This window comes from Trachypithecus francoisi, unplaced genomic scaffold, assembly GCF_009764315.1.
Source record: "Trachypithecus francoisi isolate TF-2019V2 unplaced genomic scaffold, Tfra_2.0 Lachesis_group5, whole genome shotgun sequence".
Classification (NCBI taxonomy): Eukaryota; Metazoa; Chordata; class Mammalia; order Primates; family Cercopithecidae; genus Trachypithecus; species Trachypithecus francoisi.
This window is the reverse complement of record NW_022681470.1, coordinates 102,409,731-102,553,909: the sequence shown is the minus strand read 5'-3', so window position 1 is coordinate 102,553,909 and position 144,179 is coordinate 102,409,731. Positions and strand designations below refer to the sequence as shown.

The 144,179-nt window shown below is 42.2% G+C and overlaps 2 protein-coding genes and 4 pseudogenes across 7 annotated transcripts; 4 read left to right on the top strand and 2 right to left on the bottom strand.

Annotated features, from left to right (window-relative positions):
• The first annotated feature begins 42,105 nt into the window (after nt 1–42,105).
• On the top strand, nt 42,106–68,538 carry HAO2 (hydroxyacid oxidase 2). 5 transcript variants are annotated; one of them, XM_033197645.1, is made up of 8 exons: nt 42,106–42,227; nt 54,431–54,569; nt 56,268–56,419; nt 58,113–58,390; nt 59,963–60,172; nt 66,174–66,332; nt 66,684–66,753; nt 68,241–68,538. In XM_033197645.1, the coding sequence occupies exons 1-8, from the start codon at nt 42,215–42,217 to the stop codon at nt 68,483–68,485; spliced, it is 1,266 nt and encodes a 421-aa protein (XP_033053536.1). In that variant the 5' UTR covers nt 42,106–42,214; the 3' UTR covers nt 68,486–68,538. The 5 variants fall into 5 exon arrangements, with proteins under 5 accessions (XP_033053536.1, XP_033053539.1, XP_033053535.1 ...); XM_033197648.1 differs by having other exon boundaries at nt 68,192–68,538; XM_033197644.1 differs by lacking the exon at nt 42,106–42,227 and adding an exon at nt 53,864–54,075.
• Nucleotides 68,539–86,147: 17,609 nt separating this feature from the next.
• On the top strand, nt 86,148–94,045 carry LOC117074256 (3 beta-hydroxysteroid dehydrogenase/Delta 5-->4-isomerase type 1). Its single transcript, XM_033195498.1, has 4 exons — nt 86,148–86,266; nt 86,395–86,625; nt 90,585–90,749; nt 92,815–94,045. Exons 2-4 carry the CDS (start codon nt 86,481–86,483, stop codon nt 93,624–93,626), a joined length of 1,122 nt encoding a protein of 373 aa, XP_033051389.1. The 5' UTR covers nt 86,148–86,266; nt 86,395–86,480; the 3' UTR covers nt 93,627–94,045.
• A 6,283-nt stretch (nt 94,046–100,328) lies between these two features.
• LOC117074255 lies at nt 100,329–120,552 on the top strand (annotated as a pseudogene). The gene is made up of 5 exons (XR_004433536.1): nt 100,329–100,356; nt 104,895–105,160; nt 110,967–111,197; nt 115,019–115,183; nt 119,339–120,552. The product of XR_004433536.1 is annotated as a 3 beta-hydroxysteroid dehydrogenase/Delta 5-->4-isomerase type 1-like (transcript).
• Nucleotides 106,475–107,109, bottom strand: LOC117074148 (annotated as a pseudogene).
• Nucleotides 120,553–133,802: 13,250 nt separating the features above from the next.
• On the bottom strand, nt 133,803–134,794 carry LOC117074254 (annotated as a pseudogene).
• Nucleotides 134,795–138,996: 4,202 nt separating this feature from the next.
• Nucleotides 138,997–144,179, top strand: part of LOC117074253 — an 11,928-nt pseudogene continuing 6,745 nt past the window's right edge.

The window sequence follows — 144,179 nt, the reverse complement described above, 5'->3', positions numbered from 1 at the left end:
ATACAGAGTTGTAGAGGCAGGCAACTCATGCCTTGGTATGAATGGTTTTAGAGACTTGGGGAATATCAGGATGAAATGAGACTTTAAGGATTATCTGTTCAAGAGCCCAAGATTGGAATCAAGTTCACTGAATTCACACCCAGCTCTGTCACTTGCTATGGAATCTTGAGAAAGGCATTTAACTTATCTGTGCTTGAATTTTATCACCTATAATATGTCTGACAGTAGTTACTACACAGAGTTGTTGTGACAGCAGATGAGATCATTCATTTACAGCACTCAGTTAATGAATGCTAGCCATTAGCACTAACATTATAGTGTAATTATTACAATCTATGATTATATATTAGTGATAATAGTGTGGAAACCTGAGGTAGCTCCCTTTTCTGCAAGAAGTTTCTAAATCATAATGGAAGGGCATCGAAGAGTTAGCAGGGGAAAATATCTATAGACAGTAGATAGCAGGGGAGAGGGGGTTTCAAAATGAAGTCCAAGGCTGGCCCTGCTGAGGTCATCCAAGGAGATGGATGGGGCAGAAGAGGGTAGAAATAGGGCAGGCTTTGAATTCCTCTTACAAGCTATTAAACTTGGCAAGAGCCCTTGACATCTGGCTGGCTGGACTGATCATTGCCTGACAGGTTGTATTAATCAGGGTTCTCGGCCGGGCGCGGTGGCTCAAGCCTGTAATCCCAGCACTTTGGGAGGCCGAGACGGGCGGATCACGAGGTCAGGAGATCGAGACCATCCTGGCTAACACGGTGAAACCCCGTCTCTACTAAAAAAAAAATACAAAAAATTAGCCGGGCGAGATGGCGGGCGCCTGTAGTCCCAGCTCCTCGGGAGGCTGAGGCGAGAGAATGGCGCAAACCGGAGGCGGAGCTTGCAGTGAGCTGAGATCGGCCACTGCACTCCAGCCTGGGCGACAGAGCGAGACTCCGTCTCAACAAAAAAAAAAAAAAAAAAAAAAAAAAAAAAAAAAAAAAAAAAAAATCAGGGTTCTCCATAGAAACATATATATATACACACACACACATACACGCACAGAGAGAGAGAGAGAGAGAGATTTATTATAAGTAATTGGCTCATGCAACTATGGAGGCTGAGGAGTCCCAGGATCTGCAGTCAGTAAGCTGGAGACCCAGGACAGCCAACAGCATAGTTCAGTCTGAAGGCTCAAGACCCAAGAAAACTCCAAGTTAGTCCAAAGTTAGGAAAAAGCCAGTGTCCCAGCTCAAGAGCTCAGGCAGGAGGAGTTCGCCCTTGCTCACATGAGGGTAAGCCTTTTTGTTCTTTCCAGCCTTCAACTGATTCGACGAGGCCCACCCACGTTAGGAAATGCAATCTACTTAATCAACATATTCGGGTGAATTCAAGAGGTTTTTAACATAGTATTTGATATTCAACCCATGAGAGTAGATGAGAGTGCAGAGGAATATGCTCTGATTTGCAGATGTCACCTGTGCCACATAATGCTCTCCTCCTGTCTTGAACAGAGAAACATGGAAAGTTCCTAGGACAGGGGCTGACTAGCACATACCAGGTATGCAACAAACATTAGTTCCCTTTATTCCCCATGAAGACAGAAGGAGCAGCTTATTAGCAAGTCACAACTGATAAGATTATTTATAAATTCATTGCCCTTTAAAAATTTAGGGGACCTAACAGATGACCTGGACCCACCCTCACACTTTATAGACAAGGAACCCAAGATCCAGAGAGCTCTAGTAATGTACTCAGCTTGGAAAAGCAGAGACTGGAACCCAAGTCCTTGAAACTTTATCTGGGACCTTTTGCCATATGTATCATCCATGAAGTCTGTAGGAAGGTAATTCAGTCATTCAACAATTATTTATGGCTAGCCCTGAAAGGTACACTGTGGGGGATCACAGATATTTATAATCTAATTGGATCGACAAGTGTTAAGTAACAGCAGCATTCAAACCAGCATTTCATTGGTAGAACAATTAGTGTGAGGCCATCAGTGAAATGCATAAAACACACAGGAAAAGAAATGGTCCCATTATTTAAGTAATTTAATGATTAACAAACATTTTATTGAGCTCTTAATTGCATGAGGCATTTTGCTAGACTTGAGAGATACATGGCCTCTATCCTTAAGGATCTTAAGTTTACATGGGATGATATGTGTGTAAATAAATAATTGCAACACATTATTTTTTAAAAATATCCGCAAGAAAGGTATTTGCAAAGACTGTGTAAGCTCAGATGACTTTAGGAGCACGAAGGAGATTATTTCTAAGTCTGTTTCGGGAAGCCAAGTTCAGGGAAATAACACTGGAACTGGGTTCTGAAGTATAATTAAGAGCCCACTGGTGGGTAATGGAAGAAGCCGCTTCTAGGGAGGAGAAGAAAAAGGCTTTGCAAAGGCCTACTAGACAAAAAGCATGGCTTGTTATTTAGGGAACTGGAACATGGTTGTGTAGATGGAGTTTGAGCTGATGGAGTTTGAGTGATATTAAGTCATGCAGAGCCAGAATAGTCAGGAAAGGCCATATCTCAGGGCCATGATCACTTGGTCTCGAAGCTTGGATTTCTTTGGTGTAGGAAATGAGAACTTTGCAATTTTTTTTTTCTGTATTCCTATGGGAATTTTCTGTAATATTCCTGTGGGAATATTTCTGTAATGAATGTAGATGACTACACACATCAAAGGAAGCATGGTATTTTAAAAGAAAGCAAAATCTGCCTGGTGTCTGTATGGAGGGTAGAGGACATTCAATATCAGGAATAGAAACAGGAAGCCAAGTTAGGAGAATTGCAAATTGTTGAGAAAGTGGACCAAAATTGGAGATGCAGAGAAGAGAATATATCTGAGAGGATGTGAAAAGGAGAGGGGAGTAAGGGACTGAGTGGATGTGGGTAGCAGGAGAGGAAGCAGTTCAGTGAGACTCCCAGAGGGTGCTGACATGACATGCAAGTCAACTGTCAAGCAGCTGCCTCTTGTGACTTCTGTATTCTCAGCTAGACTGAAAATACCCTTGGAATAGAGACTTCTGTGTTCTGGAGGTCTCCGATCATGTCTCATACAGAGCCCTGCTCCTCTCTTGCTCTCTGTCTGAGGGGCAGAGCGAGGCTGGAGAGCACTGGAATATGAGTTATGATTAGAGTTGTCAGATAAAATACAGGACACCCAATTAAATTTGAATTTCTATTAGAAATGAATAATTTTTAATATAAGTATGTTCCATGCAATATTTGAGATATACTAAAAATTTTATTGTTTATATGAACTTCAATTTTAACTGGGAATCTTTTATTTTTATTTGGTAAATCTGGCAACCTTGGTTCTAGGGGTGTGTGTGTGTGTGTGTGTGTGTGTGTGTTTGTTTAGAGTAGACAGTAGGAACAAAGAGTTGTGTGCAAGTAATGGGATATACAAAAGATTTAAATGAACTTAAGAAGCCTTCATTTTCACAGAGGAAGTGGAGAAGGCACAAGAGACCAAAAAGTGAGAGTCACACTAAGGGAGGCAATTGAGCAGAGTGGCTTAGAGTCTTTCTCTGCTGGGTGTCCAGCTACATAGGAGGCTGAGGTGGGAGGATCACTTAAGGCCAGGAATTTAAGACCAGCCTAGACTGTAGGGAGACCCCCTGAAACTATTGCTATGGAATAAAAGATGAAATGCCTCTGATAATTGTAAATACAAAATTGCATGAAGGATTGTGTAAAGACAATGCCAGGTTGGACTGCCAGAATAAGCCAACAGTGCGCGATGTGCTTCCCCCTGCCAGAGAGCCTATGAATGGACGTGCAGTCAGGGAGGTTTCACATCACCAAGATTCCTATCCCAGAAAAGCAGATGTTCATAGCTCTGGGAATGGAATGCGACCCTCGGGGAGAGCCTATAAACGGGCACATGGGGGATGTCTGTCCATATGGATAAGATAGGGCTATAAATACCCTCATCTTGCCACAGCTCTTCTAGGCCTCTTCAGGGTTCATACTCCCTTCTGAGAATTTCTGGTCTAACTGGTTGTCTAACTTCACGTCCTGTTTCTATGGATTGTTTGTAACCAGCTTTTGCTACAACTGTTACTGCTGATTAATATCTTGCTAATCATAGGTTATGGAAAGACTGTGTTTCTGTTTTAAGGCTCTGTTAGAAATTACTGATGCACACACTATATTGTAAATTCTTACCTCTGTATACTGTACTTCTGCACACAGACGTTATGTTAAAGAATTACTTCATCCCCATGTGACCATCTCACTTCATAATCAAATGACCCTAAATCCCTCACTAACCTACCCCTGCCCTCACTAAACTTAATAATAAATGCTGGCATATCCAATGCATTGTTGGTACCGCGGGACCAGAAGGCGGTGACCCCCCTGGACCCAGCTTTCACTATCTTGTGTGTGTCTATTATTTCTCGACCTGCCGATCCGCCTGAGAGCAAAGAGAGACCCCGTTGCGTTGCAGACTGCTGGCCAGTTCCCGCAATACTAGACAATGTAGTGACACTCCCTCTCTTAAAAAATAAAAAATAAATTAGCCAGGCATACAGTGGTGCATATCTGTAGTCCCAGCTACTTGGGAGGCTGAGGCAGGAGGGTCACTTGAGGCGAGGAGTTGGAGGCTGCAGTAAACTATGATCATACCACTGCACCCTAGCCTAGGCAACAGAGTGAGACTCACCTCCCTTCAAAAATGAGAGCCCTTCTTCAGATCACTACCACCCCTGGATGGAATGCACTGATAAGCAACAATCTAACAGCTTCCTACGTAACTCGTTTATAGACAGAAAATGCTCTGATCTGGGGAGAAGCCCTTTCTGACCCACGTGAACAAGAAACAGAGGACACTATTTAGCACACAGGTTTTTGTGGTCAGACTGTCTGAATTCAAATTCTAGCTTCATAGCCTTGGGTAAATAATTTACCCTTTTAATCTGTTTTCTTTTTTCTAAATAAAGAAAATCAATTTAAAGGGTGTTGTAATTATTTGTTAAAATTTAAGGGTAATTATTTTTGCACAATTAAAAATTATTTTGCAAAAAAATTTTGCATAATAATGATGGTAACTTACCTTCAGAGACTACTTTAATGTTTTCACATCGACTTTTTTTTTCTTGTAATCATATCTTCACAACAGCTGTGTAACATAGACAGTATGGGACAAGTTTGATCATTCCCACGGTACAGATATTTAAAAGAAGAAGAAGGTTAAAGAGCTTAGCCAAAAGTCACAACAGGGGTAATTGGTTAGTACCTGAACCAGGATTCCTCAACTGAAAAATATTAAAACTAGAAAGTAAACAAGACCATCCAGCGGTTCCCAACTCAAGGGTTTTGGAAATGTGAGGACCATTTTGATTGTCACAATGCCTGGGGGATCTGCTGGCATTTAATGTCTGAAGCTCCAAACGCTAAAGATTCTCCAATGTGCACGACAGTCCTGGCCCCAGATTCTAATACCCCCCAGTTGAAAAACACTGGTATTCCTGCCCCCTCATTTTACAACTGAAGAAACTGAAGACAGAGAGGTGAGATGACAGGTGGCTTTCACATAGTAGATTATAAAAAACTGTTTCCTGAGTGAGAGATATTGAAAAAGAGAAATGCAGCCCATTAAGGGAACTTTCCGCTTTTGCTCCTCTACATGGTGAATGTAGTATCTATGTCAGAGGCACTGGAACCAGAGTGACTCCATCTTGAATAGGAGCACGGTAAAATGAGGCCGAGACCTGCTGGACTACATCCCCAGGTGGTTGGGCATTCTTAGTCACAGGATGAGGTAGAAGTTTGACACAAGATACAGGTCACAAAGACCCCACTGATAAAACAGAATGCAGTAAAGAGACCAGTTCAAACCCACCAAATCCAAGATGGCAAAAATGACCTCTGATCCTTCTCACTGCACATTATACGCTAATAATAGTGCGTTAGCATGCGAAAGAAGACACTCCTGAGAGCGTCAAGACAGTTTACAAATGCCATGGCAATGTCCAGAAGCTACACTATACGGTTGAAAAGGAAGAGAAAACTTCAGTTCCAGGAATTCCCCTTCCCTTTCCCAGAAAATTCATGAATAATCCACCCCTGGTTTAGCATATAGCTGCCCTTGGGGCTGCTCTGCCTATGGAGTAGCCATCCTTCTGTTTCTTCTCTAATAAACTTGCTTTCACTTTACTCTGTAGACTCTCCCAGAATTCCTTCTTGCGTGAGATCCAAGAACCTTCTCTTGGGGTCTGGATGGGGAGCCCTTTCCAGTAACACCTGTATATGTTGGTGTGGCTGCAGAATGGGAAAAGGCCACTGAGTTCCAGTCCCAGGTGCACAGCTGACCATGTGATCAAGAGCCCTTCCCTTGTTATCTTTGAAGACTCAGGTTCTCACTGTGAAACATGGGGTCTCCTATTCAGTGACCTGTAGTGTTTCTCATGCAGATGTGACCAGGATATAGAAAGAGGCTCCCCAAATGGCTCCAAAGAAAGGCACTCATCAAAAGCAGAGCCAGACCCCGATGACCTGTGATGCTCAGGAGCCTCATGGTAAATGGCAGCATGAGGTCAGGCCTTCCTGGCAGAGTGGGAACCCTGCAACGGTAGCACCCAGTGCCCAAGCTGCACTATTGGCTCAGGGCGAGCAGCTGAAAGCTAGAATGGCCTTAGTCCTAAACCAACATTTCACAGATCAGGAAAATAATTAAAATGCAACTATCTCCTTTCCATGATTTTACTACACGTAATGCAGTGCTGAGCAATTGCTACATATTGCCGCATTTAATTCCCACACTAATTCTGTGAACTAGAGGCTTGTATTCTCATTTAGACATGGAAAGTGAAGAGTATAAGTAAATGTACTAAAGTCCAAAAGGTGAACGTAGCAGTGGTGGGATTCAAACCAAGGTCCCTCGGATTCCACAGATACTATACTGCTATCTGGAAGACACTGAGGACTGAAAAGGGAGTTACCCAAGAGGACCCTTCTGCCTAGAAGGACTGGCACCTAAGTCCCCAGTCGTGTTTCAACTACTTGGTCACCCATGGCGACTGGAGACAGGGCAGTGTGGTCTGAAGCCGCCCACCCCACCTTGTGTTGTGGGGAGGTCACCCAAACGTCCTTTGTAGCTTTCATTCTTCCCAAAGTACCCGCAAAGAGGACGTGATGTGAATATTAAAAACCCCAGGCTGGAGGACTTGCCTCCCCAAACCCAGTGCGAGCCACAGAACTTCAAAGCGAAAGGAAGCGCAAGCAGGAGGGGGAGGAGGTGTAAATTTCCCCCGCGGTCCCTCGGAGCTGTGAACATTCGCAGATTCCCGAGCCCTCCCGCCAGCTCCCTGCCAGGTGTCCGAGGCCCGACCGCGCCCCACCCCCACGCGCGCCCCTCCCCGCACCCCGCCCCTCCTGCTCCCGGCTTTCATGTGGATCAAGGCTGGAGGATGACAAGCTCCTGACTGATAGATACACGGAGACTTCGCTGGTGATTTATTGGCTTTCTGCACCTGACGAGAACCACTAGGCCTATCTGAGGAGGGAAATATATGGGCTTTCCTGACTCCAAGTGGCAGCCCCGGGGTGAGCATGTGATGTCAAGCTGGGCAGGGGAAAGCGGAGCTGTGCACCGGCCTGTGTACTGTAAGCCGGCCTGGGTCGTAAAAGTGTCAGCACGCGATATATTTCTTGCGGGGGATCCTCTGTGGCTCTTGCCAGCGCCTCTCCCCGGTGACTGGCAATCGCCCTAGCCGGGCCTGCAAGCAGTGGATGCCCCAGGTCGCTATCCCTCCGCCCTGTCCTGGAGCACAGGGCCCTCACGTTCTCGCTCCAGCCTGGGGTCTCTCACGTGGCACCTGGCCCTGGGGACGCTGCAGCGCAGGAGTTAATTGCTGTCACTCCTGACTTCAGCGAAAGAGGTGGATTGTGGGGTGAGATATTGAAGCTGGGGATTGACCTGTGGACCAAGAGTTTGATGGAGCAACTCAACAGCAAACTCAGTGTTCCCAGAGATGAACCAAGTAGTAATCAGAGTTATTTATTCAGAAAATAAAGTGCTGTTCGTGTGCCAGGCTCTGAGCCCCCTACCCGCAGGCCTCACCATGGCCTCCGGCCTGAGTTGGTCTCATTTCTCCTCCCTCTACCTCCAGGCTTCTTCCTCGGGGTTGGCAGGGGGCCTGGAGTGGATGTTTAGTCTACCGGTCAGACTCCAGGTCTTATATCTTGAAACTGTAAGTCCCTGAATTCACAAGACAATTCAGAGTAAAGATGGAGGCAAAGAAGAGGACCTTGGGTTTACTCTTCATGAGGTAGGGGTGCAAGGGCTTGAAAAAACAGAGATATAAACTGCATTTGTACCCCATGTCGATGAGAGTTTTATGATTTTGACCAATTTGATGAATTGGAGCGCGTCTGTCACTAATTGTTCTGTCTTTAATTAGAGTGCAAGCTTATTCTTGGACCCACAATATTCGAAATATGTGCTTGTTACTCTTTCCTAAAACTCCATTCTGTCATGATCTTTGGAAATCGGCTAATTCTACATTTTGTTTGTAACAATTTTTTAAATGTTCCAAATTGAGACATTGGTATGCTTTTTAAATTAGGAGATATTTAATTAAATTAGGATTAATTAAATTATGAGCCAAATTAGGAGATACATTTGATTTAAAGCATCGATATGCTCTTGTCTCTCATCTTCCCCCTTTTTTCATCTCCTGCCCTGGTCTTGGAAAAAACATCTGCTGGGTAAACGTCCTGCTAGATGACCTCATAAAGGTGTTCAATGATGAAGAAGAGTGGCTGAAGAGGTAAGGAGAACACTGAAAGTAACAACAGCAAAACCTACAGTATGAAGGGGGTAATCATAAGGTCAGTCCATAACCCTGCCAGCATCATCCAGGTCGAAGTGGATCTGCTATCCCTCCCCACCCTGACTTCACTACCTGCACACCCACAAGCAGGGCAGCATTAGTCCCCAGTGCTCTTCTGTGCATATTAGAAAGAGTCTTCCCTGGAGAGCTCAGTACTTTGCTGGGGCTCATGGCATGGGGAGCAGAACCCAGGCTGAGTTTCAGTCCCTACAAGGTTTTAGTACAGGGGTCAGCCTGCACAACCGAATGGGAGGCCCGGCCCTCACCTGCCCTTCTGTAACTTGTCTTTCCCTGCCAGGCCTCCCTCAGAGCTCACTGTAGAAACCTGGCATCCAGAGCTGTGGATTCCCTGCTCTGCCATTTGCAAACTGTACGATTAGGGCTTATCAGTTCATCTCTCTGAGTTACTTTATTTTGTAAAATGGAGGTAGGGCTACTTCTCTCACATGGCTTTATGAGGGTGAAGTGGTTTCCACTGAGCACTCATCTGGATATTCTAGGCCCATCCGCTCACATAGCTAATGACAATCCCTCTTTACAAGATGAAGGATTAGGAGATGATTCTAAATCTTTGAGCTGTAAGGGCCTTTAAGAGATACCTGTGTCTGTCTTGGGCCTTAGAGTGAGTAAAGGGGCAGCAGGTGGTCAGGCCCTGCCAAGAGCAGGATATTTTCTGCAGGTGCCCAACGCCAGCCCTGGAGTTGCCTCAGATCCTCCCACTGCAGGCTTCATTGCTGTATCTGCCACCTCATCCCTGGCAGGGATAGGCCAAGGTCCTAGATACCCTGGCACCCAACACTCCATACAGGCTTGTCTCTGAGCAGACTCTCGGTGAAGTCTATTGTGCTGGGCTGAGCAGAACAGGAGATGCAGGGATTGCAGCTGCTCCTTCACTGCACTGTCAGTTTGGAAATTTTCCCAGAAGACTTAGTTGGTGCCTCTTCTTTGATATTCATGAGTGCGTGAACGCAACGACCCTCCTCATCTTTGTCGAACACATTCCTCTTGGACCACACCACGTATAGTCCAAAAAGAAGGTGATCTAGAAGTGTGAAGGCACCCTCAGTTCTGGCAAATTCTTGGGTATCCTGCAATGCTCACTCAGCAGCATCCCAACAAAACCAGAAAAAAGACCCAGGGCCGGGAGATGAGCCAAGAAAATAGCTTCGTGTTTGGCTTGAGGGTACAGGCATCTGCAGAAGCCAGCCTGTAAGACTCTTTATGAGCCCAGCTGCAAGGGGCATCCTAAAGCCAGTTCGTGAGTCCAACTTTACAGAGGCACCAAGCTTCCCCTCCCCTAGAAAGCAAGGCTATAGAGCAAGCAGAATGTTTAAGACACGGGCTTTCAAGAGAGGCTGACTTGGGTTAGCGGAACTGAGGATGACATGGGCCTGTGTAAGGAACTTAGTATCTCTGGGCTTCATTCTTTATCTATTTACCTACCCCAAAGTCCTGAAAGTACCACAAAAATATCTGTTTTTATTCAGAGGATAATAAAACGGAATATTTACATATTGTTTCATCTTCCCCCAGGTTATTTTTAGATTATCACAATATCCTAAGGGTTTGTTTATGCATGCTTTATAGACCTGTATCTGTGGTTTAAAAAATACATAAATACTTTAAAATTTTATAATACAAGAGTATAAGTTACCTGATTTTTTAATGTGTTCCACAGATGGCTATCTAGAGTCAACATGAACCTACCCCAAAGTTTGACCTTTGCCTTAAGTCAGTAACCGAGGAGGGCCACGGTCCTGAGTTCAGACCAGGCCCCAAGAAGATTCAGAGCCTGCAGTTGTCCTCTGGTTTCTAAAGTATGTTATTGGGCTAAAGATTTCAAGACATGTATCCTTCTTTGCTTTCTATTGCAGCCATTAAATATTTCAGATATTTTCTGCCAGAAGGCAGGAATCACGAAGATTACAAATATTAAAGACAAAACAAAATAACTTTTTAATGAGAAGGTCAGTCTGTGGTTTGGGTCTTTGGAAAGCAATCAAGAAATCTGACTATACTTTCTATTTGACCATTGATTCTCTAGTGGAAATGGGCAAATCTTTTATACCAGGGCAAATTTTTCAGTAAAGGGCCAGACAGCAAATATTTTAGGAATTGTGGGCCATTTAGTCTCTCTCCCAGCTACTTAACTCTTTCAGCATAGCATAAAAGCAGTCATAAACAATACTAGAACAAGTATGGCTGCGTTCCAATAAAACTTTATTTACAAAAATAGGCAGCAGGCCAGATTTGGCCCACAAGCTATAGCCTTCCGACCCCCGCTTTGTCAAACTCAATAACAACCAGAGAGGGAGACTCTTCAAAAAAAAAAAAAAATGATATTCATCTTGGAGTAGCATTGCAATAGGAATATGTATGCTGTAGCAAATTATGAGCGTTTTCAAAGAGATTGGGGCAGGGGGAAGTTTATAAAGGCAAAACGAAGAGGATTACAGTTGTTCGAATCAATTATCCTTGGCTACAAGGGTGGCACAAGTCCAAGCTTGGACAGGCAGCTGCTAGACAAACATCCTTACAGAATTTGTACTTTCTGTCTAAGGTTGCAGTGGCCTTTTTGCAAAGCTATAGTAAATCACAGGGGTCAGTACAAACGTACTACAATAGATAAGCCTCGCCTTCAGAAGATCTTCGTGATCATGGTAAATCTGTATTGTGGTAAATCTGCCAAATAAGTATTGTGACAGTTCTTATCAGGCATTCATGTGTGAGAACCCTCCCTTGATGGCCATCCCTGGCTCCATTTGCCAAGGTTTTAACATAAATGACTCCATTTTGATTCTGACAACTTTCATAGCTGCTTACCATCTGTGCCTCTGTGTATAAAAATGGACATACTAAAATTTTTCCTTAGGGCTACAACTAAACATCCAGCCTAGCCCTTAGCCAGCACCAAGGAAGAGGCCTGGGAGATGGAGGAACAAATAATGAGACCAAGTCAGGCCACCCCCCATGGGGTGAGGCCTGCAATGGGCCCAGTGTGGTGCACCTCTAGCACAGTGCCTGGCACACAATTGCAGTTCATTTGCTGAATAAATAACCCTTGAATCGATTGGTTGCTCTCTGGGAATGTGACTTTGCTGTTGAGTTGTGCAGAGTACTCTCTGTCTCCAGGCCAATCCCCAGCTTCAGTATCTCACCCCACAATCCACGTTTCCCAGTGTCTGGAGTAACAACAATGACCTGGGGCTGGACTCTCAGCAAGTCAAACCCTGCCTCAACAAACCCAAACTGCTTTGGGGACCAATATGACACAAATGTGTACTGAATCCCCTGAACTCCCCCTGGTGATCCTGTCTTGTAACAGGCCCTCCCCATGCCCTCAGGCCAGTGCATTCAGGAAATCAGTGACCACAGGATGATTTCTCAGCTGGAGGGAAGGTCAGCCTGCGTCTGAGCATCTTAGAACATGCTGTTATTTTGTTCCCACTGGTCAATCCTGTCCAAGCTGTACACATAGTGCCTCAGCCAGGTTTGTTACTGCAGGTCTGTCTTCGGAAAGGTCACTGAACAGAAGGAGGAGGCACCTTATTCTCTTTTGTTACCCCTCCACCACTTTTGTCTAAAGGGAAGTTTAGCTGGAGGGCTGGGCATGCAGACAGGTTTCTGACTGTGCCACCTAGATCCCACCTTGCTTCTCTGCCATGCCTTATCATCTGTGACTTGACATGTTTTGCACACACGGGCATGTTGTACACATTGAGCCATGCTTCCTGCATTCAAAGATTTTCCCATATTGAGGGCATTTTCCTGATGTAGAAGTGAAGACTGAATTGAAGCATTCAGACTGACCTCAGCATCTACGGGTCTGGAGGAGGTTTGGGACGTTTTCTTTTCTTCTCTTCCGGGACCCGCTCCTGTTGTAAAGAGCAGCAGCATTTATAATGAGAGTCCAGGAAATGCGGGGGACGGGGGAGAGCCTGCTGTCTCTGCAGTGGGTGACTGTTGTCTCCCTGATCAACAGTGGATCATATCTCAGCCTAAGCCTGCCTTTCTCCTTCCCCTTCCACATGGGGAGGGGCTGTGGGCTCAGAGTTCACCTGTAATGCCTCCGGTTGCTGAAGGGCTGGATGGAGACTCTGAGACAACCTGATGGATCATCTCATAAACAGAGCCCACAGGAAGGAGAAGAAAATTATGCCAGCATAATGCACTTACGAGAAATAGATACGTGCGGTGCAGGGAGAAATGCTTTGATATTAAAATTTTTGTAACTTAAAAAGGCATGAAAAATGATACCGACCACTAACTAATCAACATTCCTTTGCGAATGCAGCTTCAGTTCCTAACCAAAAACACATCCCTGCTATTGTCTTGTCTGGATCCAGATGCAAACATGATTAATTAAGTTTCTGGTGAGGAGTGGGAGGAGGGCAGTGGGAATGGATGGCTTGCTGAGGATCCTTTTCATACACAGGCCTGGGGAGAATCCCTTAATCTGGGTGCCTATTTCCCTGCACATGTCAGGGCTTACCCCGTGCACTGACAGCCACAGGGTGCAGTGAGTAGGCTGCAGGCAGGGCCATGGAGTGAGGCAGTGAGAAGCTGAAAGGAGAGGCTCTACAGACAGTACAGAGAGGCTCTTGGTACCTCCCGTTGCCACTGCCCAGCACAGTACGGCAGAGTAGCAAATGAACATGACATGTCTTGTTGGGAGACCTGGGCCCTGTTCCAGACTGCTACCAAGTAGTTTGGGACCTTGGATGAGCTGCCTAACTTTCTCCATTTGTGAAATGAGAGGTTGGATTAAATGTTCCTCAAAGTCTTCCATTTCTGGCTTTTTATTCTAGTGCCCGAAGTCCTTCACACAAAGCAGGTGTCTAACAATTGATTGCCAGGCATGGCCACTATTGTTGGCCTTGGGCCAAGGAGTCTGGTGGGACAGGGCTGAGAAGTATGCTAGGTGAGTGTCTCTGGCACAAGTGGCTGAACTGCAGAGCCCCAAGCAGCATGGCAGGGACCAGCAGACCAGATTCCTGATCCCTGCTCTGCCACAGTTAAGCCTAGTGACTATGAGTGAGACACACAACTGCTCTGCACCTCAATGTCCCCATTAGGAAACAGAAACATCAGGCCCAACCTACCCCAGTGTGTCAGGATACTGAGCACTGCTCTGGTCTCATGCTGGGACAGTGGCACAGTGCACCGAGTGGTATCTTCTCCCGAAGTCTGCTCCTGTGGTAGGAGTCATAGGTCATTGAAGTACTCTGTAATTGAGTGTTTAACGGGATGGGATCCAAAGTCAGGCTGCCTGCATTCAGATCACCCGGCATCCTAACCATTAGGCAAGTTACAAAACTCCTTTGGGCCTTGACTTTATCTGTAAAATGGGAATAATAATCACAGAGCCTACCTCATGGGATTATTGTGAAGATTAAACAAGGTGAAAACTCCTGGCACGTTCAGCAGCTACTACATAGGTGTTAGTTTTGTTACTGTGAAACTCTCTCATGCTTTGGGTGCCCACCAGACGTCCCTTTAGTGTGCACGGACTTGTGTCTTCTTCCAGGAGAGGGTAAGGAAAACTGCCCAAACTTTCAGTTGCATGGAACAAGTACCTTCATTCGTTCATTTATTTCCCGGACAGATATCTACGAGTTCCCACAAGGTACCAGACCCTATGCTTTGGAGAGTCAACGTGACATTCCGCCTTGGCTACCACCTGCATTCACCAGGAGAGCACACAGTGGGTGCCTTCCCTGCATGGTGAATAGGAGTAGCCGAGTGTACAAATGAAAGAGCTTTATAAGGCCAGCTGGACCCCAGGGTGGTGCTGTGCCAGGTATAACGCCAGAAGCTTCCCATCATACTTTAAGACTCTAGTGAGGGGATTTGAGCCAGAGCCAAGACTGGGATTTAGTGAGCTATTTTATTGGAGGTTTTACTGCCTCCTTCTAAAGCCCACTGATTCCCCTAGTGTTTACCCTTTCTCAACATCAGCTGTGACTGGCTGATTTTTTAAGATCACTATTCACACCCTCTCAAACATGAGAACAATGAATTGCCCAGTTCAAGTTCTAGATTTTCTCAATTACAGAGGAAAGAAAACGACTACTACCTGTGTGTGATTTTGTCCCTGGGAGCAGCTATGAAATATGCAGCATTCTCCTTCTAGCTGGGAAATCACTTTAAAAATATTATCTCTAATTCAACTTCATGTTTTCAACAGGGAGTTTGTTATTCCCATTTCCCAGATTGAGTAACTGAGAGCAGAGTTGGGAGACAGCTTGCTCAGGGACCAAGAATGACAGAATGATTTGGTGGTGGGGCCAAGATTGAGTTCTTATTTCCTGCCTCTCAATCCATTGCAACCCAGGAATGACCTTTCTGGGCAATGTTAGAAACATGACCATATGAAATGGAGAATTCAGATTACAATTCCCTGGACGGTATCCAGGACACTAAAATGAGTGTGTTGCTCTTGTGAAATGCATTCTAAGAATTATTTACTGTTCTGAATGTAATTTAGGATGAAACAGATCTCCTACAGAGGCTCCAGGCTAATCCTAGCTTCCTTCCCCACCCAAGCCCTCTGGACAATGACTTGCAATCCATGTCAACAAAGATTTAACCCCTACAGTGTGCAGGGGACTGCTGTCCTGGATGTTTATAAACAAACCGGGTTGAGAAGGAACCACCCTTGAAAGAACGGCATGAGGATGAATACAAAGATGAAATGTCAGGCCCCAGCCTGTACATAAACAGCCTTGTATATGTGAGTGGCATATCCCATTCTCCAGCTGACCTATCGGGAAGCCTAGGGATAGTAGCGACACTTTTAGCAGCAGTGGCAGGCCTCCTGTCTGCATTCCAGAGTGGCTCCTACTCCCCTCCAATTTCAAATGACTCCTTATTTTAGGCTGCTTCTCTTGCCCTGGGACTTGGCCTTGATGTTTGCACTTTGGTTTTCCCTGCATTTTGTTCTCAAGGCCTCGGGTTTGGACTCATCTCTCTGGCACACCCTCCTCCCAACTCCTCCATTTTTCTAAGCCCAAACTGATCTGAGGTCCCCTTTTAAAAAATGTGGTACAATGTAGCAGGTATGTGTTGAGTGTCCAAGAGATACAAGGTTGCTACACTAGAATTTGCATATCACTCAATAACAAGAATGATACTGTTTTCAAGGAATTTATAATTTAATAAAGAGGATGAGAAAAGAACTCATTAGGTTTCTTTCAAAAAAAATGGAGGAAAAAATACCTCTTGGCCACGTGCATATTTGAACAAAGGCAGAAGCTTGCCCAAATTCTTTCTAGAAATAACTGTATTGGTTGAAGGTGGGTGCAAAAGAGGATAAAAGCATGGTAAACATTGGATGAATTTTAGTTCCATGGTGGACTGAATGAAAACGTTTACAGATGTTGATATGTGTTTGCTTGCTTTTTCAATTACACTGAAGCAAAGTTCTATCAACAGATGTTGCCCAGGGCCAATGGGAGAGAACCAACCACAGAGGAAGAGAGCATTAAGATTATTGTATTAGTCAGTTTGGGCTGCCATAAAAAATACTAGCCTCGGTGGATTAAACAACATAAATTTATTTTCTCACGGCGTTGGAAACTGGAAGTCCAAGATCAAAGTGTCAGCATGGTTGGTTTCTGGTGAGGGCTGTCTTCCTGGCTTGTAGACAGCACCAACATGCTGCAACCTCACATCACAGGGAGAGAGAGAGTGCAAGAGAGAGCAAGCACTCTGGTGTCTCTTCTCATAAGGGTACCAATCCCACCATGAAGCCCCCACCCTCAGGACTTCATCTAACACTAATTACCTCCCAGAGGCTCCACTTCCAAAAACCATCATATCATGGGCTAGGACTTTAGCATGTTAATTTTGGGTGGACAAAATTCAGTCCATGGCAGACATATAAATTATTTTGTCAAATTTCAAATCAAAGCTAAATTTTCTCCAAGATTATACTGCTCAGCATGGAATTAAATGAAATAATAGATCTGAAATACTCAGAAGAGTGTCAAGTCCATAATACAGACTACATCACGATTTGCCAGTATTTTTGAAATCCTATTTGAGATAACTTTAAACACCAGAAATCTGTAGAACTATTCTTGTAAATTACTTACTTATGTTGGCATCATTATCACCTTAGTATTCTTACCAAAATGTCTGGGAGAACAGTTAACTTTTCACTTCCCATTTTATATGTGCAACCTTCAATAGTAAGATAATTAAGTTGTATGGGAGATTTAGAAAAACTGTACTTGCAATTTTAATGGGCTTTACTTAATTTTTTAACAACATTGAAAGAAAGGTATTATTATGACCCTTGCCCTAATTTAAAATGAGAAAACCTGGGCTCAAAGGGATTAAATGTTCAAGGTCACCTAGCAATGTAGCAATGAAGAGGCAGTATATGTACTCCACTCAGGTCACCTCCTACCATGGTCAATGCTCTTCTTCATCCGTAGATGCCTTTTTAGAAAATAAAACCCCTCCTCTTGAGGATCACTGGACAGAGCGCTACCTACTGGAACAAAGACCAACCAGATGCTTCGGCAGTGATAGCAAACCAGGTATGGACTAATATGTAGTATTAATGAACACGTTCCCCACACATATTCTCACATACATCATTCACCTGTGCCCTGAATAGCTGCCCATAATCCAAATACTGCTGAAACAGGGAGCAGGAAGACCAAATTCCTTGACTTCAGAAGACATTATCCAGAAATAAGACAGAAAACATCTGAATAGAGCTATAAGCTGGCAGCGTTCATTTTTTCCTGCCCTCCCTTCATCTGCATCCTCCCCCACTTCCAAGCCCAATAGATAATGCTCTGTAAGCTGGGTAGAGAGAAGAGAGTTGAAGAGGAAATATGAGGATCAGATGCCTACCTTTGTCTGTGTTTTGTGAATGAATAGTTGCTATATTAGCTGTTGTTTTATGCCAAGTACTTTATACATATCATCTCATCTAATCATAATGATTTTATGATGTATTCATTACTGTCCCCACTATGTGAGATGGAAGAGACTCAGTATCTACCACTGGTCAGTTTTAATAATCAACAAAGCCAGGATTTGTATCTGCATCTATATGAATCCAAAACATGCATTCCTGGGATTGGAGGGGAGAGATTATCCAATACACCATTTGTACCTTTGTCTTTTAAGCTACTTCCTACTTGGCCCTTTAAAAATGCAAATATAGCCTTTTTCCTCCCCTTCACCAGACACTCCCTACAAGGCAAGTTTATCTTTGTGCTTAGAAACTCCAGAAAGGAACTCACACCCACCAGGAGAAAGCCTCAAGAGAAAACGGTTGATTTACAACCCAAAGTCCCGCTACAAAAACTCTCTCCCACCTGGGGAGTTTTTGGCCTGGTCCTGTCCACAAAGGCACCAGCAGTCACCAGCTCTACAGCTCAGTAGATAAAGCACCAGAGCTAGCACTTTGATGCCCCCCTACCTGCTGACTTCCTCCCCTGTGTGCCTTCCCCTTTAAAAGTACCCAGTTTCTGCCCCATAAGCAAAGTGGTCCCCTTAGGCAGGAATCCTGTACTTTTTCCCCTAAATTGACTTTGGAATAAATCACTTTCTTTACACCAGACCTCACTCTTGTTAATTGTACTCTGCAAGCCACGTCTACCTATCCTCTCTACACAAAAGCATATTGATATTCCCAAAGCACTGAATTCCGTCCCCCTCCTTCTTTACAGGTGTGCATAAAAGCACTAACTCCTGATAACTAGACTTCCACTTTCAAAGCTGTCCTTGCCTTTAATAGGCATGAGCAGGTAGGGTAGGCTCAGAGGGCTTCACAGGCCCTGGAGAGCAAACAAGATATTGAACTTGTGGGGGCAAGCCCTTTAAAAGGTCTGTGAGACCAGCAGTTCTTTCTTTACTCATTAAACATGGTTGCTCATGACCTATGTGACTTCAGACTTTGGACAGCGTGAGAGTGTGGAAGAGATATGCTGGCTGTCCTCACATGTCTGGGGAAGGGGGAGCACTGTACATAGCAGAATATCTCTTGTTCTCAAATCGTCCTCCTCTAAACACATAGCCAACTGCAACCACACAATGTGTTCACCTTGCCTGCCACCTAGACAGAACCGATTTATCAAGACAGGGGAATTGCAATGGAGAAAGAGTAATTCATGCAGAGCTGGCTCTGTGGGAGACCAGAGTTTTATTATTACTCAAATCAGTCACCCGAAGCATTTGGGGATCAGAGTTTTTAAAGAATTTTGTGGGTAGGGGCTTGGAAGTGGGGAGTGCTGGTTGGTCAGGTTGGAGATGGAATCATAGTGGGTTGAAGTTAAGTTTCCTTAATGTCTTCTGTTCCTGGGTATAATGGCAGAACTAGTTGGGCCAGATTACAGGTCTGGGTGGTGTCAGCTGATTCATCGAATGCAGGGTCTGCAAAATATCTCAAGTGCCGAATTTAGGTTTTACAATAGTGATGGTACCCCCAGGAGCGATTTGGGGAGGTTCGGACTCTTGGAGCCAGAGGCTGCATGAGCCCTAAATTGTAATTTCTAATCTTGTAGCTGATTTGTTAATCCTGCAAAGGCAGACTGGGCCTCAGACAAGAAGGGGGTCTTTTTAGGAAAGCACTCTTATCAATTTTGTTTCAGAGTCAAACCATGAACTGAACTCCTTCCCAAAGTTAGTTCCACCTATGCCCAGGAATTAATGACAGCTTAAGGGTTGGAAGCAAGATAGAGTCAGTCAAGTCTGATTTATTTCACTGTTATAATTTCCTCAGTTATAATTTTGCAAAGGCGGTTTCACAACCAGCACCACTGTTTTCCTATCAGATTGCCCATAGTGCTATAAGAAAAAGGGATTCCTTACCTGAACAAGAGACAAAAATCAGAAAATCATTGTCCTGATTGGATGCAGCCTTGGGGGTTACATTTTCATTTCATACCTAATCTTTGGAAATGAGAGAGAAAGGATAATTCCAAAACTGATTTTGAGGACAGAGAGAAGCAGAATGATACTTCAAATCCCTCTCATTCACAATATCGACAATATTCCAAGTAGGAATTATGAACCCAGAAAATCTGAGACAGGTCTTAGTTAATTTAGAAAGTTTATTTGCCAAAGTTGAGGATGCACCTGTGACACAGCCTCAGGAAGTCCTGACAACACATGCCCAAGGTGGCCGGGGCACAGCTTGGTTTTATACATTTTAGGGAAACATGAGACATCAATCAATATATGTAAGAAGTACATTCGTTCCATCCAAAAAAGTAGGGACAACTCAAAGCAAGCCCCCTTTACCCTATGGGCTTCCAGGTCGCAGGTAGGTGAGAGACAAATGGTTGCATTCTTTTGAATTTCTGATAAGTCTTTCCAAAGAAGGCAATCAGAATATACATCTATCTCTGAGCAGAGAAATGACTTCGAATAGAATGAGAGACAGATTTGTCCTGAGCAGTTCCCAGCTTGAAGGGGCTCAATATATTTTCCTTTCACATTTCTCCTCTTTTGTTTTTAAAAATCTTTTGGAGAAATCATTTTAGAAGAAAATGAGTCTCTGGCCTCAGGTTTCATCTGATGTCTCAAGGCTAGGACTGTTTATTCCTAGACAGGTAGGTCCCAAAGGCTTATTTTTAGCAGGCTGTGAAGTCTCATGTCCTATGAAGAGAAAATTGGGGAAAGAAGGGAGAAAAACAAAAATAAACAAAAGAACAATCCTGGAAAAATGTATATAGGTCACATTACTCTGAAGTCCATACATTAGTAGGCAGGTATGCAAGTGGCTTATGTATGTAAATAGGTTGCTGTTATTTTCTTCTGAAGTTTAAGTTGTCTGGCTTCAGTTCACAGGGTTTTAAGAAAGCAAAACTTACTTTTCAGTGATTTCAAATTAGGAAAAACTTGAAAAAAAGAAGGAAAAAAATTGAAAACATTATTTTGAAGACTTGTAGCCAAGAACAATTAGAATTCAGTTCAAACAGTAGAAAATAATAAAACTTGAAAAAAACATCAGACAAGACTACAGTCTAACAACAGGGGTACTGTAATTTTGAAACATAATTTTTCTCTCTCCAGCTTCCCATTTGTACTGAAGACAAATTATGGCAGTACTGGTTTGCTTTATTATACTTGGCCTAATTATTTGTATACAGTGTGGCAATTATATATATGTGTGTGTGTATATATATATATATTTTTTTTTCTTTTACATAGGTTTTTAAATTGGCTTTGATGGAACTTGTTTCATAAGAAGAATCTCAGATGAGACTTTTTAAAGCCAAACCAGGCATGGATTTGTGTCATCAAATATCTATGAGTTGGGTGAATTTCCTCTCCTCTTGAGGTTTTAAGATAAACCTGGGGCTTCTGGGCCTGTCGGAAAGTGACATTCATTATTTACCACAAGTCAGAAGCCCTGTATGCAAACTGTGTACACAAAATTTGAGGCCAGTTTTTCCAAGGGTTTTATTGGCTCCATAAGTCAAGTTTGATTCCTTAAAAGAAAGCACACCATTCCAGTCAAAACCTTGGTGAAATAACCACTTTCTCCAATTGTTTCCTGTTACAAATGAAAACAGATTCTTATGGCACTTATACAAATAACTGTATTGCCATAAGTTAAAAATACTCACAAATAGTTTCCAAATTCTGAAGAAATCAGGTAGAGAGAAATAAATATGCTCCTAATTTTGTTCATACGAGCATTCTGAGTTGTTAAAAGCTGTCAATAGCATAAAAGAAAAGTTTTAAGACTCTGAAAAACAAAACAAAGGATGAGCAAACATTTTAAGCAAAAAAGTCAAAAAGATTAGTTCAGTCCATGTAGGATATTCCTGTTCTTCTTGATATTCATGAACATTTTAGCTCTCCATGAATCCTGAAAGTTTTTCCTCTATTCTGATGTCACAGTCTCCAGAGTTATCAGAAACCTGCATTCAAGAGCACCTGTTAGAATTTTATAGCTGATTATAAAACCACCTTGTAAAGAGGACCAAAATAAGACAACAATTGTCCGTGGATGACAAAAAGTTTTAGGGCAGCCTTAGTCAAAGACACAATCGACAAGGAAATTTGTTACCTCTGTAGCACACAATTTTACCATAACAGTTATGATTATTACTGATAATGTACACTAAGTTATATCAGAATTATGGGAGTTTCCCATAATTTTGGAACACATAACAATAACCTATTTATACAAATATAGCCCAAAGGAAACCAAACACCATTGCATATTGCTGTATAATTTTTGTACCAAATAAGCCAAATTATGTGGCATTTTTTGGACATTAGGGAACCTAATATCTTAAAGAATTAATTAGGTTATAAAAAGACATAATTTATAATTTGATTTTGGAAAGTTTGTCAAACATCAAAGGTTTTAAACACTTGATATCACAAAATAGGATCACAGGTCATAGTAAAATAAGTCATTCATTTAACCAAAGTGATAACTCAAATATTAAAAAAAAAACAAAAAAACAAAAAACAAAAAACAGGCAAACGCCTTTATTCTTTGAGAGAGAAGGCTTAATTTTCCAAACAATAAACCCTAATAAAAACAGCATGTAATCCCAGTGCTTTGGGAGCCTGAGGCAGGCAGATCACGAGGTCACGAGATCGAGACCATCTTGGCTAACATGGTGAAACCTCATCTCTACTAAAATTACAAAAAATTAGCTGGGTATGGTTGTGGGTGCCTGTAGTCTCAGCTACTTAAAAGGCTGAGGCAGGAGAATGGCATGAACCCAGGAGGCGAAGCTTGCAGTGAACCGAGATTGTGCCACTGCACTCCAGCCTGAGTGACAGAGTGAGACTCCATCTGAAAAAAAAAAAAAAAAACCCGACATGAAGTCAATTAATTTTTTTTCAAAATTTTATAAACAATCTCTAAAATTTTAATCCTGACTGTAAGATATAGCTTCCATAAGCCTTTTATAATCTTTATAACCTTTATATAGGAGCTGGTTAATGCTTCAAGAAAACCTTATTAATCTGACACAGGGGCCCATATGCTGGTCTTGCCTCGGTGTGCCTTTAACATTAATGATTAACTTATAGAGAAACAGAACTTATTTTATCTTTCAAAATTGACCCATACAATCTTATGTGTCCACCTCTCCCTCAGTAGTGCCTGGGCCTTGAGGAGTTGAATAGCTTTAATTTATTGCCCCATGTGTCAGGAATGCAGTTTATTTTGATTAGCCTCTTCTATCAGGCCTGAAGATGAGGCTTTAATTGCTGTCAGTGTTTAAGATTTAGCTGGACTTGGTGTCCTTTTTAGACCCAGGAGTCAAAACCCTGTAACTCAATGTCACAAGGACTTTAAAAGCATGTACAGGAAGATACATTGATGTAATAACCTTAATTATTAAAAAAAATTTGTCTCAGTTTTTTTTTTCCCCTAAGCAAGCCAAAACTTGATGACAATATGACAACTGGATCATATTAAAGTTTTTTATTTTAATATAAATCGTCTTATTGTGACTTATGCAGACTGTTCATGACATGCTTGGACTTTCTGGTTTGTCCTGGACATCTCTCTTTCTTAAACAACCAGTCTTTTAATTATTTAATTTTAAAACTGCATTTACCATAAAAGATTCTTTCTCTTATAAAATTATTTCTCTTTCAGTTTTCTTATCACAAAATGAACCTGTTTATTGTTATGATTTTCTTTACATCTTGTTTTATTCTCTGGTTCCTTTTACCTTGTTTTATACATAACCTTTAAATAAGCTTTGAATTAGACAAAACTTGTACAACTTTCTTTTAAAAAAGGGACACCCCCTTTTTTTTAGCAAGAATGTTTTCCTACAATATATGTTTATTGGAAAATACCCAAATAATAAAATATCTGTTATTTAATTTAATATAACTTTATATTCTAAATTATGACCAGTTTGTCTACAGGTGTTTATCCCATTACATTTACCTAATTATTTTATTTTAATTGTTTACCCAGATTACTTATGGAAACTGTGATAGTCATGATTTAAAGTGATAAAACCACCATTTCAAAATTATAACAAAGATGGTAAAAAAAAATTTGACATAATTGACTCCATCTTGTTGTTAACCTCCAAGCTACCCTTGTTCATTCCTAGGCATAGGCCAAACTAACTTTAGGAGGAACTTAGTTTATAGTTTAGCTTTGAAACAAACAGTCCTTTCCCAAAACAAACATCCTTATTGCCTCTGGACTAGACTGCCTAAAGTCAAAAGATTAGAATTCATAGTAATCTTACTAAATTTAAGATGCAGCTATTTTCATTAAACCAATATCAATGTCTTATTTATTAAAAATTACAAAAGCAAAGATCATTCTGTTTGGGGCTGGGTTTATAATTTTGTAACCCTTGTGCCAAATTTTGACACCTTATAGTATTTGGCAGGGATAAGAATGAAATTGCTTGACTAATAAATGCAAATAAAAATGTATGCTGGTAATTCTTAAGACATTTCTCATATTACTTTACCAATAATTTTAAAGCTAGCTTATTTATTAAAGATTTTACTTAAGATACATAAACTTGAAAAAGCATTTGACTAGTCTTTGCTTTTTTAGTATCTGATTTAGGCACTTTTTTTAAAGCCAATTAATTAGAGCTCTTTTATATTTTTTTTAGCAGTGAAACTTTGTGTATACACACATAAATACAGAGACATATTAGGCATGCTGATAAAAGTATATTTTATAGATTCATAAAATTTTTTTTTCCTATCTTAGACCTTCAGATTCCTGACAACCTGTTTTATCACCCTAGGCAGTTGTCAACTAAATAGCCTTAAATTTGCTTATTAAAGAAGCAGCTCATGTGAAAATTACATTGTAAGATGCAGAGAGAAAAAGGTTGGGTTATATAAATTATAAAGAACTTTTAAATAGATAAATACACATGTACACACACACATACATGAAGTTCCTACGGTTTTTACTTCAGAACTTTTAGCCATGAGATAAATACAAATTTACCAGCTTGCAGAAAGAACTTCTTGGGTCTAAACAGTGGTTTTTATCTTAATGGAAATATAACAGCACATTCAGAGCAGGAAGAAAAGAAAAACAGAGAAAAACAGGACTTAGGAACTCTATAGTTTGCAGGTCGACCTTAGGGCTCTTTTTTCTTAATGTAAATGTGCACAAAGGCTATATTATTTCCATTTTATGTAAACTTTGGCAAGTAGAGGTGACATAAAACCTATGGAGTTCTCAAAAGGGGGTCATTCTCCTTGTTTTCTCCTCATTCTTAGATTGTTTCCTGCCTTTTTTTTTTTTTTTTTTTAATGGAGGAACGGAGTTACGGTCTAGGGCTTTTGTGTGGTGGATCAATATGTGCTGCTTGTGGGCAGGACTCCACAGTGTGTCACCACTGAGTCATCTCCACCCTTTTACATGTCTCAGTTTCTCTCTCCAAAGGTCTATGACCTCATAGAGGGCTCAAAACCCTGGGTGATCCATCCTTATATGCGTTTCCTGGATGAGCCATTTTTAAAATTAATTTTTGTTGGGGATTTCCCTGTGGGGCTGCTTCACATCATGGAGGGGGTCAACCCCCAGACACTCCCATGACGTCTTGGTCACCCAGGGACATCTTTCGGCTGGGAGGAACAAAATGCCCTTTCCTTCAGAGCTGAGAAAGCTCAGTCTCTTATTATGAAAGCAATGGTTCACTTCCTCATGCAAATGCACACAGACAAACCAAATTAAGATTAAATTTGGGAGAAAAAGCAATAGAGAAGACCCTTTAGAATGTATCTCCAGACTACAGTTAGGATCCTTAAACAACAACTTCAGACAGGAACAAACAACAACAAAAACCCCAACAATATGATCACTGAGCCCTCTAATGGTAAGCAGAAATTAAGACCAGTTTGTTGTTAATCTTAACTTTAGCCAAGACAAGCTCCAATTCAGTTACTTACCTAGAGATGGGTCTCAGGCTGAAGACTGCTCTCTAGCATCCTAGAAGAAGGGAAAAAAACAAAACAAAACAAAACAAAAAACCTCATTTTCCTTGTTGGAAGTCAGCTCAAACTCCATGAAGAAGTTACCTGCCTTCCATCGTCACAGAAGCAAGAAATACTTGCCTTCCTTATGCTGGAAGCAAGTAAAACTCCGAAAAACAAAGAGGAGCTGTACAGCAAAATAAACTTTAAATCTCAACCAAATTTGGGGAGATCTGGGATTCTCTGGAGAGGGTACCCACTCAGACCTCAGCAAATTGTCCTATTGGTTTGAGTCATAAAGTCAGTTTGTGCCGGTACCAAGCACCGACAGGAGGTTTATGAAAGATCAGGGGCATCTCCACTCAGAATCCCCCCATGGTTACCAAAATGTGAACCCAGAAAATCTGAGACAAGTCTCAGTTAATTTAGAAAGTTTATTTTGCCAAGGTTGAGGATGCGCCAGTGACACAGCTTCGGGAAGTCCTGATGACATGTGCCTAAGGTGATCGGGGCACAGCTTGGTTTTATACATATTAGGGTGACATGAGACATCGGCCAATATATGTGAGAAGTATATTAGTTCCATCCAGCAAGGCCCTCCCCCGTTCAACTTTGGGGGCTTACAGGTCACGAGTAGGTGAGAGACAAATGGTTGCATTCTTTTGAGTTCCTAATAAGTCTTTCCAAAGGAGGCAATAAGAATATACATCTATCTCTGTGAGCAGAGGGGTGACTTTGAATAGAATGGGAGACAGACTTGTCCTGAGTAGTGCCCAGCTTGAAGGGGCCTAAGACATTTCCTTTACAGAATCATGACACCTTCTTTATTATCTGTAACTGTAAACTTTGGAAAATCAGAAAGAAAAAGGAGAATGAAAGGAAAAAGAGGAGAGTGGCAGCGATAGATGAGGTGGATTCATTTGTGAGTGGTTTTTATTTGTACACAAAATTGTATCACTAATTCAGGGTCCATATTTAACTATCTATTAAATTTTCCATTTAACCCTGATAAAAGAAAAACCTCAGCTGAATTAAATTTAAAGGAGTTTAATTGAGAAGTGAATGATTCCCAAATCAGGCAGCCTCCTGAGCCAGAATAGGCTTTGAGACTCCAGTGCAGCACATGGTGGAAGAAGATTTATGGACAGAAAAAAAGGAAGGTGATATACAGAAAACAGAAATGAGGCACAAAAATAGCTGGATTGGTTATAGCTCAGTGTTTGCCTTACTTGAACCAACAGAGTTGGCCAACAGAGTTCAAATAGTTGGCCACATTTGATTGGCCAAAACTCAGTGACTGGCACAAGTGTAGGCTACGGTCTGTTTATACCTTCATTTATTAGAGTTCACGATGTATAGAGAAACCTTTAGGTTGAACTTAAAATATGTAAGGAGGCAGCTTTAGGCTAAACTTGTTTCAACAACCCATATCTTATGCATGTATTATCAGGAAATCCAGAATCTTATTTTTGAATTCTCTTCCCCCGTATCTCAATATCCTCAGATTGTACAAGAGTTCCAAGAACTTACACATTATCTTCTGGTGAGAGAATTGAACGTTTGCCAGATCCACTAATCACTGTAGGCCCTGCAGGAGTTGACAGCTACCCTTGGCTTCTGATGTTAAGATGGCCTTGCTTAGGTCACTATAGTTCTCCATGAAAAGATTACAACCCTTTTAAGCTCACATTTCCTTACTCAGCCATCATTCTCCAGAGCACTGTTAAAGCAAACTAGATATGACCTGAGAAAGACTCTGTATTTGAGTCCTTGTGGATGCACTGTAACCTAGCTTAACAGGCAGACAAGACTGAAAACTTAGGAGTGTGCACCTGCAACAATAGCTGAGTCTTGACCAATCCCAGTCGTCATACTTCAACCCCTCATAGACTGATAAGTGTTCAAACTGTGCTCAAGTAAGGCAAATGCCAACCTGTAATGAATGCAGCTGTTTCTATACCTCACTTCTGATTTCTATACAACACTTTCCTTTTTTGTCTATAAATTTGTTCTGACCACGAGGCGTCCCTGTAGTCTCTCTGAATCTGCTGTGATTCTAGGGGCTGCCCAGTTCACGAATTGTTCATTGCTCAATTAAACTCCTTTACATTTAAATCAGCTGAAGTTTTTCTTTTAAAGGCACAAACATTGGTGCCTCGGTGCTTGTGTCTGGAGGACCTCTCACTATGAACCTTATGATGTGTACCCAAAACTACCCTCCTCTACTCTGACAGATTGCATCGTTAGTCAGTTCTCCATCCCTCCTTATATTCATGTCCTTTGCCACATAACTTTGAAGTTTCTCTACTAAATGGGCAGAGTGGCTAGGTGTAGTGGCTCATGCCTGTAATCCTAACACTTCAAGAGGACAAGGCGAGAGGATTGCTTGAGCCCGGGAGTTTGAGACCAGACTGGGCAACATAGTGAAACCTCATCTCTACAGAAAATACAAAAATTAGCCAGGCATCGTGGTATGCACCTGTAGTCCCAGCTACTCAGGAGGCTAAGGTGGGAAGATCAATTGAGCCTAGGAGGTCAAGGCTGCAGTTAGCTGTAACCATCAACTGCACTCCAGCCTGGGTGATAAGAGTGAGACCCTGTCTCATAACAAGGATAGCAGGGAGGGGCAGAATATATTTTCCCACTCTTAAATTTGGACTTGGCCATGTGACTTGCCTTGGCCAATAGAAAAAGTTGAAAACAATGTGTTAGTTCTATGGCTGAGCCTTAAGAAGCCTCATGTATATTTGACTGCAGAACTCAGCTGAGCCACTGCAGTCAAGGACAGCCTAGATTGACTGAGCTCCAGCAAACCCACACACATTTGAATGAGCCTATTGGAAATCATCAGGGCCTTGCTCCTGAGCCTAGCAAATATCAGCCAACCCTTAGTCAACTAAAAGACTCCTTAGCAAAATAGTGTTTATTGGTTTTTCCACTGATATTTTGTGGTTGTTTGTTTTACAGCATTAGTGTGGTCACTGTTAATTGGTCCATGGACTATCACTCCATGTTGAGCCCAGGCCATCATGATTCCCCCTTTCTTCAAGATAATTTAGTTTTCAGGGAGTTTATTGGTCTTCCCCATCCCTGGCCTTGGTTGGGGGCTCCCTTAGCCTGTGGGTCATTATAACTTTGGTCCTTGGAACACGGGGTTGAGATCTCAGCTCCTGTTTTCCCAGAAACCCTTGTGATCCTTTTGCAAAAATGTCATAGCTCTTTACCAGAGCTTCCCTTCCCAAGGAGATAGGCAAGTTTGTGAAGGCTCAAATATCAGAAAGTCTATTTATCTCTTTCTCCCAGAGATGATAATCTGATTAGCCAATTCTTATGTAACTAACAGGTATTTTTCAGGCTATGCCTCTGTAGAGCCTTGACAGCTTCTCTGTCTAGAAAAAAGTCTCTAACAGTACACTGTATTATATACATGTGTCATGGTGTGGTACTCCACTACACATACAGTAGTCCCCCCTTATTTGCAGTCTACTGTTTCAGCTACCTGTGGTCAACTACAGTCTGAAAATAGTAAATGGAAAATTTCAGAAATGAACAATTCCTAAGTTTTAGACTGCATGTCATTCTGAATAAGATGATTAAATCTCATGCCACCTAGTTCGTCCTGCCCATGATGTGAATCATGCCTTTGTTCAGCATATCCATCCTGTACATGCTACCCACCTGTTAGTCACTTAGCAGCTGTCTCAGTTACCAAATGGAAAAACACAGTATATATAGGGTTTGGTACTATCTGCAGTTTTAGGCATCCACTGGGGGTCTTAATATATATTCTCTACAGATAAAGGGAAACTGCTGTATAATTGTAGGGTAGTGATTTTATGAACTAGTTTTACATTTAAGAAAAATGAAGCAGAGAAATGTTATATGTCTCCCCAAAATTCCAACACCTAAGGAAAGACAGAACTAGGATCAGAACTAAAATTTTCAAGTTCTCCATTCAGTTTGCTTGATGCTTAAACCATGTTAGGGTGTCTAAGGAATCTCAATAAATAGCTCTCCTCTTTGCCAATGTTCTGTACAAATTGAAAAAGGACTGGCAAATGGAAAACGAAAATATCCTTTGTTTCTGGTAGAGGCCAGGTTGGAGGATGTGGCAATCTGTTAGCCAAGTTGGTCTGCCTGTACTGAACCCCAGTAAGGAAAAACCCTCCCCTAGAAGAGCAAAATAAAATGCTTTCTCTCTGTGAGCAACTCACTCCCAATAGGGAGGAACATAGAGCTGAGCATGGCCAGAGGTATCCATCAGGTAACATACTCCATCCACCCCGGAAGGGTGAGCAATGGAGACAGGAGGACAGGAGTAACACTAAATGAGCTCCCTTTAACAAAAGGAAACATCATGAGTTAGGTAAAAATATTCTTACAATACGCCAAATTTATTTAATGTCAATCTAAGTGAGGCCTCATTTGAAAAGTCCATATCTCAACCATCCAACTTCCATTAAGCCAGATAGATATGTCCTCTGCCTCTCTGTTAACAAACACAATAGCAGTTTTTCAAGCCTTAAACTCTGAAGTACTGTGAGGTAGAGTGGAATGGAGTGTATACTAAACCATCCTGAAATCACACCACCATATTCAACTATTAGTTCTGCCTCTGTATAAAATTGACCTAACTGACCCTGACACAAGAAAAACCTCTGCGTTTCGTCAATTTGTCAACTAATAAGAAACTACCTCAATCATAATACAGTTGTCATTTCTCATTCCATTCCCACCTTCAGATGTAGTATTCTTTTTTTTTTTTTTTTTTTTTTTTTTTAGACAGAGTCTCTCTCTGTTGCCTAGGCTGGTGTGTAGTGGTGCAAACTTAGCTCACTGCAACCTCCGCCTCCTGGGTTCAAGCAATTTTCCTGCGTCAGTCTCCAGAGTAGCTAGGATTACAGGTGCATGCCACCATGCCCGGCTAATTTTTGTATTTTTAGTAGAGATGAGGTTTCTCCATGTTGGCCAGGCTGGTCTCAAACTCCTGACCTCAGTGATCTGCCCACCTCTGCCTCCCAAAGTGCTGGGATTACAGGCTTGAGCCACCACACCTGGCCGACAGTAGTATTCTTTTAAGTCCAAATAGATTTATCTTCTAGAAAAATTATCTGTTAGAAGAATCTGGATTTTAAATAGGTTGCCATCTTAGCATATTCCCAATTCATTATCAAATCCAGTTGCTTATTAGCTTCTTATAGCCAATGCACAATGCACAGTGTACATTTATAGAATAAGAATTCATAGACGGATTCCTCAAATCAAGGCAGCAAAGATTACTAATGGTCAAAGCCTTTTATAAAATAGGTGGAGAGCAGGAATGGTTCTCATCATATCCTGTCTCTGCCATCTTGATTCATCTACAGTAAAAAGGGGGAAGGGTGTGGGTGTAGAAATACGTGTAGATGTGTGTGTTGATGTGTGTGTGTGTGTGTGTGTGCGTGTGTTTCAAATTGCATTTTTTGGCTACATCTCCAGTGAGATGATTAAAGAACTTTAGCTCTTTGCAACCAGCCCAGCCAAAAGTTTGACTAGGCTTCACTTTCCCAATATGGTTCTCATTTACTTTCAGCCTTACTCATTTATTATTTGTCTTACAGAGAAAAAGGCAGCAAGAAAAATCAACCTTGGGGTTCGTTAATTAGGCCTGCATTCTTGTTGATATATTTCAGGAAAACAATTGGTAACTTTTGCCCTGCTCTCTGGAGAACCTTATAATGTGGTTCTATTCATTCATCAGGGCTCAGTGAAGCTTTGGGGCCCACCCCCGTTTGGTGATCCTTAAATCCTTTTACATATGGAATTGTGGACACCACATCAGTTTTTAAAACAAATCTTTCTCCCTGCAGAGCTTCAGCAAGCAACCACTAGGGTAATGTCAAAGATCTTCAGGGGTAAGAAGACAAGGAGCAAAGATTTTTATCTTACTTTGTGATTTTCATAATTAAAAAAAAGAAAGAAAGAAAGAAAGAAAGAAAGAAAAGGTAAGCACTAGCTCTCTCACTGCCCTCACTCCCAAACACCAAGCATTCTAGTTCTGATTTCCTGTTTTCTTGGTATGTGAGATCCTGACCCATCTTAAACTTAGTTTCATTTTTCATGATAAACAAAAATAAAGGCAGGAAACTGTGGGGATGTTTTCCCAAATGTGGAACCAGATAGAGTCAGGAAAAGAAGCCATATATGTGCCTTCTCAGCTCTTTCCTCTTCACATTTATGCCTCTGGAAAAAAGACTGATGTGGTTCAGTCATTTTATCCAAGCCCCTTTTGTCATTTTCACCAAAATAAAATATTCAGGCTGGGATTCCCTAAGTAAGAATAGATCCTTAAATAAAAAGTTCTCTATTAACTATTTAATTATTCTGCTCAAGGAAATAGTCTGGGTGTTGTAGGAACTCAGAGATGAGTTCTACATTTGGTTTTCCAAAGGCTTTGCCACAGCCAGAGGAACTAAGTACCATAGAAGAATTCTGCATATGAGAGAGCTTTGTACATGTGATCTGTGATGGAAAAATGGCCCCTATTTTCAGAGATGTTTGAGTGCGTGACTTAGGGAGGGATTCCAGGAAGCACTGAGGAGTGGCCATGCAGGCAGCCAACGGTGCCAAACCAGCCAGAACTGTGCATGCAGGGACATGTGTGGCAGCCCCTACAGGCAAGCCAGGGCTAGATGTTGAAGAATCCTAAATGTCAAGTTAGCGAGTTTGAAATTCCCAGGAGGTACTGAGGAATCACTGAGCGCTATAGTGCCAAGAGTGTAGATGATACCTGCAACAGTGCCTGGCACACAAGAGGCACTCAGTATGTGCTCATTGAATGAATAGCTCACCTTAAGATGCTCCAGGTTCTTCTGCTTCAACATAAACAACAAGGCTGTTAGCACCCTCCTCTTTGAAGCAGAAGGCTATTACACTGATGGTAGCTCTGCTCCCGTTAGGTAGAGACCACCGCTGAATCTTTTGTATTAGGGTATAAGACTGCTAAAAGTTGTTATATTATTATTATCATCGTCACTATTATTTGACAAGTAGCCATCCTGCAGAATGGTGCCTGGAAAGTGCTAGGGCCCTAACTCAGAGACTGATGGCTTGAAACCATCCTCTGCTCCTAACGTTTAAAACCTCATGGTGGGAGAACTAGTTATTGTATAAAAATTAAGGTATTCAAGGATTTATATAAAACAATGCATATTATAATCTCAGTTTTATTATCTTCTTTCCCAATCATTTGTCTGTTGAGGCACTAGAAACAAGAGTATGAGAATGTTTAGAATATGTTTAATTTCGTTGAATTTGTACACTAGACCAAAAGTGCTAGAATCCCAGTGAGAACTGAGGTTGGCACCTTCCTGGCTGCGTGATGTTGAGTGAGCTTCTTATCCATTCTGGGCTTCTGCTTCCTCAGCTGTAAAACCCATAGCACCTACCACAAGATATTGTTCTGGAGGTCAAATGGCACGATGCATGTGATGTTTGAATGAGGTGATCCTACTCTGACCATGCTGACAGGTTCTCTCCCTGAGCACCTTGTATATTTTTTGGAATAAGTGTGGTCCAGCTGCCTTGCTTATTCTCTAATAGTAGCTATTTTATAATAAAGGGTTGAATGTCTCATGTAATTTATTGAATACTGTACTGAAAGTGAAAAACAGAATGATCACATGGGTATGCAAAGCATAGTTTCAGTTGAGTGCATATGGCACAAAGAGAAGCCATAGGAATGTAAAGCTGTTTCTTCAGTTCACCCATACAACACCCTTCACGCTGGTTCCCGACACCATCAGACCAATGGTTCTTTTTATAATACAGGTGTAATTGTTGCCCCTTTACCATCCTAAGATTAAATTCATAGTTTAACCTACCTCTGCACATTATTATAAAAATCAATAGGCCAGGCATGGTGGCTCACGCCTGTAATCCCAACACTTTGGGAGGCCAAGGGGGGCAGATCACGAGATCAGGAGATCAAGACCATCCTGGCCAACATGGTAAAACCCCGTCCCTACTAAAAATACAAAAATTAGCTGGGTGTGGTGGCGCACGCCTGTAATCTCAGCTACTCAAGAGGCTGAGGCAGGAGAATCCCTCGTACCCGGGAGACAGAGATTGCAGTGAGCCAAGATCACGCCACTGCACTCCACCCTGGTGACAGAGTGAGACTCTGTCTCAAAAAGCAGACAATATACTGTCCTAACTGTAATAGAAAGGTGAAAACATAGTATTCTGTGATAAAAATATGCAACTCAATATGTATATATTCACACATAAACAGACCAGAGGACATAATTGGGTCACATGCTTGCACCTACTTAAAATGATAGTTTGAATTAAACAAACAAACAAAAAAACACCATGCCTGTAATCCCAGAACTTCAGGAGCCTGAGGCAGGAGGACCACTTGAGCCTAGGAGTTTGAGACAAGGCTGGACAACAAAGTGGGGCCCCATCTCTACGAAAAAAAAATAAAATTACCCGGATGTGGTGGTGCGCACCTGTAGTCCCAGCTACTCAGGAAGCTAAAGTGGGAGGCCTGAGAGGTCAAGGCTGCAGTAAGCTGAAATGGTGCCTCTGTACTCCAGCCTGGGTGATGGAGTAAAACCCTGTCTGAAAATAATAATGATGATAATAATAATAATATCAGAAGACACTCCATACAAGAAGTGCAGGAAAACAAAAGAGCAGAAATACTGCACACTAGAATAAAACTTTGATTTCGATAAATAACGATAGACCAGGTTGGTTATTTGTATGTGATAAGAGATAAAAGGAAATAATCTTAATTAATGAGGAGAGGAAATATGTTTTACATTTGGGTCAGTGGAGAATGAAAAAAAAGAAAGCAGCTACAGGAGGCAAGACATAAATGGAAATCAAGAATTCAGCAGAAGCTGGAACTTATGAAGTATCTGGAAAAAGTGTCCATCCTCTGAGAATTCATAGAAATATGGAAAGGGAGGAATAGGAATTCCAAATTCAATGTGATATGGGAGTTAGAGCCAGTTTGCTTTTCAATATTGAAGAGAAGGTGGCTCCATATGACAAGAGGACCAGAAACATTTAGGAAGCTGAAACTTGGGTTACAAATCACAGCCCAGGTAGTGTTGCTGTCACTGTGTGAGATTTATCAACAGAATAAACCATGTACCTCTTTCAAAGCAGGAACTTAACAAAGGCTGGTTGTCAGCTGAGTGAATATGCATTTGGTAAATGGTGCCCTTGTATAACTCAGACAACGAGCCTACTTAATATTGAGGCTTTTGTTTGTTGTGCACCCACTGTAATGGTGCTTTATCTACACTACCTAATTCCTATAACAACTCTGTAAGGCATATACTATTATCTTTATTTCATGAGGATGAAAACCCAGATTTGGAAAGTTTTTGGTAGGATGTGAATGCAACTGTTTCATATTTGACTCTCACCCCCATCCTAGGCAGTAGGTCGGTAGAAACAGGAATTACTGTTCTCACTTTGGCTTTGAGTCCCCTGACGCCAGCAGCAGGGATGCAACTTGCTGGATGCTGTACAGCTGGTGTGCAGCATCCCTTTTCTGCCTGGAAAGTCCCTGTCTTCTCAGCATTTACATAATATCTTGTGATATGTGCATCAAATTTGTTTTCGGGATCTTAGAAATCAGCTGCAATCTTAGGCAAATTAAAATTAAACCCTACTACCCAAATATGAGCATGGTAACTTTCATATCAGAGAGCAGAAATTTAAATGCCACTCAGTTAAGATCATTTAGTTAAGATCTGTGCTCAGTATGGGAACAATTAGCTAACAGATTGCAAATAAATTCTCTGATTACTTTCAGGGATGGAATAGTGACTTGTTAAAAGCCATTCCTGGATACGATGGTGATGTGCCTCTATCATCTGCATCAAATTGCTTGTTGGTTTTGACCCTGTATGGTAGAATGAGCTGTTCTGCCTTCTGTGCTCATTGCTCCTTGAACAGTCTTCCCAAATGTGCATGCTGGGCTGAAGGTCCCAGTGAGTGGAAACCCCTTCTCCTATCAGGATCATTCCAGGGTGAAGATCTCCTGAGAGGCAGAAGAGCCTGTGAAATCGGTTTGTAGAAACCAGTATTATGGTTGTATGTTCTCTCTAATTAGCGACTATGTGCTATTAGAATGAAGCCTAAGTGGAATAAAATAACTAGATCTTGTGTACTTTAAAGGTAGAAATGTAAAATGGGACTATTTTTTCTTATAGTTAAAAATACACTTGCCTTGTTACTCACCAACTTTACTATGAAGCATTTATCTCAGAGAAATAAAATATAGTCCCAAAAAATTGTGTAAGAATATTCACAGTGGTTTCATTCATAATAGCCCCCCAAACTGGAAACCATTCGAATGCCCACCAACAAGTGAATGGATAAAACAAATGTGTATTATATTCATACAATAGAACAGTGCTGAGCAATGGAAAAACAGTGAAATACTCATGCAAGCAAAACACAGTTGACTCTCAAAAGCATGTTGAGCAAAAGGAGTCATAAATTAATTAATTAATTAATTAATATTTAATTGATCCCAATAATTAGAAACTCCAGAGCAACAATTTGAAATTCTATGTGATGATGAGAGAAGTCAGAACAGTGACTACCTCTGTGGGTGAAACAGCATTGACTGGGAAAAACAAGGAAACTTTCTGTAATGATGAAAATGTTCCATTATCTTGAATGTGGTGGTATCTTGATGCCTGTCTTGCTGAAACTTGAAGAGCTGTACACTTAAAATGATGTGTTTTATGGTGTGTAAATTATATTCTAATTTGAAAAAATGAAACCTAAGATGATTTCAGCTACCGGATGATCATAACTCTGTTCTGTTTCCACTCCCGCCTTCTCTTCTACTTCTTTCTTTTATGCTTCAAGCCTTTCTTTTGTGCTTAAATGCCACACCTGCAGCAAACATTTGCCTGGGCATCCAGGCATTTCCACACATCTGATATCTATGCAGAGGTTTCCAGACCTCAATTCTTGACTTCTGTGCACCTGCAGGCTCAACACGACACAGAAACTGCCAAGGCTTGGGGCTTCCTTCCACCGTCTGAAGCCACAGCCTGAGCTGTACTTCGGCCCCTTTCAGCCACAGCTGGAGCAGCTGCAACACAGGGCACCAAGTCCCCAGGCTGTACACAGTCTGTGTTGGGAGGGGCTGCCCTGAAGGTCTCTGACATGGCCTGGAGACATTTTCCTGTGGTCTTGGGGATTAACATTAGACTTCTTGATACTTATGCAAATTTCTGCAGCAGGCTTGAATTTCTCCTCAAAAATTTTTTTTCTTTTTCTACTGCATCATCAGGCTGCAAGTTTTCTGAATGTTTACGCTGTTTCCATTTTAAAATGGAATGCTTTTAACAACACCCAAGTCACCTTTTAAACGCTTTGCTGCTTAGAAATTTCTTCTACCAGATACCCTAAATCATCTCTCTCAAGTTCAAAGTTCCACAAATCTCTAGGGCAGGGGCAAAATGCCGCCAGTCTCTTTGTTAAAACATAACAACAGTCACCTTTACTCCAGTTCCCAACAAGTTCCTCATCTCCACCTGAGACCACCTCAGCCTGGACCTTATTGTTCATATTGCTATCAGCATTTTGGGTAAAGCTATTCAACAAGTCTCTAGGAAGTTCCCACATTTTCCTGTCTTCTTCTGAGCCCTCCAAACTGTTCCAGTCTCTGCCTGTTACCCAGTTCCAAAGTCCCTTCCACATGTTCGCATATCTTTTCAATGATGTCCCACTCTACTGGCACCAATTTACTGTATTAGTCTGTTTTCATGCTGTTGGTAAAGTCATATCTGAGACTGGGAAGAAAAGAGGTTTAATTGGACTTACAGTTCCACATGGCTAGGGAGGCCTCAGGATCATGGCGGGAGGCAAAAGGCACTTCTTACATGGGGGCAGCAAGAGAAAATGAGGAAGAAGCAAAAGCAGAAACCCCTGATAAATCCATCAGATCTCATGAGACTTATTCACGATCATGAGAATTGTATGGGAAAGACTGGTCCCTATGATTCAATAACCTCCCCACGGGTCCCTCCCACAATAGGTTAATATTAGGTTCATGCAAAAGTAATGGTGATTTTGCCATTAAAAGTAATTAATGCAACCTTGGGTTGTTGGGAATTCTGGGAGATACAATTCCAGTTGAGATTTGGGTGGGGACACAGCCAAAGCATATCAGGCTCTAACTGGGAGTCAGTGGTGCCCATATGAGGAAGGGACTGAGGGTCTCCCTAGACTTTCAGAATGTCATGAAGCTACGCCCAGAGAAGCTGATTGTACTAACATAAGCTGGTGTGCTCACTTGGAGTTCAGCTTCTGGATATGTCGACGTCCTTGTGAGTTCAAAAATGTAAACATCAGTCCAAGAACCAAAGATGCCCTGACCTTTGCATTCAGTTGGCCATACCCTTCCAGAGGAGACCATGGTAGAAAGCAGAGAGAGCAGGGTGAGGCTGGGCAGAGATGGGAATGAGTAATGCTGACTACATCCTACTCCTCCTTCTTTGAGAATTCAGGTTTTAAAATCTGTTCTCTAATTCCACAACAAATCATCATCATGCACCTACTATGTACCAGGCTCTGCGCTGGGTAGTGGGATTCTAGAATGAATACAACATGGTTCCTGGCCTCAGGGAACTCAAGGTCCTGAAAAAGCCACACTGTTATGACACACACACGCACACACACACAGCCAGCTCTGCCCAGTGGCACTGAGGAAGGTTTCATGGATGGAGAAACACATCAACTGAGTCCTAAGGATGAGGAATGATTAGTATGCTCCAGAATGAAGGAACAGTAAGTACAAAGCAGAAGCTTTTAAAAAAATGTGTTTTGATGTAGGCAGAGGCAAAAGTCCCCCAGTGGGCTGTTAGAACTTTCTTGAAGACTCAGATAGTCTTGAAGAGTTCCTCACCAGCTTTACCACTGGCTTCCCACTCCCTGCTGAATAAACTCTTGGTTCAGCAGGCCTGAGGCCTTGGCTACATACCCGTACCCGGTTCATGTAACAGCAGGACCTGTGGGCTCAGTTTCATACCCAAGGACTAGGGCGGGCAGAAGAAAATATAGTTCAATTTATGTGAAAGGGCCAGCTGAAACACCTGTCTATTCTGGCAGTGTTCCTTGGTCACCCTAGCCAGAAGCCATTTTGCCCTCCTCTGATCTCCTATTGGCAACTCTTTGTAGTATTAATTAAAAGCACCATAGTTAAGTGTGGACTCTGGGGCCAGAATGCCTGGTTTTGAATTCCAGAATGTCTGGCCTCCACCTCCATATCTGTAAAACAGAGATAATAATGATCCCTACTTAATGAGTGAAGAGCTACCAAACCCTTAAAACACTGCCTGACACACAGTAAATGCTCTGTAAGTGTTATTAGCTACTATTATTGAAGATAACGCAACCATTTATTGAGTATTTATTGGTACTAAGTGCAACATTAGGCCCTTTACATGCCTTATCATTGCGCAGCACAGGGTGCTGAGTGTCTGAGCATAGAGGATGCTACAATATTAGGTGACTTTAGGGAGGACATTACTGCTTTCTGAGTAGAAGAAACTTTGTCTCCTGCTGAAGCCACCTAACTCACAGTAAGTTGTGTTTGATCCTGGATCAACCTAAACCCCTTGAAGAATACAAACTGTCTCCAAGATGCCAGTGACTCTCACATCCACAGGCTGTTGAGAGTGGATCCCACAGCATCTTACACGTAGGCACCCACGTCCTCGACCCCAGACACCCAGCAGATTCTGAAATCCTGATTGTTTTTCCTGTACCCAGCAACTGACTTTCTCCATGATCTTGGGAAGGTGCATAATCCCAGCTCTTGCTACCTAACTCATCTTCACATCCAGAAACCCCACTTCCTCCAGTCAGATCTGATCTACGTAGCAAGCTCAGCAGCTAGAGGGACACACTTCCTTCCTACTTTAGACCCGATAAAGCTAACACAAACAATGCAACCCTATGACAGAAGTCATTGGCCTTGGACCAAGATCTTCAGCAGGCCCTCCTTCAGGCTTTCTTCCCATCTCTTCCTGTAACTGACTGCAGAGCTGCCCCCATCCACCATGTAGCCATTGCAAAGAGGCTCATAGCCTATAAGTGGCTTGTTGGCTGCAGAAATATGCAAACTGTCTTTAGTTTGACTTAGCCATCCATGACTGATTTGGCTTCAGTTTACAATGACCCAAGGTTGCATTAATTACTTTCAATAGCCAAACCACAGTTACTTTTGCACCAACCTAATATTAACCTGACCACAGCACCAAACTGTTCATCTTTAACCCTGACGGACTTGAGCACAGATTGCAAAGTCCAGGGCTCATCCTGACTTCCAGAATTACCTCAAGCGAAATGGATGGCTGGGTTAGAACAGGATCACAGTGATCAGGAGAACCTAGCATGTTTTTAATCCCCTCCATTATGAAGAATTTTGGCATTCTATTCTACTGTGAAACTATATTTGCTTTCTAAGAGACTGGGTTATGACAGCTCAAGAATGATTCGACATTTCTCTTCATCCAAAATAAGCAGGCATATTGCTCAATGGGTACCCCATGACCACCTGAATAAAACCAATATCTTTTCATAACCTCATCCTGAAACACTCTCCAAGCCTGCTGGTGGGTCCAAAGCTGGTCTGTCTTATCCATGGACCCATTCCCTGGAATTCAAGAGGTGCTGCAAAAATGCTGCCTCAATTAGCTCTGCCTGTGGCCCTATATCCCCCATTTGAGATTAGTTCACTTAGGTGCAAACATTAGAGGCTGATATTACACTGTGTTACCTTGGAGAGAAGATGTTCTTTAACTCAGTGCAATGATCAGATTTAAAAGGTCTCCAAGAGGGTCATTATTTCAAATTTTAGAATCTCTCGTGAGAACCTCTACTGTTCTTTCTATCTACTACCAGTACCTTTTAAGTATTAACTCGCTTGCTTCCCATTACAGTGTGGGAGGTGTTATGAGGAAACCGAGGCACAGATAATTTAAGTAACATGTGGATGTTAGTGAGTGAGTGGCTGCAGTTTGGAGCTTACACACCACGTTCCAGTGTGTGTTCATCACCAGGCTTCCTTCTGGAAGGGAGAGACAGAGTCGGAGTCTGGAAAACAGCAAGGGAGGGTCTGGATCAGGGGACTGTGAGCAGGCCAGGTGATGTGAGAGCTGACAGAGGATATGGCCTAGAGGCTGATTATGGAGGTTGTGAAAATTGCTATGAAAAAGAAATTTCCAGAACCCAGATTTTGGCAACTTTTGAAAGCACTTTTGAGGTAATACTGTCCTCTAGTGGCTAGGTAGCAGGTAGTGATTACCCTCCAAATAAATAGCCAATGAGCCTTGAGTGGAGATGGTATGACAAGTCAGTGGGAAACTCATTTTGCACTCGAACTACAGATTCCAAAGGAAAGGCAAACCCCACGGCTATGGTCATTGGTACAGTTCAGGATTTCTGCCTCCCCCGCCCCATGTGTTGGCTACAGGCTAGGTTCAAATCCCAATTCTGCTTATTACTGCTGAAAGGCTTTGGTCATGTTAATTAATCTCATTTTCTCTTCTGAAAAAGAAACAATCTTGAAAAGATTGACCTTCCATGAAGATCAAATGAAGTAACACGTGTAGTGTGTCTGGCACGTCATAAACGCATCACACACGTGAGCTGTGGCAATACTAAGGAGCAGTGGCAAGAGCTGGGGGAGGAGTGGAGACGAACAGACCTGGACAAATTAGTGACCTTTCTGGGACTCCTACAGAACTGTTCTGGAGAAATTAATTCATTTTTCCAGGTACTTTTAAGTTTGCTTTTCCTAGCGTTTCTTCTATATTCCTGAATAATTTTCCACTCAAAAATTTCACTGGTTCTCCCTGCCTCCCATAGTAATCTAGACATAATTAATTTCCCCAGAACAGTTCTGTGGGCAGGGAGGGCTCTACACTATGCACCCTCCTAAATCCCCGAAGCTCAGACCGTCCTGGCCTGGGTCGCCACTGCTGTCCTGCCCCCGGGCTTCCAGGCTGTGCTTGCTCTTCTCCCACACCAACCCCATCACCACAAAAAGCCCCTCCTTCTCCAACACGGGGACTTTTGCAATTTTCTACCTGAAATCACCCACTCCCTACCTCTAACCATCTGTGATGAGCAGAGGACAAGATAAAGTTTGAGAGAAAAGAAACCATTTGTTCACTTTGAAGTTTAATTTTGTAATAAACTTCACTTAATTTTGAAGTAAATTTGCAAAGCCAGCAAAATTCTTTCAAAGTCAACCTTGCTCAGGCCTAGTTGCTTATTTACTGCCAAGCTGGATGTTTTCATTAAAAGATTAACTTTGAGCCTTCAGCCTCTCCTTTAGCATGAACTGTGGGTAGTGATGTTGTGTGTTTCCTAACACCTCCGGCAGTGAGCCAGGCTGTGAGTGACTGTGTCTAAACACCACTTTCCCTGAGGACTGGAAGATGTTCGAATCAGGTTTGTCATTGAGTGTGTTCTGTGTGCTTAGAATTGAGAAAGGAGATGAAGTGCCAGGTAGGATGGGAATGGGCGATATCGTGGAAGCCAAGTGTGAGTTTGCAAGGCAAGGACCTTGGCAAAGACAGTCCTAGAGAGAGAGGTGTTAGGGAACTCGGGGGCATAGCAAAGGAAGATCTGGTTTCAAAGAGGATACAGACAGAGAAGGTTAAGTCTAGGAAGTTGAATCTTAGAATTGTATGGTGGAATATCTGTGGGTGTCTGTAGGAGGAAAAATGGATTAAAATGTTTTCACTTGACAGCGTTCTGAAAATCTAAAAGGTATGGTTATTGCCTTCAGGGATATATTTAGTATTTTGACCACTGCTTCCTGGACACAAGCAAAAGAAAACAGTGACATGGCTATACTCCTAGAAAAGCAAAGAAGTCACTGTGTCTCAAACAATGTAGTTCCTTTGAGCAATAAGCTTATTTGGAACAAATAGATTACAAAGTCCCTCTAATGAAGAGCCTCTGATTGTGTTAAGTTGAATCTACAGATCAACCTGGAGAGAACTGCCAAGAACACTAATGAAGACAGGGAGGTACTGGTATAAAGACAGATAATAGATCAATGGAACAGAATAGAGAGTTCATTAGTAGGAAGCAAAATCCCCAAACTTTTATTCTTAACTACTACTATATTCTGCATTTTGCAAGGATCCTTCAATTCTCACAAGATCACTATGAGACAGATAGTAATATCCTAATTTAAAGATAGATGAGAATTGGAGCTTATCTAGAATAGATTGAGTGGAGCATCATTTGTGGTATATCATTTGAGAAGCAGTGGGAATATTGCCAAATTTCCAGGTAACTCCCCCACCAAAGGGACTTCTGTTATACTCTACATCGTATCAGTTATCAAATGACAAGCTATTAAAATCTGTCTTCTTAGACTGTAAGCTTCTTGAGAGCAGAAACTTATGTGATAAAGGCTTTTCCCCCCAAATCTCTAGTGTTTAGCATAATACCTTGATATATTATGTTAGATTAAGCTATGTTATACTAAAGAATAAACCTTGACAACTTAGTGAGGTAACACATAAATATTTATTCCTCCCTCATACAATATCAACTGATCTCCAGGGCTACTTTTTTCTGAATGGCGTTTTGGGAATCCAAGTGGCCTTTCTCTTACAGCTCTGTCTTCTTGAGGATGGAGGATCACTGTAGAGGAGGAAACAAAGCTGGATGGTCACATACCAGCTCTTCAATCCTTGGCCTAGAATTAACACCTGCTATTCCCACTCCCAGCTCATTGGCCAGAAGAACTAGACATAGAGCCGTGCCTGTATTTAAGCAGCAGGGAACTGTTAAGCACATGGGGAGCAGTATATGCCTCTGCCATCCTGGCTGGGAGTGTGTGTCCATAAACCTTCTTGGGTAAACTAATGAGTAAATCTGACAGAGGGTTTAAATTATACTATGACAGAAATACTCAAATCCTGAAGCAGCTTTCCACTTCCAGAGCCTCAGATGAAATCACAGATGTCATCAACAGGAGGAATAATGAACATGGAGTTGCCTTTATTGACAACCTAGTCTATACAAGGCACTGTTTTAGAAATTTCAAAGGGGCCATAGTGCTTAGTCCTCATGGTGGCTCTATGGGATGGATGTTAACATTCTCCTTTAATAAATAAATTTTGCACGGAACCGTGGTGAGCAAGTAATAGAGCTGAGATTTCAGGCTATGTTTGCCAAGTGCCAAAGTTTGTGATATACTCTATCTTCTCTACTCCACTGACTCCCTCAGTCATAGTTCCTTGGGCACAGTCGATCGATGGAAAACAATGGCCTTCAGAAACACAATCTGGGTAGTTGCCATAGACAGAGATGCCAGGAGGAAGGCAAAGAGAGAAAAACTGCACTTCATAGCTGGGCTCTTCCATCCCCAACTGCTCTGGTCTTTCTCCTCTCCTCCTGCTACCACCCAGTGATTGCCACTGTGAGATATAGGTACACCTGTAAGACCTGAAGTCACTAGTGGACAGAGTGGAGGGCAGAGCCTGTTTTGGAGCTTTGTGTGGATGCTGATGTCTGTTTTGCACATTCTATCCTTGTTGAGCAGATAAAGAGGCAGGGGCAGTGATCTCACAGTATCACATAGAGCTCCTTTCCCAATAGCCTGGATTTTATGGGAATTGACCAAGCTTACTTTATGCAGCTCTCTGACCATTCAGAACAGAGACTTAAATATCTCCTTCATACCGCTAACACTCTATACTAGTTCAAAGACATTGGAAACAAGTCAGAAGGATTCCAGGTCAGGCTTCGCCATTTCTGTTGCATGAGCTTGGATAACTCACATGGATTCTCCGAGCTTTAGTATTTTCATCTATAACATGGGGCTCATACATAAGTCTCTGAATGCCCGCTGGATTGTTGTAAGCACCAAATGGAATAGCATATAGAAGAGTGCCCTGTAGACTGTTAAGACTGATTTAAACATAAGAGGTTATTTTTTAGTGATTTGCTGAATAATGAAGATTTTTTCTGATTGAGTTATGATTTTTTTTGAGGGAAGAAAGCAAAGTTGCATATGTCCATGACATTTTAATCCTCTAAAGTCTGTGCCAACTCTGTCATTCCATAAACCACACTTGTCTGTGCCCATTTTCTTCTTTCTATGGTGCTTCAGAGCCAGGCCACTGGAATCGTGACACATTACTAGATATGTAATATTGAACAAAGTATTTTAACCTCCTGAACTTCAGGTTTCTCACCCGTGAAATGGGGATGATAATATTTGTGTTGAACATTTCAACAAGGATTAAAACAGTCATGCATGTAAAGCAATTTACACAGTGCATGGCACATCATGAAGCACTTGATAGATGGTTGCAATATTGTTGTCATTATTATTACTCAGATTAAGGAGCCATCATGCTGTCTCCAAGGTTCTTTGCATAATCAAATTATTCCACTGTTTGAAATAATAAGAAAATCCTCAATCTTTCAAAACACTATATAAACATTTGGATCAATGTCTCCCAGTATGCCCTAAACTATTTTCAACACCCTATGGGCAGCACACAGTTTACAACATGGCTGGGTTCCAACACTCTACTTGGAGGGCATTTGTTTGAAACTCAGAACAGATTTTCCCATAGAAAGAATGCTATTAAAATAGCAGTTGGATTCCCAGGTGACTGAAAATACCCACTTGATTCACAAAATAGCAGAAGATCTGGCATATTTGCAATGCAAATTAACGTGAAACAATGTTATTGTATTGCTGGTCATTAACCAAAACTGAAAACTAAGAAAATTGTGTAATAAATCATTTAAAAAATTTCTTGTATATGCAGCTGATGAAGAAAACCAGGCTTAATTAGAGGAAGAGAGAATTGAGTGGAAATGTAAGTAAGAAATGTTAAGATGTCTTTGAGGGTACTTTCAAAGGTTTTTGAAGTTCTTAGCTAGGTCTAATGTGCCTTCAAAATTGTTTCACTTTGTTCTTCTTGACACAAGGGACTACATAGCACAATTATTTTTGGTTTGCAAATGAAAAAGGAAAGGAGATGGGAGAGATTAGGAAAAGAGAAGAAGGGGTGAGAAAGATTTCCCTGAGAAGGCACTCAATAGTTTGGAGAAATTGAGAAAGGAGGAAGAGGCACATCTATGTAGTAAAATGGATTTCAATTACCTGGTCTGACAGCAGGAAAAACAGGTGGCATGACAGACCGTATCCTCTTGTAAAAGGGAATGGTGACAAGATTGGTCAAGTAGTTATTCACTGAAACCATAAGGTGGTGCCATGGGACCAGAAAAGTTCATGAAAAGAAAGCCCTCCAGGCTGGGGAGGAGGAGCAAAGGCAGGCTTGAGCATCCAGCTGTTTGGTGTTGGCAAATATGTCTAAATATTGTGCTGGTTCCCTGTTCTATACTTTATTGCCATGAAGTAAATGTTGAATTCGAATGTTCATATGAACTAATCTAAATAGCTCCTTGTATTTATGGGCCAAGAAAGCACAGAATACGAGTACTTGAAGGACCTCAGCTCAGCTTTTAATTTCAGGTGGCTTCAAATCTATCATGGATTAAGCTGAAATATACAAAAATGTATATTTTCTCAAACGAGGACACTGAGACTTGGAGAGAAGACATGTAGCCTGCCACTGTTCAAATAACAAATAAGTGTTAGTAACTATCTCCCTTGAAGCAGCCTGCCTCTCAGGCTGCCACATGCACAACTCCACTGACTGGATGAAGCAAAAGTTTATTCTATACCTCCAACTTCAAGTGGGGCTCCTTTTGCTGGCATGACTAAGCAGGGTCAGAAGGAGTAGAGGTGAAGGTGGAATGATAAAATCTAGTGTAGATGAGTTGAATCTCTAGAAATCTTAGGTCTGTGCTGAGAAGCTAATTCTCAAGTAAGGAGAAACTAATTCTAGGTTTTGCCAGGCTATCCACAAGCAATTGCAAGAGTCATATTGTATTTCAGAAAGAACCCTAAATGTGGAGACAGAAGACCTGGGTTCAATTATTAACTGCGCTACCAAACTTGTGCACATCTCTCTGTTTCTCTAGGGTCCCCCTTGGCTCCATCAAGCAAGACTGTTCTCATAGTCTTCCAATCCTCAATAGGCAGGATGTGTGGGAGGCAGGACAGTGGTAGGTAATTGCCTAATTAGGTCACTATAGCTTCAGAGTGAGCATGTCCTTAACATAAACGTGCCCGCCACCACAAACCTCAAAAACTCTTTCAATCCATGACACACAAAGCTCCTAGAGTAAAGCAAAGATATGAGTCACTCCCCTATCATGACTAAAGAAGCTGTTCTGAAGAACTCAAGCATCATACTTCTCATGGTAGAACATGCTTACAGGTCGAGAAGGGAATTTTCATTAGTAGAAAGGAAAAAAGGCTAATGAGAATGGGTGAGGAGTGGCCGTCTAAGGAGGAGAGATTATTATTATACAAATCAGAATAAAACACAAAAAAGGGCCATTATGTTTCAGAAGGCTCCTGCATCCTTGATTCACAATGTGTGAGAGCTCAGAGAAGAAGTTAGAGCTGATTCTGGGCTGACAGCCACGAGGAATTAATCCTTGCCGCATCTTAACTGGACTGGCTCCTTTTACCCTCACTCCCATACAAATGCCATCCTTGATTCCTCAGGTCACTGCAATGTTAGAAACACTTGGTTCCCTTTATACACTGAGGGCTGACCTGCTGTTCCTGGGTATCCAAATTCTTCTTCCTTCCCTCTCCTCCCCATGCTTGGGGCTCATCTGCCTCAGTCACAGGAGCATTTTCCAATGCCATTGATTCATGTCTTCCCTGCACCCAACACTGCCATCTGCACATGGCTCTCCTAGCCTCCATCAGCTCTGCGACCCTTCTCCTCTCCCGTCACCTCTTCATTCTCAGGGTCTCCTCTAGCTTCAGCCTCTCCCCTGACAATGCTGTTGTTGACAATGCTATGGTAATGGCTATATCCTTTGTATCCACTATCCTTGAGGGCAAGACTGATTAAAGCATTTTCAGCCAACTTTGAACAGTCTAATCTCTCAAACTAGGCCCGTAAAATGTAGCCTTGATATTATCTGACATTCCATTGGGAAACTTGGCATAAGTTCCTAAAGAATTAGGCCAGAGGTTCTGGAAGGACACCATCCTATAGCACCAAGCAAGTGTACCTTAAAGTGAGTCATCAGAGGCTGACTTTTCTCCCCCGTTGTATCTCCACAGCCTACCCTGCAATTTTCACACTGAGATTTCCCACAGACTGTGTAGGGGGTTTCCAAACAAATATAAGCTGTGGTAACCCTGAGTTCCTAAAGCAACACCAACATGAATCATATGAATCATACAGAATCTTCAAAGGAAGACAACTTGTTATCTGTCTGGTGTTAAATCAGATTGCAATATTGAAGAAAGCCAAGTCTTCCTTGAAAAGCCTGCCAGCTTCTCTACTTCCTTCCTCCTTCCCTCAGTCAGGGCAGTTTGAACTTCAGATTGTTAGCAACAGGTACTCCTGAATGTCCTTGCCCTTAGATTTCCTCCTCCTTGTCACTGGTCTGCTAATTGTACCTCACTGTTTTCATTATCAGACAAAAAGCCTAAAGAGGTTCAAGGAGCTAAAATGAGCTAAAGTGTCTAGAACAATAGCTGGCAATTGGTCAGTTTGCAGTTTTATTCTTTTCTCCTGGGTCTCTTCTTCTTGGGCAGTAGGAATATAAAAGGAAAAAAGAAAACAACATTGAAATGGAGACAAAATAAAATGGGAATACAAGAAGACAAAATAAAATGAGAATACAAGAAAACCATTAGATTACTTGAATCTTCCCTTTAATTTCTGGTGGCTTCTAGGCTGGTAGGGATCAAATTGAAATAAAGTATATACAAATATATTATGCTAATTTCTTCATTTCCAAATTTAGGAAAAGCTTTGAACAATGAAGTCATCCTTTTCTTTAATTATAAACCTTATATTAAACCTCTAATAAAAATAATAGAGATTTGCATATATTATATTAAAAAATGTATAATTGTATTTTTCGACCTACAAAATTCTCTTAAGTTCAATGTAACAAGTCATTTATGAGAACCAACTATTTTGTTCTTTACCTGAAATTGAAAATAGAGAAAGTCTACCTTTAGAAGCTACCAGGACACACAAGTTCAGAACCATCTCTCATAATAACTTACTACCTGATTGTATTAGTTCATTTGCATACTGCTATGAAGAAATACCTGAGACTGGGTAATTTATAAATTAAAAAAAGGTTTAATGGAGTCTCAGTTCCACATAACTGAAGGGGCCTCACAATTATGGCAGAAGGCAAAGGAGGAACAAAGGCATGTCTTACATGGTGGCAGGCAAGAGCATGTGCAAGGGAATTGCCCTTTATAAGACTATCGGATCTCATGAGACTTATTCACTATCATGAGAACAGCATGGTGAAACCCACCCCCCATGATTCAATTACCTCCCACCGGGCCCCTCCCGTGACATGTGTGGATTATGGGAGCTAAAATTCAAGATGAAGTTTTGTTGGGGACACAGCCAAACCAAATCATTCCACTCCTGGTCCCTCCCAAATCTCATGTCCTCACATTTCAAAACAAATCATACCTTCCCAACAGTCCCTCAAAGTCATAACTAATTTCAGCATTAACTCAAAAATTCACAGTCCAAAGTCTCATCTGAGACAAGGCAAGTCCCTTTTACCTATGAGCCTGTAAAATCAAAAGCAAGTTAGTTACTTCCTGGATACAATGGGGATATAGGCATTGGGTAAATACAGCCATTCCAAATGGGAGAAATTAGACAAATTGAAGGTGCTACGGCCCCATGCAAGCCTAAAATCCAGCAGGACAGTCAAATCTTAAAGCTCCAAAATGATCTCTTTGACTCCATGTCTCATATCCAGGTCACACTGATGCAAGAGGCGGGTTCCCATGGTCTTGGGCCGCTCTGCTTCTGTGGCTTTTCAGGGTACAGCCTCTCTTCTGGCTGCTTTCACAGGCTAGTGTTGAGTGTCTGTGGCTTTTCCAGGTGCATAGTGCAAGTTGTCAGTGTATCTACAATTCTGGAGTCTGGAGGATGATGGCCGTCTTCTCAGAGCTCCCACTAGGCAGTGCCCCAATGGGGATTCTTTTTTTTTTTTTTTTTTTCCCAATGGGGATTCTGTATGAAGGCTCCAACCCTACATTTTGCTCCTGCACTGCCCTAGCAGAGGTTCTCCATGAGGGCTCTGCTTTAAGCAGATTTCTGCCTAGACATCCAAATGCTTCTATACATCCTCTGAAATTTAGGAAAGCTTCGCAAACCTCAGTTCTTGTCTTCTGCACATCCACAGGCCCAACACCATGTGGAAGCTGCCAAGCTTTGGGGCTTGCACCCTCTGAAACTACAATCTGAGCTGTACTTTGGGTTTTAGCCACTGCTGGAACACGGCACCCAGTCCTGAGACTGCACAAAGCAGCAAGGCCCTGGTGCCTTGCACCCTAGGCCTCCAGTCCTATGATGGGAGGGTCTGCAGTGAAGATGTCTGATGTGCCCTGGAGACATTTTCCCCATTGTCTTGGCAATTAACATTTGTTTCCTCATTATGTATGCACATTTCTGCAGCCGGCTTGAATTTCTCCTTAGAAAATTGGTTTTGCTTTTCTATCACCAAATCATCAGGTTGCAAATTTTCCAGACTTTTATTATGCTCTGTTCCCCTTTTAAAAATAAGTTCCAATTCTAAACCATATATTTGTGAATACATAAAACTGAACGCTTTTTACAGCCCCCAAGTCACTTCTTGAATGCTTTGCTGCTTAGAAATTTCTTCTACCAGATACCCTAAATCATCTTTCTCAAGCTCAAAGTTCCACAGATCTCTAGAGAAGGGGCAGAATACTGCCAGTCTCTTTGCTAAAACATAGCAAGAGTCACCATCATTCTAGTTGCCAACAAGTTCCCCATCTCCATTTGAGACCACCTCAGCCTGGACTTCATTGTCCATATTACTATCAAAATTTTAGTCAAAGCCATTCAAGAAGTCTCTAGGAAGTTCCAAACCTTCCCACATCTTCCTGTCTTATTTTAAGCCCTCCAAACTGTTCCAACCTCTGCCTATTATTCAGTTCCAAAGTCACTTCCACATTTTCGGATATCTTTATAGCAGCGTCCCACTACCAGGTACCAACTTACTGTATTAGTCCATTTGCATACTGTAAAAGAAATTCTTGAGACTGGATAATTTATAAAGAAAAACATGTTTAATGGACTCCCAGTTCCACATGGTTGGGGAAGCCTCACAATCATGGTGAAAGGTGAAGGAGGAGCAAAGATATGTTTTAAGTGGCAGCAGGTAAGAGAGCACATGCAGGGAACTGCCCTTTATAAAACCATCAGATCTGCCAGGCATGGTGGCTCATGGCTGTAATCCCAGCACTTTGGGAGGCCAAAGTGGGTGGATCACCTGAGGTCAGGAGTTTGAGAACAGCTTGGCCAACATGATGAAACCCTGTTTCTACTAAAAATACAAAAATGAGCTGGGTGTGGTGGTACATGCCTATAATCCCAGCTACTCGGGAGGCTGAGGCAGAAGAATTGCTTGAACTGGGGAGACAGAAATTACAGTGAGCCGAGACCATACTAAGCTTTACATACATTATAAAAAAGAAAAAAATGCATAATTGTATTTTTAAACCTACAAAATGCTCTTAAATATAACAAGCAATTTATGAGAACCAACTATTTTGTTCTTTACATGAAATTGAAAAATAGAGAATGTCTATCTTTAGAAGCTACCAGAACACACATGAGTCTAGAACAAACTGCACTCGAGTCTGGGCGACAGAGTGAGACTCCATCCCAAAATAAATAATAAGTAAATAAATAAATAAACCCTTCAGATCTCATGAGACTCATTCACTCTCACAAGAACAGCACTGGAAAATCCACTCCCATGATTAAATTACCTCCCACTAGGCCCCTCCCATGACATGTGGGGATCATGGGAGCTACAGTTCAAGAAGAGATTTGGGTGGGGAAACAGCTAAACCATATCACAGATCTTTCACAAGTTATTTTATTTCTGAGGCCTCAGTCTCTTTAAATGCAAAACTCAAAAATTCACAGTCCACTAATACCTTCTCTGTCTTCTTTACAGGGACATTAAGAAAAAGCTGTAGATAGAAAAGAGTCTAAGGAAAAATTAGAAGAGGTATAGAAATGAGATAAAATAGTGTTTGTTATATATAAGATGCTAGGGTTGATTCTTTGTGTCCAAGCAGCTTTCAAATCACATAATTGACACTATTCTAGGCATATGACTCTGCCATAATTGTAAGCATATTTCATCTGGATTAGACACAATCTTTATGCTAGAATTGTGTAGAACAGCATTTCTATGAGTGTGTAATGTATAGGATATGTGGATTTATTGAGATATCAGGAGTTGAAACCTGGTGGAGAATTCTCATCCAATAATGAAGATAAATGACAGGCAGGGGAATGTTAAATTCAAGTAGGGAACACTTGTAAGCAGCAACTCAGTGCCATGTACTATCCTAATGCCTGGGAATACAAAGTGTGTTGGGGATCTCAGGTTCAGTTCTTCATTAGGAAGAACAAATAGTCGAGGCTATGCTTTATTACTGAAAGCAAAATTAGCAATGGGAAAAATGGCTCTTGCAGCAAAATCTGGAGGAAACCAGGTATGAGCTTCCATGAGTCCTCTGCCAGTGGACTCATGTAGGATGCAGTTAATTCCTCCAGCAACAAGATGTGATGTCACATGTAAAATGTTACCTACCTGAGCAGGTCAGTAGAGATTCAATGCCCAGAGTTTCATGTTGGGGGCTGCTCATGTGGTCACCCTCTGCCTAGCCCATACCAAAATTCTAGACTCCCAGAGGAGAACCAAATGTTCATCATAAACCACATTGTTTATACAAACAGTTTACACACAGGGAGGTACTCTTATCAGGGAACACTGGGAACCCTGTTGAAATCCAAGTTCCCAGACACCAACCAAGGTCCAATCTTGCAAGTAGACCTCTGGAAGAATAACATTCCCAGGCTTGGTATGTTAATTCTTTTATGCACACAGAGATATAAATAAGCAATTGTGATATAATTGGTTACTTGCAATGATTAATTCATTTGACTAAGGTTTATTAACCCTTTGAAGGGTGGAGTAAGAATGAGCTAAATTAGATATGGTTGTAGTACTTTGTCAGACTCAACTCCATACCTCAATGTTCTCTCCTCACTCACTGGAAGAGTACTTTTTCTGTAAAAAGTGCTATGACTGGGCTCCAGATTACTCCTCATAGCCTCCATCTAGAGCCCAGTGCACTTCCTGGGGGCTCTGTTTCCTGTCTGTCATATAATTTCTTCCTGCGTAGACCTTTAAGTAAGTGCTAAGGGCTACTTCTCTGTTTGACTTCAACAGAATCCGGCTTGACCAGATTCTGGCTTGACTTGAGGTATCCTCAAGCAAGTTCTGCCCCATCCCTGCTCCAGCCAAGATTCCCAGCACCTCACATCTCATCTGGCCTCTTTATCCCCTTTGTCCATTAGAGGAACTAACCCATTCCTAGTTGAAACCCTAGTTACTGGAAACTATCCTCTTCCTTTAGATAATGACTTAAAAGCCATTCAGTTTCTACCCACAACCTTTGGTTAATTTTCACACGGCTGCCAACTGCCTGGGAGTTGGCTGGAGCTTAGAACTTCACGTTTCTCTGTTTTTCCTTCTGGAATCCTCTCATGCAGGAGCTCTACATGCTGTAACTGAAAGCAGCTAGTGTCTTCAGCATCTCTGCTGCTGCTGCTGTTCCTACTGCCCTGTTTCTACTGGAGAGATTTATTGATTACCCCCAAGCCTGTCCTCTTTTCTCTTTCAGAGGTGTTGTATCAAAAGTAGCAAGCTCTGGGTTTAAGGGCTCAAATTGAAGATGGGAATAAATGGAGGCAACATACATTGTTTCTCAGGTCCCCAAATTAGCAAAAATAGCAAAGAGGTAGATGGTGACCCTTAAGCCTCCTGCTAATATTAAGCAACATGTTCAGCGACCCAGCCAAGAATTACAAAGTAAACTTTCTTTTGTTCTCTCCGCTTTCTGTAATCCACGGCCCCAGCAATTCAAACACTGAGGTTCCTGGGAACTCTCAGATGGTAGCATAAGTTCACCAAGGAATGAAGCTGGTGAGGCAGTGAAGAGCCAGGGCCTAGAAAGCTGGAATGCCATGATGTGGGCACATTGAAAGGCAAGAGGCAGGCATGATCAACCTTGAACTTTAGGCGGATCCCAGGCAGCTGATGGAAGACAAGATGGGGAGTGAATGTGAAGGCAAGATAAAAAAATAATTACAAAAAAAAATTTTTAATGAGGTTTTAAGAGGTGGTGGGGCCTGAACTAGGTCTAAGGTGGTGTGTGTAGAGTAGAGGAGAAAATATGAGAAATACTCAGAAGGCCAAATAATCAGGATTTGGGAATGGGAAAAGGAGAATGGAGGGGTGGACCATTACTCTCTGCCTTCTGGTTTAGGGATCACTGGCTTTGGCAATAACTCCGTTAAGATAAAGAATACAGGGAGACCAATGTTGAATCTAAACAATTTCATACCGTAGCTTCCCTTCATTTTCTTTTCTGCATCTGAAGCGTTCTCACTGGGTTTGGTTTGGTTTTGTTTTCTCCTTGGAAGGTCCAGAAATGTCCTTGGTGTGTCTGACAGACTTTCAGGAACACGCACGAGAGCATCTGTCTAAGTCAACTCGGGATTTTATTGAAGGTGGAGCTGACGACAGTGTCACGCGGGATGAAAACATTGCAGCATTTAAAAGGTTTGGTCTTCTGCAGCCTGTCTATTGTTAGGTTAAGGTGCACTGGTGGAGAGCTCCTTGGACAGTAGTAATCCTGGTTTCTGCCTCCAGAAAACACAGACCACTCAAGACCTAATAATGTGGATGATTTTTTTGTTGTTTTTGTTTGTTGGAAGCAGGGCGGGGAGGGTTATGGGAAGATAGAAAAAGAGAGAATTTCTCTTATAACTAGCATAAGGAAGTCATTCTCCTTCATCTCAGCAACTCTGCAACCTGACAAGATAGAACAAGAGTCTCAGAATGACCAGTTCCCTGGTCAGGGAGGATGGGCCTGCTGGGAGGCCTAGATCTCCTGAGTTCCTAAACTCTGGCTTGGAGAAGAAAATGGAAGACAGGAGAGAACACTCAGGTTTGGAGAAAATACAGAGATCCAAGGAGTCTTAGAGATAAGAGATTGAGTCAGGGGAGAAGAGTTGGTCTGAAAAAGTAGGAGATGGAGCATCGGTCAACCAACATCAGTCCACAGGCAGAGGCTGACCCGCCACTTATTTTTGTATGGTCCCTGAGCTAACGATCGTTTTTCATTTTTGAATGACTAGGGGGTGGGGAGTCAAAAGAAGAATAATTTGTAATACATAAAAATTATATGAAATTCAAATTTTGGTGCCCATAAATAAAGTTTTATTTTAACACATCGATGCTCAGCCATTTACTATTGTTTATGGCTGCTTTTGCACTTCAACAGCAGTGCTGAATACTTGTGACAAAGACCACATGGCCCACAAAGCCTAAAATATTTACTCTCTGGCCCTTTATAGAAAAAGCTTGCTGATTCCTGTGATAGAGAGGTCAGGAGAAAACTGAAAAATGGTATAAAAGGGAGCCTATGTTCTGTATTTTCATACTTAGCACTATACTAAGCACCTTACATCATTTATTTCAGTCTGTCTTCACAAAACTATTAGGAAATTTGGATTATTATTCCTACTTCAGATGAAGTGACTGAGGTTATCTTACTCAAATTTGCACAATTAGAATTTTCAGAAGATTTTTCTAAGTTCGTGTGCAAAAATACTGATATTGTGTAAACAATGAAAACTTTAGACTCCTGAGGCTAAGTAAACATTTATCTAAAAAGCGTGTTTTGCATATTTATTATTTGTAAACTCTCCTACTTTCTTCTAAAGCAGTGTTTAAGTCAAATCTTCAAACTAACTAGCCTTTATCACAAAAGCCTCAATCACTCCCTGGGATTTGTTCTCGTTCAGTGGCCTTTTCTTACTTTCTGGAGACTTGTTCCTAACCTGAGAGGAAAAGAGCCTGGAACTTCTTCCTACCTATTCTTTTCCTTTTAGTCTTTGTTATGATGAACCAAACCATCCAAGTGCTGCAGTGTAGTCAGGGAGGCATGGCTCAAAGACACAGACCTCTGACAGAGCAAAGCAGGTATAGTGTATAGTGTGGACTTGGTGTGCACAGAGTGGTTCAGAGAAGGTTGGGTAATGGGAAATGAGGTGTTGGGAATGGCTTTCTGGAGATGAGCCTTCTTCTGGATCAACACAGGTTACTCAGCTCTCAGCCAACTGAACCAACCAAGGTTCCACAGGACCCAGTCTGGTTTAGACTTGTATCAAGAATCAGGGGGGATCCACCCCAGGCAGCACCTCCCTGCTGCAGAATCATCACACCAACAGAAGATCTCTTTGTTGTCTGGCACAGAATTCGCCTCCGTCCCCGGTACCTGAGAGATGTGTCTGAGGTGGACACCAGAACCACAATCCAAGGGGAGGAGATCAGTGCCCCTATTTGCATCGCACCCACAGGGTTCCACTGCCTTGTCTGGCCTGATGGGGAAATGAGCACAGCAAGAGGTATGAACCGTCCCCACCTCGAGGTTCCCTTCCCAGAGGAGGGATCCCTCAGAGCAGTGGCAGAGTGCTCCAAGATTCTCTCTAGAAGGGCTTTAGGAACACAATCTGGTTAACATTAAGGAAAGCAGGAAAGGGAATGCTTAAAGCTATGTTTGTGTAACCTAAGATTGAGAAAACATTCATTTTCCATAATAAAGAATAGTTAGAGTGCAAGGGGGGTTAATGAATAAGATGAATAAGAAGGTGCTAAAATCCAACCAAGTCATCCCTTAGAAGAGGGATGCTGGCCCTTCAGGCTCACACCATCTGCAGGAAAAGGGACGCTTAATGCAGCCCCAAGGCTAGGCCTCTCTTTGGCCCCTGATGGGCCAGGACTAGGGCTGAATGGCAGTCTCTGAATTTAGGATGAGGAGAGAATCATGACATTAGGTCCTAACACAAGACCCTGGAAGCTGCTGTTGCCCAAATATTCCATTTTCCCTCTCTTCAATTGACCTTGTCATCTTGTTTGACAAAGATTTTCTTGTTGGGTTACATCTCCTTCCCAGTCAACCTGATTCTCATCCCACATCCTCCACCACCACCACCACCAATAATAATAATAATAATAGAAAAGGAGAGATGGGGCTGAAAATGCTCTTGGGACTCCTTCATAATCTTCACTCTAAGTCACATCTGTTTTTGTGAATTTCTCAGGGCTTCCCTGAGGTCTTTTCCTTTGACTCCATGATACAGGAAGCTATGGATTCAAGGATTCTAGAGCTGAATGTGACATCCATCTTGATGGGGTTTAGGGACCAGGTCTAGCTAGGTTGAAACATTAATATCCTATATGAATATGACTAGTTTACTAAGTCGTCATGGTTGAATGTGTTTAGGGGTAGGATGAAAGAATGGGGTATCTCCTGTTGACATGAAAAATTGAAAGTGTTAATTTTTGACTAGCCCAAATTCTCTGCCCATAAGTTATAGTGGGACAGTGACATTAACCTGTTGGAGATTTCATTGTAATGAATAGGGTAGGAAATGGGAAATCTGCCAGTCAGCAGCAGCAGTATGAATGTCATCACCATCAACTTCATTAGCACTGGTATCTATGCAGTACGCCACTTTGCAATGTAAAGAATGCTTCCATAGCTAGTATCTTATTCAGTCTCCCAACAACCCTAAAGAGATGTATTATTTTTCCCCATTTTACAGATAAAGAAAATGAGAGACTCAAGGCCACACAGCAAAGAAGGAGTAGAACTAACGTTCTTCTAATTTCATATGTTATGCTTTTTCCACCATGAAGTTCAGGATTCTCCACTGGAATTACATTCCCTCGTCCTCTGTCCTCTCTAATTCTCTTCTGCTTCATTAAGGAGTTCATAAAAAGCCCAGTTTCCTGTTTGAAGGCTATAACACAACCAGCATGATTCTGGAGATTGCATGACATCTTTAGCTGGAAATATTTTGTTATCGAGTAGAGGGTTTGTAAGACAGGTTATACAGAGGAGAACCCAAACAGCTTTAGGTCTCTCAGTCTCATCAAATTGCCTTCCATCCCTTTCTTACAAGGAAGCAGAATGAAATTAAGTTTTATCTGCATTCATGGGGCAAGATGGCCAGAGGCTACACAGACTCCCAAGGCTTTTTAGCCTAGTCCAGAGGCCTCTGCCCTCCAGCCTGAGTCATGTCCTTTGCTTTGCAGCTGCCCAAGCAGCTGGTATCTGCTACATCACCAGCACATTTGCCAGCTGTAGCCTTGAAGACATTGTTATTGCAGCTCCCGAAGGCCTCCGATGGTTCCAACTCTATGTGCATCCAGACCTGCAGCTGAACAAACAGTTGATCCAGAGGGTAGAATCCCTAGGTTTCAAAGCTTTGGTAATTACTTTGGATGCACCTGTATGTGGCAATAGGCGACATGACATTCGAAACCAATTGAGGAAGAACTTAACACTAACAGATCTTCAATCACCTAAAAAGGTAGGAAAGATACCAAATGCAATGGACAGACATTACAGGAGGCAAATTTCCTTCCCTCTTTTCTCCTTTCCTCCATTCTTTCTTTCCACAACCTGTTATTGAATGCCTGCTCTGTGCCAGACACTGGTGATACAGCAGTTCGAAAAAGCAGATATGGTTCCTGCACCTTAGAGTTTCCAGACAAGCAGACTATAAGACCAAATGTTCTCACCCTTGGAGCTGCCCAACCTGTCACCAGAAGTGTTCTGACCAGAGCTGGATGCTGAGAAATAGGAAAGCCATGGAAAAGATTTTCAAGTGAACAAGGGAGTAAACTAAAAAAGTTCATCTAACATTTTCTACTTTATGACACACTCAGAAAATGCTAATTTTGGTTGGCATACGTAGACAAACTGACTCTCCAAAGGGGATGTTCATGGCCAAGGTGACTGGCCAGACAGTCTAGACAGGCCAGGTTCTATCCTACTGCCTTGAAACTGAGTAATCAATATCTCTGCACACATAGAACTCATTTGTGGAGCACCAGGATGTTATAGCACATTTGTTTGTAATTTCTGAACTAGGTGACTACAAAGGGCACCTTCCCCATTAAAATCCTGCAATTAAATGGCAAGGAGTACCTCAGAGAGAGACAGCCATGATAAAGTGGGAATCCCTGGCTATAGTAGAGATACTAAAGCCAGCCTTTTCACCCAGTGGGCAGCTGTGACATCCAGCCAAGTAACTCAACAGTCCTCATTAATCACAGATTGGCCTTGAGGTGCTCCAAAATCCTTATTCAAATTCCGGAAGCACATTGAGATTTATAAATATTTGATGTACATGGTGAGCCAAGAGTAAATATTGGGTAATAACTGATTTGGTATTGCTTAGTTCTTATCCTGGGTATGTCTCAACCATAACATATCACATTGACCTATAAATGCTTTTGCTTATCCATCTCATATACTAAACTCTGAATTTTTTTAAAGTAGAAACTTTGTCTTATTTGTCTTTTTGTCACCAGATCCTAGCACAATTATTGAGCAGCAACATGATTCATGGTCAATGATAAGCAATTGAAGTAGAAATTCTTTTATACTAATTTTGTTAGAAAAAGGAGCTAGAAATATTGTTGGGTGTTGTTGCTCCTTTTTCTTTTTGTTTCTTTGTTGTTTGTTTGTTTGTTTGTTTGTTTTTGAGACAAGGTCTCACTCTATCGGCCAGGCTAGTATGTGGTGGCGCCATCACTACTCACTGCAGTCTAGAGCTCCCGAGCCCAAGTGATCCTCCCACTTTAGCCTCCCGAGTAGCTGGGACTACAGGCATGCACCACTATTTTTTTTTTTTAGAGGAGCAGAAGCAGGGTCTCTCTGTGTTGCCCATGCTGGTCTCAAACTCCTGGGCTCAAGAGAGATCCTTCCACCTCAGCCCCACAAAGTGCTGGGATTACAGGCAAGAGCCACCATGCCCAGCACTGTTCTTCTTCCTTCCAGTTTATAAATGGCAGCTCTCCAAATGTGTCTCATCTTTGGAATGCATCAAATATCCTTGTGAGAGTTCAGGACTAAGTTCCCTTTTTATTTCCTATAGGGAAATTCAATACCTTATTTCCAGATGACTCCTATCAGCACTTCTCTCTGCTGGAATGATCTCTCCTGGTTTCAGAGCATAACTCGATTGCCCATCATCCTTAAAGGGATTCTGACAAAAGAGGATGCAGAGTTAGCTGTGAAGCACAAGGTCCAGGGCATCATTGTTTCCAACCATGGTGGGAGGCAGCTTGATGAGGTTCTCGCTTCAGTAAGTAGGATTACTTCCATTACTTCCGAGAAGGGTGTGTTTGTGAGTGCTGTGTGTGTATGCGTGAGTGTGTCCACATCAAGGGACTCTGTGCAATCTGAGCATATTTCACTCCTCCATACCACATGTGTTGGTATGTAGCTGTGAATTTTAAGGACTGTTAATTATTAGTAGTAGACTACTGTGTGCTAGGCTGTTTTTTCAAACTTTACATATAGCATCTCTAAGTCTCATGCCAATGCTGCAAGATGGGTATTATCCCTGTTTTGCCAATGGGGATTCTGTAGTTTAGTGATGTTAAGTAACTTGTCTTTAGTTCACATAGATAATAAATAGTTAATATGGAATTTCATTAGACAGATGTTCTAAAGTAAACACCTTTCATGGCAAAACTCTAAAAACACCCTAATGAGTCTTTTGCTAAAATCTACAAAAGTCCATAATTTTTTCCCTTAACTCATAAACTTATGTCCATTATAGATGAAGTTTGAGGGCAAGAAAGTGAGGGAAAGGAAGGCAGGGAAAGAATCTTTACGTGGGAATTTGTTGTTGATTTGTTTTCATTGAGTTATATTTTTTCAAATGTTCTGTTGCTGCTTGACTTGTTTTAAGAAAGAGAAATGAGATTTTTTTCCTCTTCAGTTTCATTGACACTTACATAAATAAAACATGTTCACTGCAGATACATTAGAAAATATGCATAAGCAAAAGATAAAAATTAACACTAATTTTTTTTTTTTTTTTGAGACGGTGTCTCGCTCTGTCACCCAGGCTGGAGTGCGGTGGCCGGATCTCAGCTCACTGCAAGCTCCGCCTCCCGGGTTTATGCCATTCTCCTGCCTCAGCCTCCCAAGTAGCTGAGACTACAGGCGCCCGCCACCACGCCCAGCTAGTTTTTTGTATTTTTTAGTAGAGACGAGGTTCCACCGGGTTAGCCACGATGGTCTTGATCTCCTGACCTCGTGATCCACTCATCTCAGCCTCCCGAAGTGCTGGGATTACAGGCTTGAGCCACCGTGCCTGGCCCAATTAACACTAATTTTATCACTATCACTAACATCAATATTTTGGTCATTGTTAACATCTTCTTAATGCAAATACAACTTTTTGTGTTTAAGAAAAGTATAAATACTATTTTGTTATATTTTTCTTTTACTTAGCATTATATTAAGAGCAACTTTTTGTTTCAGTATATATGCTCCTCTTATTTTTAATGGTATGTAGTATGAACAGACAACTATATAACCGACATCCATTGGAGAACATCTGTATTGCCTCTAATCTTTGCCTATTTTAAACAACACATCAGTGATTGAATCCATAGCACATTCTCAAGTACTTCTTTAAGATAAATTCCAGGAATTAGAAATTTGCACTAGCTGGTTGGTACATTCCAAGGCACGTGATGCTGGGAAGCCTAAGAGCCAGCCACTCACCTCCTCCTCTGCACCAGCTCTAACTGGTAGAGGCAGAGGAATGGCAAGCCCACATGGAGAGCAGGGGCCACTCTTCACTGTGGCTCTCTGGTAAGAGTTGAACTGAAGTGGTCGGGCCTCCTACTTTCCATCCCCTCTGTTGACCTGCAACCTTAGGAGAAAGTGGTTGGGCAGAGCACACACTGAGCTCTCTCACCCAATCCCTGCCAGGATGCCTACAAGCCATCCAGTATTTAGCAAAACAGAGAAAGCAAAAGAGTATGGCATGCCCTGAGTCATCCCAACTATGCCTAAATAGGAACAGAAGGCAATGAAGAGCCATCACCAACAAGCAGCAAACAGTAGAATATAGGCTTTTGAAAGAAAACTAATAAAATACATCATACAATAGGTGTCAGGCTCTCATTAATCAACTTAGCTGGTCTTGTTCCTTTGGAAGAACTGAGTAATGAGTAGAGAAAGAGGAAGACTAATTCTCCCATTGTGCTTCCCCACTAGAGAATGAGTATTGGCTAAGGCAGGGGCCAGGGAGAGGAGAATTTCTCCTATCTTATTCTGCTGATCAACTTGTTATTCTCGCAAGCCATTTGGCTTCACATCCAAGCCCAACATCACTCAGAGACAGCACCAATATCATTGTGAGCCTAGTGAGGGTTTTGCTTCAGATGAAACCTGACTCTACACTTGTGTAACCCTACCTCACTCACCTCACCTTAATCCTGGCCCAAGATCTATTTATTTATAAAAACAAACTTCCAGCTCACAGGTCAGAGTTTGTCATTTGGTTTTTAAAAACATTGTATTCAAATATCATTTGTGTGAGTTTTTTTTTTTAATTTACTTCCATAGGTTATTAAGGAACAGGTGGTATCTGTTACATGAGTAAGTTCTTTAGTGGTGATTTGTGAGATTTTGGTGCAACCATCACCTGAGCAGTATACACTGCACCCTATTTGTAATCTTTTATTCCTCACCCCCTTCACACCCTTTCTCCCTTAGTCCCCAAGGTACATTGTGTCACTCTTATGCCTTTGCATCCTCATAGCTTAGCTCCCACTTATGAGTGAGAACATATGATGTTTGGTTTTCCATTCCTGAGTTACTTCACTTAGAATAACAATCTCCAACCTCATCCAGGTTGCTGCAAATGCCATTAATTCATTCCTTCTTATTATGGCTGAGTATTATTTCATTATCTATCTATCTCTCTCTCTCTCTCTCTCTCTCTCTATATATATATATATATACATCACAGTTTCTTTTCTTTTCTTTCTCTTTTTTTTTTTTTTTTGAGATGGAATCTCACTGTGTCTCCCAGGCTGGAGTGCAGTGGCGCAATCTTGGCTCACTGGAAACTCCGCCTCCCAGGTTCACGCCATTCTCCTGCCTCAGCCACCAGAGTAGCTGGGACTACAGGCACCTGCCACCACACCCGGCTAATTTTATTATTATTATTATTATTTGTATTTTTAGTAGAGATGGGGTTTCACTGTGTTAGCCAGGATGGTCTCGATCTCCTGACCTTGTGATCCACCCGCCTCAGCCTCCCAAAGTGCTGGAATTACAGGCATGAGCCACCACACCCAGCCCATACCACAGTTTCTTTATCCACTCATTGACTGATGGGCATTTGGGTTGATTCTACATTTTTGCAATTGTTAATTCTACTGCTATAAACATGTGTGCAAGTATATTTTTCATATAATGACTTCTTTTCCTCTGGGTAGATAGCCAGTAGTGGGATTGCTGGATCAAATGGTAGTTCTACTTTTAGTTCTATAAGGAATCTCCACAGTGTTTTCCATAGTAGTTGTACTAGCTTACATTCCCACCGGCAGTGTGAAAGTGTTCCCTGTCCACTGCATCCACATGAACATCTATTATTTTTTGATTTTTTGATTATGGCCATTCTTCTAGGAGTAAGGAGGTATTGCATTATAGTTTTGATTTGCATTTCCCTAATCATTACTGATGTTGAGCACTTTTTCAAAGGTTTGTTGGCTATTTGTATATTTTCTTTTGAGAATTATCTCTTCGTGTCCTTAGCTCACTTTTTGATGAGATTTTTTGTTTTGTTTTTTTCTTGTTGTTTGAGTTCCTCATAGATTCTGGATGTTAGACTTCTGTCAGATGTATAGATTGTGAAGGTTTTCTTCCACTCTGTGGGTTGTCTGTTTACTCTGCAGACTGTTCATTTGCCATACAAAAGCTCCTTAGTTTAATTAAGTGCCTGCTATTTATCTTTGTTTTTATAGTACTTACTTTTGGGTTCTTGGTCATAAAATCCTTGCCTAAGCCAATATCCAGAAGGGTTTTTCCTGTTATATTCTAGAATTTTAATAGTTTCAGATCTTAGAATTAAGTCCTTGATCCATCTTGAGTTGATTTTTGTATAAGGTGAGACATGATGATTCAGTTTCATTCTCCTACATGTGGCTAGCCAATTATCCCAGCACCATTTGTTAAATATAGTATCTTTTCCCCACGTTATGTTTTTGTTTGCTTCACCAAAGATCAGTTGGCTGTAAGTATTTGGGTTTATTTCTGGGTTCTCTCTTCTGTTCCATTGGTCTATGTGCCTATTTTTATACCAGTACCATGCAGTTTTGGTGACTATTAGTAACAAGAGAGAATTCATGTCCAAATAAAAGACATTTTTATAGTCCCAGCGTGGCATTATTTGGATTTTTTCTTTTTTTTCTTTTTTTCTTTTTTTTTTTTTGAGTTAGAGTTTCACTCTTGTCACCCATGCTGGAGGGCAATGACGCAGTCTCAGCTCACTACAACCTCCGCCTCCCAGGTTCAAGCAATTCTCCTGCCTCAGCCTCTCAAGTAGCTGGGATTACAGGCACCGGCCACCACGCCTGGCTATTTGTATTTTTAGTTGAGATGGGGTTTCACCATGTTGGCCAGGTGGGTCTCAAATTCCTGACCTCAGGTGGTTCACCTGCCTCAGCCTCTCAAAGTGCTGGGATTATAAGCATGAGTCACTGTGCCCAACTGGAATATTTTTATGATGTCGTGAAAGAAAAACATGTTCGTACAAACTCTTCTAGTGAGCCATACTATGCAGTGGAGTTGATAATAATTGTGAAATAAAACAGGGAGTGAATTTCACCTTAGGGTGCAGTGAGGCTTTAGAGTTAATTTTTAATAGAACAGAACAGGACATTCATTAGAGTCTTCTGGGGACAACAGCTGACTTATCCTTTCCCCTGGTCCCAGGAGGAAGTACGAGGACAATGTTAGATATGAAACCTCATAGAGGTGGGAACTTTTCTCAAAATCCTCACCTTTTATAGCACTGGCAACATCCTGCAGGGAGTGGGACACTGACCTCAGGCACAGACTCTAAGGGGGTACCAAAAACTCAGATACTATAGTTCGAAATCAGATGATCTCGAAGTTTCTCATAGAAGTTCCCACCTCTTTCACAACAGTATAAAAATATTCCAAATAATACCATGCTGGGACTATAAAAATACCTCTTATTAGAATGTGAATTCTCTCTAGTTATTACATGTAAGTTCCAAACATATTCAATTCCACCCCCTCACCTATAAATTATAGAAAATTATTTCCTCACTAGTTTCTTATGCTGTTCAGTCTTGGCCAAAGGATCCCATTCAGATAGAATGCTGATGGATTCCTTTGGCAGCAGATGGCCTCATAGGTCCCAGTTTTGACTCCTCTTCTCAGGCTATCCCTCAGAGAAGCACAGACAGAACCCCGAGGGAGTTCCAGAACTCCCTCCCCAAGGATCTTCCCCCTTGATCCATAAGGGGCCTGCTGTCACTCCTCTTTACAGACTTGTAGGTGCCTAGAAGCAAAGATTGGCCTGGGGCACCTTGTGTGGTCAAGGCCTATTGGCCTGCTCCCTGGAATTGAAGAGGCGACATAAGAGACAAAGCTCCTTAGAAAAATCAGGCCAAGGTGATAAGATGTTTTCATTGTGTCTATCAAAGTCTCAAAATTTAGTTTTACCATGTTGTACTTTAGTCCTATCTCATTTTCTCAGATACGCCATGAGGGAGTCAGGGACAAGTTGGCCAAATGGTGCATGAGAAATAGTGTGCAGCCCAGTTTCCCAAGTCAGGCTGCAATCCAGACATGCAGGCCATGGCCGAGTATACTTGTCTTGCCAAAAAGACTTAGTGCCTTCACAGTGGAGAGCCTTTCTATTTTTGCCACCCTAGAAACAGAGACAGTAGAAGAAAATCAAAAGTCAAACTGTTGTTTGAAAAGAAGAAAGTTAAAGTGAACATTATAAATGGAAAATGCCCCTTTTGGGATGGAAAGAGCAACCAAGCACTTCTTCCAATCTGTAAGAAAGTTAAGGGGGTTAGAGAGAAGCTAGACTGGAGTCAAAGCAGAAAGTCAAGGCAGGAGGGCCTCAGGAATGTGACTGCCGCTGCAGTTGAACAGCACCGGCAGCCTCAAGCATGGGAGGGGAAGAAATTGTCAAGGGCATCTCCTCACCTTGATTTGCCTGTTCGTATGCCAGGAAGACCAAGTCTGAGAGTCAAAATAGAAAGCCCTCCAGGCCATGTGTATCTCCTTTTCAGATTGATGCTTTGACAGAAGTGGTGGCTGCTGTAAAGGGGAAAATTGAAGTCTACCTTGATGGCGGGGTCCGAACTGGCAATGATGTGCTGAAGGCTCTGGCCCTTGGGGCTAGGTGCATTTTTCTTGGGAGACCAATCCTATGGGGTCTTGCCTACAAGGTGAGAGTGGCAAAGCGAACCAGCAAGAAGATACAGAGCTTCTCATTCATTTCTGTGCTTTCCTGTGGTTCATTTTCCAAGCTTAGCCCTTTTCAAAATGATTCCTAAAGGATAGTTACACCTAAGCTGCATCTCCATGCTTCCTCTGAAGCCTATTGCAAAATGTTCAATAGCTCTCATCCCCTATCTTTGTCTCTGTCCTTTCCTTTATTCCCAAGGTAATTCTTACTTCACAGATATTTCCCATCTTTCCCATCATAGCTCTGACTACATCTAGAATTTATATTCAGTGGATGGTCAGAATGTTCCTTTATGTCTCTTTGTGTCTCTGTCTGTCTGCCTCGGGAGCAGGGTGAACATGGTGTTAAGGAAGTTTTGAACATTTTAACAAATGAGTTCCACACTTCCATGGCCCTTACAGGTAAGTTAAAAACATTTTTTTCCCCTGATTTGGAACTTAAAGCAGGATGGCTAAAGAATAGGAATAGCAGTCCTTCCCTCTAGCTGACCCTTTCCTGACATGGTAGCTGTCCAAAACATAGGACAGGCAGGCAACATTAAAGACAAAGATTAAGCAGTATTCTCTGCCCAGTGGAAACCAGAGCTCTCCTCAAGATCACTGTCAGTTCTGGGGAGTGTCACCTCTGGCTCTGAATTCTTGCTTCTGTTGAATTCATTCTATTTATGGACTGTTGACATATCCCATGCCTGCTGCTTCTGTCCACTCCAATCAACCCAGGCATGAAACTCAACTCTTTCTATGCTTCTATTTCTAGGAAAAGACCCTCTCATTCATATATTTTTGTGAATAATACATTTTGCCACAGTTATGGTGCATACATCATAAATATGGAAAGAACTCCCAGTTAAACATTATGCAGCCTGTTATTGAATTCTTTCAGCCTTCTTATGACCAGGGACTTCTCATTGCCTACTCAAGCCCACAACTCCCCAGCCCCATAACATCATGCCAGCTTCTCTTTCTCCCTCCCTTTAGTTATCTGGAGTTACTCTCTTCAATCCTTATGTCCAATCTGAGCTACAGTCATAATTTTACATATTAATTAATATCTTCTTCTAAAGAAGAGTCTTTTCCTTTGACAGAACTTTCCTTTAGAAGGCAATTGTTACGTGGAATACTCACCCCATCTCTTTTGATATCTGTGTGTCATATTCCTCCCTAACAGATACTTCCTATATCCCTGAGCCTTATCAAAACCAAGATAAAGATCAAAGACATCTATTGCACACAAAAGTTGATTTAGAAAATGCTAAAATAGGGTTTTTACATGTTTACCCTGACATTTTGACATAGCTGTGTTCAGAGATGACATGGGCTCAGGTTCACAGAATAATTCCCAATGCAAACAGAATTACATTATTCATTCTGTATGTAAACCATTTATAAGAGTGAGCACAAAGATCAAGTCAGACTTGTTCCCCTTCATCACCCCGTACCCATGATGAGGCGAATTGCTGGTATTTGAGAGAAATGAGCTTGTTTTTTTTTTGTTTGTTTGTTTTTGTTTGTTTTTGTTTTTTTGAGGTGGAGTCTTGCTCTGTCGCCCAGGCTGGAGTGCAGTGGCCGGATCTCAGCTCACTGCAAGCTCCGCCTCCCGGGTTCTCGCCATTTTCCTGTCTCAGCCTCCCAAGTAGCTGGGACTACAGGCGCCCGCCACCTCGCCCGGCTAGTTTTTTGTATTTTTAGTAGAGACGGGGTTTCACTGTGTTCACCAGGATGGTCTCGATCTCCTGACCTTGTGATCCACCGGTCTCGGCCTCCCAAAGTGCTGGGATTACAGGCTTGAGCCACCGCGCCCGGCGAGAGAAATGAGCTTGTAACCACATTGTTCTTTTAGGCTGCCGGTCGGTTGCTGAGATCAATCGAAACTTGATCCAATTTTCCAGGCTGTAAGAACAAAAGGCCAATAACCAGATTGCTGAGGTTGCCCACAGGAGGATCACAAACTCACAGCATGGTGTGTGATGCTGTCCTGCCTGGACCCCATCCTGTCTGGAGGCTCATGTCCCATATTTCCCATATTTCCAATCCCTCCACCCCTGTGCTTCAGGCCCTCCAAAGCCCTGTGTTCCCCAAATGTTCCATACCCTTCTTTGTATCACTGACTATTATATGTTGCTTTCTTGCCTAAAATCTTCCTCTGAAATAAAAGATCTCAAAAGGACAGATCATTAATGACTGGAACCACTTGTGGGTTATATTTTTTGCATACTCTATGCAACTCTATGAAATGACTATTTAACTTTGTACTCTGGACAGAGGAGCTGTGTATACAAGGCATTTTCCCGACAAAAACATACTCCTATCTAAAGAAATAGGGAAATAGTTAAGGACGTAGGCTTTGGAGCCACACAGATACGGATTTGACAGTCAAGACTAACGCAAGCTATGTGACTTGGGCAAGTTTTCTGATCTCTCTGTGTTTCTGAGTCCTGGTCTGTAAAATGGGGATTATACTCCCTCAGTCAGTAGGTTGGGAAAAAGTTTGAGTACGATGATGTATTTGAAGTTCATAACACAATGGTTAGCACATAGTTAATGAGTGTATATATATATACTCATATATATATACACTCATAATGAGTGTATGTATATATACTCATACTTACTGAGTGTATATATATATACTCATACGTAATGAGTGTATGTATATATACTCATACTTAATGAGTATATATATATCTATATACACTCATTACGTATGAGTGTATATATATATATATTTATTGCTTGGAAAATTCCTATTAACTTTTCAAGGTATTGTTCAACTTTCAACTATCACTGAATATTAACCCAGGCTATTTGCTCTGTCCTTCCTATTGTACTTTGCACATTCCAGTATTACAACCCTTATTACACCCTGTCATATTTCTTTATTTGCATGTCTCTCTCCACAAATAGACTATGAATGACTCCAAACAAGAAACTCTGCTTTATTCTGGACTTGGCATATAGGAACATCTCAGTGAACATTTCTCTGATGGATGGATGGAAGGATGAAGGGATAGATAAAGGAGAGTTGGAAAATATATAAATGACCTATCAGAACAAAACCTCCTGAGACCAGTAGTCAGCTTGAATAGATTTCTAGAGCAGGGATACCCAGCTGAATAAGATCTGACACTTGAAGACATCAAGAAGGTTAGAGATGGCTGGGCGTGAAGGCTCATGCCTATAATCCCAGTACTCTGGGAGGCTGAGGCAGGAGGATCACTTGAGCCTAGAATTTTGAGACCTCTGTGGGCAACATAGGGATACCTCTATAAAATTTAAAAATTTGTTAAAAACCTAGCCGGGTGTGCTGGTGTGCAGCTGTGGTCCCAGCCACTCAGGAGGCTGAGGTAGAAGAACCACTTGGTCTGGGAAGTTGAAGATCATGCCACTGCACTCCAGTGTTCTGAGTGACAGTGCAAGACCCCATCTCAAAACTACAACAACAACAAAACCAAAAAAAAGAAAAAGAAGAAGAAGGTTAAAGAAAAAATATCAATGTCTAAACTAATAACTTCAGCAATGGCTTCCCCATCATCTCTCCTGCTGCTTGCCACACTCTGTTCCCACACAACAGCCTGAGAGAGTTTTTAAAAGTAAAATCAAATCCTATGTCTCACCTATTTAAAACCTTTCTATAGCTTCCCATTCCACTTGCTATACACTCTAAACTGATCTCCAGCTCTCTCGGGCACTGCGTGATCTGCTCATCCTTGCAATGCATTTCCTCATCACTCTCCTTTCTACTCACAATGCCACAGACAGATTGGCCTCCCTTCTATTCCATAAACAGTCAAAACTTTCTTGCCTCTGGATCTTCACATTTACCATTCCCTTTACATAAAATGGTGTTCCTCACCTTCTCATGGTTGGCTCTCTGTTGACATGTAGATCTCAGCTGAACTGTCACCACCCTGATGAGGTGAGACATCCCTGACCATCCTCTTCTGAAAACACTCTGCTTCACTCATCACATCACACTGTTTCTCCCCTCCTAGCTGTTACCACAACCTGCAACTTATCAGTTGTCTACTTTATTGTTTATCTGTACTTGCATAGGGACCTTAGACCGTCTTGCTTCCTGCTACGTTCCCAAAAGCCTAGAATCATGTCCAATGTCATAGAGGGCCCATACGTATTTATTAAATAAATTAATCTATGAAGGCAAAGCTGGATCAAACTACATCAGCACATCTGGAGAATTATAGCAGTCAGAGGAGGAAAACAGTGAGTTAGGATGGAACCCAGCAGAATGGGTCACTACCTAAGCCAACAGACCTGAAAAGTCTTCTATCATTCCTTGACTGGAAACTTTCCTGCATGAACCCATGCCATAGTACAGGTCCACTTTTTCCCAGATTAACCCACAGAGCCAAGAGCTGGGTCAAAGGAACATTAGCATGGAAAACACCAAAAGAGAATGCAGTCCCACGGCAGTCTCCCTGGTAATAACTTTTAAGGATTATTTGCTTAACCCAAATATATGTATAGGATGTCCACCACCCACGTATTTAGAAAAAGGAAAATGAAGTAGGGTCATACAAACTGTTTGCCTATAACTGCAATTCAGAACCCATAATTCAGGAGAAGTGAACACCCAAACTTTCAAATCAGCAGTCCCTTTAAAAAAAAGTTCATAAAGTGTGTGACTCAAGGAAGACCCTTTGATTCTTCTCAGAACAAAAGATCTTAAACAGGCAGATCAGAAATGACTGAAACAGCCAGTGGATTATACAATTTTGCACATCCTATAGATCTCTATGAAATAACTGTGGAATTTTGCACTCTGGACAGAAGAACTATACTTATAAAATATGCCCCAACAAAAATCATACTGTCTATTAAATAGTGCAGCATAAAGAAACCAGATGCAAAGGAAAAAAAGCAGATGTTGTTAGAATACTTGGAAGAGCAGCGGATACTTTGGAGAATCATGGTCATTGCAAAGGGGCTCAGAAAGCTAAATTAGATGTAATTGTTAGTGGGTTGATAAAAAGAAAGGGAAATTGACCATGATCCCAGTGTTAGGCCTTAACTTTTTACTCAAGTGTCAAATTGGTTGCTGCATTGGTGGGCTGATAATTTGAGATCAAGGAGGGGTCTTTAATCTGGCAGCCAGGATGGAGTGCTTGTGCTGAAAGTTTAGGGACATACTAAGAAAGCACATATCTAGGGATGAGTGTCTGGATGACACAGTAAGTCACAATTGCATTATGGGACAGGAGACCTAGATGACCATGGGCCTTGTAGATGACCTTCAAACCCTGATTTGCATAGCAACATGTGACTTATAAAAAATAGAAGCTTCATGATTTAGTCTGTTTGTGCTAGTATAACAAAATATATGAGATCAGATCATTTAAAAACAATAGAAACTTATGTCTCACGTTCTGGAGGCTGGTAAGTCTGGTAAAAGCCCAGAGTCTCCTTCCAAGATGGATTTTTGTTGCTGCATCCTCTGCAGGAGATGAACACTGTGTCCTCACATGGCAAAGGAATGGAAGGGGCCATCTAGTTCCCTCAAGCCCTTTTAAAAGGTCACTAATCCAATTCATAAGGGCCTTGTCCTCATATGTTAATAACTTCCTAATGACCCCAGCTCTAAATAGTATCACATTGGCAATTAAGTTTCAACATATGAATTTGGAGGTAACACCTTCAGACCATACAGTTTCACGAGATCAAGAAAGAATATGGGACAAGGGTCATCTTGGTGTAACCTAACTCATGCACCGCTGCAATGGACTTTGGGAATATTTTTTTTTACTTTGAGTCACACTGCCAAGGCCAGAGACAAGACAGAACAGAGGAGCAAAGGAAAGCCTAAAATATTCATTCTCATGAACTAGGATGTTACAGGATTTTATGACGCATTGACTAATGTTATTCTAATGCAATGCACTGACTTCCAAGAAAAGTAGCAGAAAGAGAGTTTTCAGATAAGAGATTCAGGGACCCTGGAAACAAAGTAATAGTGACTAGTCCAGTTCTTCCACAGTAAATTAGAAAGGAGAAACCTTTATTCTGGTCACACTGGATAGATGTGGATAGATGGAGGCTTTCTCAATAAAGTACTAAAGAGCTAAACTAATGGCAGAGATTTAAGTCTAGGAAATCTTCTCTTACCCAGGGGTCCCTAAGTTTGCCTCAGACAGTGGGCAAACTCATGAAAGAGCTGTCTCACCAGCATATGACCAAACCTAGACAAACTTTGCTCTCTGGCCTGTTCCCCAGCCCTCATACCTTTGTCCTCCACCAGAAATCAGCCACAGAGACAGTGGGACTTGGTGCCCTTTCTAAAACTTTACTCTCTGGAATTTCACTTCTAGACCATAGAACTCTTTGTCAGATATCAGTTTCTCAGCCTCGTTACATTTGTGTTAAGTTTATAACTACCGTCTCATGATTCTCCTCACATCAAAAAAAGATAAGAACATCTCAGTACTAAATTTTTTTGTGGTTAAGTAAATAAATAAATAGAGCTTTAGAAGATAAAACTTGACATTATAGAAAACGTAAGTAGGATAATATCCACCCCTCCAAACACCCAATCGCAGTCTCATAAATCAATTTTTTATCATGCTTTCATGTTGGCTAGTGATCACGTTGCAAAATTTCCCAGTTTCTTTTATTACAGGTACTTTTTAATGCAGGCATAATTGTCTGCTTAAGGTTATCTTTTCAACCCTGAAATCATCAGCTGAAGACTTGTGGGAGACATTACAGATAGTTTTGGGATAAGAGTGAAACAAACACATGAGCATATGGTATTAAAGCAATGTGATATACAGACAATGATGTTAGCTTACTTTATAAGAGAAAGTAGTAGAAGTTTTCTGTATAAATCTACCTGGTGATAGCTGTGCTCCCAGATACAAGTGTGTAATATTTTCAGTTTGTCTGGGCTTAGAGGGCTAGATCCAAAATTATAAGGGAAATAAGCCAGAATATTATCAAGATAATGTCAAAAGGTTGTTCTCTATTGCTCAGAAACGTGGAAAAAGGAATGCCCACAGTAAACTGAAGAGATGCATATGAAATCTCAGAAGCAATCTCTTAACTCCTAAAAATGTCTTACATTTGGAATGCAATCTGATATAAAGTTTGGCAAAAGACCTCAACAGACACCTAACAAAAGAATATATATTGATTACAAAAAAAAGTATGAAAAGATACTCAACATTGTATGTTATTAGAGAATTGCAAACTAAAACAAAAATGAGATACCACTGCACACCCATTAGAATGGCAAAATCCACAACACTGACAACACCAAATGCTAGCAAGAATGTGGAGCATCAGGAACACTCATCCATTGCTAGTGGGATGCAAAATGGTACAGACACTTTGTAAGGCAGTTTGGCAGTTTCTTATAAAACTAAATATATTCTTACCATATGATCCAGCAATCATACTCCATTGCATTTACACAAATAATTGGGAAATCTATTTCCACACCAAAGCCTACTTTTAGATTAGATCTTCATAGCAGTTTTATTCATGATTATAAAAACTTGGAAGCAGCTAAATTGTCCTTCAGTAGGTGAATGGATAAATAAACTATGGTACATCCAGACAATGGAATATTATTCAGTGCTTAAAAAAAGAAAAATACCATCAAGCCATAAAAAGACATGGAGGAAATTTAAACGTATTTTACTAAATGCAAGAAGCCAATATGAATGGGCTACATACAGTGTTATTCTGAATACATATATTCTGGAAAAGGAAAAACCTTGGAGACAGTACAAAGGTCAATGGCTGTTGGAGTCAGGGTGAACAGAGAGATGAATAGGCAGAGCACAGAGGATTTTTAGGGCAGATGATACTATAACGGTGGTTACATGTCTTTATACATCTGTCGAAACTCAGAGAATGTGCCAGACCAAGAGTAAACTGTGGACTTTGAGTGACAAAGATGTGACAATACAGGTCAACTGATTGTACTAAAGGTACCATTCTGGTGCAGGATGTTGATAGTGGGGGAGGTTATGTATGTGTGGGGGTAGGAAGTACATGAGAACTCTCTACACTTTCCCTCAGTTTTGTTGTGAAGGTAAAACTATTATAGAAAATAAAGCCCATTTAAAAAATTAAGTGAGATAATACAGTTAAGTTCCTGATACATAATAAAGGGTTCAATTAATATATTAGATCTCATATGTAGAGCTTTTTGTGAGCAAGGAGATATCCCATATGACCTCTTGGTCTGATATTAACTAATTATTCCTTAAAATAAATGTCTGGAGTGGAGGGAAAATGGCTAATAGGAGGTAGGACTAAATTGCTCCTCCCACTTGGACGGACAGAACAGCATGTGGAAACTTGCATCATGAACTTCTGCTCCAGAACTACTGCAGGGGTATACCAGGAAAGCTGAGAGAACCCACAGACTCTCTGAAGGAAGCAGATTGCTCCTGCAGAAGTCAGAAGAGAGCACAAACACTCTGAATGTCCAAGGTGTGAAAGTGAGAAAAGGGTAATCAAATACTCCCAAACACACACCCTCAGTAGGGAACCTGAAGATCTAGATCATGGGAGAAAGATTTGATCTTACCTGGAGCTGAGTCAATTTAGAGAGCTGAGCAAAACACAGGGGTAGAGAAAGCAGTGGGAAAAGCCCTGTGGCCTCTCTGGGTCCCCAGGGAAGCCATTTCTGACTTGTCTCACAAAGGTCCTTGGGAAGGGCTGCCAGAGGAACTTGGAAAAGACCACAGGGAGAAGGAAACTTTCAGCTGATTTTGTAACAATTCCAAACAAATAAACTCAGAGGAGGGTGTGAATCTGATATGCAGACTCAACAGGCGGGAAGGTATGAAAGCTTGGCTTACTTTCTCATGGGAGGCTGGTAGCCTGGTGCAGGGTCTCAGCCCTGCTGACACACTGCCTGGAAACAAACTTGGTGATGTTGGGGTGGGGGCATTCTGGGAGTGAGACCAGCTTTTTGGGTTGTATGGGAGCTGGGTGAGGTCTATGACTGCTAGATTTCCTCCACTTCTCTGACAACCTGCATGACACAGCACAGGCAGCCATAATTCTCCTGGGAACATAACTCCATTGACCTGGGAACCATAACCCTATAGCCCAGCAGCTGCAACAAGTCCGCCCAAGGAGAGTCTGAGCTCAGACATGCCTAACCCTGCCCCCACCTGATAGTCCTTCCCTACCGACCCTGGTAGTTGAAGACAAAGGGCATATTTTCTTGGGAGTTCTAGGGCCCTGCCCACTGCCTGATTCTCCCTATACTACCACAGCTGGTGCTCTCTTGAAAGTGCTACCTCTTGGCAAGAGGCCAACCAGCACAAAAACAGTGCATTAAATAACCAAAACTAAGAACCCTCACAAAGGCCGGGCGCGGTGGCTCAAGCCTGTAATCCCAGCACTTTGGGAGGCCAAGACGGGCGGATCACAAGGTCAGGAGATCGAGACCATCCTGGCTAACACGGTGAAACCCCATCTCTACTAAAAATACAAAAACTAGCCGGGCGAGGTGGCGGGCGCCTGTAGTCCCAGCTACTTAGGAGGCTGAGGCAGGAGAATGGCGTAAACCCGGGAGGTGGAGCTTGCAGTGAGCTGAGATCCGGCCACTGTACTCCAGCCTGGGAGACAGAGCCAGACTCCGTCTGAAAAAAAAAAAAAAAAAAAAAAAAAAAGAACCCTCACAAAGTCCATTTCACTCCCCTGCCACCTCCACCAGAGTAGGTGCTGGTATCCACAGCTGAGAGATCTGAAGATGGTTCACATCACAGGACTCTGTGCAAACAACCCCCAGTACTAGCCCAGAGCCTAGATCCAGAAGAGAAATAACAGTTATTATAGTTCAGCTTTCAGGAAACCACATCCCTAGGAAAAGGGGGAGAATATACATCAAGGGAATACTCTGTGGGACAGAGACTCTGAATAGCAGCATTAAGCCCCAGATCTTCCCTCTGACATAGCCTACCCAAATGAGAAGGAACCAGAATCCTGGTAATATGACAAAACAACATTTTTAAACAATCTGCCACCACCCCCTCCCCCGAAAAAAATCATAACATCAGCAATGGATCTGAACCAAGAAGAAATCTCTGATTTACCTGAAAAAGAATTCAGAAGGTTGATTATTAAGCTAATCAAGGAGGCACCAGAGAAAGGTGAAGTCCAATTTAAGGAAATAAAAAAAATTGATATAAGATATGAGGGGAAAAGTCTTCAGTGAAATATATAGCATAAATAAAAAACAATCACAACTTCAGGAAATAAAGGACACACTTAGAGAAATGCAAAATGTACTGGAAAGTCTCAGCAATAGAATTGAACAAGCAGAAGAAAGAATTTCAGAGCTCAAAGACAAGGTTTTAGAATTAACCCCATCCAATAAAGACAAAGAAAAAAGAATTTAGAAAATGAACAAAGCCTCCAAAAAGTTGGTGATTACATTAAATGACCAAACCTAAGAATAATTGGCGTTCCTGAAAAAGAAGAGAAATCTAAAAGTTTGGAAAACTTATTTGGGAGAATAATCGAGGAAAACTTTCCTGGCCTTACTAGAGACCTAGACATTCAAACACAACAAACTCAAATAACACCTGGGAAATTCATTGCAAAAAGATCATTGCCTAGGCACATTGTCATTAGGTTATCTAAATTCAAGACGAAGGAAAGAATCTTAAGAGCTGTGAGGCAAAAGCACCAGGTGTTTTTTTCCTGATAGACAAAACCCATAAAGGAAAACCTATCAGATTAACAGCAGATTTCTCAGCAGAAGGGATTGGGGCCCTATCATCAGCCTCCTTAAACAACACAATTATCAGCCAAGAATTTTGTATCCAGCAAAACTAAGCTTCGTAAATGAAGGAAAGATACAATCTTTCTGACAAACAAATGCTGAGAGAATTCACCATTACCAAGCCACCACTACAAAAACTGGTAAAAGAAGCTCTAAATCTTAAAACAAATCCTGAAAATTCATCTAAACAGAATCTCTTTAAAGCATAAATCTCACAGGACCTATAAAACAAAAATACAATAAAAAAAACCCCAAGGTATACAGGCAACAAATAGCATGATGAATAGAATAGTACCTCAAATATCAATGCTAATGTTGAATATAAATGGCCTAAATGCTTCACTTAAAAGATACAGAATTGCAGAATGGATAAGAATTCACCAACCAAGTATCTGCTGCCTTCAGGATACTCATCTAACACATAAGGACTCACATAAACTTAGGATAAAAGGGTGGAAAAAGACATTCCATGTAAATGGACACCAAAAGTGAGCAAAAGTAGCTATTTGTATGTCAGGCAAAATAAACTTTAAAGCAACAGCAGTTAAAAAAGACAAAGACTGGATTAAGAAAATGTGGCACATATACACCATGGAATACTATGCAGCCATAAAAAAGGATGAGTTTGCGTCCTTTGTAGGGACATGGATGCAGCTGGAAACCATCATTCTTAGCAAACTATCACAAGAAGAGAAAACCAAACACCACATGTTCTCACTCATAGGTGGGAACTGAACAATGAGATCACTTGGACTCGGGAAAGGGAACATCACACACTGGGGCCTATCATGGGGAGGGGGGAGGAGGGAGGGATTGCACTGGGGAGTTATACATGATATAAACGTCATGCACATGTACCCTAGAACTTAAAGTATAATAAAAAAAAAAAAGAAAAATAAATGTTAACTGAATTGTAAAAAAAAAAAAAAAAAGACAAAGAGGGACATTATATAATGATAAAAGGCCTTGCCCAACAGATAAACACCACAATCCAAAATGTACATGCACCTAACACTGGAGCTCCCAAATTTATAAAATAATTACTACTAGACCTAAGAAGTGAGATAGACAGTAACACAATAATAGTAGGGGACTTCAATACTCCACTGACAGAACTAGACAGGTCATCAAAACAAAAGTCAACAAAGAAACAATAGATTTAACTATACCCTGGAACAAATGGACTTAACATATATTTACAGAGCATTCTACCCAACAACTTCAGACTATACATTCTATTCATCAGTGCATGGAACTTTCTCCAAGACAGACCATATGATAGGCCACAAAACAGATCTCAATAAATTTAAGAAAATTCAGATTATATCAAGTACACTCTCAGACCACAGTGGACTAAAATTGGAAATAAACTTCAAAAGGAACCTTCAAAACCAAGCAACTACATGGAAATTAAATAACCTGCTCCTGAGTGATAATTGGGGCAACAATGAAATCAAGACAAAAATAAAAAATTCTTCAAACTGAATGATAATAGTGGCATAACATATCAAAACTTCTGGGGATACAGCAAAGGCAGTGCTAAAAAAGAAAGTTCACAGCCTTAAATGCCTACATCAAAAATCTGAAAGAGCACAAATCGATAATCTAAGGTCATACCTAAGGAACCAGAGAAACAAGAACAAACCAAACCAAACCCAGCAGAAGAAAGAAGAAAAACAAGATCAGAGTAGAACTAAATGAAATTGAAACAAAAAATAGAAATGATAAATAAAACAAAAAGGTGGATATTTAAAAAGATAAATAAAATTGATAGACCATTAGCAACATTAACCAGGAAAAGAAGAGAGCCAAATAAGTTCAATTAGAAACAAAATGGGAGATATTACAACCAACACCACAGAAATACAAAAGATTATTCAAGGCTACTGTGAACAACTTTCATGTGCATAAACTAAAAAAAGTTAGAGGAGATAGATAAATTCCTGGAAAGATACAACCATTCTAGCTTAAATCAGGAAGAATTCAAAACCCTGAACAGACCAATAATAAGGAGTGAGAATGAAAAGTTAACCGAGACGGGTGGATCACAAGGTCAGGAGATCGAGACCATCCTGGCTAACATGGTGAAACTCCATCTCTACTAAAAAATACAAAAAAACTAGCCAGGCGATGTGGCGGGTGCCTGTAGTCCTGGCTACTCGGGAGGCTGAGGCAGGAGAACGGCGTAAACCCAGGAGACAGAACTTGCAGTGAACTGAGATCAGGCCACTGCACTCCAGCCTGGGCGACAGAGCGAGACTCTGTCTCAAAAAAAAAAAAAAAAAAAACTATCAACAACAATAAAAAAAAGTCCAGGACCAGACAGATTCACAACGGAATTCTACCAGACATTCAAAGAAGAATTGGTACCAATCCTATTGACGCTGTTCCGCAAGATCGAGAAAGAGCTAATCCTCCCTAAACCATTCTATGAAGCTAGTATCATGCTAATACCAAAACCAGGAAAGAACATGACAAAAAAGAGAAAACTACAGAGCAATATCCCTGATGAACATAGAAGCAAAAATCCTTCACAACATATTAGCTAACTGAATCTAACAGCATATCAAAAAGACAATCTGCCAGGGTCAAGTGCATTTCATACAATGGATGCAGGGATGGTTTAACATACACAAGTCAATAAATGTGATACACCAGATAAACAGAATTAAAAACAAAAAAAATCACATGATCATTTCAACAAATGCAAAAAAAGCATTTGACAAAATTCAACATCCCTTTATGACTAAAACCTCAGCAAAATTGGCATACAAGAAACATACCTCAATGTAATAAAAGCCATCTATGACAGATTCACAGCCAACAAAATACTGAATGGGGAAAAGTTGAAAGCATTCCCTCTGAGAGCTGGGACAAGGATGCCCACTCTCACCACTTCTATTCAACATAGTACTGAAAGTCCTAGCAAGAGAAATCAGACAAGAGAAAGAAGCAAAGGGCATTCAAATTGGTAATGAGGAAGTCAAACTGTTGCTGTTTGCTGACAATATGATTGTATATCTACAAAACCCTAAAGACTCCTCCAGAAAGCTCCTAGAACTGACAAATCTCAAATAAATTTAAGGAAATTATAAAAGACCTTGTCCTTTTATCATTTGCTGAATTCAGCAAAATTTCAGGATACAAAATTAATGTACACAAATCAGTAGCTCTGCTATATATTAACAGCTACCAAACTGAGAATCAAATCAAGAACTCAACCCCTTTTATAATAGCTGCAAAATAATAATAATAATAATAATAAAATACTTAGGAATATGCCTAACCAAGTAGGCGGAAGACCTCTACAAGGAAAACTACAAAACACTGCTGAACGAAATCATAGACAATACAAACAAATGGAAACACATCCCATGCTCATGAATGGGTAGAATCAACATTGTGAAAAAATTGTAAACTGCCAAAAGCAATCTACAAATTCAATGCAATTCTCATTAAGATACCACCATTATTGTTCACAGAACTAGAGAAAACAATCCTAAAATTCATATGAAATCAAACAAGAGCCTGCATAGCCAAAGTAAGACTAAGCAAAAAGAACAAATCAAGGGTGTGAATACCAGGAGGTAGAGATCAATGGTGGCTGGCTATCATACCATTATTGTCAGCCTCTGGAGCACCTGGTTGAATGCCATCTATGTGACCTCCCCCACCAAGATAATTGGCAGACAGCATAGTAAGTAGCAAATGGAAATGAGATTTTACTAAACCCTTCTCCTTCCTCATTTCAAAGGCCTTCTGGGAAAGACAGCAAAGTTGAGCTCATATAAACCAAAAGCTCTGGCCCCAGCTCTACCTGTATGGTGTGGGGAATGGCCCATTCTTCCTTACTTCTAACAACTGGCTCTTCCAATACACTTCAAATACCTGGGAACCTACTCATATCCATCCTCTGAATGGGAAGAAAATTGCTTCTCCTTGGCAAACAGCTTTGGCCTGGGCAATGGTCCCAGTCTGCCATTAGTATGAGAAACTTTCCAGTATTTTCATTTGTGTGGTCACTGTTCTCTTCTATTTCCTTTTATGTATTAGTTCATAAGCACTACGTTTCAAAAGCACTAAGACATTCTAGAGTCCTTGATTGTTCACTAATCTTTCCATTCATTTATTAAATAAACATTTATTAAGTTCCTATTACATGTCAGATGTAGTGAAAATTCTCATGATAATAAGAAGATGTATGAGACATAGACATTTTATTTAGTCAAACACTCAACAATGTTTGAACTTCTACTCTGTACACGGTGCTAACGATCAATAAAGGAGTAGTCCAGTTTTAAGACAACACAACAAAAATGAACTCTCAACTCCACTGGCCGTAACACCTTTCTACTGAGATCATCATGGTACAACTTCTTGATGAACAGATACTATTTTTAATGGTCACTCTCTTCACTTTTCCCTTCTACTCCTCAACGCGCAGATGAATTGTGTGTTGTACTTTCCAGTTGAACTTTCAACCCAAATATTCAAGGAAATTGCTCTTACCAAATTACTTAGCATGTTGCCGAAACCAATGGTCCATTCTCTTCCTATTGTATTTGATGCATCAGCAGCATCCATCGTAGTGGACCACACTCCTCTTGAAACACTTTCTCCAGCTGACTTTTACAATGCCATCCCCTCCTAATTTTTCTCCTGCCACCCACTTCCACTCAGTATCTTTTGCTGGCCCCTCCTCCTCTTTTCAACCTCTAAATGTTGATATGTCTATTCCAGGATTCAGTCCAGAAACTTTTCCTTTTATCCATGAATATTATTACCCTAGCTTATTTCATCTAGTTCTGTGCCTTTAAAAATTATTCTATGTTTCTCACATACAAATTGACCTCTCTAGGACTAGCACAAGGGGTGTAATTATCCTAAAGTAACACAGAATTTTAATAAGCTGGCCAAGAAGAGGGATTTTCCTTTTCCCAGCATGAGGGACTGTGCCTAATATAGCTCCCTGTAGAATGGGTGGCTTTCTCCCCTAAGAAAAAGGAAACTATTTGCATGAGTCCCAAGGACTCTAGGTGCTGGGCAGTTGATTTTCCCAGACAATCTTGTGAATAGCTGGCACATAAATCCAGACTGTTTCACGCCAACAGCCTGTGTTCCTCCCTTGATAAAACTGTGTCCTTGTTCTTATATCATAAAAAGTTATAATAAGGGAGACTAGTGTTCCTACACTGAATGAAGACTCACACTGTTAGCCCAGCAATTTCCTAACAATTTATGCATCAGCATAAGATAAGACGATGGGGAAATCATGCCGCCTCTTCTTTTGCTAATCAGTAATCTTTGTGAGTTTCTGTAATACAGAATATTATTTAACCCATGATTATCATATTGAGAAATTCTTTACAAATTCTGATGCCAATAGGTGGTAACTCAGATGGGCATCACTTTACACAGCATGTTGACCTTCTCTGAGCATGTGGACAATTTCATTGTCTCAGGATCGCATGTATAAAAGACTGTCTTTTTTTTCCATTGAATTTACTTTTGTCAAAATCAATTGGTCGTACAAATTTAGGCCATTAACTCACACATAAGCAAAAATTCCCTCAACATGGATTGTAGGCCTAAATGTAAGGGTTAAACTATACACTTCTTGAAGAAAACAGAAATTAATATATTCATGACATTGGATTACGCAAAAGCCCAAATTTTCCTGGTAGAAGGAAAAAAGTTGAAAACTGAGACATGATCAACACTAAAAATGTTTGCATGTTAAAAGATATCAATAAGAAAGTGGAAAGATAAGCCACTTTTGACTGGAGGAAAAAAATTTAAATCATATATTTGATAAAGGACTCATATCCAGAATGTTAAATGCACTCACAACTAAATAACAAAAAGATAAATAACCCAATTTTAAAATGAGCAAGATATTTGAATAACCATTTCACCAAAAGGGTGTAGGAATGGCCAATAAAGTACATGAAAAGATGGTCAGCATCATCAGTCAGCAGGGAAATGCAAATTAAAACTACAATGTGACACCACTTCTTACCAACTAGAATGCTATAACAATAATAAAAAAAGACAATAACAATTGGAGGAAGTGAAAGCACAACGATGTGGGAAAATTAAAATACTTATGCATTGTTGATGGGACAGGCCACCATGTTTAAAAACCTTTTGGCAGTTCCTTAAAACATTGAAGATGCACTTACCATATGACCTAGCAGTTTTACTCCTGAATACCTCAAAGAAATAAAAATGTATTTCTACGCAACACATGACTGTGAATATTCATAGCAGCTTTATCCATAATACACTTTGGGAGGCCGAGGCGGGCGGTTCATGAGGTCAAGAGAGTGAGACCATCCTGGCTGACATGGTGAGACCCTGTCTCTCTTAAAAATACAAAAATTAGCTGGGCATGTGGCGTGCACCTGTAGTCCCAGCTACTCGGCAGGCTGAGGCAGGAGAACCACTTGAACCCAGGAGGCAGAGGTTGCAGTGAGCCGAGATAGTGCTACTGCACTCCAGCCTGGTGACAAAGCGACACTCTGTCTCAAAAAAAAAAAAAAAAAAGGTGGAAACACACAAATATCTATCAGTCAATTAACTGATGGCAGCCATCCATACAATTTAATAGAAGTTGCCACCTAAAAGGAATGAAATATTGATATGTGCTACAACATAAAGGAACCACATGAGTATACTAAGCTAAGTGAAAGAAGGCAGATACAAAAGACCACACATTGCATGATTCCAGTTATATGGTGTCCAGAAAATCAAATCTGTGGAGTCAGGAAGTCATAGGGGCTGCCTAGAGCTGGGGGGTTAGGAATAAGGGGTGGCGACTGATGAGCATGATGGATTTCTTAGGAAAGATAGAAATGTTCCAAAACAGGATCATGGTAATGGTCACACAAGTCTAAAATTTTACTGAAAATAATTGAACTGTACACTTAAAACAGCGGAATGTTATAATATGTCAATTATACCTCAGTAAAGCTCTTTAAAAACAGAAAGTTGGTAGAGTGGCCCCCATCAGCCTTGCTCTTTGTCTTACTGCTCACTCTCCTAAAGAAAGCAAAATATTTATGGGTTTAAAGAAAGCTTACAGTTATTGCTTTTACTCAGAGACTCCAAGAGACACTGGCTGAAATCTAAGAGCCTCCAGAATTCTCAACAGCTGAAGGAACATTCATTCCCACCCTGAAGGTGATGGGGGTCTGTAAGGTGCACTTCAGCTTCTGATACAGCAGGCATGGTGTGTGATGCACCTGGATGGTTTCAGATAGCACTCCACAAGTCTCAGCAAGACCCAGGGCCTGTGTCTATTTCTGAGAGCTTCAGAGGGCAAGCTGCTACATCTTGCATCACAGGGCCAACCTTTCCTAGGCAAGTATGTTTGAAGCATTGGTAGCCAGGTTCCAAGTAGAAGGTGAATGTCTACAACACAGGAGAAAGACAAGACACAGAGTGGGGTGTCAAGCTAAATCATTTGTAGAGTATTACTTCCAACAACTTCAGAAAGCATTCTTTTCAAGTGCTTATGGCATTTTCACCAACATAGACCATATGCTGGACCATAAAACAAATATCAGTATATATCCAAGAATCAAAATCATACAGAGTATATGCTCCACCCACAATAGTATTTAATTAGAAGTCCATAACAATAAGATACCTAGAAAATCAATTTTAGAAAACATGCAACATGCTTCTCAGTAACACTTGGGTCAAAGAAGACATCACAAGAAAAAAATCCAAAACGTCAGTGACTGAGTAATCAAAATGTTGGATACAGCGAACATAGTGTTTAGAGAGGATTTTACAACTTTAAATGCCTATAGTGGAAATGAGCAAAGGAGTAAAGTCAATTATCTATGCTTTTATCATAAGAACCCTGAAAAAGAAGAGTAAAATAAACCCAAAGTTAATAAATATAAGCCAATAATAAAAATAATGAAAACATAAAATAGAAAATGAACAAACAACAGAGACAATCAGTGGCCAATTTTTCTGTGCTCCATGCACAAAAATTCAGTTCAGAATGATTTTATATTTAAATATATATCCAGAACCACAGAGATCTTAGAACAAAAATTAGGAAAATATAGGAATAAAATGGGAATTCTGTGGGAATAAAAATCAGAAAGTAATTGCCCACCAGGTAAACTGAGGGGAGGGCAGGGAATTGACTAAGAACAGGCAGAAAAAAACTTTCTGGAGTGAAGGATATGGCTTATATCTTCTTTTTGGTGGTACTTACATGGACATATATAACTGTCAAGCTTCATTGACACTGAACACTTAAGTGTGTACACTGAACGCTTAAGATCTGGGCCTTATAATGCATGTAAACTACATCTCTATTTTTTTAAGTAGAGAAAGGTGTCTTGGGGGGTTTATGGCAGTGGTGTTTGGGCAGACTGGGGCATAGGTTTCAGAAGCATTCACAGAATCTTCAGTTCAACAATTTGCTAAGAATGGTTTTGCAGCCAAAAATATAAGATAAGTGCAAATATCTATGATTAGAGTCATTGGGCATGCCATATAATTAATTCGTTATCACTAGATACCTTTCCTTCAATGAGGTTCTTCCATTAGGAACTCAGAGCTCTCCAGAGAAAAATTGCAATTGAGGTTTGGATATATTGGGTGGAAAAGAAAGTCACTTCACATAAAACTTAGTGATTGGAGCTGTCACCATTGTAAATTTCTAAACTTTGCAAGACAGCAGCAACATTTCAAACGACATTTTGAGAGAGGCGATAATGGGCTAACATAGATTTCTCCCCAGGTGGAATTACTGCACAAGGACAATTACATTGCCCTTGGAGACTTCTCCCAGTTTGGTTTAAGTACACAGATTGCGGATCCCAGAGAGCTGGTATCAAGTAACCAGTGTTCTGTTAAGGCTAAACCCAAGACTCTTTATCACACTGCGCCCTTAAGATTGGATTTCTCTTCCTGTTCCTGGGAAGAATTAGAGATATAACCTAAAGGTCACTATTATTCTGAGAAAAGGGATCCTGGAGGAGGAGGGAGCAATGAGTATGTGGCAGGAGTTCAAGGTGACAAGGGCTGAGCCAGAAGCCACAGAGCATAAAGCTCCAGTCCTTCCTCCAGGGATGAGGCAATGAGGACTCCAACTCCTCTGTCCAGGTTTTAACAATCTAACTTACGGTTAGAGCTTTTTCCTTTTCTTTCAACTACTCCTGGCAGTAGTGGGGTCATGGAATTTTTGTAAAAAATGGGGTGGAGGAAAATAAGGCATCTGCATGAGTGTATAACCATTTTACCTCTGTTTTTAGCCCTCTTCTGGGTCACACTAGAATCAGATCTGCTCTCCAGCATCTTCTGTTTCCTGGCGAGTGATTCCTGCTACTTTGGATTGGCCATGACGGGCTGGAGCTGCCTTGTGACAGGAGCAGGAGGGTTTCTGGGTCAGAGGATTGTCCGCCTCTTGGTGGAGGAGAAGGAGCTGAAGGAGATCAGGGTCTTGGACAAGGCCTTCAGACCAGAGCTGAGGGAGGAATTTTCCAGTAAGTAAACTTGAGTCATGGGTCTGTGGCTCCATCTTAAACTCCGCACGGGGGTGGGGAGGTTGACCTTGTCTAACAAGTTAAGGAAAGTTGTAGCCAAATGAAAGCCAATCACACATCTAAAGTCATCAGAAAGGAAACAGTATAAAATGGTATAGTGTAAAAGATACTGGATGGGGTGTCCAGAGACTGGATTCTGGCCCTGACCTAGAACTTGAGAGGCAGCCATGTCAGCCTCAAGGCCCCTTTTCTTCTCTTCTAGAAAATCACACATGAGTTCTCTTTCTTGTCTACAACTCTTATGTTCTGAAGCTTTTTGTCTTGGCAATTGCTGTACAACATTCACAAAGGACACCATTACACTGGAGACCTCACCAGTGGGTCCCTGCCTCTCTAGACTACCCCAGGCTTTGTTTCGTTTTATAACTTCTTTAGCATCTTTAGTGAAGGCAAAATAAAAGGAAGTGAAGGTACATGTGTGTGTGTAAGTGCATGTGTGTGTCAAAGAGAGAAAGAAAATGAGGGGGAAAGCAAGGCAGAGACAGAGAATGAGAAAGAGAATGAATGAGAAAGATAGTGTGAGAGAGAGAGCATCAGCAAGAGAGAGAGAGCGAGAGTGAGAGAGATCATCAGTGAGAGAGAGAAAAAGAAAGCGTGCATAGGTGCACAGCACAGAGCAGAGACAGAGTAAAAGGCAGTATGAGGCCAGCATGCCTCATTCATATTTCTCATACATAGCCTTTCTTAAAAAACCGTTTGTCTCTGTTGCTCAATATCCCAAAGAAATTGACTGCAGATTTTGCTGTAGTAACTCTTTGTGCAAATAATCCTGTGAGGAAGGTAGAAAAGGGGTCACCTCCAACTGGACAATGAACCCATCAAGTTCTGGAAACATAAAGTAACTTGCCAAAAACAGCTGATTAATGTGTAGCAGAGCTCAGACCAGAGCTTCATTCCAGAGGCTTCATCACTTGACCCTGGGGCTAATCCTTGGCAAAGTAGGTTTTCAGTCTCTCCCTTTGCCTCTCTGTGTGCCCCATACCACTTCTCTGTCCTCCTCCCAGATGTTTGCTCTTTCCCAGTAAACTGCTACACATTCTGATTTCTGTGCTTTTGCTTACTTGTTCCTTTTATGGAATGTACACCCTCCACTCTAACACCCCCACTCTAACCGTCTATCCAGGTGACTGGGTGAACTATGTGTCTTCATGCAGGTTCTGGCTGCCTAGAAGTTCCTTCCCTGTTCACACAGAAGCTGCCCTTGACACTCTCTTCTTCTTTCACTCTTCTCTGACCTCTTCAAATGTCCAATTTCCTCCACTCTCTGTTCTAATGGTGTCTTTGAGAAATAAATATTAACAAATGACAATTATTAAATGTTTGTACTCCTTATGTCTCAGCAATATTTGCAATCTAACATCGATACCAGGAAAAAGCAATGCTCAGCCTAGAGGAACAGTTTTCCTATGGTGAAAATGCGGGGGATATAATAGATGGGCAGAGGTCTGTATGAAGATAAAAACAGAGAATCTTTTCAGTGTTCTTTCTGTGCCCAGGCACTGTGCTAAAGATTTTGTATGTGCAGACTCATTACTCCTCATAACAACCCTATGAGATCGGTAATATTATTATCCTCCTTTTTTACAGGTGAGGAGACAGGCACAGAGAGGTTAACCAACTTGTCCAAGGTCCCACAGTTAGATTATGGCGAAGCTGGATTTGAACCCAGGCAGTCTAGTGCAGCGTCGGTGCCCTTAAGCAGTAGTTTATCTAGCAGCTTCTCTGAGCCTCCCTCCAGCCCAACACACACCACAAAAGCAACTGCATTTAGTCTACATAAAACACTTGCCAAGTCCACAGTGCCTTGGAGAAGGAGGGAGCTACGGCTCCATCAAGAAAGTTCCCTTTTCTGGTCAAGTTCCCTTTTCTGGTCTCTCTAGATCCCTGGGAACTCACTGGGGAAGAGTCATTTTCTATCAGCTTTGGACTTCTTTCGCTTTGAGATGGTAACTCCTTTGAGCTAGTCTGTCTAAAGTCGGCAGTAAAGGAGAAGCAGAGAAGGGAGTAGAAAAGGTAGAGGTGGAAATACAACCAGAGAAAATTCCGCTCTCGGGCTCACATCCACCTCCTTCCCAGCAGCCTCTTCCCTGACTCCACCATTGCAGGGCCTTCTTGGAGTTGCCTGACAGTGGGAAGGGGCTAGGAGTAGACAAAACGAGGCAGAAGCATCAGGAGAGCAAATGGTCCCACCTGTACCCCAGGAAGGAATTTCTCCAGCCTTTAATTTTTCATTCCGAATTTTGTTCTCACTGTTCTTTGGCCTTTGTTGGCAATTTCAGTTAAACTGGCTTATTCTTACTCTCTCAGAAAAGTTGATTCTAAACAGCTATTCCTGCACCTGGTGCACAGGGTCCAAAAATGGCAGGTGGGATGGGCAGATTTGAGCCTTCACTAGAAAACTGACTTTAGATCTGTCCCTTAACCTCTCTGAGCCTAAGTTTCCTCACCAATAAAGTAGGACTGAGAATAGCTACCTCATGAGATAGCTGTAAAAGGAAAGAAGCAAGCTGTGGGCTGTATGCAGATCATAAAGCACAAATGAGTGTAGAGTATTTATCTGAGCTCCATGTAGCATGGTGTTCATTTTGGGGCTAATTCTAGGTGACAACTTTACTGGCAGCGTTACTGCCTGTGGATTTCAGAGGAGCCTGAAGATATGGATGTTATATCTGCTGCCCTTGGCTAGACACTAGACAGCTGAGATGTTAGTTCATCAGTGGCTAACTCATTTTCCGCATTGCTATCTGCTTTTTATGATATCTGATAAAAATTTCTCAATGAAATTCGTCATTTGAGCCCATCTGCAATTCCTGAGTATTGGCTCCACTCTCCTCCCAATTGCCCAAGCAGGAAACCATAGGGGTGATTTTTTCTCCTTTTCCTCTCAGCCCAGATCCAGTAGGTACCAGGACCTACTTCAAGGTAAGGTCTGAAATTCAAACCTGGTGTATCTCTCCCCTCCTCTGCTTCCACTGCTGGACCCTGCCTCCAGCCCTCGTCTAAGCTTTGGCACAGACATTCTGATTAATCTCTTGATCACCGGGATTTCTCCTATACCCTATACCAGTCCGTTTTATATCCTCAAGCCAAGGTAAATTTCCTATGCCACTACTCTGCATCTGTTTCTCTTGTATTATTATTAGTAGTAGTATTTTGAGACAGAGTCTTTCTCTGCCACCGAGGCTAATGTACAGTGGCATAATCTCAATTCACTGCAACCTCTGCCCCCCGGACTCCATCCATCCTCCCACTTCAGGGTTGTGATTAGCAGGGACTATAGGCATCTGCCATCATGCCGGGCTAATTTTTGTAATTTTAGTAAAGACAGAGTTTTGCCATGTTTTGCAGCCTTACCTCCACCTCCAGAAATCAAGTGATTCACCACCTCAGAGTCCCAAAGAGCTGGAATTACAGGCATGAGCCACTGTGCCCAGCCTGTTTCTCTACTGATTCCAACAAAAATAAGGGTTTTTCTTTGACATGGTGCTGGAGACCCAAAATCATAATTCTATGCGTGATTCCTCATTACCTACAGAATTAAATTCAAACTTTCCCTCTTATACCCAACTCTCCACAATCACTCTATTCTCCATAAAAATTTGGTGAGTCTCCCATGACCCTAGCAATGCTTATATTCCAGGGACATGTGACAGTTCACTTCTCACATTACTTTTCTGGAATAAGATGGGGTAGAAACAGATGTTTGCTCTTTCCCAATAAACTGCTACACATGCTGATTTCTGTGCTTTTGTTTGCTTGTTCCTTTTATGGAATGTACACCCTCCACTCTAACACCCCGCTCTAACCGTCCTGGAACACCTATGTAACATCATCTTTATCAGAAAACTTCCCAACCAGATCCTGAAAGCTTTCCAATGACCTGACCTGTGTTCACACAGAGCTCCAGAACAAGACCAAGCTGACTGTACTGGAAGGAGACATTCTGGATGAGCCATTCCTGAAGAGAGCCTGCCAGGACGTCTCGGTCGTCATCCACACCGCCTGTATCATTGATGTCTTTGGTGTCACTCACAGAGAGTCCATCATGAATGTCAATGTGAAAGGTACGGTAGCCTGGGGAGGAGATAAAGCAAGTTGGTTAAATGAGTTTCAGAAAGAAGGACAAGAAAGGGAAGAGAAGTCACTCCATTGAACACCTGCTGAGCTCTGGGCCAAGTGCCTTTGCTGGTCACTACTGACTGGGGAGTTCCAGGCTGGTATCCTCAGTTTTTTAGATGAGAAAACTAGGGCTGAGAGACAGCAAGTAACTTTTCCAAGGCCCCACAGTTAAGTAAGTAAGTAGGAGCGTTAGACTTTAAACTCACTCTTGTGTGACTCCAAAGGCTGTGGAAGCTCTTTCTACTGTGGCCCCAATCAAAAGTCAACTAAACTCCAACTTCAAACTCAAGATATCCAGCTACTCCTTGGCTCCCCGGGCCAGTATCAGACCTTCCAGGTGCCACCATAGTCATCATTTTGAATCTTGTGTGCAGGCTGATGAGAACATTCAGAGCCCTCCTGCTCACCTCAAAGAAGAAGTCCTCTCGAGAGAACTAGTGAAGCTGGTTCACAGAGGCCTGTCAGGACAGAATTATCCAGCACATGCCTTCCCACAATATTTTCTTAACAATAAGAGTTTCCAGTGTCCAGAATATAATCTCTTCAGCTCACCACAGGGCCTACTATTACAGAGCCATTTCCAGCCAGGTGCCCAAAGTGCACCCTCATTTGATCCACTTTTTTTTAAGGAATCTTGCCATGCAGTCTCACCCTCTGACTCCCAGAGCCCAGTCTCTTCAAACCACAGCACCCCACCGCTGGCCTGGCCCTCCACATTCAGTCTACTCAAATTCTTATAAAGCAACTAATTGCTTTTGAGTCTCTAGCACTACCTAAAAAAAAAAAAACCCTTACCAGTTTCTACATAGCCATACCCCTAAGTACCACTACAGTTCGAGGAGTGTGCTAAGAGTAAACAGTTTTTTGTTTTAATGTTGACTTTCCACAGCTCCCAAAAACAGGGGATAACAAATGACAGGGGAAGTGTTAGAGGCATCTGTTTCTTAAAACCGTTATCACTCCCAGACTTAGAAAATGCTTCACAATGATGGCCATTTCATGAGGCTGTCTCTCCAGAAACTCAAATTGCAGAGAGACTTTAAAAATGGCTAAGAATACAAAAATAAGTAAATAAAAAATGATCATTAGCCTAGGAAATCCCTTCCTTCTTCAAGGGAAGGCACTCCAGATACCTCCATGAACTTTGCTTCCACACAGCTCAGGGCATGCTGACAGGTCTTCCCAGTGCAGGTGTTATCAGCAGAGCCCACACTCCTCTCTGCAGTTCTCCACCAGGCTCCACAGGAAACGCCAGGGCAGGGTTTAAAGGAAAGTTTATCACCCCCACTTTATATAACTGTTACAGAGTCATCGCCAGAATTAGAAGCTGCTTTCCCAAGGAACACACAATCAGGAAAAAGAGTGTGGGTTTCCAGCATCTCCCCATAACCCACTGTTTGCTCATTGACTCCAGAGATGGTCTTTGTAACAAAGTTTTATTAATCCATTGCAAAATGAGAAAAATACCAGCAATTCTATGTATATCTAAGAATGTATCTTGCCTATATTCAACTGTGAATTTGTGTGTGTAATGCAAATTCTTTCACTGTCCTTTCTTGCCTAAGGACTGACTGGGACTGTTCATATTCTCAGATTTTTTAGATTTTAAATGATCTGTCTTTAATTGTATTGATGACAACTCATACTTTTTCAATATCCTTACTTGGCAAAATATAAAGTGATTATCCTAGGTCCTTTTCCAAAATTAAAGTGTATATATATACACACACACACACACACACACACACACCACACAAACATAGGTCCATCAAACCCGAAAGTTTAGAAATTCTTGCTTTCTAGAAACCAAATGTCAGTTTCTTTTTATTTTTGTGTTTTTCCTATGGCTGTATCATGACCCAATCTCAGTCAGAGCCACAGAAGAATACACCCTGAGTCTGTTATAACCACTGCACTTGGGAGTGGGGAGTGGGGCACATGGATCTGTGCACGTGGTTGCAGCTTCTTTGGGATATTTCCTGACACTGACATCATGCTCTTCGTGGGCAGGTACCCAGCTCCTGTTGGAGGCCTGTGTCCAAGCTAGTGTGCCAGTCTTCATCTACACCAGTACCCTAGAAGTAGCCGGGCCCAACTCCTACAAGGAAATCATCCAGAACGGCCACGAAGAAGAGCCTCTGGAAAACACATGGCCCGCTCCATACCCATACAGCAAAAAGCTTGCTGAGAAGGCTGTGCTGGCAGCTAATGGGTGGACTCTGAAAAATGGTGATACTTTGTACACTTGTGCCTTAAGACCCATGTATATCTATGGGGAAGGAGGCCCATTCCTTTCTGCCAGTATAAATGAGGCCCTGAACAACAATGGGATCCTGTCAAGTGTTGGCAAGTTCTCCACAGTCAACCCAGTCTATGTTGGCAACGTGGCCTGGGCTCACATTCTGGCCTTGAGGGCCCTGCGGGACCCCAAGAAGGCCCCAAGTGTCCAAGGACAGTTCTATTACATCTCAGATGACACGCCTCACCAAAGCTATGATAACCTTAATTACATCCTGAGCAAAGAGTTTGGCCTCTGCCTTGATTCCAGATGGAGCCTTCCTTTATCCCTGATGTACTGGATTGGCTTCCTGCTGGAAGCAGTGAGCTTCCTACTCAGCCCAGTTTACTCCTATCAACCGCCCTTCAACCGCCACACAGTGACATTGTCAAATAGCGTGTTCACCTTCTCTTACAAGAAGGCTCAGCGAGATCTGGCATATGAGCCGCTCTACAGCTGGGAGGAAGCCAAGCAGAAAACCGTGGAGTGGGTTGGTTCCCTTGTGGACCGGCACAAGGAGACCCTGAAGTCCAAGACTCAGTGATTTAAGGATGACAGAGATGTGCCTGTGGGTATTGTTAGGAGATGTCATCAAGCTCCACCCTCCTGGCTTCATACAGAAGGTGACAAGGGCACAAGCCCAGATCCTGCTGCCTCCCTTTCACACAATGCCCAACTTATTGTCTTCGTTGTGTCATCAAAATCTGCACAGTCACTGGCCCAACCAGAAGCTTTCTGTCCTAATCGTATACCAGAGGACAGACAATATGATTTGCTGTTACCCAATCTCAGTGGCTGATTCTGAACGATTGTGGTCACTTTTAACTTGAGGTTCTCTTTTGACTAATAGAGCTCCATTTCCCCTCTTAAATGAGAAAGCATTTCTTTTCTCTTTCATCTCCTATTACTTCACACAGTTCAATGTAAAGAGCAATAAATGTTTTAATGCTTAACCTGGAGAGAGGCATGGTTTCTGTTAATACATACTTTCATCCTTTTCCTTTCATTTGCAACTATCACCGTCTCCAACTTAGAAGACTAGCATGAAACCAGGGTTGTGAGGTGGACAGAGTAGTGGGAGGTACAGAAAGGGCAGATGAATACTGAATAAGCTCTACTATGTTTTAGGCATGTATGAAATGACCTACATATGACATATATTATCTCATTTAATACTCATCAGAAGCCTGTCAATTGAGGAAAATGACAAGTCTCAATCATTTTAAGAGATTTATTTGAAGATGTGCCCAGGAGACAGGCCTATTCCTTTCTCCAAAGATGATTTTGAGGGCTCCAATTCAAAGGGGGAAAAGAGAGGGATACTGAGAAGCACACAGTTGTTATGTAGGGGATAGTAGGAAAAAAATAGGCATTCATGCCTTTGTCTGGCTCAGTGAATCTGCATTGTTTACGTAAGATGACATAAACAGTAGGGGCAGAGAGAAAATGCAGGGAATCTGCATTGTACATAAAATAACGCAGACAAAATGGGGTAGAGGAACAATCAGATAGGTATTTGTGTCTGGGGTGACTGCACCTGTAGCGATAAGCTATCAATTTGCATTGCTGTGGTGAAGTTTTAACAGCTCACTAGGAAATTCCTTGCGGGCAAAATATGGGGGAGACGTGTAGCTTTTTATCTTGCAGCCATCTTATTTAGGCACCAAAAGGGGGAGGCAGGTTTGCATTACCCAGTTCCCAGCTTGATTTTTCCCTTTGGCTAAATGAGTTTGGGGTCCCATAATTTAATTTTTTTTCACATTTTCTCTCTTTTTTTTCTCTAAACTCTTTCGAAGTATTGTATTTTGAAAGACATGCGTTCCTGGCCTCTGGTTGCTTTTTCTTTCTATTTTTCTTTTTTCTTTTTTTTTTTTTTCTTTTCTTCTTCTTTTTTTCTTTTTTCTTTTTTTTTTTTTTTTGCTGGTTTCTTGTGGCTAGGATGGTTTATTCCTAGAAGTTCAGGTCCCATGTCACTAAGAAGGCTCATTCCTGGGAGGTTATGTCTCATCTTGCTAGGAAGGTTTATTCCTGGGAAGTCTTGTCCCATGAAGATAAAAAAATTTTTTAAAAAATGGAGGTGTGGGGTAGAAGAAGGGAACATGAGAGGAAACCAGAAAGAGAGAGAAAGAGAAAAAATAAAATATATAGGGACATAGGCCAGATTTTTAGCAACAAAAGGAAAGCAAACCTGGAAGCTGGGTCAGGATATATAACTGCCTCCTCAATTAGAGCAATTCTCTAGGCCTTTTAGTTGCATGTTGACTTATATGTAAGCACATACCACAACAACATTGTAAGCAAAAACAGGATAGAACACAAATTATTACTATTATTACTTTTATGAACAATAGTTTCTACCACCATGTTCCCCAGGATCCAAGCCAACCACTCAACCAATCGATTAGTGAGGGTTTTGGATCTGACAGGTTGGTTATCTGGGTTTTCATATCAGTCATATGTTGCATTATGTTCTTTGATTCATCTGGAATATACACACAACATTTAGCTTTTATGATGACACAGGTCCCCTCTTGTGCTGTCATGAGTATCTAAAGTCATATGATTTTGCAGCACAGCTTTCCTCATAGGCATAACTTCATTGTTTAGCAAGGGGATACACATGCGGCTGGCTATCAGTCAGGGCCTTTCGGGTGTAATTCATAAAGCCCTCTATATGCCATATAACATCTTCAGTACCTACCTGTGGTATAAAGATTGAAGCTAAATGATGATGCCATTGGAATACTGAACACATCCAGTGAGAGTGTAAACGAAAAAGGTTTGCTGGTTTTGGCAGGGTCTGAATTACTTGTCCTTGTGCCCAAGCATAACCTCGGGAACATCATCCCAACCACCTTGGAGGTAACTATGGCCATAAGTTAGTGCCACATAGCCAATATGTCCCATTTGGAGCTAGCCAATAAATATCTGGTTGCTGCACCCAATTGTTGGCATGCCAGTCAGTGTCTTATAATATGATAATGTGGTCTCAATGTTCTCCAGGTATCCACCCCATATCTCTCGTACTGTTTTGCTAAGTTGGCCAAAGAATGGGTGAGCCATATAAATCCATCCTAAATTTGTATTATTCCATTCTGAAAATGGGTCATTGTTTGAGGCATGGTTACCACCTTCTCTTTTAGTTGGGGAGATGCTAAAGTGAGAACGAATGAGCTGGTCTTTTCCATTGAAAAATTTTTCCTATGTCCCTTGCTCTTAAGAGTGTTTTTAATGGGCCAACTATATATATATTGTATTTTGTTATGGCAGCACTAAGAATACCAGACTGTTTCTGTGATGCAATACATTTTTGGTATTGTATCTAGTCCTGACCTTGGAAGGGGGATACTCACCATGGCAGGCCAGAGCCACTGGAGAGAGGCACGAGCCCACATATCCAGCAGGTGTCCTTTTGTAATCTGTCTGCATAATCCTGAGCCTATTGTAGAAATAGGTTTGTTTCATGGGCGTCAGTGGCAAGAAGATGTAGGGATATATAATTAATAATAGCAAGGTTGTGAAATTCATTTTAGTTACTAACAGATGTTAGTTAAATCAGACAAAAGCAAGTGCCCTATTCTGCATAAGACAGTAGTTGCCAGTATATCTAGAACAATCATTGTAATGGTTATTGTACAACAAACATAGACATTTCTTTGTATACAGGCCTGGTCCTGTATCTTGGGTTTAAGCAGTCCACAATAGCTGTCATCTGCTTCTAATTTTGGGTTGAAGGTCAATGTTTAGTGAACTGGAGGTGAAGGTCTTTGGTGGAAGTTACAGTCCGCTCAGGAGATTGTGCCTTTTTAAAGTGAGTGATGTGAATCCAAGAGTCTATACGCTCTAATTTTGTGGCACGTGGATTAGTCAATAGTACCTGGTATGGGCCCTTCCATCAGGGTTGAAGGAAATTCTTTATTAGATGTCTTTTCCAATAGACAAAATTTCTGAGTTGCAGATTGTGACCAGGCACCTTATCTTCAGGGAGCGCATTGTGAAAGGAATTCCTTACCAAATCTTGGGTTCTTTTAAGGTGGATAAAAAAAAATCCCTCACAATATTGCAATATCTCTCCCTTGAGAAAAGTTGGATTCATTATGTTTGTTCCCGTACACATGGGCCTTCCCACTATAATTTCATAAGGGGACAATTGATGTTTTCCAAAAGGGGTTGATCAGAGTATAAGCAGTACTAGGGGGAGTGCTTTGGACCAGGGAAGGAAAAATGCCTCTGTGAACTTAGCCGATTGGGTTTTAATTATTCCATTGGTCCTTTCCACCAGGCCTGAGGATTGGGGATGGTAGACACAATGGAAATGTTGAAATATGGGCCAAATTTTACAAATACTTTGAATAACCTGGCCAGTAAAGTGAGTTCCCCTGTCATTGTGAAGTTCACCAGGGACTCCCCACAGTGGGATACTTTTTTCTAGTAGGATTTTTCCAACTGCCATGGCTGTTGCTTGCCTGCAGGGAAAAGATTCAACCCAATGGGAAAACATGCAGACTATTACTAAAACATACCTGTAACCTTGAGGTGATGGCGGCTGGATAAAATCAAGGTGCCATACGTCAAGAGGTCCAGTCAGAAAGGAAAAATGACCCTGGGCCCCATGGAGGGGCTTTCGTGGGTTATATTTGGGACAAATAACATAAAGAGTAAACTTTTTGCACCACCGTGAAGGATGGTTTCCAGTAATATTGTTTACATCAGGGTATTATTTTATCTGGATTCCAATGGCTTAGATTATGAACATATTCCATAAGGGGCACCTGACATCCAATTAGAATAGTGGATTTATTATGAGGTCCACATCATATTTCAGTTTTGGGAGACAAGTGTTCCCCTGCCTGTTTCCAAGTAGATTTCTCTTTTGTAGGAGCTATGCTCTGGGTTTCTTTCAACATGTTTCTAAGTGTTTTGGGGTTTTATGGCCATTTCTTGTATTGGGGCTGGTGGCTTGGATGCTGCTCATTTAGCTGTAGTGTCAGCCAGTTGGTTACCTGACTTTCTGTGGTGTCTAATTTTGAGTGAGCTGGGATTTTTATAATTGCCAAATGTTTGGGTTTTAAAATAGCTTCTAACAGCTCTCATAATTGGTGTCCATTATTTTATGAGTTTTCCTGAGGAGGTTCAATATCCTCTCTCTTTCCATAGCATCCCAAAGTCATGAGCAACCCCAAAAGCATAGCGGCTGTCAGTGTAAATGTTTGCAGCCTTGTCTTTTGCCAATTGACAAGCTTGGATCAGGGAAATCAATTCGGCCACTTGAGCTGATCTGGCTTGGGGAAGAAGACTGGCTTCAATTACCTCTGCTACGGAAACCACAGCATAACCTCCTCTAAAATTTCCTTCCTCTCCTCTTAAATAACACCCATCTGTATATGATTCTATCTCAGTATTATCCAGTGGGGTCTCTTATAGGTCTGTTCTGGGGGTGAGAAGTTGGTCAATCATCAGAACATAGTCATGAGGGGTTTATTGGAAGGGCCTGTCAAGGGAGTGGCTGCATTCGGATTATTACAGCGGGAAATAGTAATATTGGGAAATGATAAAAGCAAAATTTCATAAGAGGCTAACCAGTTGACAGATGTTGAGTATGATGAGAATTGAGAAGGGTCTTAAGAGAATGTGGCACAAAAATGGTAATGGGGGAACCCATAATTATTTCTTCAACAGAGTTGTACAGAAGGGCCATGGCTGCTATTGCTCTCACACAGGAGGCAGCCCTTAAGCCACAGGGTCCAGCTGTTGGCTATAATAGCCTATAGGTCTCTGATGATCACCATGTTTCTGGGATCAGTATCCTGCATGCAGTACCTCCAGTTTCGTGTACGAAAAGGGAGAAAGGCAATAGTTTGGGTATCCTAATGCTGGGGCATTAGTTAGAATTTCCTTTATTTGTTGTACAGCTGATTGTCCCTCTGAAGTCCACATGATGGGATCAGGTTGTTCATTTTTCAGGTATGCATACAGAGGTTGAGCCATAAGGGAGAAATTTGGTATCCAGTTTCTACAACAGGTTGGCAGGCCCAAAAATCCTCTAAGTTGCTTCATAGTGATGGGCATTGGAAAAGCTAAAATTCCTTTCACTCTGTCAGGGTTAATACTCAGTCCTTTGACTGAGATAATATGACCCAAATACTTAATGTGTGGTAAGCATAGCTGAAATTTGTCTTTGGACACTTTGTGTCCTTTGGTGGCTGTTTGAGTAAATATAGACTATCTTCCTGGGAGGAAGATAGTATGCCTGAACAAAGGAGAAGGTCCTCCATGTACTGGGTGAAGGTTGAGCCCTGGGGAAAAATTAAATCCTCTTAATCAGCTTTTAATATTTGGGAAAAGTAAGTGGGACTTTCTGTATACGCTTGGGGCATTGTAGTCCACATATATTGCCATTTTTTCCAAGTAAAGGCAAACAAATGCTGGCTGTCTGGATCTGCAGGAATACTAAAAAGAAAAGGCACCGCAGAAATCCACAGCTGAGAAATACTGGCTGGTAGTGGCTACTGCTGATAGAAGGGTATGTGGTTTGGGGACTACTGAGTGCCTGGGTATTACAATATTGTTAATTGCCCTCAAGTCATACACAAATCTTTATCCTCTCCCGCTTGGATGTTTTACAGGAAAACATCCAATGGCTGTTGCAGGGGCTTATGCAGGGAATAATAAGCCTTTTTTTTTTTTTTTTTTTCAGATAATCTTGTATGATAGGGGCAATTCCGTCTATGGCTTCCTGTCATGGAGGATATTGTTTAAAGTTGGGTAGGGGTTTCTTTGGGTTTATCTCTACCTTTATTGAAGTGGTTGAGGGTATTTTTCCCATACCTGTATTTGACTGAGGCTATAAGTGGGAGGGGACATCTTGAGCAAGTACTCCATTTCTGGTGTTAGCAGGAAGATTGGGGAAGCTAAAAGGAGTTTTATTGCTTCCTGGTCTTTATTCCGATGTTTACTCTTCTCCCTTAATATTTCTTCCCCTGCCTCCATTTTATTTTCCCAGTCACAAGCTGACATTTTAACATTACTAATGCTAAATTGTGGTACATTGTCAGGACGTTTTTTAATTTGGTATTTTTGCTCACCTGGCTCCAATTCTAAAAAGAGTTCACCTTTTGATAACAAAAAAAAAAAGGGATATGAGCATTATGGATGTTGAGGAGATCATGACCCAGATGATTGGCAGGGTCCCGAGGGCATATAAGAAACATATGGGACGTATTGAACGTGTCATGCTTAGAGCCTGTGGCGGGGGAGCCGAAGCCGACGAAACGGTAAGGTGTAGGTCTGAACTTAAAACATGGGATTGTTTTATTAGACACACCCACCATGCTAATCTTTTATTACTTTAAGGAATGGAGTTTCTAAATAAGGTGGGATTTATCAAAGGAATAGTCATGCCTGTGTCAAAACAGTTTTAAGCTCATGGTTTATTGTTATGTTAATCTCTCCCAGTTTGTTTGTCAGGGTAGAGTATTCAAAGGGGTGAAACCCCTGTATTTCCTCAGAGCATCCCTAGTCTTCCTAAATTGCATTCTCTGGCCTTTTCTTTCTCTTCAGCCTAAAGCAATCCCTCCTGAGGCATCCCAGTCTTTTACAGTAGCAACAAACTTGGAGGAAAGAGTTCTCAGACTGAGCGAGCTTAAAGTCTTTCTGGGACTGAGAGGTTTGAGAAGTTAATTGCTTTAGCTGTAAATGCATAACTCAGGCAATCTTCTTTTTCCTTCTTTATCATAATGTGAGATAACTGTTCAGATAAGTTAACTAGTTCATTAGTTCTGGCTGTGGCCTAATTTGTCAAGTGGTGTTTTACAAGGGTGGCTAAATCATCATCCAGTCTGTTTAAGAAATTTTCATTTAGTAATATATCAGTTTTGGTGTTTTCAAACAATCAGCTGACATCCTGCAATATTGTCTTAAAGTTTTATCAGAACATATGAAATAATCTAAAACTGATTCATTTGGGTTCTGGCAGCACTGTTGGATTTTATTCCAATCCACAACCCTTTGGAACACTGAAGGACTAATATTTAACAGAGTGGTCGCTTGTTCCCATGCGTCTTTACACTCGTCTTCTGGATTTGTGGAGCCTGATTATTGTGGCTTTATTGGGCCTTCAGGGGTCAAATCTGCTATAGGGTCTGACCATTGTGCTTTTTCCAGCCATTCCTTAGCTTTAGCTTCTGAGACCAACATGCGGACTAGCTGATAATGGTCTGAATGACCTTCTTCATAGGTTCTGATAATAAACTCAACTTCTCGGGCAAACCCAGTTGGATCTTTATGGGGTCAGGAAATTCTTTATGCCTCGTAATTCAGCCTTTGACTAGGGTTGGTAGACAATTGCTGGGGTTCCCCTACCTGTTACTGGTTGTTCCCAAAATGAGTAAATCATGAAAGAAATCCCTGCGGGGTCCCACTTCCCCACATCTTCCAGATGAGACTCTGCCATTGGGGATGTCAGGGAATCGTCAGCGGGTGGGGTCCACGGAGTCAGATTCCTGACTCTGTCTTCTGTTGAGCAAGCGTTAAACATGCTGGGGAAGGTGAGGACAGATCTGGCCTGGGAAGCTCAGAGAGGTCAGGGTAGAGTGGGAGTGTAGGTGGAGGTGGGGAAGGTGCCAAAGGGGAATTAGTGCATCCCGAGGATTTCCTTAAGAGAGAGAAAATATTAGAGAGTTCTTTTTTTTTTTTTTTTTTTTTTTTGAGACGGAGTCTCGCTCTCCCGGGCTGGAGTGCAGTGGCCGGATCTCAGCTCACTGCAAGCTCCGCCTCCCGGGTTTACGCCATTCTCCTGCCTCAGCCTCCCGAGTAGCTGGGACTACAGGCGCCTGCCAACTCGCCCGGCTAGATTTTTGTATTTTTTTTAGTAGAGACGGGGTTTCACCGTGTTAGCCAGGATGGTCTCGATCTCCTGACCTCGTGATCCGCCCGTCTCGGCCTCCCAAAGTGCTGGGATTACAGGCTTGAGCCACCGCGCCCGGCCTAGAGAGTTCTTTATTAGCATTCCCAAGTTGTTTGTTCACCTCCTGTGGGGAGATGAGGTGGTCTTCCCCTCTTTTGTTACTTTCTAGATACCCCTGAAAATAGTTCTCCCATTCTGGTTGTTTGCTATTTGTGTCTGCGTTTCCATAGTGGTTCACAGGTACACTGATTTGGGCATCTCAAAAGATTCCCATTTAGGCCATTGTAACTTAGAATCTGCTTTAGTTACAGTGGTCTACTCGCTTAAATATTTGCGTGATGATTTGCCATAAGTATTTTGCATATACCTAGCTAGAGTTCCTAAAGGGGGAACTTTATGTTTCGCAGCTGCTGGGATCTTAGAGGTCTCGTTCACCATAATTTAGAGTTCATCTTTAAATTTGACCAAGCTGGAACATGTGTCGGGCACAAAATGTGCTCCATGCAGACCTAACTTTTCAGAGCCATTAACCCCTGACCCAGGTTGGTCCACCTGTGTCATGGCTACCTGGCACAATGTGTCAGGGGCTCAAGGTGCAGGAGGGATCACTTCCTTCTATGCACCTGCCGGCTGAGATTAGACCCTAAGCATGTTCTTCTGAGGGGGAAACCTACTTAGAGCCACTGCACATCTTAGGGAGCATTTTTCTCAAGACACCCTCACATGATTCTCAGTCACCTGAGAATGCCTCGAAAGGCTGAGGGGAGCAAGGTGCTCTATTTCTTCATAGTGGAAGATTCCACACTCATGAGCCAGAGGGTTCAGAGTTGGTCAAATCCGACAGGAGAAAGGACTGAAATACAAACACACACACACAAACAGAAACAAACAACAAAACAGTTAAGCAAAACTAACAATGATCACACTGAGCGCTCTAAGTGTGAGCAGGAAATTAACACCAGCTGGTTGTTAATGTTAATTTTAGTCATTTAAAAGAATTGATAAGACACAGTCCCAAACCAGTTTCATACCTAGTGATGGGGTCCAAGCTGGAGACCACGCTCCACTGATGCAGAAGCAGATGAGCTCACCTTCCTTGATGGAAGCGAGTAGAAAAACTACCACAAAAAAGGGGAGTTGTTTTAACAGCAAATAAACCTCAGACCCCCTAACTGAAAAGGGATCCCAGCAGGAAAGAGTTCCCTGACTTCGGCAAATCATCCTGTCAGTTTGGGATATAAAGTGCCCAAGCAGGTACCAAGCACCAAGAGGCAAATTGCCACAGGTTAGGTCACTTTCACTCAGGATCCCTCCATGGTTACCAGCTGTCAATTGAGGAAAATGATGAGACAAGTCTCAATCATTTTAGCAGGTTCATTTGTCAAAGTTAAGGACAGACCCAGGAGACAGGTCTATGCCGTTCTCTGTAGACGATTTTGAGTGCTCCAAATTCAAAGGGGGGAAAGAGTGGGATATTGAGAAGCACACAGTTTTTATGTAAGGGGAGGATAGGGAAAAATAGCCATTCATGCCCTTGTCTGGCTCAGTGAATCTGCATTTTTTATATAAGATGACATAAAAGAGGCAGAGGGAAAATGCAGGGAATCTGCATTGTGCATAAGGTAAGACGGAAAACACTGGGTAGGGGAACAACCAGATATGCATTTGTGTCTGGCAGCCCGGGTGACTGCCCCTGTAAAGATAAGTTACCAATTTGCATTGCGATGATGAAGTTTTAACAGCTAACTAGAAATTTTCTTGTGGGCAAAATATGGGGCAGGGAAGGGGAGTGGGGATGTGGCTTTTCATCTTGTACCCATCTTATTTAGGCACCAAAAGGGAGAGGCAGGTTTGCATGACCCAGTTCCCAGCTTGACTTTTCCCTTTGGCTAAATGAGTGTGGGGTCCCAAAATTTAATTTTCTTTCACAAATCTATGAGGTGAGGGTGACTATTCTCATTTTATCAGTGAGGAAACTTGTTCACAGTCACACTGATTAGTGACTAAGCCTTCTACCAGGGAGTCGGCCTTGAAAGTCCTTATCTTTCCGCTGAATCACACAGCCTGAACTGGTCTTGTCAGTGGTACAGCAGAGCACTGGAGCAGGGAGTGCTGATTCTTGGGAGAGCCCCAGCTCACTTGGTTTACCTCTTTTTGCCCAGTCCCATGCAGGGGACTCTCTAGAATCCAGAAGATTCCCTGAGGGGCATCTGGAAGGGCTTGCATGCCTTACTAGATGGGCCTGAGCAGGGGAGAGAAGCAAAAATGCATCCAGCCTCCACCAATTTCAGTGCTAATTTCCTTGAAGGTCTCTACAACACACCTGGCTATACGTGTGTTGGCCATTCAGGTCATTTGTAACCCTACATTTTACCCTTTAAAATTACACAATGAAGCCACACCATGGGTTCCTGGGCAAGTAAAGGGAACAAGCGTGAATTTCCCCGAAAATGTACCTTCTATTCAGCCCAAGAAGTGGAAGTCTATTATCCCACATCCCCAGATTTAACTGCCTCTCTCTCATTTCTCCTTGTCTTCTTTAAATCACATCCTTTCTTCCTTTATTCTTCCATTTCTTTAGCCTCTTTCCTTACCTCTATCTCCCCTTTAATCACTGGCCCTCTCATTCTTCTCAATTTCCATGAGAAGAGGAGACCAATCAAGACAAATGTGGGGACTTCAATGATGATGTAGTCATTAACCAACCAAAGAAGCAATAGTTTAAACACACACACACACACACACACACACAGTCAGGGGCATCAGGGACAGAAGTGAACTGAAGCAGACGAGGAAGTTGCTGTGGGTCCAGAGTGTGGGGATGGAAAGCTGTCTCCCTGTGTACCTGGGTGTGACAGCAATGAAGTGAGTCACATCCAACATCAAAACGGCTTCTTTCTTTCACAGAAAATTTACAGATCGTTAATCAGCTGAATTTGATTACTGCAAAGGAGATAGTTTCAGTGTTCGGTCTGAAGGGAAAAAGGAAAAACATTCTGGCCCAGATGAACAAGTTTCCACCACCTCGAAAACCCCAAAGAACAGAAGATCAGCACCAGCATCAGGACGGAGTGACCCCAGGCAGTGGGGTAAGGTGAAAAATGGAAGGAACACTCATTTTTCCCTGGCCACTGCACAAAATACAAGAGCAGCATCTGTCCAGCTCTTGTAAGGTATTCACACCATCCGTATATTAATGACAAACAGCATGAGAAGGATAGGAGGGTGGTGGAATCTGGGGCAAGAGCCCTTCCCCCTTGTATTTCAGCCTAGTGAAACCCCACACCTATAAAACCACCAGAGCAATTTTCACAGGGAAGGGAAGGAAAAGGACATATCTCCAACAGGCAGCAAGGGGTGTTCAAAGAAAGAGACGAGGGAATCGGATGGGCCAGCAGTCTCAACTGAACAAGCAAAAGGCCTTGGAGTGTTGTAGCCAACAAAATGTGCCATCCCTTCTTATACCTGAGGGTGCCAGGTGGGCAGAGCTCCTGCACCAAGTTCCGCTGCACCTCATGCGATGCACCACACGGGGATGTCAAAGGCTCAGAGGGAAGAACAAGGAAACCTGACCTGGTGGGGACTTTTGGGTCCTTTTCTCCACCTAGGTGGCTCTGCAGGGTACCTGGCAAGGGAATGAATGAACCCTCAGGCAAGTACTCAGCCACCGGCCTAAGGGCGAGGTGTACATGAGTACAGAGAAGGGAGCTAAGCTGAAGTCACTGGGAAAAGCCACAGGAACCCATGGGGCTTGAATGAAGACTTGGATTCCTGGGTCCAGGCAGGGAGCACAGCCTGGGCAGTGGTGTAGAGGAGGATGAGGGGCATGAGGAGCTCCCTGCCCCCATCTTCTAGGAAGCTTGTACAGAGGGCAGATGAGGGAGCTCAGGTGCAAGAGTCAGTCACAGACCCAATAGGCAGGGTCCAAGGACTGGGGTGGGGCGTGGAGCCCACGATGGCCTAGTGAGAACTGGCAGGAAAGTGGCCAGAGGCCAACTCTTACGTGAAATCTCTTGATTTCTAAATGTTAATGACTAACTGTAAATTGGAAAAAACAGTGTGAAGACCTGTTGCAGGAGGGGGATGCATGGGGTAGTGTTCAAACTGTGTGTGTAGTATTTTACACCTTAAAAAGTGGGTGGACAGGTGTCAGCAGCAAATCTGTTCATTCTTAGTGATATGTCCCAAATACACATTATTATACCATATTCTCATATTTTCTGTGTGTGTATCATAGGTTATAATTTTTTTAATAAATTAAACTTTGTGGGGGGAAAAGCATGCAAACTAACAAAACAAGTCTGCAGGCTGGACCCAGGCCTAATACTTCCAATTTTCCATTTCTGCTCCCAGTTTAGTGGTCCAGCTGGGGAGCTAAAATATGAGACATGTTAGGTGCTGTGCACAGTAAATGTGCAGAGTGCCATAAGAAAGGAAAGTGCTTCCAGAGGATTTATTCCCATAGGGGATTCATAGGGTCCTTGCATTTAGGCAAGGATGACCTCACCCACAGCCTTGGCAACACCAGTAGAGGCAGGGATGATGTTCTGGAGAGACCCGTGACCATCATGCCACAGCTTCCCAGAGGTGCCATCCAAAGTCTTCTGAGTGGCAGTGATGGTGTATACTGTGGTCACGAGTCCTTCCACGATACCAAAATTGTCATGGATGACCTTGGACAGGGGTGCTCTGCAGTTGGTCAGACAGGAGTCATTGATGATGATCTTGAACCTGTTGTCATACTTCTCATGGTTCACATCCATCAGAAACCTGGGGACATTAGCACTGGGGGCAGAGATGATGGCCCTTTTGACTCCCCTCTGGAAGTGAGCCCCAACTTCTCCATGGTAGTGAAGACACTGATGGACTCCACAAGGTACTCAGTGACAGTATTGCCATATTTGATTTTGGTAGGATCTAGCTTTCCATTGATGACAAGCTTCCCATTCTCAGCCTTGACGGTGCCATGGAATTTGCCATGGGTGGAATCATACTGGAACATGTAGGCCATGTAGTTGAGCTAAATTAAGGGGTCATTGATGGCGACAATATCCACTTTACCAGAGTTAAAAGTAGCCCTGGTGACCAGACACCCAATACAGCCAAATCCATTTATTCAGGCCCTCAGCTTCACCAGGTTGTCTCAGGGATGTGGTTGGAGCAAAACAGGACAATGTGGCTGCCTGTGGAACAGGAAGAGAGAACTAGCTACAGCATATTATTTAACACATGGTTATCATATCAAGAAAGTCTTCAAAAACTCTGATGCCAATAGGGTATGGCTCAGATGGGCATCACTTTACACAGCATGCTGAAATTCCCTGAGCATGTAGACAATTCAGTTGTCTCAGTATCACTTGTTTAAAAGACCATCCTTTTCCTTCATTGAATTTACTTTTGTCAAAATCACGTGACCATAAGACTATAGGCCATTAACTCACACATAAGCAAAAATTCCCTCAAAATGGATTATAGGTCTAAATGTAAGGGCTAAATTATGCACATCTTAGAAGAAAGCACAGATTAACATATTCATGATCTTGAATTAGGCAAAACCCCAACTTTTCCTGGTAAAAGGGAAAAAGTTTAAAAATGAGACATGATCAAAACTAAAAATGTTTGCATTTTGAAAGACATCAATAAGAAAATGAAAAGATAAGCTACAGACTAAGAAAACAATTTCAAATCACGTATTTGATAAAGACTTGTATCCAGAATATAAAATACACTTACAATTAAACAGCAAACAGATGCCTAACCCAGTTTTAAAATGGGGAAGATATTTGAATAGCACTTCATCGAAAAGATATAAGAATGGCCAATAAAACACATGAAAAGATGGTCAGCATCATCAGTCAGCAGGGAAATGCAAATCAAAACTACAATGTGACACCACTTCTTACCCACTAGAATGCTATAATACAAAAGAAAGACAGTAACAATTAGAGGAAGTGAAAAAACAATGATGTGAAAAATTGAAATACTCATGCATTGTTGATGGGACAGGCAGCCACACCAGAAAACAATTTGGCAGTTTCCTAAAACATTAAAGATACATTTACCATATGACTTAGCAGTGTCACTCCTACCTGTCTACCACAAAGAAATAAAAGTGTACGTCAACATGACACGTGAATGTGAATATTTATATCAGTTTTATTCATAATAGCCCAAAAAGTAGAAGCTCATTGAATATCTATCAACTGATAAGTGAATAAACTAATGGGAGCCATCCATACAATTTAAAGGGATTTGTCATCTAAAAGGAATGAAATATTGATACGTGCTACAACATAGATGAACCATAAAAGTATATTAAGCTAAGTGAAGGAAGATGGATACAAAGGACCACATATTATATGATTCCATTTATATGGTGTCCAGAAAATCAAATCTGTGGAGTCAGAAAACCAGTTATGGGCTTCCTAGAGCTGGGGGGTTTGGAATAAGGGGTGGCAACTGATGAGCATGAGGGATTCCTTAGGAATGATAGAAATGTTCCAAAACAGGACTGTGATGATGGTCACACAACTCTAAAATGTTACTAAAAATAATTGAACTGTGCCTTAAAACAGGTAAATGTTATGATATATCAATTATGCCTCAGTAAAATTGTTTAAAAATAAAGGAAAGTTGGTAGTTTGGCTCACATCAGTCTTGCCCTTTGTTTTATTTCTCATGTTCCTAAAGAAAGTGAGATATTTATTGGTTTAAAGAAAGCTTATATTTATTGGTTCCACTCAGAGACTCCAAGAGAGACACTGGTTGAAATCTATCAGCCTCCAGAACTCTCAACAGCTGAGGGAATGAGCGATACTGTCCTGAAGGAGATGAGGGCTACCTAAGGTGTACTCCAGCATCTGCTACAGCAGGCAAAGGCATGTGATGCACCTGGTTGGCCTCAGATAGTGCTCCACAAGTCTCAGCAAGACCCAGGGCCTGTAGCTAGTTCTGCTAGCTTCAGAGAACAAGCTGCTACATCTTGCAGAACAGGGTCAACCTTTCTAGGCAAGTGGGTTTGAAGCAGTGGTAGTCAGGTTCCAAGTATTAGATGAACGTCTACAATGTGGGAGGAGGGCAAGACCCAGCGGGGAGTTTCAAACCAAATCATTTGTAGAGTATTACTTCCAACAACTTCAGAAAGCATTATTTTCCAGGGCTTATGGCATTTTCACCAACATAGACCATATGCTGGACCATAAAACAAGTCTCAATATATATCCAAGGACCAAAATCATGCAGAGTATATGCTCTGGCCACAATAGGATTTAATTAGAAATCCATAACAATAAGATATCTAGAAGACTCCCAATCATAGAAAACAAGCAACATACGTTGAATAACACTTTGGTCATAGGCGAACTCACAAGAAAAAGTTCATTAACTGAGTGATGATGACCCAGTGCCTCAAAATGTCAGACACAGCTGACATAGTGCTTAGAGAGAGATTGACAACTTTAAATGCCTGTAGTGGAAATGACCAAAGGAGTAAAGTTAATTATCTATGCTTTCATCATAACAACCCTGAAAAAGAAGAGTAAAATAAACCCAAACTTAATAACTGTAAGCCAATTACGAAAATAATGAAAATCATGAAATATAAAAATGAACAAACAATAGAGAAAATCAGTAGTTAATTTTTCTGTACACCATGCACAAAACTAAATTTTAAAATGATTTTATATTTAAACATATATCCAGAACCATGGAGATCTTAGAAGAATAAATTATGAAAATATAGGAAATTGAAATAGAAAATGGGAATTCTGTGGGAATAAAAATCAGAAAGTAGTTGCCTCTGAGATTGATTGGGCGGAGGGCAGGGAAATAATAGGGAACGGTTGGAAAACACCTTTATGGAGGGAAGGAAATGGTCTATATCTTCGTTGAGTGGTACTTACATGGGCTTATATAACTGTCAAAGTTCATTGGCACTGAACACTTAAGATCTGGGCATTTTAATGCATATAAATTACACCTTGATTTTTTAAAACAGTGTTTTGGGGAGCTTATGGTAGTGGTACTGGGCAGTTGTCAGGCATAGACTACAGAAGCATTCACAGCATATTCATTTCAGGAATTTGCTGAGAATGGTTTTGCAGCCAAAAATACGGGATAAGTTCAAACATCTATGGTAAGAGTCATGGGGTCATACAACCGGAAATCCCCACTCTTGTGGTACAGGCCATATAATTGAGCGGTTATCACTAGATAGCTTACCTTCAGTGATGTTCTTTGTCTAGGAATCCAAAGCTCTCCAGGGGAAAATTGCAATTGAGGTTTTGGATATATTAGGTAGGAGAGAAAGTCACCTCATATAAAACTTAGTGATTGGAGCTGTCAACATTGCAAACTTCTAAACCTTGCAAGACAGGAGCAACATCTCAAATGATAGTCTGACAGAGGAGATAATGGGCAAATGTGGATTTCCTCTCAAATGTATTTACTGCGCAAGGTCAGAGTTCACATTGCACTTGAAGAGTTCTCCCAGTCTACTTTAACTTCACAGGTTGCAGATCCCAGAGAGCTGGTATCAACTGACCAGTGTCCTGTTAAGTCTAAACCCAAGACTCTTTATCACATTGCAGCCTTGAATTTCTCTTTTTCTCTTTCTGTTCCTGGGAGATTAAACTTCTCTTTCTGTTCCTGGCAGATAAAAGTTAAAGGTCACTGTTCTTCTGAGTAAAGGGATCCTGAAGGAGCAGAGAGCAATGAGTTTGTGGCAGGAGTTCATGGTGATAATGACTGAGCCAGAAGCCACACTGCACAAAGCTCCAGGCTTGCCTCAAAGGATGAGGCGACCAGCACCCTGACTACTCTGTTTAGCTATTAATAATCTAACTGATGGTTAGAGCTTTTTCATTTTCTTGCAGCTACTTCTGGTAATGGTGGGATATGGAATTTTTGCAAAAAAAAAAAATTGGGTGGAAGTAAAAAGGCATCTGTGTGAGTGTATAAATATCTGATCTCCCTTTTTAGGCCTCTCTAGGGTCACCATACAGTAAGATCTTCTCTCCAGCATCTTCTGTTTCCTGGCGAGTATTTCCTGCTACCTTGGATTGGCCATGATGGGCTGGAGCTGCCTTGTGACAGGAGCAGGAGGGTTTCTGGGTCAGAGGATCATCTGCTTGTTGGTGGAGGAGACAGAGCTGAAGGAGATCAGGGCCTTGGACAAGGCCTTCAGACCAAGACTGAGGGAGGAATTTTCTAGTAAGTAAACTTGAGTCATAGTTGTGTGGCTCCAGCTTAAACCCTGCATTGGTGTGGGGAGGTGGACCTTGTCTAGCAAGTTACGGAAAGTTGTAGCAAAATCTAGGCCAATCCCACATCCAAAGTCATTAAAAAGGAAACATTAAAGAGTACAAAATGTCATAGTGTGAAATATACTGAATGGGGTGTCCAGAGACTGGATTCTGGCCCTGACCCAGAACTTGAGAGGCAGCCACCTCAGCCTCCAGGCCTCTTTTCTTCTATTAAGAAAATCCCACATCTGTTCTCTTTCTTCTCTATAACTCTTTTATGTCTGAAGCTTTTTGTCTTGGCGATTGCTTTGCAACATTCACAAAGGACACCATTACCCTAAAGACCTCACCAGTGGGTCCTGCCTCTCTAGACTGCACTGGACTTTGTTTTGTTTGGAAGCCTCCTTAGGATTTTTAGTGAAGGGAAAATAAAAGGGAGTGAAGGTAAAGATGAGTGTGTAAGTGTTTGTGTGGTGTGTGTGTGTGTCAGAAAGAGAGAGAAAAAATGAGGAGGAGAGAGAATGAGAAAGTCAGTGAATGAATGAGAAAGAGAGAGAATAGGAGAGAGAGAGGGCATCAGTGAGAGGAAGAGAGTGTGCTCAAGTGCACAGTACAAAGCAGAGTCAGAGTAAGAGGCAGTATGAGGTTGGACATGCCTCATTTAGATTTCTTATAAATGGCTTTTTTAAAAAAAAAAAACAAAAAACATTTATGTCTGTTGCTCAATACCCCAAAGAAATTGATGGCAGAATTTGCTGTAGCAACTCCTTGTGCAAAAAAACCCCATGAGAAAAGTACAAAATGGGTCACATCTAACTGGACAATGAACCCATCAAGGTCTAGAAACATAAAGTTACTCACCAATGCCATCTGCCAATGTATAGCAGCGCTCAGGCCAGAGCTTCCTTCCAGAGGCTCCATCACTTGGCCATTGGGTTGATGCTTGGCAAAGTGGGTCTTCAGTCTCTCTCTTTGCCTCTCTGTGTGCCCCAAACCAATTCCCTGTCCACCTCCCCAGCCCAGGGGATTGGGGGGACTGTGTGTCTACACGGGTGCTCTGGCTGCCCAGAGGGTCCGCCCCTGCCCACAGAAAAGCTCCCACTTGACAGCACTCAGAGACCACACCCAACAATCTACTCTTCTTTCACTCTCCCAGAGAAGAGTGGCCTCTTCAAAAGTCCCATTTCCTCCACCTTCTGTTTTAATGGTGTCTTTGATAAATAAATATTAACATATGACCAATATTAAATGTTTGTAATCTTTATATCTCACCAATATTTGCGCTGTAACACCTGATACCGGAAAAAAAATAATGCACAGCCTAAGGGAACCGTTCACCTATGGTGAAAATTCAGAAGGTATAATGAATGGGTGGGGGCCTGCATGAAGATAAAAACAGAGAATCTATTCAGCGTTCTTTCTGTGTCAGGCACTGTGCTAAACATTTTGCATGTGTCGACTCATTTGCTCCTCATAACAACCCTACGAGATCGATTTTTTATCATCCTCCTTTCTTATAGACGAGGAGACAGTCAGAGAGAGGTTAATTAACTTGTTCGAGGTTCCACAGGTAGAATATGGTAAAGCTGGATTTGAACACACACAGTCTAGTGTAGCATCTGTGTGCTTAAGCAGTAGTTAGTCTAGCAGCTTCTAGAAGGAAGAAGCTATAGCTCCATCAACAAAGTCCCCTTTCCTGGTGCCTCTTGATCCCTGCAAACTCGTTTGCAAACAGTGCTTTTCTCCCCACTTTGGATTTCTTCCACTTTGAAATAGCAATCTCTTTGAGCCAGTCTGTCTGAAGTCGGCAGCAAAGGAGAAGCAGAGGAAGGCAGCAGAGAAGGGAGAAGAGGGGGAAATACAAACAGAGAAAATTCCACTCTCAGGCTGTTACCACCTTTTCCCCAGCAGCCTCTTCCCTGACTCCTCCCACTACAGGCCCTTCTTGGAGGTGCCTGACTATGGGAAGGGGCTGGGAGTAGACAAAACATGGCACAGGCATTAGGAGAGTAACTAGTCCCGCCTGTACCCCAGGAAGGAATTTCTCCAGCCTTGAGTTTTTCACTTGAATTTCACTCTTACAATTATTTGGCCTTTGTTGCCAATTTCAGTTAAACTGGCTCATTCCTACTCTTTCTCAGAAGAGTTGATTCTAAACAGCTAGTCCTGCACCTGGGGTACAGAGTACAAGGCTTGAGGTGAGGTGGGCCTGACCTTAGATCTGTCCTTTAACTTATCTGAGCCTCAGTTTCCTCACCAATAAAGTGGGACTCAAAATACCTACCTTACAAGATAGCTGTAAAAGGAAAGAAGCAAGCTGTGGGCTGTATGCAGATCATAAAGCACAAATGAGTGTAGAGTATTTATCTGAGCTCCATGTAGCATGGTGTTCATTTTGGGGCTAATTCTGGGTGACAACTTTACTGGCAGCATCACTTCCTGTGGATTTCAGAGAAACCTGAAGATATGGATGTTATATCCACTGCCCTTGGCTAGACACTAGACATCTGGGATGTTAGTTCATCGGTGGCTAACTCATTTTCAGCATTGCTATCTGCTTTTGATGATATTTGATAAGAGTTTTTCAATGAAATTCATCATTTACGCCCATCCTCAATTTCCTAGTAATGGCTCCACTCTCCTCCCAGTTGCCCAAGCAGGAAACCACAGGGGTGATTTTATCTTCTTTTCCTCTCAGCCCAGATCCAGTAGGTACCAGGACCTTCAAGGTAAGGTCTGACATTCATACCTGGTGTATCTCTCCCCTCCTCTGCTTCTACTGCTGGACTCTGGTTCCAGTCCTCATCTAAACATTGGCACAGACATTCTGATTAATCTCTTGATCACCTGGCTTTCTCATGTCACCTGTATCTGTCCATTTTATATCCTCAAGTCAAGGTTAACTTCCTATACTACAACTCTGCCTCTGTTTCTCTCTCTCTCTTTCTTTCTTTCTTTTTTCTTTTTCTTTTCTTTTCTTTTCTTTTCTTTTTTTTTTTTTTTGAGAAAGGGTCTTGCTCCACCCCCCAGACTGGAGTGCAGAGGTGCGATCTCAGCTCACTGCTACCTTCACCTCTTGGGCTGCATCCATCCTTCATCCATCTTTCTGCCTTAGCCTCCTGAGTAGCAAAGACTGTAGACAGATGCCATCACACAGGGCTAATTTTTGTACTTTTAGTAGAGACGGGGTTTCCCCAGGAGGTCCAGGCTGGTCTCGACCCTCCAGGCTCAAGCTATCCACCCACCTTGGCCTCCCAAAGTTCCAAAAATTGCTTATTTATATTTGCAATGCAAAACGAAATAGGCATGAGCCACCACACCTGGCCTGTTTCTCTTTTTATTCCAAATATCAATAAGCATTTTTCTTTGACATGATGCTGGAGACCCAAAATCATGATTCCATACGTGATTCCTCATTACCTACAAAATTAAATGAACTTTTTACCTTTTATACCCAACTCTCCACAATCACCCTAGGCTCCTTAAGAAATTTGGTGACTCTCCCATGACTCTAGCAATGCTTATATTCTAGGCACACCTGACAGCTCACTGCTCAGATTACTTTTCTGAAATGAGATATGGTAGAAACAGATGTTTGCTTTCCTAGTAAACTGCGACACATGCTGATTTCTGTGCCTTTGTTTGCTTGTTCTTTCTGTGGAATGTACACCCTCCACTCTAACACCCCGCTCTAACCGTCCTTGAACACCTACGTAACATCACCTTTATCAGAAAACTTCCCAACCAGATCCAGAAATCATTCCTATGACCTGACCTGTGTTCACACAGAGCTCCAGAACAAGACCAAGCTGACAGTGCTGGAAGGAGACATTCTGGATGAGCCATTTCTGAAGAGAGCCTGCCAGGATGTCTTGGTCATCATCCACACCGCCTGTATCATTGATGTCTTCGGTGTCCCTCACAGAGAGTCCATCATGAATGTCAATGTGAACGGTACGGTGGCCTGGGGAGGAGATGGACTAAGGTGGGGAAATGAGGATCAGAAAGAAGGGCAGGAAGGAAAGAGAAGTCTCTCCACTGAACACCTGCTGTGCTCTGGGCCAAGTGCCTTTGCTGATCACTACCAACTGGGGGAACTCAAGGCTGCTATTTTCAGTTTCATAGATGAGAAAACTAGGACTGAGCAAAGACAGGCAACTTGTCCAAAGTCCCACAGGTGAGTAAGTAAGTAGGAGAGTTCGACTTTAAACTCACTCCTGTGTGTGACTCCAAAGGCTGTGGAAGCTCCTTCTAATGTGGCCCCAGTCAAAAGTCAATTAATCTCTGACTTCAAACTCTTGAAATCCAGTTACCCCTTGGCTCCCCAGACCAGAATCAGACCTTCCAGGTGTCACCATAGTCATCATTTTGAACCTTGTGTGCAGGCTGATAAGAACATTCAGAGCCCTCCTGCCCACCTCAAAGAAGAAGTCCTCTCGAGAGAACTAGCAAAGCTGGTTCACAGAGGTCTGTCAGGACAGAATTATCCAGCACATGCCTTCCCACAATATTTTTTTTAACAATAAGAGTTTTCCAGTGTACCAGAATGCAATCTGTTCAGCTCACCACAGGGTCTGCTATTACATAGCTGTTTCCAGCCAGGTGCCCAAAGTGCACCCTCATTCAATCCTCATCCCTTAAATGCTTGGTGGTCTTTCTGAATTGTCACTTTCCAACCTACTTTAAATTCAGACACATTTCCTTAAGGAATCTACTAATGCACTCTCACTCTCTGATCTCCAGAGCCTCTTCAGTACTACAGCACCCCAACCCCCGGCCTGGCCCTCCACATTCAGTCTACTCAAACTCCTTTTCTTTCTTTTTTTTTTTTTTGACAGAGTTTCACTCTTGTCACCCAGGCTGGAGTGCAGTGGCGTGATCTCGGCTCACTGCAACCTCCGCCTCCCAGGTTCAAGTGATTCTCCTGCCTCAGCTTCCCAATGTAGCTGATATTACAGATGCCCACCACCCCACCAAGCTAATTTTTTTTCTTTTTGTATTTTTAGTAGAAATGGGGTTTCACCATGTTGGCCAGGCTGGTCTTGAATTCCCGATCTCAGGTGATCCACCCACCTCCGCCTCCCAAAGTGCTGGGATTACAGGCATGAGCCACCGCACCCAGCCTCAAACTCCTTTTCTAAAGCAACTAATTGCTTTTGAGTCGCCAGTGTCATCTCAAAAAATAAAAATAAAAAAAAAAACCCTTTCCAGTTGCTACTTACCCATACCTCTAAGTACCTCTACAGTGAAAGAAGGATGCTAAGAGTAACCAGTTTTTTTATTTTAATTCCTGCTCTCCTCAGCTCCATACAATAGGGGATATGAAATGACAGGGGAAGTGTTAGAGACATCTGTTTCCTAAAACCATTATCGAGGGGCGGAGCAAGATGGCCGAATAGGAACAGCTCCAGTCTCCAACTCCCAGCGCGAGTAACACAGAAGACCGGTGATTTCTGCATTTTCAACTGAGGTACTGGGGTCATCTCTCTAGGGAGTGCCGGACAATCGGTGCTGGTCAGCTGCTGCAGCCTGACCAGCGTGAGCTGAAGCAGGGCGAGGCATCGCCTCACCTGGAAGCGCAAGGGGGAAGGAAATCCGTTTTCCTAGCCAGGGGAACTGAGACACATAACACCTGGAAAATCGCGTAACTCCCACCCCAATACTGCGCTTTAAGGAAACAGGCACACCAGGAGAATATATCCCACACCTGGCCGGGAGGGTCCCACACCCACGGAGCCTCCCTCACTGCTAACACAGCCGTCTGCGGCGATCTATCCGCAAGGCAGCAGCGAGGCTGGGGGAGGGGCGCCCGCCATTGCTGAGGCTTAAGTAGGTAAACAAAGCCGCTGGGAAGCTCGAACTGGGTGGAGCTCACAGCAGCTCAAGGAAACCTGCCTGTCTCTGTAGACTCCACCTCTGGGGACAGCCCACAGCTGAGGTCCAATAGGGAAAGCAGCGGGGGCGGTGCAGAGGTGAACGACTCTGTCTGACAGCTTTGGGGAGAGCCGTGGATCTCCCAACGCGGAGGTTGAGATCCGAGAACGGACAGACTGCCTGCTCAGGTGGGTCCCTGACCCTGAGTAGCCTAGCTGGGAGACATCCCCCACTAGGGGCAGTCTGACACCCCACACCTCACAGGGTGGAGTCATCCCTGAGAGGAAACTTCCAAAGGAAGAATCAGACAGGTACACTCGCTGCTCAGCAATATTCTATCTTTGGCAACCTCTGCTGCTGATACCCAGGCAAACAGGGTCTGGAGTGGACCTCAAGCAATCTCCAACAGACCAACAGACAGTCCTTCTGACTGTCAGACGGAAAACTATCAAACAGGAAGGACACCTATACCAAAACCCCATCAGTACGTCACCATCATCAAAGACCAGAGACAGATAAAACCACAAAGATGGGGAAAAAGCAGGGCAGAAAAGCTGGAAATTCAAAAAATAAGAGCGCATCTCCCCCTGCAAAGGAGCGCAGCCATCGCCAGCAACGGATCAAAGCTGGTCAGAGAATGACTTTGACGAGATGAGAGAAGAAGGCTTCAGTCCATCAAACTTCTCAGAGCTAAAGGAGGAATTACGTACCCAGCGCAAAGAAACTAAAAATCTTGAAAAAAAAGTGGAAGAATTGACAGCTAGACTAATTAATGCAGAGAAGATCATAAACGAAATGACAGAGATGAAAACCATGACACGAGAAATACGTGACAAATGCACAAGCTTCAGTAACCGACTCGATCAACTGGAAGAAAGAGTATCAGCGATTGAGGATCAATGAATGAAATGAAGCGAGAAGAGAAACCAAAAGAAAAAAGAAGAAAAAGAAATGAACAAAGCCTGCAAGAAGTATGGGATTATGTAAAAAGACCAAATCTACGTCTGATTGGGGTGCCTGAAAGTGAGGGGGAAAATGGAACCAAGTTGGAAAACACTCTTCAGGATATCATCCAGGAGAACTTCCCCAACCTAGTAGGGCAGGCCAACATTCAAATTCAGGAAATACAGAGAACGCCACAAAGATACTCCTCCAGAAGAGCAACTCCAAGACACATAATTGCCAGATTCACCAAAGTTGAAATGAAGGAAAAAATCTTAAGGGCAGCCAGAGAGAAAGGTCGGGTTACCCACAAAGGGAAGCCCATCAGACTAACAGCAGATCTCTCGGCAGAAACTCTACAAGCCAGAAGAGAGTGGGGGCCAATATTCAACGTTCTTAAAGAAAAGAATTTTCAACCCAGAATTTCATATCCAGCCAAACTAAGTTTCATCAGTGAAGGAGAAATAAAATCCTAAAACCATTATCACTCCCAAGCTTAGAAAATACTTCACAATGTTGATTAATTCCCCCTTCAAGGCAAACTAACTCCAAATTTTCTCCCTCATTGGATTAATTTTTGAAAACATGAGACTGTCTCTCCAGAAATTCAAATTGCACAGGGACTTTAAATTGGGAGCCTCTTTCCCAGGGAACACACAATCAGGAAAAAAGTGTGGGTCTCCAGCATGTTCCCACAACCCACTGTTTGCTCCATGTCCAGAGATGGTCCTTGTGACAAAGTTTTATTAGTACTCAACAAAACGAGAAAAATATTAATAATTTCATGTATATTGAAGAGTGTATATTGCCTGCATACTATGTATTTGTGTGTGTATCATGTGAATTCTTCCACTACCCTTTTGTGCCTAAGAACTGGGACTATCCATACACTCAGAGTATTTTTAGATTTTAAATGATCTGTCTTTAATGGTATTGATGAAAAATCATAATTATTCAATGTCTACATGGCAAAACAAAAAGTGACAACCCAAGGTCATTTTCCAAAATTAAGGTACACACACACACAAACACCCACACACACACACATACATGAAACCCAAAAGTCTAAAAATTCTTGCTCTCCAGAACCCACATGTCAGTTTCTTTTCATCTTTGTGTTTTTCCTGTGGTTGTAGCGTGGCCCAGTGTTAGTCAGAGTCACAGAAGAATGTATCCCGAGTCTGTTACAACCACTGCACTTGGGAGTGAGGAGTGGGGCACATGGATCTGTGTATGTGGTTGGCCCCCCTTAGGGATATTTCCTGACACTGACAGCATGCTCTTTGTGGGCAGGTACTCAGCTCCTGTTGGAGGCCTGTGTCCAAGATAGTGTGCCAGTCTTCATCTACCCCAGAGCCCTAGAGGTAGCTGGGCCCAACTCCTACAAGGAAATCATCGAGAATGCCCATGAACGAGACTGTCTGGAAAACACATGGTCTGCTCCATAACCACACAGCAAAAAGCTCGCTGAGAAGGCTGTGCTGGCAGCTAATGGAAGGACTCTGAAAAATGGTGATACCTTTTACACTTGTGCCTTAAGACCCATGTATATCTATGGAGAAGGAAGCCCATTTCTTACTGCCAATATAAATGAGGCCCTGAACAACAATGGGATCCTGTCAAGTGTTGACAAGTTCTCCACAGTCAACCCAGTCTATATTGGCAACGTGGCCTGGGCCCACATTCTGGCCATGAGGGCCCTGCGGGACCCCAAGAAGGCCCTAAGTGTCCCAGGGCAGTTCTACTACATCTCAGATGACACATCTCACCAAAGATATGATAACCTTAATTACATCCTGAGCAAAGAGTTCAGCCTCCGCCTTGATTCCAGATGGAATCAAGGTAATGGATTGGTTTCCTGCTGGAAATAGTGAGCGTCCTGCTCAGGCCAATTTGCACCTATTGACCGCCCTTCAATCGTCACACAGTGAAATTGTCAAATAGCGTGTTCACCTTCTCTTACAAGAAGGCTCAGCGAGATCTGGCATATGAGCCGCTCTACAGCTGGGAGGAAGCCAAGCAGAAAACCGTGGAGTGGGTTGGTTCCCTTGTGGACCGGCACAAGGAGACCCTGAAGTCCAAGACTCAGTGATTTAAGGATGACAGAGATGTGCCTGTGGGTATTGTTAGGAGATGTCATCAAGCTCCACCCTCCTGGCTTCATACAGAAGGTGACAAGGGCAAAAGTCCAGGTCCTGCTGCCTCCCTTTCACACAATGCCCAACTTACTGTCTTCCTCATGTCATTAAAACCTGTCCATTCCCTGGCCCAACCAGAAGCTTTCTGTCCTAATCGTATAGCAGAGGACAGACAATGTAATTTGCTTTTTCCAAATCTCGGTGGCTGATTCTGAACAATTGTGGTCTCTTTTATCTTGAGGGTCTCTTTTAACTACCAGAACTCCATTTCTCCTCCTAAATGAGAAAGGATTTTTTTTCTTTTAAATCTCCTGTTTCTTCACACAGTTCAATGGAACAAGCAATAAATGTTTTAATGCTTAACCTGGAGGGAGATATGGTTTCTGTTAATACATACTTTCCTCCTTTCCCTTTCATTTCCAGGTATCACCATCTCCAACTTAGAAGAGTAGCATGAAACCGGGATTGTGGGGTGGGCAGAGTAGTGGGAGGGTCAGGAAGGGTGGTTGAAGGCTGAATAAGCTCTACCTTATTTCAGACATGTACAACATGAGCTACATATGACATATATTACCTGATTTAATACTCATCAGAAACCCGAGGCGCGGTGACTATTTCCATTTTATTGGTGAAGAAATTTGTTCATAGTCAACTGATTAGTGGCTAGGTCTGCTATCAGGAAATTGGCCAAGAAAGTCCCTATGTTTCCACCAAATCAAACAGCCTGAACTGGCCTTGTCAGTGGTACAGCAGAGCATTGGAGCATGGGGTGCCAATCCTTGGGAGAGCCCTAGCTTACTTGGGTTACCTCCTTCTTGCACAATCCCATGCAGGGGATTCTCTAGAACTCAGGAAATTCCCTGAGGAGCATCTGGAAGGGCTTGCATGCCTTACCAAATGGCCTTGAGCAGGTGAGAGCAAGCAAAAATGCATCCAGCCTCCACCAGCTTTAGTGCCAATTTCCTTGAAGGTCTCTAGGACACACCTGGCTATAAGTGTGTTGGCCATTCTGGTCATTAATAACCTTGCATTTCACCCTTTCAAATCACACAATGAAGCCACACCATGGGTTCCTGGGCAAGTAAAGGGAACAAGTGTGAACTTCTTCAAAATATAGCTCCTCTTCAGCTCAAAAAGCAGAATTGTACTATCCCACGTCCCCAGATTTAACTGCCTCTTCCTCTTTCTTTATCCTTCTCTCCTTTGAATCACATCCTTTCTTCCTTTATTCTTCCATCTCATTAGCCACTTTCTTTCCCTCCATCTCCCTTTTAGTCACTGGCCTCTTATTCTTCTCAACGTGCCTAAGAAGTGGAGATAAATCAGGACAAGTTTGGGGACTTCAATGATGACATAGTCAATAACCAACCAAAGAAGCAACAGTAAAAAACAAACAAACAAACAAACAAACAAAATGCAGTCTCAGGGACATCAGGGACAGTAGAATTGAAGCAGGTGAGGAGGTTGCTGTGGGGTCAGGGTGTGTGGAGGGGAAGCTGTCTCCCTCTGCACTTGGGTGTGACAGCAATGATGACAGTCACACCCAAGATCAAGATGGCTTCTTTCCTACACAGGAAATTTACACATCATTAATCAGTTGAATTTGATTATCACAAAGGATATAGTATCAGTGTTCGTTCTGACGGGAAAAGAGAAAAGCATTCTGGCCCAGATGAACAGGTTTCCACCACTTTCAAAACCCCAAGGAACCGATGATCAGCACTAGCATCAGGGCGGAGTGGCCCCAGGCAATGGGGTAAGGTGAAAAATGCAGCACTCCTCCTTCCCCGTCCTCTGCACAAAATGCCAAGAGCTAGCATCTGTCCAGCTCTTGAAAGGCATGCACACCATCCATATGTTAATGCAAAATTGTACGGGAGGGAAAGGAGGGTGGTAGAATCTGGGACAAGAGCCCTTCCTCCTTGTTCCTCAGCCTAGTGAAACCCCACACCTATGAACCACCGGAGCAATTTTCACAGGGAAGGAAAAGGAAAGGACATATCTCCATCGGGAGCAAGGAGTGATCGAAGAGAGACAAGGGAATCGGATGGCTAGCATTCTCAACTGAACAAGCATAGAGGCCTTGTTGTGTTGTAGCCAACAATATATGCCATCCCTTCTTACAGCTACAGGTGCCAGGTGGGCAGAGATCCTGCACCAAGCCCCACCGCACCTCACGTGATGCATCACACGGGAGCAGCAAAATCTCAGAGGGAAGAACAAGGAAACCAGACCCAGCGGGCACTTTTGGGTCTGTTTTCTTCACCTGGATGGCTCTGCAAGGTACCTAGCAAAGGAATAAATGAAAGCACAGGCAAGTGCTCAGCCACCGGCTTAAGAGCTAGGTGTATATGAGTACAGAGAATGGATCTGAGCTGAAGTCACTGGGAAAAGCCGCAAGAGCCCATGGGGCTTGAATGAGGCTTTGGATTCTTGGGTCCAGGAAGGGGGCACAGCCAGGGTAGTGGTTTGGAGGAGGACGAGCGGCATGAAGAGCCCCCTCAACTGCTGGGAAGCATGTACAGAGGGCAGATGAGGAGCTCAGGTGCAAGATTCAGCCACCGACCAGACAGGCAGGCTCTGAGGGCCTGGGTGGGGTGTGGAACCCACAGTGGTCTGCTGAAAACCGGCAGGAAAGTGGTGGGAGGCCAATTCTTATGTGAAATCTTTTGATTTCTAAATATTAGTTACTAACTCTAAATTTGAAAAAGCAGTGTGAAGACCAGCTTTAAGAGGGATGTGTGGGCTAGTGTTCAAACTGTACATGTAATATATTGTATCTCAAAAAGAGGGTGGCGAGGTGTCAGCAGCAAATCTGTTCATTCTTGGTGATGTCCCAAATATACATTATTATATCATATTTTCAAATTTTCTGTATGTTTAACACAGGTTTTTTTTTAATAAATTAAATTCTGTGGGGGAATAATATGCAAATTAACAAAACACATTCAAAGGCTGGACCCAGGCTTAAGGCCTCCGATTTTCCACTTCTGCTCCCAGTCTAGCAGTCCAGTGGGGGAGATAAAATACAAGATATGTTGGGTGCTGTGCACAGTAAATGTGCAGAGTGTCATAATAGAGGATAGTGCTTCCAGATGATCCATTCCCCTGGGGATTCATGGGGTCCTTGCATTTGGGCTGGATATCAAAAGATGGGTAGGATATCAAAAGATATCAACAGATAGGAATTGAGTGAACGTATTCCAGGCAGAAGCAATGCAGTCTGCAAAGACCCAGGTGGAAAATGGTCACTTTTAGACAACAATGACACCAGACTAGAGAGCACAAGGCCAGGGGAGAGCTGGAAGATGCACCTGGAAAGAAATGATGGGCACAGACCATGATCACCCATGGTCACCCCTGGAGACAAGCCGCCTCCTTCCTTCATCACCCTCAGAGTAGGAGTTCTGGGACCCCCCTTAGAGACGACTTGCCATTCAATTACTTCACATATAACGTGCCTCATGTTCTCTCAAAAACTGGACTCTATGGGAAAAGAAAGTCTCCTCTAGCTATGAATATTGATGGTGATGCTAAAAGCTGGGACATCGTTCACTATGCAATGGGAATTGTTCAGCTGTCCCTGGAAGATTATGATGGCAGTATTTTGTAGGAGGGACTGAAAGAGATGAAGAGGATACTTCAAGAATCTAGGTAAGAAATGAAGGCCTGATTTATGCGTTGGTAACAAAACTGAATACAGGGGCAACTGAGGCAGGTCCAAGACAGAATGACCTAGTTTAGACAGGACTGGGTGTGGGCACAGAACTCTCATGCACCCACTATCTCAAGCCAGAAACCTGAATGGCAGCCCCAGACTCCTTCCACCTATCATTCAGGGCTACCAACTTTACCTCCCCAATTCTTCTTGCACGTGTCCTCTTCCTCCCTGGTAACATCATTCCGACTTCTACCCCCCACAGGCCTCCCCACTTTGGAGAGTCACCCATGAATCTATTTGCAGGAGTCCAGAGTTGTGTCTCCAAACTAGTCTCACCATGCCACTCCCTTCCTTAAAACCAACCACTGGGTGGAGCCCCAGGACTGTCAGGGTGAGCCTGAGAGCCTCAGCATAACATATAGGACCTCTGAAGACCTGGGCCCTGCCTGACACTCCAGATTAATTCTTACCACCAATCCCTGTCCTATCCCCAGATTCTCCTAATTTTTGCCTCAACAATTTTCCAAAACTCAGGGCTTCCTGTGTGCAGTGTGCTTTTACATCTACCCATGCCAGTGCATGGCATTCCTTCTGCTTAGAGGGTGCCCAGCTCTCCTGCCAGTGCATCCTTCCCAGGTTCTTCTTTTACATCCTCCATGCTTTGTGTATATCTAGTTGCACTACCATTAATTTTTTATGTATATATCCTGTTCCCCATCCCTACACTGCCATGTCCTGAGGACAATAATTCACCATATCATCTCTCTGTCCCCAGTGTCTGACACAAAATAGACACATGGGCTGATGGAGGAATGGACGGATGCATGGATGGATGAATGGGTGGATGGATGGATGGATGGATGGATGGATGGATGAATGGATGAATAAAACACAAGCAAACAGAACTGTTAGAATGGAAAGAGGAAGAGATGGGGAGTCAGGGAGCAGAATGCTTTGAATGACAAAGCAAGAAAGAATTCAAAGATGACTTTTCAAGGTGTTGATGAACCTGAAGAACCTGGATTATCATGATGAGAATGGAAAAAAAGGGAAGCCACACGGCAGGTATGGGGTTAAAAATGAACCTATTTGTGTTATGTGAAGAGTGAATGTAGGAGTGAGAGGCCCATGAGCAGGGAAAAGGAAATGCTGATGAAGGCGATGTCCAGCTGTCATGGTTATAAAGGGATTGGGAATTAGATCCAAAACCTGAAATCGTGCAATGCCTGGAGCATTTTTATACTACAAAAAAGAAGAAAGAAAGAGAGAGAGAGAGAGAGAGAAAAGAGAAGAGAAGAAAAAAGAAAAGAAAAAAGAAAAGAAAGAGAGAGAGAGAGAAATTGCTTTTAAAAACTGAATTCAAAAGAGAGTTTCCCACTCTTAGGAGACTCAGGTGAGGACCACTCAACCTCTCCGGGTACATGTGCTTCTTAAGACATCAGGAGACTCTGGGGGAAATTTGGGTGGGAATTCTTTCCCTTTATCAGAGCCCAAGATCTCACCCAAGGGTAACGAGCAGGGAATTGAGACGGTGTTCTGAGGCATGAAAGAGGTTCATTATGAGGAAGTGGAGGGGGAAGTCTGGATGAACAGAAGGTGCCTCGGCCATTCTCTCCCCAGAGGCAGGGGTCACTGGGGTCAGTTACAGACTCCAAAATAGTCAGTAATCTGTTCTGGAAACCTGAAGCTCCCTATTGCATAGTGCAATCTTTTCTCAAGAAATGGAAGAACCAGCACTATCAAAGTCAACCCTTCTTCCTAATCAGGTACTGTTGACAGAGGGGTGGGTGTGAGATGGGCTGCAGGCCTATGGTCATCCTAACATGAACCCTGGCCACTGAGGTAGGAATACCCTTCTCATAAGCCCAGCCCTAACTCCATCTCGCACCATCTGGAGTCTGTCAAATCTCTGGTGTAGCTCTGAGCAGGGCAGCTGTGAGGGCACATGGCTCATGAGGCCATACAGGGCCTGTGCTTGGCTTAAGGGACTGACATGAGACCCCGCATTTTATTTTGCACTGATCCTATCCCTGTAAAATATGCAGCCAGTCCTAATTATGAGATCTTCTTTTAGCAACAGGCAAAACGACTATTGTTCATTGATCAATCATGGGTAAATGGAAAAGGCTCTCTGGCTCCCCCAAGGCAGTTTAATGTCTTTGTAGAATTCAGATTATAGAGCTAAAGAGGGCTTCATCAGGCATGGTGGTGCAGGTTTCAGCAACATTGAACATTGGCTCTGTCAATCCAGTGAATCTCAGGCTGTGAAGTTGTGTCTGTGATTTCTCCCAAATCTATTAACTTCAACACAGAAATCAGCAGAACTACTTCAGCAGAAACCTTGAGGTGACCCTCGTTTCAGACATTCACTAGTGCTACACTTGACAAGAGAAATGTCTAGTCAGATCCTTTTCCAGCCCCTTGACAAAGTGAGCTAGCTTTTCCAAGGTCACACACTGTCCTTTCCCACCCAACAAAGCCAGGTACAGTAGACATTGCCTGATTTGCAGCAGTGGTGGGGACTCTGACATTTGCAAAGTCCTTGGCAGAGAATCTACTTAACTTCGAGCTTTTGCTGAATGTACCATCTTGCCCTAGCATAACATGTGAAGCCTTGACATGAAGAAGTTCCCCCTGTCTACCTCTCACCCCCTGCAGTCCCTGGTGCCCCTGAAAATCATACTTACAGTTGGCAAAATAATTCACCACAAGCATGTTGGGCAGGAAGGGAACAAAATCAGCCTTCACCTTCACCCTTAAATGGTGTTGGAATGTGCAAGCATCTCTACCTCTCTCATATTTGTCTCCCTAGCACTGAGCACTAGGCCCGGCACTTGCCCATTCAGCTGAGGGGTGAACTTCTCAGGGTCTCCGCTCTTTATGAGTCACAGCTTTGGGGCCGGGGAAGGCCAGCTGTACACAGATGGTATCAGAACACCCACACAGAATCACTCCCTACTTCAGCCCTAGTAGGTCCAGAAAAGCATCTCAGTGGAGTGTCTTTAGTGAATAAAAAGAATGCATGGAACTACTTTCAACGAATCCCTGGTCTCCAGGAAATGGAGTCTGCCAATACTTTTACTTAGGTTGAACATCTTTCAAATATATGAGTGGGAAAGTCAGCTTGAACACCGCATGTACACTGATACCTTTTTCAACCTTCCTGAACACAGGGCAATGTGGTATATGGAACAAATTGCTGCCCACCACATTGGCTTCCAAAGTTGACATTCCCAGCTGCTGGAATGAGGCAGGGCACTAGCTGGATGCAGAGAGCACTGTGAACAGTGGTTTGGATCCCAGGGGAGCAGCTGGAAATTGAAACCCATTGGAATGTGCTTTGGGTTAGCAGAGATGAACTTAAAACCACAGTCTGGCAGCAGAAAACTGCAATCTGCAGGACACTTGTGGCTGTCACAATGAGAGGAGCAAGTACTAGGCAATTCATGCTGGAGACTCCTCCCCTCCTACACGGGCAGAGAGGACGGAAATTATGTTAATCCCAAGGGCAGCTGAGAAAAGGAGTCATGCCTGGGGTTTTGATTTGATAAGTGAGCTGAGTTGGGAAAATAAAGATTCATGAGAATAGGGGAAGAAGAGAGACTATGAGTGGCAAGGATGGTGAAGGCCAGCAGCAGCCTTCCACTGCTAGATTGATGGAAGCAGTGGAAGTTATCTGATGGACAGCCAAGACAGGCACTTTTCCTGGCTCTTATTATATTGTCTTCATTATTTGGAGCAGTTGTGTGAAAGGTGGGCCTACCAGGAGCAGACAAAGCCTGTTGCACCTTGCACTGCCCTTTGCCTCTGTAATTCTGGTGGAGGAGAGAATTTGAGCCTTATGTGTTATACTTACTGGAATCCGCAAGAAAGAATGGGGGTCCCTAATTGGTCCTACAGAGTTATTAACCCTGTTTCCTCATTAAAATCACCTGGAGAGTTTCTACAAAATTACAGGTACTTAGGCTTCATTCTAACTAATCACTCTTTACATTTAAAAGAAAAAAAAAAAAAACAGCTCTCCAAGGTTAAGAAAATCTGCAGCTTAAACTAATCAAACCTCAAGAATTCCAAGGTGACTAGGTGCAGTTTCTCTAATCAGAATGTGGGCAGAGGCCCACTCACAGAAAAGTTAGAGATAGCTGGGCATGGACACTCACGTCTATAATCCCAGCACTCTGGGAGGCCAAGGTGGGAGGATCACTTGAACCAGGATTTTGAGACTACCCTGGGCAGCATAGGGAGACCCCATCTCTACAAAATTAAAAATGTGTAAAAGTCTAGCCAGGCATTGTGGTGCACACCTGTGGTCCCAGCCACAGCCACTCCTTAGACTGAGGTAGGAGAATCTCTTGGCCTGGGAAGTTGAGGATTGTGCCACTGCACATCAGTATTCTAGGTGACAGAGCAAGACCCTGTCTCAAAAAAACAAAAACAAGAAAGAAAGGTTAGAGAAAAAATATATGTCTGAATGAATAGTGTCAGCACTGACTTTTCCCATGATCTGTCTTGCTGCTTGCCAAACTCTGTTTTCCATACAATAGCCTGAGATTTTTTTAAGTAAAATCAAATCTTATGTCTCACCTATTTAAAACCTTTCTGTGGCTTCCCATTCCATTTGCTATACACTCTAAACTGATCTCCAGCTCTCCCGGACACTGAATGATCTGCTGAACTTTCCAGCTGCTCACCACTTCCCTTTTACTCATGATGCCCCAGAGAGATCAACCTTTCTTCTAGTCCATAAACAAGCAAAACTTTCTTGCCTCTGAATCTTCACATTTCTCATTCCCTTTACATAAAATGGTGTTCCTCATTTTCTTATGGTTGGCTCTCTGTTGATGTGTAGATCTCAGCTGAACTGTCACCTCCCTAAAGAGGTGAGACTCACTGACCATCCTCTTCCGAATACGCTCCGCTTCATGCGTCACATCACCCTGTTTCTCCCCTCCTGTTACCAAAACCTGCATTTAACTTCTAGTTGTAGATTTTATTGTTTATCTGTATCCTCATAGGGACCTCAGACAGTCTTGCTCCCTGCTACATTCCCAAGAGCTTAGAATCATGCCCAATGTCATAGAGGGCCTCATAAATATTTATTAAACAAATTAATCCAGGAAGGCAAAGCCAGATCAAAATACATCAGCACATCTGGAAAATTATAGCCATCCAAGGAGGAAAACAGCGAGTGAGGATGGAACCCAGCAGAATGGGTCACTACCTAAGCCAACAGACCTGAAAAGTCTTCTATCACTCCTTGACTGGACACTTTTCTGCATGAATCCATGCCATAGTACAGGTTCACTTTTGCCCATATTAAACCACAGAGCCAAGAGCTGGGTCAAAAGAACATTAGCATGGGAAACACCAAAAGAGAAAGCAGTCCCACAGCAGACCTGGTAATAACTTTTAAGGCCTATTTGGTTAACCCAAATATATATATAGGGTGTCTACCACCCACATATTTAGAAAGGAAAAATGAAGTATGGCCGTACAGCTCTGCTTGCCTATAACTGCAATTCAGAACCCAGAATTAAAAAGAAGTGAACAACCAAACTTTCAAAACAGCACTCCCTTGAAAAATTAGTTCATAAAATGTGTGACTCAAAGCACTCCCTTTGGTTCTTCTCAGAATAAAAGATCTTAAAAGGGCAGATCGGTAATGACTGAAACCGTCAGTGGATTACAATTTTTTGCACATCCTATATATCTCTAGGAAATAAGTATGGAACTTCGAACTCTGGACAGAAGAGCTATACCTACAAAATGTTTTCCAACAGAACTCATACTCTCTAACTGTTAAACAGAGCAGCACAGTCAAACCAGATGAAAGGAAAATATAAAGCAGGTGTCGTTAGAATACTTGGAAGTGTAGTGGATAATTTGGAGAATGATGGTCATTGAAAAGAAGCTCAGAAGTCTAAAGTAGATGTCATTGTTAATGGGTTGATAAAAAGAAAAATGAAATTCACCATGCTTCCAGTGTTAGGCCTTAATTTTTTATGTAGGTGTCAAATTGTCTGCTGCATTGGTGGCTGATAATTTGAGGCCAAAGAGGGGGTCTTCACTCTGGCAGCCAGGATGGGGTGCTTGTGCTGAAAGTTTAGGGACATACTAAGAAAGCACATATCTAGGGGTGACTGACTGACTGACACAGCAGCCACAGTTGCATTATGGGACAGGATGCCTAGATGACCATGGGCCTTGAAGATGACCTTCAACACCCTTATTTGCATGGCAACATGTGACTTGAAACAAAATGGAAGCTTCATGGTTTAAGCCATTTTGTGCTAGTATAACAAAATATACCATATTGGATAATTTACAAATAACAGAAACTTATTTCTAACGTTCCAGAGTCTGGGAAGTCCATGATCAAGGTGTCAGTAGGTTCCATGTATGCTGAGAGCCCTATGTCTCTTTCCAAGACAGCACCTTGTTGCCACATCCTCTGCAAAAGGTAGACACTGTGTCCTCATGTGGCAGAAGAATGGAAGGGGTCAGCTAGTTTTCTGAAGCCCTTTTATAAGGACACTTACTCCATTCGTGAAAACCCTGTCCTCATATGTTCATCACTTTCTAAAGGCTCCAGCTCTAAACATTATCACATTGGCAATTGAGTTTCAACATGTGAATCTGATTCAGACCATACAAGTTCACAAGATTAAAAAGAATATGAGACAAGAGTGATCTTGATACAGCTTAACTCATGCACTGCTGCAAGGGACTTCGGGAATATTTTTTACTTTGAGTCACAGAGCCAAGGCCAGAAAGAGCAGAACAAGAAAGAACAGAGGAGCAAAGAAAAGCCTAAAATATTCTTTGTCCTGCCCTACGATGTGACAGGATTTTATGGCCCATTGGCTAACGTCTATTTTGTGCAATGCACTGAACTCCAAGAAAAGTAACAGAGTTTTCAAATAAGAAATTCAGGGACCCTGAAAGCAAATTAATATTGGCTAGCCCAGTTCTTCACCAGTAAATGAGAAAGGAGATATGTTTATTTTGGTCATATTGGATAGTTTTAGTAGATAGATGGAGGCTTGCTCAATAAAGTACTACAGAGCTAAATGAATGGGAGAGATTAAAGTCTAAGAAATCTTCTCTAACCCAGCGGTCCCTAAGAACACGGCCTCAGACAGTGGGCAGACTCATCAAGAGCTGGCCCACCAGCCACATCCCACAGCAAATGACCAAACCTAGGCAGACTTTGCTCTCCTCTGGCCTGTTCACCAGCCCTCATACTCCTGTCATCCATCAGGAATCACCCTCACAGACAGTGGGACCTGGTGCCCTTTCTAGAACTTTACTCTTTGGAATTTCCCTTCTAAATCATAGAACTCTTTGTCAAACATCATCCTTCTTAGCCTCGTTCCATTTGTGTTGAGTTCATAACTGTGGTCTCATGATTCTCCTCACAGATGGAAAAGATAAGAACATTTCGGTATTAAATTGTTCTTTGTGGTTAAGTAAATAAATTTTAAAAGCCTTGAAGATAAAACTTGAAATTAGAATAAACATAAGTATGATAATGTCTACTCCTCCAAACACCCAATCAGAATCTCACAAATCAATTTTTTTCATGCTTTCCTGCTTGTTAGTGATCATGTTGCAACATCTCCCCAAGTTTCCTTTATTACAAGGACTTCAGTGCAGGTGTAGTGGCCCACTTAAGGTCATCTCTTCAACCATGAAATCACCAGCTGAGGACTTAGGGGAGTCATTAGAGATTGGTTTGTGGTAAGAGTGAAACAAATCACATGAGCATATGGTATTAAAATAATGTGGCATGCAGACAATGACATTAGCTTGCTTTACAAGAAAATGTAGTAGAAGCTCTCTTTGTATACATCTACCTAGTCATAACTGTGCTCCTGGACACACATGTGTGTAATTTTTTAAGTTGTAACTGGGCTCAGAGGGCTAGATCAAAAATTCCAAGGGAAATGAGCAAGAATATCATCAAGATGATACCAAAAAGCTGTTCTCCATTGCTCAGAACATGGGAAAAGGAATGCCCACAGTAAACTGAAGAGATGCATATAAAAATCTCAGAAGGAATCTCTTCAATTCTGAAAATGTCTTACATTTGGAATGCAATCTGATAGAAAGACAGGTGTAAGACCTGAACAGACACCCACCAAAGAAGATACATAGATTACAAAAAAGCATATGAAAAGATACTAAACATCATATGTCATTACAGAATTGCAAACTAAAAATTACCACTGCACACCCATTAGAATGGTGATAATCCATAACACTGACAACACCAAAAGCCAGCAAGAGTGTGGAGCATTAGGAATGCTCATCCATTGCTGGTGGGGATGCAAAATGGTACAGTTTGTAAGGCAGTTTGGCAGTTTCTTCTAAAGCTATATATATTCTTAACACATTGTCCAGCAATCATGCTCTATTGCATTTACACAAATAAATAAGAAACTTATGTCCACATAAAAAAGTACTTTTTTGGGAGGCCGAGGCGGGCGGATCACGAGGTCAGGAGATCAAGACCATCCTGGCTAACACGGTGAAACCCCGTCTCTACTAAAAATACAAAAAACTAGCCGGGCACGGTGGCGGGCGCCTGTAGTCCCAGCTACTTGGAGGCTGAGGCGGGAGAATGGCGGGAACCCGGGAGGTGGAGCTTGCAGTGAGCCGAGATCGCGCCACTGCACTTCAGCCTGGGCGACACAGCGAGACTCCGTCTCAAAAAAAAAAAAAAAAAAGTACTTTTAGGTTAGATCTTTATAGCAGTTTTATTCATGATTATCGAAACTTGGAAGCAGTCAAATCATCCTTCAATAGTTGAATGGATAGTGGAATATTATTCAGTACTAAAAAAGTAAGAGCTATCAAGCCATAAAAAGACATGGGGGAAACATAAATGTATATTACTAGATGCAAGAAACCAAAATGAACAGGCTACATGCAGTGTGATTCCAAATACATGACATTCTGGAAAAGGTAAAACCTTGGAGACAGTAAAAAGTCAATGGCTGTAGGAATCAAGATATACATAGGGATGAATAGGCAGAGCACAGAGGATTTTTAGGACAGATGATACTAAAATGGTGTTTACATGTCAGTATACATTTGTCAAAACTCAGAGAATGTGCAAGACCAAGAGTAAACTGTGGACTTTGAGTGATAAAGATGTGTCAATGCAAATCAATTGATTGTACAAAATGTACCATTCTGGTGCAGGATGTTGATAGTGGGGGAGTCTGTGTATATGTGGGAGTGGGAGTATATGAGAACTCTCTGCACTTTCCCTCAATTTTGTTGTGAAGCTAAAACTGTTATAGAAAACAAAGTCTATTTTAAAAATTAAATGAGAAAATATAAGTAAAGCACCTTATATATAGTGAAGGACTTAATTAATATATTAGAGCTCATATGTAGAGCTTTCTATATGCAAGGAGATGACCCATATGACCTCTTGGTCTGATCTCAACTGATTTTTCCTTAAAATAAATATCTGGAGTGAACTTGCTGGGTCAAGTGTGTGAAAGTTTAAAATATTTTGTCAAATACTCACCAAAAATTTGCATAAACTTACACTTCCACAAATAACACGCCTATCTCCCCACATCTTCACCAACACATAGAAACTTCACTGACTCTAACATTTGCTAAACCACTTGTAGTTTTCAAAGTAGCATAAAATAGAAGGATAGAGAAATCATGCTGTCTATTCTTTTTCTGATCAGTAATATCTGTGAGTTTTCCTAATATAGCATCTTATTTTTGGCCTAGCACAGACAGGGTACTTTATTGATGGTACAGGACAAGGTAGGGTTCCCAAGGCCCCTCCCTCTTCAGGGGTTCTGCATGGAAACTGTGAGACGGGGAGATTCTCAGTGTGGTGGGTGACTGAGTGTAGCAGAGACTCAGCAGCACCTGAGGGCCTCTCTTTTCCTCTCATGCTTTCACTGGGGCTGGTGGTCCAGAGGTCTTACTCCTTGGAGGCCGTCTGGGCCATGAGGTTCACCACTCTGTTACTATAACCAAATTCATTGTCATACCAGAAAATGAGCTTGAGAAAGTGGTCATTGAGGGCACTGCTAGTCCCAGGATCAAAGGTGGAAGAGTGGGTGTCAATGGTTAAGCTGGAGGAGACAACCTAGTACTCAGTGAAGCACACGATGCCCTTGAGGAGACCTTCTGATGCTGCTTCACCACCTTCTTGATGTTATATTTGGCAGGTTTTTCCAGATGGCAGGTTACGTCCATGACCAACATGTTGGTGGTGGGTACACGGAAGGCCATGCCAGTGTTCTTCCTGTTCAGCCCATGGATCTCATTGCCCACAGCCTTGACAGTGCCAGTAGATGTAAGGATGATGTTCTGGAGAGCTCTGTAGTGATGATGCCACAGTTTCATGAAGGGGCATCCACAGTCTTCTCTGTAGCAGTGATAGTGTTGACTGTGGTCACAAATCCTTGCAATATACCAAAATTGTCATGAATGATCTTGGCTAGAGGTGCTATACAGTTGGTGGTACAGGAGGCATTGCTGATGTTCTTGAGGCTGTTTTCATACTTCTCATGGTTCTCACCCATTACAAACATGGTGGTATCAGCAGATGGGGCAGAGATGATGACCCTTTTAGCTCAACCCTGCAAGTGATCCCCAGCCTTCTCCGTAGCAGTGAAGACACTGATGGACTCTATGATGTACTCAGTTCCAGAATCACCCTATTTGATTTTGGTGGGATCTAGCTTTTGGATGATGGTGGTAGGATTTCCATTGATGACAAGCTTCCTGTTCTCAGCCTTGATGGTCCCGTGGAATTTGTCATAGGTGGACTCATACTGGAACATGTAGGCCATGTAGTTGAGCTCTATGAAGGGGTCATTGATGGTAACAATATTCACTTTATCAGAGTTATAAGTAGCCCTGGTGACCCAGCACCTGAATAAAGCCAAATCCATTGACTTATGCCTTCGTTTTCATCATGGTGCCTCAGGGATGTGGCTGGCTCTGCATAAAAAGATGACGCTGTCTGTCAAATGGGAGAAGCAGAAAGCTACAGCATGTTATTTAACCCATAATTATCATACTGAGAAATTCTTCACATGCTCAGATGCCAGTAGGTGGTGACTTAGATGAGCATCACTTGACATAGCATGCTGACTTTCCCTGAGCATGTGGACAATTCAGTTGTCTCATTATCACTTGGTTAAAAGACTATGCTTTTCCCCTTTGAATTTAGTATTGTTAAAATCAATTGGCCATATGAATCCAGGCCATTAACACAGACATGCGCAAAAATTCTCTCATAATAAATTATAGGCTTAAATGTAAAGGCTAAATTATACACCTCTTAGAAGAAAACATAGATTAGCATATTCATGATCTTGAATTAGGCAAAAACTCAACTTTTCCTGGTTAAAAAAAGAGTTTAAAAATGAGACATGATCAAAACTAAAAATGTTGCACTTAAAGACATCAATAAGAAAATGAAACGATGAGCCACAGACTGAGAAAAAAATATCGAATCATATGTTTGATAAAGGCCTTATATCCAAGATAAAACATTCACTTACATCTGAACAACGAAAAGATAAATAACCTAATTTTACAAATGGGCAAAATATATAAATTGCCATTTCACCAAAAAGATGTAGGAATGGCCAATAAAGTACATGAAAAGATAGCATCATCAGTGAGCAGGGAAATGCAAATCGAAACTACAATGAGACACCACTTCTTACCAGCTAGAATGCTATAATATAAAAGAAGGACAGAAACAACCGGAGGAAGTGAAAAAACAATGATGTAGAAAAATGAAACTACTCATGCCTTGTTGATGGGATGTGCAGACATGTTGAAAACCAGTTTGGCAGTTTCTTAAAAACTTTGAAGATACATTTACCATATGACCTAGCACTTTCACTCCTAGTTGTTCACCCAAAAGAAATAAAAACCTATGTCCACACAACAAATGAATGTGAATATTCATAGCAGCTTTAACTATAATAGTCCATAAAGTGGAAACATATCAAATATCAATCAACAGGTGAATGAACAAACAAATGGGAGCTATCAATACAATTTAATAGGATTTGACACCTAAAAGGAATGAAATATTGATATGTGCTACAACATAGATAAACCACAAAAGTGTATTAAGTTAGGTGAAAGAAGACAGATGCAAAAGAGCACATATTGCATGATTCCATTTATATGGTGTCCAGAAAAGGCAAATCTGTAGAGTCAGAAAGTCAATTACGGGTTGCCTTGAGTTGGGGAGTGGGAATAAAAGGTGGCAACTGATAAGCATGAGGGATGTTTTAGGAATGATAGAAATGTTGCAAAACAGGATCATGGTGATGGTCACACGTGTCTAAAATTTTACTAAAAATAATTGAACTCTACACTTAAAAAAGGTGAATGTTACGATATGTCAATTATACCTTAGTAAAGCTGTTTAAAAACAAAAAAGTTTAGTAGTGTGGGCCCCATCAGTCTTGTCTTTTGTTTAATTTCTCACTTTCTTTAGGGCTTATATTTATTGCTTCCACTCAGAGACTCCAAGAGACACTGGCTGAAATCTATCAGCCTCCAGAACGCTCAACAGCTGAGGGAATGACCGGCCCCACCCTTAAGGCGATGGGGGATACATAAGATGCATTCCAGCATCTGATACAGCAGACAAAGGCATGCGATGGACCTGGGTGATTTCAGATAGTGCTCCACAAGTCTCAGTAAGACCCAGGGCCTGTAGCTAGTTACGATAGCTTCAGAGAACTAGCTGCTACATCTTGCAGCACAGGGCCAACCTTTTCTAGGCAAGTGGGTTTGAAGCATTGGTAGTCAGTTCCCAAGTAGCAGGTAAATGTCTACAACACGGGAGGAGGGCAAGACCCAGAGTGGGGTTTCAAACCAAATCATTTGTAGAGTATTATTTCCAGCAACTGCAAAAAGCATTCTGTTCACGTGCTTATGGCATTTTCACCAACATAGACTATTTGCTGCACCATAAAAAAAGTCTCAATATATATCGGAGGATCAAAATCATATGGAGTATATGCTATGGCCACAATAGTATTTAATTAGATATCTGTAACAATAAGATATCTAGAGGGCCGGGCATGGTGGCTCATGCCTGTAATCCCAGCACTTTGGGAGGCTGAGACAGGCGGATCACAAGGTCTGGAGATCGAGACCATCCTGGCTAACATGGTGAAACCCCATCTCTACTAAAAACAGAAAAATTAGCCGGGTGTGGTGGTGGGCGCGTGTGGTCCCAGCTACTCGGGAGGCTGAGGCAGGAGAATGGGGTGAACCCAAGAGGCAGAGCTTGCAGTGAGCCGAGATATCGCCACTGCACTCCAGCCTGGGTGACAGAGCAAGACTCCGTCTCAATAAATAAAAAAAAAATGATATTTAGAAAGCCCCCAATCTTAGAAAACAAGCAACATACTCTAAATAACACTTTGGTGGTAGACGAACTCACAAGAAAAAGTTTAAAACATCGTTAACTGAGTGATGATGACCCAGCGCCTGAAAATGTGGGACGCAGCTGACATAGTGCTTAGAGAGAGACTGACAACTTTGAATGCCTGTAGTGGAAATGAGCAAAGGAGTAAAGTCAATTATCTATGCTTTCATCATAAGAACCCTGAAAAAGAAGAGTAAAATAAACCCAAAGTTAATAACTGTAAGCCAATAATAAAGAAAATCATGAAATAAAAAATAAGCAAACAATAGAGACAATCAGTGGTCAAGTTTTCTGTACTCCATGAACAAAACTTCATTTCAGAATGATTTTCTATTTAAATACATATCCAGGACCACAGAAATCTTAAAAGAAAAAATTAGGAAATGATGGGAATAAAATAAGAATAAAAATCAGAAAGTAGTTGCCTACCAAGTAGGTTGGGTACAGTGCGAGGAATTAACGAAGAGCTTCTTTCCAAGAAGAAAATGGCCTCTGTTTTTTTGGGGTGGTACTTACATGGGCATACATAACTGTCAAGTTTCACTGAACTGAACACTTGAGATCTGGGCAGTTTAATGAGTATAAATTACATTTTTTTTTAAGTAAATAAAGTGTCTCGGGTGCTTATGGTGGGTAAATTCAGGCAGTTCTAATGCATAGGCTTCAGCAGCACTCACAGCATGTTCAGTTCAGGAATTTGCTGAAAACGGTTTTGCAGTCAAAAATATGGGATACGTTCAAACATCTATGACAAGAGTCATTGGGGCAAACAACTACAAATCTCCACTCTTGTGGTACAGGCCATATTATTAAGCAGTTACCAATAGATAGCTTTCCTTCAATGATGTTCTTCATCTAGCAACCCAGAGCTCTTCAGGGAAAATGGCAATTGAGGTTTTGGATGTATTCAGTAGGAAAGAAAGTCACCTCACATAAAACTAAGTGATTGGAGATGTCACCATTGCAAATTTCTAAACTTTGCAAGACAGCAGCAACATTTCAAATGCCACTCAGGCAGGAAATAATGGGCTCATATGGATTTCCCTCCAAATATATTTACTGCACAAAGGCAAAGTTCACATCGCACTTGGAGATTTCTCCCAGTCTAGTTTAACTTCACAGATTGCAGATCCCAGACAGCTGGTATCAACCGACCAGGGTCCTGTTAAGGCTAAGCCTCAGACTCTTTACCACAGTCTTTTCCACAGACTCTTTATCACACACTTTACCACTTACTCCTTTTGAAGAGTAACCTTAGGATTGGATTTCTCTTCCTGTTCCTGGGAAGAATTAGAGATGTAACCTAAAGGTCACTATTCTTCTGAGAAAAAGAATGCTTGAGGAGGTGGGAGCAATGAGTATGTGGCAGTTCAGAGTGATAAGGGGTGAGCCAGGAGCCACAGAGCATAAAGCCCCAGGGCTGCTTTAGGGGATGAAGTGACCAGCACCCCAACTCTTCTGTCCAGCTTTTTAACCATTTAACTAATGGTTAGAGTTTTTTCATTTTCTTTCAGCTACTCTTGGCAGTGGTGGGGACATGGAATTTTTGCGAAAAATTGGGTGGAGGAAAACAAGGCATCTGTGCAAGTCTATAACCATTTTACCTCTGTTTTTAGTCCTCTCCGTGGTCACCCTAGAATCAGATCTGCTCTCCAGCATCTTCTGTTTCCTGGTAAGGGTTTCCTGCAATCTTGGATTGGCCATGACGGGCTGGAGCTGCCTTGTGACAGGAGCAGGAGGGTTTCTGGGTCAGAGGATCGTCCGCCTCTTGGTGGAGGAGAAGGAGCTGAAGGAGATCAGGGTCTTGGACAAGGCCTTCAGACCAGGACTAAGGGAAGAATTTTCTAGTAAGTAAACTTGAGTCATGGGTGTGTGGCTCCATTTTAAACCCTGCATGGGTGTGGGAAGGTGGAGCTTTTCTGGCAAGTTGTGGAAAGTTGTAGCCAAATCTAAGCCAATCCCACATCCAAAGTCATCAGAAAAAGAAAATTAAATAGTATAAAATGGCATAGTGTGAAAGATACTGGACAGGCTGTCCAGAGACTGGATTCCGGCCCTGACCCGGAACTTGAGAAGCAGCCACCTCAGCCTCCAGGTCCCTTTTTTTTTTAAGACGGAGTCTCTCTCTGTCGCCCAGGCTGGAGTGCAGTGGCCGGATCTCAGCTCGCTGCAAGCTCCGCCTCCCGGGTTTAGGCCATTCTCCTGCCTCAGCCTCCCGAGTAGCTGGGACTACAGGCGCCCGCCACCTCGCCCGGCTAGTTTTTTGTATTTTTTTAGTAGAGACGGGGTTTCACCGTGTTAGCCAGGATGGTCTTGATCTCCTGACCTCGTGATCCGCCCGTCTCGGCCTCCCAAAGTGCTGGGATTACAGGCTTGAGCCACCGCGCCCAGCCCCTTTTCTTTTCATCTAGAAAATCCCACATCCATTGTCTTTCTTGTCTACGACTCTTTTATGCTCTGAACCTTTTTGTCTTGGCAATTGCTTTACAACATTCATAAAGGACAGCATGTACCTGGAGACCTCACAAGTGGGTCCCTGCCCTTCTAGACCGCCCTGAGCTTTGTTTTGTTTTGTAGCATCCTCAGCATCTTTAGTGGAGGTGAAATAAAAGGAAGCGAAGGTAAAGATGAGTGTTTAAGCATGTGTGTGTGTGCATGTGTGCCTGTGTGTATGTATCAGAGAGTGAGAAAGAGAGAGAAAATGAAGGAGAGAGAAAAATCAGAGAGAGAAAATGAGAAAGACAGAGAATGAATGAGAAAGAGTGAGAGAGAGAGCATCAGTGAGAGGGAGAGAGTGTGCACAGGTGCACAGCACAGAGCAGAGACAGAGTAAGAGGCAATATGACGCCAGACATGCCTCATTTTCATTTCTATATATGGCTTTTTTAAAACCATTTGTCTCTGTTGCTCAATACCACCCCCCTCCGAAAAAAAAAGCTGCAGAATTTGTTGTAGCAACTCCTTGTGCAAATAACGCTATGAGGAAGGTAGAAAAGGGGTGACATCTAAGTGGACAATGAATGCATCATCAAGGTCCAGAAACATAAAGCGACTTGCCAAGGTCATCTGATGAATGTGTAGCAGAGCTCAGACCAAAGCTTCATCCAGAGGCTTCACTTGGCCCTGGGGCTGATGCTTGACAAAGTGGGTCTTCAGTCTCTCCCTTTGCCTCCCTCTGTGCCCAATTCCCTGTCCTCCTCCCCATCCCACAGAATTGGGAGGACTGTGTGTCTACATGTGGGCTCTGACTGTGCAGAAGGTCATGCCCTGCCCACAGAAAAGTCCCCCCTTGACAGCATTCAGGGACCACACCCAGCACTCTACTGTTCTTTCACTCTTCTCTGACCTCTTCTGATTTCCTTCACCCTCTGTTCTAATGGTGTCTTTGATAAACAAATATTAACACTTGACCAATTTTAAATGATTGTAATCCTTATGTCTCACCAGTATTTGTACTCTAACAGTTAATACAAAGATAAAGCAATGCTCAGCCTAGAGGAAAAATTCCCTGTGGTGAAAATGCAGGGGATATAATGGATGGGCAGAAGACTGTATGAAGATAAAAACAGAGAATGCTTTTGATGTTTTTTCAGTGCCAGGCACTGTTCCACATGGTTTGCATGTGCCCACTCATTTGCTTCTCATGACAGCCCTATGAGATTGTTAATATTATTATCCTCCTTTCTTACAGATGAGGAAACAGTCAGAGAGAGGTTAATGCACTTGTCCAATGTCCCGCAGTTAGAATATGGCAAAGTTGGATTTGAACCCATGTAGTCTAGTGCAGCATCTGTGCTCTTAAGCAGTAGTTCGTCTAGCAGCTTGGGGAACGAGGGAGCTATGGCTTCATCCACAAAGTTCCCTTTCCTGGTCTCTCTAGTTCCCTGTGAACTCTTTGGGGAAGAGTGATTTTCTCTTGGCTTTAGACTTCTTCAGCTTTGAAATGGCAATTCCTTTGAGCCAGTCTGTCTGAAGTCGGCAGCAAATGGGAAGCAGAGGAAGGCAGCAGGAAGTGCAGAGGTGGAAATATAACCAGAGAAAATTCAACTCTCAGGCTGTCACCCACGTCCTCCCCAGCAACCTCTTCCCTGCCTCCCCCATTACAGCACCTCCTTGGAGTTGCCTGACAGTGGAAAGGGGCTGGGAGTAGACAAAACAAGGCAGAGGCATCAGGAGAGTAAATGGTCCCACCTGTACCCCAGAAAGGAATTTCTCCAGCCTTGAATTTTTCCCTCTGAATTTTACTCTCACTGTTCTTTGGCCTTTGTTGCCAATTTCAGTTAAACTGACTTATTCTTACTCTTTCTCAGAAAAGTTGATTCAAACAACTAGTCCTGTACCTGGTGTACAGGGTACAAGACTTGGAGATGGGGTGGGCAATTTTCAGCCTTCACTAGAAACATGACTTTTAATCTGTCCCTTAACCTGAGCCTCAGTTTCCTCACCAATAATATGGGACGCAGAATGGCTACCTCATGAGATAGCAGTAAAAGGAAAGAAGCAAGCTGTGAGCCGTAAGCAGATTATAAAGCACAAATGAGAGTAGAGTATTTATCTGAGCTCCATGTAGCATGGTGTTCATTTTGTGGGCTAATTCCAGGTGACAACTTTACTGGCAGCATCACTACCTGTGGATTTCAGAGGAGCCTGAAGACATTAATGTCATAACTGCTGCCCTGGGCTACACAGCCAGATGTTAGTCCATTGGTGACTAACTCATTTTCAGCATTGTTACTTGCTTTTGATAATATCCGATCAGAATTTTCAATAGAATTCATTATTTAAACTCTTCTGCAATTCCCTAATAATGGCTCCACTCTCTTCCCAGTTGCCCAAGCAGGAAACTGTGGGGGTAACATTATCTTCTCCTTTTCCTCTCAGCCCAGCTCTAACAGGTACCAGGACTGTCAAGATAAGGTCTGAAATTCCTACCTGGTGTATCTCTCCCCTCCTCTGCTTCCACTGCTGGACCCTGCTTCCAGCCCTCATCTAAACTTTGGCACATTCTGATTAATCTCTTGATCACCTGGCTTTCTCATATCCCCTATACCAGTCCGTTTTATATGCTTGAGGCAAGGTTAACTTCCTACACCACAATTCTGCTTCTGTTTTTCTTTTTCTTTTTGAAACAGGATTTTACTGTGCCACCCAGGCTGGAGTCCAGAGGCATGATCTCTGCTCACTGCCACCTTCACCTCCTGGGCTCCATCCATCCTCCTACCCCAGGCTTCTTATTAGCTGGGAATATAGGCACTCACCACTAAGTCTGGCTAATTTTTGTATTTTTAGTAGAGATGGGGTTTCACCAGGTTGTCCAGGCTGGTCTTGACCTCCTGGATGCAAGCAATCCACCTGCCTCAGTCTCCCAAATTGCTGTAATTACAGGGGTGAGCCACCACTCCTGGCCTGTTTCTCTACTTATTCCAAATATAAATAAGGGGTTTTCTTTGACGTGGTGCTGGAGACCAAAAATCATGATTCTGCATTACCTACAGAATTAAATGCAAACTTTTCCCTCTTAAACCCAACTCTCCACAATCACCCTACTCTCCTTAAAAATTTTGGTGAGTCTCCCGTGATCCTAGCGACGCTTATATTCCAGGCACAGCTGGCAGCTCATTGCTTAGATTACTTTCCTGAAATTAGATGGGATAGAAACAGACGTTTGCTCTTTCCCAAAAAATTGCTAAACATGCTGACTTCTGTGCCTTTGTTTACTTGTTCCTCCATGGAACATACACCCTCCACTCTAACAACCCGACTCTAACCATCCTCGAACACCTATGTAACATCACCTTTATCAGGAAACTTTGAAGCCAGATTCGGAAACCCTTCCAAGGACCTGACCTGTGTTCTTGCAGAGCTTTGGAACAAGACCAAGCTGACAATGCTAGAAGGAGATATTCTGGATGAGTCATGCCTGAAGAGAGCCTGCCAGGACATCTCGGTCGTCATCCACACTGCCTCTGTCATTGACATCTTCGGTGTCACTCACAGAGAGTCTATCATGAACTTCAACGTGAAAGGTACAGTAGCCTGAGGAGGAGATGGAGCAAGGTGGGGCAAACAAGGATGAGAAAGATAAACAATGAAGGAAGAGAAGCCCCTCCACTGAACACCTGCCGTGCACTGGGCCAAGTATCTCTGCTGATCACTACCAACTGGGGGAGTTCAAAGTTGCTACCTTCAGTTTTTTACATGAGAAGACTAGGGCTGAGAGATGGCAAGTAACTAGTCCAAGGCCTCCCAGGTAAGTAAGTAGGTAGGAGAGTTAGACTTTAAACTCACTCCTGTGTGACTCCAAGGCCTGTGGACGCTCTTTCCACTGCGGCTCCAATTAAAAGTCAACTAAACTCTGACTTCAGACTCTTGATATCCAGCCACCCCTTGCCTTGCCTCTGTGGGCCAGAATCAAACCTGCCAGGTGCCACCATAGTCATCATTTTAAACCTTGCTTGTGGGCTGATGATAATGAAATGGGAAAAATCCCTTGTCCCCCTCACAGTGTGTGTGATGGGGGTGTGGCTCGCTCCTTCAGTGTCCCCGCTCAGACCTCTAGGGGAGCATAGAGATGAGCAGGCTGGGGAGCTCCAACTCCAAAGCAGTGTCTGGGGTGAATGTTTACAGCTCCCGAAGCCCCAGTGGGCATGTGTTACATGGTACTCCTTTAGTTTTGCTCTTTTAGTTTTGCCGTCTATAGGCAGCTTGTGTTAACCAGCTCAGTTAGACCTCAGACCTTCTACCTTGTCACAAGGACAGAGGGCTTTCTATATCCTGGGTTCTTCTCTTAGTATACCAGAAAAATGTAATCACACGTGAACTTGGAGAATGAGTGCAAGTTTTTGTTGAGTGGAGATAGCTCTCAGCCAATGGGGGAAGCCAGAA

What these genes read in the sequence shown, in the direction of transcription:
- HAO2 (XM_033197644.1), top strand. Translation starts at nt 54,045, where the DNA reads ATGGAAGACAAGATGGGGAGTGAATGTGAAG. An exon ending in TTGATGAGGTTCTCGCTTCA is followed by an intron (nt 60,173 to 66,173) that starts GTAAGTAGGATT and finishes TCTCCTTTTCAG; the next exon opens with ATTGATGCTTTGACAGAAGT. An exon ending in CACTTCCATGGCCCTTACAG is followed by an intron (nt 66,754 to 68,240) that starts GTAAGTTAAAAA and finishes CCAATTTTCCAG; the next exon opens with GCTGTAAGAACAAAAGGCCA.
- LOC117074256 (XM_033195498.1), top strand. Translation starts at nt 86,481, where the DNA reads ATGACGGGCTGGAGCTGCCTTGTGACAGGAGCAGGAGGGTTTCTGGGT. An exon ending in GCTGAGGGAGGAATTTTCCA is followed by an intron (nt 86,626 to 90,584) that starts GTAAGTAAACTT and finishes GTGTTCACACAG; the next exon opens with AGCTCCAGAACAAGACCAAG. An exon ending in CATGAATGTCAATGTGAAAG is followed by an intron (nt 90,750 to 92,814) that starts GTACGGTAGCCT and finishes CTTCGTGGGCAG; the next exon opens with GTACCCAGCTCCTGTTGGAG.